We start from the raw sequence: 142,284 nt of genomic DNA on the forward strand, positions 1-142,284 counted from the left end.
CACTATGGACCAGAACTCTAGATTCGCTACAGAGGGCAAAATGAGGTAAAACACATTAACACAAAAATCAGACAGACCAGGAAAATTACTTTTACCAAAATGGTTTCCTTTTACTTTGCAGGAAATTTGAAAATGAATGTAAAATGAAATGAAATAACAATAACCAATAAAATTTTATAAAACAATGGAATTGTCTCATTCTCTTTAAGAAATCTAGGGTTTGAGCTCCTTACTTGACCTAATTATATCTATTCGTATTATATTTATTTACTTTGGTATTTAAATTGTGGTTTTGTATATAAATTTGTTTTTAATAGACTTAAATTCAATTTTAGTTTTATGTCATTTCTCGTGTTCTAATTTATTATAGTATTTGGAGCTTTTTTTCTTATTAATTTAGTTGAATTAGAACCGTTAACCCAGAAAAGAAAATACAATTCAAATAACAATTACTTCAAGAAAATAAAAATCTAACTGAAAATAATACAAACTTAACTTAAACAGTAATAGACCAATTTCGAGCCGACGTCACAATTATGTCACGGCGTTAGCTGGTGGCAAAACAAAGGGAAAACTGGAGGCGGCCAATACAAACCAGCACAGATTCAGCTACATAATAAGGAGCTTAAATTATTATTATTGTTATTAATTGTCATCTTGTTGTGTTGTTGGGTGCAAGAATCGACGGAGTACAGGCTCCAATTTGAAATTGTATCGCATAAAGTTTTTTCAATTATTGTGATTATTTGTGAATCATCTATGATTGTATACATTGTTTTGATTGATTGTGACTAGACTTTTTGAAGAACCTGGTAAGAAAGTACAAATACATAGTTAAAAAATGAATATGCTGTATCTGGAATTTTTATTACTAGAAAATATTCACATCATTAAAATTAAAATTGTAATGTCACTCTTTACATTGTCGTCTTCTGTCTGGCCTTGGCGCTGGCTAAGCAGAACTGCGGATCGTAGGCTACCACACAAGTCTTGTGACCATTTACTACATTTATAGATCGTCCATCCATTGAATGAGCGTGTATGCCGGGTCAGCCAATCTGGGATGTCCGTTAAAATTTACTTTTGCAAATAACAATCGCGGTCCTGGACAGTGAGTGACCTTGAACATTAAGATCAAATCGGATTTTCTCCAGTCATTGTTAAAAAACAAGCTAACAAAACTTGCAAACTAACGTTAGTGAAGCGGCCAGAGGGATCGTTCTGCCACCACCTAAGCTCCGCCCACAAAAAAACGTCACCATGTTTACCAACTGAAAAGGGGTCTATTCACTGTAGATAAACAGTTCTCAGTCCATGGAACAATCGTGTTTGTGTGCAAAACAAATGGTCCTTTGAATCCAAACAAATGTGAAAGTATCTTGGTATGGCGTAGTGCAAAAATGTCTGTAGTGCAACAATCAGTTCTGTACGATACTCAGTGTTGAGGTAATTGCTGAGAAATACCACTAAAGATGAATTCCACTTGTAACATCAGATAAGGCACTGATCACTCGACAAATCACAGGTTTTCTTGTCTCTTTAGGACCTTTCAGCTGGGAGGCTCGCCATCTCAGGATCACAGCTTATTCTCGAATCTCAAAAAAAACCTGACCAAATCCGGGGGATTTCAATACACAATTAATCAGTCACATCGGATTCTACAGGGCTCGCAATCGACTATCATCCACTCCAAAATCAATCCTTTATCATACTTTTGATCCACTTTGATTTCACTCGCGATCTGTGAAGCTTGTGCTCTCTCTGCAATTATGCGTCTCATTTCAGTGACGTCATACACGCGCCCGTCTTGTGGTGACATCCCCACACAGATTGTGTGACATTACTTTTTGCAAAGCATGAATGTCTGCAATCACACTCTTGCCAGGGATGATAATGTCATGTTCTGTTTCGTTCTTTAACACCACTGGAACCTTGCGTGATGGATGCTGAGGTAAGTTTAGTAAGCAACTAGCAACTAGCAGTCCTCCAGGAAAGGGTGAACATGAAGGAGGCTCCATCACAGCCCATTTTTCTATTACTTGTCCTCTTACACTCACCACTCCTTCCAGAATGACATTTTGACCCGCAGGAACAACAGTAGGAATAACATCAGGGAGCCTAACGATTCCTATGCTACTGTTTACTTTCTGCTGGCGTCTGTGCTCGATGGTCTGAATCACAGCTCTGTAGCCAAATGGAACAGCTTGACAAACTGAATAATTCGTTTCAAGGTACTTGTCATATGCAAGATCCGAAGTATTTGTGCCTATTAACACCTTTGGCTGAGCAGTGCCACCAGTTTCTGGGATCACCAAAGCAAGAGTTGAAACTTCAATGTCAGACCCAAGGAAGTCTCTGGGAATGCGATTTTCACCTCAACATAACCCAGGTAAGGTACTGTTTGACCATTTGCTGCTTCTATTTCCAGCAGGTTATCCAAAGAAGTTATGCTTAATCCAGGCAGATTTTGCTCATAAAATGACTGAGAAATGGTTGTCACTTGAGACCCTGTGTCGAGTTGACAAGGACAAGGGTTTCCCTCGATGTTCACTTGAGCAGTGCACTTCGTGCCGATTAATCCTTTGGGTAGACCAACTGGACGCCATTTTCCATGGGACTTTAAATTGCTCATATTCGCTGACTTCTTGAGACTTTGACAAGTGACAGCCCTTGTACGTATCGCTACAAGGACTGGACGGTGTTTAAAGCTCCTGAGGCACTCTGACCATATTGACTATCCCATAGGGCTTGGCATTCTTTCAATTGCTTCCTCTTCTCTGTCACTAGGGATAGGTTTGGATCATTTTCGCGGATTGAAACAACATGCCCATCTTCACCACATTGAAAGCAATAGCCTGGTCTGGGCCGGTGATGCGGCTTGTGATCAGCTGTAGGAGGGTTCTCTCTTGGAAACTGTATGCTTGTCTGCTTCATTTTACCTGGATTGTTCTTTGGCTCTGGGTTCTTTTGGACTCTGAGCTTTGTCATCTGACTCATGCGGCTTTCTTTGGAAAAGTGTTTGCTCTCCTCACTGCGCAACTGTAAGAGCTGCTCAGGGAATGGGGGTGGTCTGTTCCTTTTATGCTCAAGCTGAAGGTTTGCTATTAGTGTGTCGTCCCAACAACCCCGACAGAATTGTTTCAGAAGTTGTCGGTCAACTTCATCAGCAGGAATACCACCTCTTTTCATCACCTTAAGAAGGTTAGTGTGCAACCGTTACAAGTACAAGGTAGGCTTTTCACCTGCGTTTTGCAGCGTATTCAGAAACTTTGCGAAAAGGTCATCACCATCCTCTACGGTATCGAAAGCGGAGTCCAAGATATCGAGGTAAGCAACAGGTAAGGCTTTTGGACCTAACTTCTTGACAATTTCAGATGCTGGCGGCAGTAGGCTGTCTAAGATACTCCTAGATCGATACAAGTCAGACAGTGAAGGGTCTTGAAGAATTAACTCTACACTGTTCCGCCAGGTGTCATAATCAACTTCGCCAGTAGGACGAGGAACTTTGCCTGAGAACACTCTTAGTCTGAACGATGCACTAGGGGATGAACCTCCATCACTTTTCACAATGTGCTCAACGACCATTCTTTGGACTTCAGGTGGGTTCACATCCTTTGCCTCAAGTGTGGGTGAAAGGCTTCCTGTAGACACTCTGTGGACTGTATCAGAATTTCGTCTTCCTTCTGAATTTTCAGTTCGCTTGGGTGGAAAAGGAATGTCAGATGAAGAATCAGTCGTTTGGGACGACTCAAGATCATTTGCATACGTCAGATTGTCAGCAACGGAGGCAGCACTTGAGTGAAGCTGCTCTTTCAAGATATCATCGAAAGATCTGCCACTGAGCTTTGCTATTCTCTTCAGTTCGGCAAAGTAATGGTTTGTTGCATTCTCAGTTACTGCTGACGTATAGACACTTGACAGAAGCCTTATGAGGTAAGCAACGTTGTGTGGGCTCTTGAAAGTGTAAGGCAACAAGGGTTTAATAGCCACTAATGCAGAACAACTGCTGTGCTCTACTATGACTTCCCTATGGTAAGGCGATTTGGGATCGTCTATGGAAAGGTGTCTATGGACATGACCATACTTGTTTGGAAAATCAGTCAGATCTTCATCAAGTTCTGAGTTTGTGAGTCCACTAATTATCACTGAGTTTTCAATTATGATATTTTCAAGCTCAACTACCTCCATATTGACACTATTTGCACTACTTCGAAATGTAAAGTTATTATCCTGGTCTCGTGTCTTTAAAGGTTTTTGAAGAAAAAAAAAATACTACAATGCCCTCCTGGCTGGCTCGCCACTTACTGTAACAGGTAGCGCTATATAGTGCACCGTAGCTACTCCCTTTCTATGTGTATAACCTGTATGGCAGGATACACGCTATGGACCAGAACTCTAGATTCGCTACAGAGGGCAAAATGAGGTAAAACACATTAACACAAAAACCAGACAGACCAGGAAAATGACTTTTACCAAAATGGTTTCCTTTTACTTTGCAGGAAATTTGAAACCGAATGTAAAATGAAATGAAATAACAATAACCAATAAAATTGTATAAAACAATGGAAGTGTCTCTTTCTCTTTAAGAAATCTAGGGTTTGAGCTCCTTTGTGGTTACTTGATTGAATTATATCTATACGTATTATATTTATTTACTTTGGTATTTAAATTGTGGTTTTGTATATAAATTTGTTTTTAATAGACTTAAATTCAATTTTAGTTTTATGTCATTTATTGTGTTCTAATTTATTATAGTATTTGGAGCTTTGTTTCTTATTAATTTAGTTGAATTAGAACCGTTAACCCAGAAAAGAAATTACAATTCAATTAACAATTACTTCAAGAAAATAAAAATCTAACTGAAAATAATACAAACTTAACAGTAATTCACTGTAGATAAACAGTTCTCAGTCCATGGAACAATCGTGTTTGTGTGCAAAACAAATGGTCCTTTGAATACAAACAAATGTGAAAGTATCTTGGTATGGCGTAGTGCAAAAATGTCTGTAGTGCAACAATCAGTTCTGTATGATACTCAGTGTTGAGGTAATTGCTGAGAAATACCACTAAAGATGAATTCCACTTGTAACATCAGATAAGGCACTGATCACTCGACGAATCACAGGTTTTCTTGTCTCTTTAGGACCTTTCAGCTGGGAGGCTCGCCATCTCAGGATCACAGCTCGAATCTCAAAAAAAAAACCTGACCAAATCCGGGGGATTTCAATACACAATTAATCAGTCACATCGGATTCTACAGGGCTCGCAATCGACTATCATCCACTCCAAAATCAATAATTTATCACACTTTTGATCCACTGAAGCTTGTGCTCTCTCTGCAATTATGCGTCTCATTTCAGTGACGCCATTTCAGCCCGCCTTATGACAAACATCACGCTTTAATTATTATAGTTAATTAAATTATTTTAATGTTAATGGCACAGCAGAACGACTTTGGCAACACATTATGCTACTTATTTCAGCATTTTGAGTGAGAATATAATTATTACAAATTATGTTTATTTTTTCTGATCAGCTCAATTTTGACTTGGGTTACAAAACACTCTTTGAAAATCTCAAAAGATACAGTTAAACGATCATGCTTCCATCTCCTCTACGCTTTGCGAAACGCCTGTCTGAGACAGCGAGTGTTATTATCCAGCCAATAGTAAGATTTTTGCTTTGGTTGTTTTATCTTAAAAGTAGAATCTAAAATATCAGAACAGGATGCATAATAAAGACTAATTAAATCGTCAGTCCCAATGGAGGACTCAGCATTCAAGATCAATCCTTCAACGGCATTAGCTAAATATTTCTCACTAAACTGAGAGGCAATGAGTGAGTTTATGAAGCGAGAATAAGACATTATCTACAAGGGTCCCATATGACATAATAAGATCAAGAGTATGACCTAGGACATGTGTTGGTTGATTCATATGTTGAGTAAAACCAAATGAGTCCAGGGGCCTCATTTATAAAACTTTGCGTAGGATTTGCGTCAGAAGTGGCGTATGGATGAAACATAGGACGTGCGTACGCACAGAAATATTCGGATTTATAAAACCGTGCGCACGCACATCCTACGCAGTTTTCCCTTAATAAATCACAATCAATTCTAAATGTAGCGCAGCTTTTGCGGTTTCATGTCACGCCCATAGTTGCCCATAAATAGTCCGTGAAACGCCCACAAGTTAATATTCATCGATTGCGAAATCATGGCAAACACAGAGAGGAAAACCAAGAAACGTAACTTCACTCAATGTGAAGTAGTAATTATCGTTGGCGAGGTGGAAAAGAGGAGTAAAATGTTGTTTGGAGGGCACAGTGTGGGCATTACTAATGCCAAAAAGGCACTTGAGTGGCAAAAGGTTGCAGACGCCGTTAATGTGCAGCCTCACAACCTCGGATCGTGGCCGAAATAAAAAAGAAATGGTCGGACATCAAAGTCTTCTTGCTGTCACTTCGAATCCTTCCATTTGCCACATCTTCTAAGAGCGCAAGATCAGCCATTGTGCGTCATTACGCATTGTGATGGTATCATGGCATTTTATTACCATCCATTTGATTGCATCTGACAATCTACAGATGTGTTATGAGGATGAATTGCATAGCATGCATTATTGCAGAACATATTTCACTTTTCTTTTTGCAAATATGTGTTAATTTGCATTTCTGTTGTAATCTTCGTTTGATTTTACACTGCAGATCGATCAAACGGGTGTTCGTGTAGGATGTTAATTGTAAGACTTGCTTTGTGAAGTCTTCATGTTATTTAGAAAGGCAGTATTGCCATTTCCTTTACACAACGGTCTACAGTTTCACACACTTTCACACACTTTCACGTGTTTCTTCCATCTGCCGACGGTGTCGCCATTTCTCATTTCACCCGTTTTTGTGCGTACGCCTGGGTCAGAGTTTGCGTGAAGGACCACACATTTTCCTGTCAAGTTTTATAAATACCAATTTTTGCGTAGTGAGCGGCGTACGCCTTTTTTTGTGCGTACGCAACGTTTATAAATGAGGCCCCAGGACATTACAAAACTCAGCAACCACAGGACGCCCAGGGCAGCAGACATGCACATTAAAATCACCCAATAATAACATATGGTCATACAACGGAACAACAGAAGTTAAAAAATCTGAAAAATCATTTACAAAAGCCCCAGCAAAGTTAGGTGGCCTGTAAATAAGAGCACAGAATAGCGCAAAGGAGGTTACACACTGTGCCTCAAACGACGAGTAGCTCCGGACAGAAACAGTGTTTATTTTAAGTGATTGTTTAAAAACCATAGCAACACCACCACCCCTACCAGATCTTGGGGTACTAATAAAGCAACAATTTGAAGGACAAGTAGGATATAACTAAGACGTTTGGATCTAAATTACAGTTGAACTTTGCAAGATTGCAAAGTTTTCGAATATCCAGTTTCTGAAAATGAGAGTTAATATAATCATTGGTTTGTCAACTGTTGCTGCTATTATTGTGAACATGACTTTTAAATAGGCTACATTCTTGTGTGTGTGTGTGTGTGTGTGTGAGAGAGAGAGAGAGAGAGAGAGAGAGAGAGTCCATGTGAGTCTGAGTCTGTGAGTGTGTGTTATTAATTTGCTTTTGTTGAGAATAATTTATATTCAGTTGACAACATCGAGTGGTTGTGCAAAACCTAATTTCACCCATTTACAGACAGCCTCTTTTAATCCTTTATATCAGGATTTTGCAAACATTTTGTAGCCTACTGTGTGAGCTAAATATGAAGTGCAAATTTCTAGAGTCTTTGTTTCTTCTTTCTTCTTTATTTATTTATTGCTGTTACTTATCTATCTATCTATCTATCTATCTATCTATCTATCTATCTATCTATCTATCTGTGCCAAAGGGAGGGGGGTCCAGTGGGTGTTGGGCGCACAAAACTGGCAGTCAGAAGTCTCTTTCTCCACATTGGACACACACACACACACACACACACACAGGGCCCTTCCTCACATGTCTCCAGATCAGTCTGTCAAAACACGCAGCATGTGAAGCCCCTGCGATCCACCAGCTTGGAAAACTTTCTCCCTGGATAACGTTACTTCATTAAGCGGCTTTAAATGTGCATCTCTTCCGGATAATATTTTGACGGTTTTTTCCCCCCTCTTTCTCACACATTGGCTCAGAGGGCTTTCTGTGGACTGAGATGGTGCAATGCTCCGCAGGACAGCACCGCGTGTATGTTGGTTGTGGATCCTGCTCTCCAGTGTGTTAGTATGGAGAGTTCACTGCGCCAGTGGGCAGAGCTGTCATGAGGTTAAAACCGCTTTCCAGCTGCGCCAAGTCGGTTCATTAAGATGGGTTCCGGAGACCGCAGCAACAGGTTCGTTTATATATACTGTTACTGTGGGAAGCGCGCGGTATCTAATATAACATAACACATAAACATAAAACATTAATATTCTCCACATTATTCCCAACTGTATTTAATATTTTGTTTACTCACCAAGAAAAAAAATACAGCCAACTGAACATACGTTGACCATGTTGTCGTAATGTTACCACCCATTATTTTTTTAGGTAAATTTTAACCGTAACACAGTTACGAAACGCAAAAACAACAAGCTGAAAAGATTAACAACAATAACAAAACATTATTTTCTCAAAAAAAGTAAGCCTAATTAATAAAATATAAAATATACATTTCTAACGTTTAAAACACGTAACAGTTTGCCCCAAACTGACAATTTTTTTAATAAAATGCACGTGACTTAAAGGGATATTAACCCAAAAATAAAAATTCTGTCATCATTTACTCACCCTCAAGTTGTTCCAAACCTGTATGAGTTTCTTTGTTCTGCTGAACACAAAAGATATTTTGAAGAATGTTGGCAATCAAACAGTTGATTGCCAAGTTAAGCCGTCATGTATTTGGTTACAACATCTTTCAAAATGTTTTCTTTTGTATTCAGCAGAAGAAATAAATTCAACAACTTAAAAATAGAACTACTTGAGGGTGAGTAAATGATGACAGACCTTTCATTTTTGGGCGAAGTATACCTTTAAACTTTCAGTTAAAATATTCTATATCGTATTTAGAATTTTCTTATAGATTTTGTGAGAGATCGTTTTTCCCATTTTGACCATTTAATCGCCTTTTCCACTTCATATAAATAGTCCTGTCAAGTTATTAAAAGCGTATTCATAGTTTTATTATAAGAGGTCATCATAATAGCCTAATTATTAGAAAAATATTGTTTAAATGAGTTATAGCCTGTCAGACAGTTATGTGTGAAGTAATTAATTATATATAAAAAAAATGTTTACATATTAATTTCTATATTATATTAGTTTACCTACTGGCTACATTGTGTCAACTGTAATGTAAAGTGTGACCAAAAAAAATTGTCTAACAAATAAGTCATATGATTATGGAGCATAAATCAGAAATGTCAGTGGTGTTGACAAAATTAACAGGAGTGTAGGATAGACTGTCAAATGTTTTTCATGTTCCACATTTCGTGTTAAATCAAAAACGCATTCCTGAATAGGAGTCATCTAAAAAATGTTTGGGAGTTCCTATGAAATTGCAAGCTGGGCATTTAGTTTGTCTCAAGTTCTTGTTTATGGAAAGGATACATTAGAAAAGTATGACCATTACAAAACAAAGTTTTATTCTTAGTACATACGTTTTGAGGCATTGCTCCATGCGTATTAAGCGCAGAGGAGGTGAGAGAGGTCAGCAGAATGCCGGTGATCACAGTCAGCTGTTCTAATGCGTGGCTTATGGGGTCCCATTGGTGTAAAATTGGTCACATAGGATAGGGCAGGGTGACTGACGGAGCAGATATCATCTGTCTTGATCACATGTGCTCTCTTTACATGCACCCTTTGCTGTACAACCATACTGTATATGTGTTATTTCTGTCCCATATGATTATTTTAATGAAAAAATGCTTAGAAACATTATTGTATTTTTAAATAATTGAATCTGTAACTTTTTGTTGTGTCTCTTTATTGTACAGAAAAAAGTTGCTGCCTTATATTTTTAAGTACTTGATTGTACTTAAAAATATAAGGCAGCAACTTTTTTTTGGATGTTTAATTTATTTCAATTTAAATTACATTAAACTGACTTAAAAATTATCTTGTAAACCTTCAACTTCAAAAATTGCTTAACTTATTTTGATGAGTTAAAGCAATGTAAAAACATATGTTGTCATAACTTATTGATCATATAATTTATTAGTGTTTAATTATATTTTCTTCATTTTTAAGTGCTGAAAGGTCACTTTTTCCAGAACTTATCAACGTAGGTTCAATCAGATTTTTACTTTCTGTAGTAAAATTATAAAAACTGTTAAAATGAGGGATGTTGTACTCTGTTCTTTTTTTTCTACTAACTTAATTTGAAAATTATAGGCCTATTTGTTTTTGGTATTTACAGTATGTGTACAATTTATATAAAATATATCACACAAAATATTAAAAATCCACACCAAATCCACTTGACGGCTAATGATCAAAATTTGTAGTTGTAGTCGTAATGATACCTCCCATTAAACAGCAAAAAAGTTAAATATGAACTGTAAATTAATTTACGATATGCAAAACAATACCTGAAACGTCAAAAATAGGTGGGGTAAAAAACATATCAAACATTTTTACACATAGCCTAAATACTATGATCAGAACTTTATTCCAAGACGTGATTTAGTTTGGAGAGGTAAAATGCCCCTAACTGAATCACATTCTTTGATTAATCCTCTACAGATGCAGATCTTCTCATCTGCAAACACCAGGGTCCCACATGTTGCACCCGCAAGATGGAGGAGAGCTACTACGCCGCGGCCCAGAGAGACACACACCACAGCATTCTCTCCTATAGCTTCGAACTCAAATATCTCATCCTGGGCCATGCCTCTACCTTCCAGGGTATGTATCGATATTTAGTGACGCCTTTTGTCAAATAGATACTTGGTCATGTGCTTTTTGCATTTGCAGCAGGAGCAAGAGGTCATGGGATCAAGTCCCGGCCACAGCAGGTGGTTCACACGTTCACTACATGCTGTAGCTTTGTACGCATGTGTGGATACACTGCAGGGTGGTGTTTAACATCTCATGAGTCGTATACTTTGACTTTCGGAGGTTACTTGAAGATTTGCTTTTTGTCCTCTGTTTTTCACGCTCACAGAATGATCCTTTATCTGCCTGAGGTCTCCTGTGAAGCAGTACATGTGTTTCTTAGAGGTTGACTGGTACTGTAGGATTAGGCCTTTCAGAATCAGTGTTTGAATAAAACGTACAAAAAGAACCAATCAGAAAGTTGTTTCACACATACACACACACACTTAGCTCTATGCATATCATTATCTACTCCAGTGAGTTTCCATGTATAACATATGACGTTATAAACCATCAAATTTACAACTCTAAAACCTCCTCCAACCAAATATTTAAGTTCATCCAATTTGTCCACCCAAACTTGCACAAAAACCCTTTCAGGTTCATAGGAAAAGGGCACAGTCGCTGTCCTCTCTGTCTTTGCTGCCAGCCGAGTGAATATTTAACGAGTTTAAAGCAAACGAAGAGAGAAATGTTGAAATTCTTGGCGTATCCGTGGAGATCCGTCTCACTGCACTTCAATGTATTGCTCTATAATGAGAGCTTTTGAAAAGATCAGTTGTCCTTTTCTGCTACTTTTCGCATGGTTGTAGCTGGTGTCCTGTTTAAAAGAAAGAAGGTCTGTATAGTGTTTTTCATTCCCACATGAAAGAGGATTTTTAATGTAGATCGCTTTTTGTCTATATGCCTGCGTGTTTAAGGGGGAAAGTAATAATTCAAGTACAAACCTTATGGACTCTTTTGGGAATGTGTCTTTTCAAGTGTTAGTTCACCCAAAACTTCTGTTCTTATCAGTATGGTTTTCTTTCTTCCATGGAAGAAAAGAGAGCTATTTTTCATAATGGGGACAAGGACTATCAAGGTCCAAAAATGACACCAATGTTAAGATATGTGAGAACCAAAGATGTTTGATATTATTGACGTCGAAGGGTTAGGAGGATGAACTGTTATTATACTATTTGAACTATAACTATTTGAAAAGGCCCTTTGTACTGGAGTAATTCCATTGTAAAGCAAATCCAACATATGCTGTTCACATACTAGCTATCCAAAAGGCACTAAAAATACTGTGTGCTGCCTTCTCTTGATCTAAATTCAGACCTGGACTACTGGGTACAGTGAGTGGAGTTATTCTGACTCTGATCTTTTTAAAAGAAGGACCCATATCAAATCCAACAGGCACTGAGTTAATAGAGCTATCAGGGGTTCAGTCATCCAAGTTGACCCTTCTATCCATCTTCTCTGAACATTCTGCTGTCCCAAAGGTTAGAGGTCAGTTGTGGTGATTCCCGGCGCCCTCGGTGACCCCTGCGATCTGCATGACTTCCCCCCACATGCCTCCATCGCCCAGAACCATATGAGAAGAACCCCATTACACGATCCAGGCATAATCCCCTGCCATGTCACCTGATACTGAGGTGTTTGGATGTAGTTGCCAAGATACACCCTAGTCTGAATTTTTAGGCATCTTTTCTTGCAAAACCTCAAAGGCTTGTTATAGAAAGATTATTATGGGTGTCTTAGTATCGTTGGGCAAACAGGTGTTCTATTGTTCCTCCATCAATAAAGAGCAATCATAACTTTTGGCTTGTTGTTAGCATGCTAGTCATTCTCATAGAAATAAAACAGAGCTGGAATGCTTTGGTTGTTATGAATGAGATGACACTAAAGCAAACTGCACTTTGAAGGCTTCTACCAGCTGTCTACTTAAGTACCCGTCTGTCACATGTCATACAAAAGTTAATATGCCATTGTAAAAAATGTGCATGGTACAAGTGACTATGATCCTCGACTTCCATTTGCACCCCGTAGGCAAAGTGAGGTATAAGATGTCGCCCTGACTGCTAAAATTGGTAATAAGCTAGTCGCATGTGTCACATATCTTCAAACTAACCTTCAGCCCAATAGCGGCAGTCCAAAAGATCCATGGATTAAATGTTGTCAGCTTCCATTAGTCCAATGGAAAGAGAGATTAGATGCATAAGAAAGAGTTGTAAGCAATGTGAGACAAGGCAGAGGTGTACCGTGACAGACTATGTTTGACCCTCTCGTAAATGTCATACAAAATTACCGCAATTGTTAGTCCACTCATGTTACGAATGTTTGTGTCTACTGTAGGTTGACTATGAAATAGCTGTTCATGTGCGTAATTTTCAGCGCTTGTTCAATCCAGAATTTCTCTTTTATTTCCTCTTCCCACAGATACCTTCCATTCCATACTCTCCTTCACTCTAAACAATACCTACTCGCTCTTTGACAGCACCTACAAGACAATCTCTCAAGACGCAAGACCTTTAGTGTCTACCCTCTTCTCTGACCTTGATCTCTACCTCCGTGGCAATGCCAATATCTCTGTGGAACACTCCGTCCACAGTTTCTATGACAAACTCTTCCCGTTGGTATACCAACACCTGGTCAATCCTGGCCTCGGCTCTCCTGTTTCTACCTGGTCCTCCGAAGGAAGCGAGTGCCTACGTGCCACACGGCATGACGTCAACCCCTTTGGTCCTCACCCACAGGCACTTGCTCAGGGACTGTCTAGGGCGCTAGTGGCTGGTCGTGCCCTCAATCGGGCACTGGCAATGGGTGCCGAGGTTCTGAATGTCACAGAGTCGGTGGGGATGACAAAGCAGTGTGGACGTGCACTGGTGGGGATGTTGTTCTGTCCGCACTGCCGCGGACTGACCCTGATCCGGCCATGCGGAGGCCTGTGTCTCAATGTGATGCGAGGTTGCCTGGCAGGCCTGTCTGAGCTGGATGGGCCCTGGCGACGCTATGTAGCATTGCTGGAAGAGCTGAGCGGGGCACTAGCAGGGGGATATGAATTGGAACTGGCACTTCTACGCATCCGGGAAAGAATTAATGATGCCATCCTTAATGCGCAACTGCATGGGCCACATCTCAGCGCCGTGGTGAGTCATGCTACTCTCTGATTCATAGAACACATTTATTTTTATTCCACAAATGAGCTACACCATATGCTGGACTAATCAGGCCAAGCACGCATGAACTTGCAGCAGCATGTTCGCTGATTGGTGCATATCAAATGTCTCGGCCAATCATAGGCTGTGCAGTTGCAAGTTTTGCACATGCTAATCTGCAATATTTGCATGTGCTTAAATCTTAAATGTAGAAGTTTTATAAATGAGCTTTTAGCCTAAAAATGAGTATTTTCACAATGGAGCCCAGTGATTTATTATATCTGCAAGGGATTTATTATTAGCTCAATGATTAAGAGCATGATTATGTGGTAATATGACACGTTCTGTAAAAAATGTGTTGGTCATGACAGTGTGACTATGGCTGTCTGTAAGTGAATACCCAGCCCTGAGGCTATTCATACCATCAACGCCAGAGTCTGTGTGCACGCCATAGGACGGCCGTCTGCCGGTCTCTCTCACTTGAATATTTCAGTGGAACTGTGACTGAGGGGACGTAGGGGTCAAGGGTTTCGTGACAGCTCGGCTTTGCACCTATCATGTCCTGGTGCTGACAGCTCTCTATGGGTAGGTCAAGTTTGAGACCGCATTCCCACAAATCTGTCTCAAAGAGCATAGACTTGCCAGTCAGAATGAGAGATATTATTACTTAAGCCCTCAACCGCAGCCCCCATAAACTCCAACACCAAGCTTACCACTTTACAATGGAGGCTGCTTGTGGGAGTTTGACTCCCCCCACCCACCCCCCTTTCACACTCCATCGTTGGATCAAGTGTTGCTCACTCACTGATGCCACGAGGCTGGAATGACTTTAGTTTCACGTTACCTGGTTTGGAGTCTTATGGGTTGGTCAAGAGCTCTAGAAAAGTTGTTAGATGCAACCAAAAGACAGGTCGGTGAAGTTATAATTTGGCCAAAAACATACTGTACACTGGTGATTCTGCTTTGGGCCCCAGAGATTACGTTGGACATGAAGTGACATGTTTTTTCATTTCTTTCTTATGCTCTTGTGCTCAGCCACTAATTGACTGCACAAACCATATTTGTAAGTGCATCCTTACTTGAAGTGGAACTTTTGCTATTTTTTACCTAACTTGCATAGTTTTTGTTCATGGTTTTCGAAGAAGAGGGAATGTCACGCTACTTGTCCATGTTGGTGTCTAGCTAAATTGGCTAGCTTCTGCTAATTGTAAAAAAAAAAAAAAAAAAAAGAGATTCTAAAGAATAACTTGTGATAACTTAATTGTTTATAAGATGTCTATATGTGGCGCCCAGTGTTGACATGGAGGACTATGGTGCCTCTCCAGTCCCTCACGCTGCTTGTGGTCTGGCGCTATCTTGGTGCTGCTTGAGTTGTTTGGGTGTTGTCTGGTCCCAATTAGCCTGATGTCCTGCATGCAAATTCACCTCTGGACAAAGACGGCTCCCGTGAACCGGCCGGCCCCTTCCCAAAATGCAATGCAGCTAGCGAGGGGCCAGAGTAGGGGAATGAGAAAGTTCGGCTAATCCTTAGATAAATAAAGCGCTGCAGAAGATATACAAATACAAACACGTTTACACACGCTCACATAGACCACTTTTTCAGCCCTCATTCTGTTTTGTGATTTTTGGTACCGGAAATGGTAAAATACGGCAAAACAAAACTATTTTTTTATTTATCTTATCTTTATGGGGTTTTTTGTGTGTTTTTTTTGCGATGGTGAGATACTGAATAAAATAAAATACACATTTTATGTATACAGAAAAGTTAATGTATTATAATTCAGTATCCAGTACAGTTAAATACAGTTAAACCTTGAGATTATTGTGCAAGACAGCTCCAATTAAAAATCAATAATATTGTAGAGTGTTATTGTACCATTTATCAGTGGCCACTAGATGGAGTAATGTCTTTGAATTGGTTTGAGTCAGTTCAAACTGGCTTAAATTGTGCCATTCACCATGTTTTTTCAAACACATAATAATTCAGTGGATCTTTATTCCTCATCTCTCTCTTTCAGGTAGGTAAAGTTTGTGGTTCCTTGACTGAATCGGTTTCCTCCACTCCAGTCAGTCCCACCTCAAGAAGTTTGACTCCTTCAGTAAACCCCACCATTGAACTTCAAACCTCAGTCACGTCCTCCAGCCCGACAACACTACCTGAAACAGGCAACCATCACGAGCACATAACGCTAAAAAAAAGGTGAGAAAATGACATGCATCAATTGTTGAACAAATTTTGACCCTTTTAAATCCTTACAAATCAGGTTATATAAAGTGTATAGTAACTTCCCTGCTGTTTGTCTTCTTTCCTCTAACATCTGCACTTGTTGGTGACCCCAGGTCTCTGCCTCTGAAACCTTCCAAAAACGACAAACCCAGAAGCCTGAAAAAGATTTCAAAGTAAGTGTGGACTAACTAGCATTTATAGAAATAGCAATTCAGCAATTTCACCAATTTCCAATAGTACCCTTAAGATACCCTTTTTAAATGATCTCTAATTATTTTGTCATAAAAATGACTTTGGCTGTCAGCCTAAGAATGTTCTAATGATTTAATCTCACATCAAATGAACGTGTGTGAGCAAGGAAGAACACTGTCAGCATTAATTACAGTCACAAACAAGTATGGGAGACCAATCTGCCGCTTGTATCTATCAGTGTTTGGGCATGTTTGATTAGAGAAGCGTGATGACTGGGGCAGAACTGGATGTACTGTATAATTATGCCTGGTTTGATGCTTTTTGATAACTTCCTGAATGCCTGAACTTCCTGCAGGGAGTTTATGGGCTACATTCAGCGATACAAATCGTTCTTCTCCACCCTGCCAGAGATGCTGTGCGAGGGGGAGGTAGTGATGGATGAAAACACCTGCTGGAGTGGAGAAGATGTGGTGGAGAGGTAAGCTCTAGTCAGATGAACTCAAATGTGCATGTTGATGCATAGATGAATATTGGTCAATAACAGGGTGCTCTTTTTTTATTTGTCTTTATTCCTTTTAAACTGGATTTTTATACGATTTTCTTTTTTGTCAATGACCCATATTCCTGTTTTAGAGCCAAGAATATCATATTGGTAAGATTTGCACATTGCCCTATTATTCTACATCATCATCAGTCAATTTCTTTGAGTGGCTGTGTATTGAAAGAAAATGGAGCATATTGAACAAAAAGAAGATTTCCGGTCTGGCTGAAGACTTATTAAAGAATGAACAAACATGAGAATGTTTTTGTTTTTGTCCAGACAAAGTCCCAAACTGATTGTAATTGTAGGCAATCAAATCCGATCTCTATCCATAAAGGTCTCTATCCACTCTGTGAGGTCGTGAAGTTCATAAGATGGCCAAGAGGAGTGATGGTTGCCATGGATTATCGTGGCTTTTCTCCAATCCTCTTCCGGACAGAAGCTTCATTCAGAAAGTTCTGGAGCTCTATTGTGACACAAATGAGATTCCCTGAAAAACACACACTCAAAATAAACATTTGCATATAGGAGGTTTCGCTATCAACATATGTTCATTTAAACACATTCTTATTTGGCTTCCGCAACACAAAATTACCACGACCACTTTGCTTGGATGGAAGTTTTATAATTCCCGATATATCCCCAATCGGGCCTCTTTTGCTCCTCAGCGTTGGCTCAGAGGTTAGAGATCCCACTCCCCACCCACCCCCTGGACAAATTGCCCCATCGCCATCCACACTATGGCTGTAACGCAGGGCTGGCACCATCCATACTGGGGGCCCCCAGTGGGACAAACACAGGGTAGTCCTGGAGACAGGCATTGTTACCAAGGAGAAAAAAATGACTAGCTTGCTAATCTTTTTTTGGTTTGTGGAATTGGTATTAAGACAAGACAACTTTTTATTATGTCAAACTGAATTGTTTTGTCTGAAAGAGAAGGATTTGGTGGTTCACTACATGCCATCGATTGGCTGGAAACAGGTCCAATATAAAATGTAAACTCTAAATTTAGCTAATCCCACATGTTGGCATTTTTGCCACATGGCATTTAAGTAACCACTAAATCTTTATCTTTCAGACAAAGGTAAACCAGTGGGAATTTACAAAAGCATGCTTTGTATTTTCTAATACAGAGATTCCAAAAACTGTTAGCAAAGAAAGAATGGACTAGCTTGCTAATCTGTCACATAAACGAATAGTAATTTTCTCTGTTTGCTGGTACAAAGACTGTAGGCTATGTTTGGAATAGAATACTAGCATACTGTTTACTACACACTGAATTACAAATGTACAAATGTGAACAGAACATGCTAACAGCATTGCAATGCTAACAAAATGAAAGTATGCAATGTATACTAGCTTTCTATGTACTTAATAATACTAGTAGTATAGTAACTAACTCATACAACAATGTTTTTTTAACAGTAGTATACTATGCTTGTGTCTATCACTTCCCTTTGAATTACAGTTTGTTAGTTTTTTTAACCATTTTGTGTAAAATGTCAACATTTGACTGATTAAATAGTTAAGTAATGATTAAACAATGAGTCGAGAAAGAGACAAATTCCGGCTGATATTACTGTGATAGTTCACTCATCACATTGGAAATGGAAAGTCAAGTTGAGCGCAGTGCTTTGTGGGATATTCCTAGCTGTGCGCTCTAAATTTAGTAGGTCATCTGGATAATCCAAGCTTTCAGATAATTTGCATTCTGTGCACAATATACATGATATACACCGTAAAAAAAATAGTGAAATTAGCATGTTAGCATGCTGTCTACAACCTCATTAATAGAGCCAACACTGCCCCCCTCTGGCCAATGTAGTTTTCCCCATTTAACGGCTTGAACCTTTTGTTCAGTCCATCACAAGGAAGAAAAGAACAATGATTGCATGTTTTTTGCATGACCATAATGTATTAGCATTCTAAAAATATTCTGCCACTTGGTTATAATAAACAGTGGGTCAAAGAAACACATTGAGGGAAAACATGTGTTCACAATATGGCCAAGCTTTCACAGTGACTCCAGTCCAAAACATGCATTTTTAGCTTGGGCTTTTCAGGTCCATTTGTAGAGCTATGTACAATTTCAAATTGAGCGAACAAGGTCATTTAGAAAATGCTTAGCTGGAGTTGTGGTTCACCTCCCACTGCACAGTGAAGTGTATGAATGCCTGTTTCTTAGGATGGTGGAGTTAACCAAGGAAATGTTAGCATGTCTTATAACTTGGTGTCAGCCAGAATCCAAGTGACTGGATATGTGAGGTTACTGTGGAAACAGTGTGTTTTTGTTTTCATTTTAGGCAACTACCATCCCTGGTCAAAGTCCTTTTGGGTCGTTCATAGTTTCTCTCTCACGTTTTGTCCATTACTGCCGCCACTGCCAAAATTTCACCCACATCAGAGGTGAAAGGATTGGAAAAGTATGGCCTCTGCTGACTGTCAATCATCGTTAAACGCTACAGCCTCATTCTCAATGTTGTGTTCATGACTGATTTGACGTGTGTGTGTGTGTGTGTGTGTGTGTGTGTGTGTGTGTGTGTGTGTGTGTGTGTGTGTGTGTGTGTGTGTTTTCCTTTCCTCTGTGCTCTTACACTGGTCGTATCCTCCATTACAGCTCTATTAGATGATGTGTTTTCACTGAGGACCCGCCCTTGTGCTCACCATAACACTTCTTTTGGTTTTTAAGAGCTTAAGACTGAACATGCTACTTCCCTGATGAAAGCTGGTTTAATGGGGTTTAGATAGTGTTTAGCTGTACAATTGGCCTAAAGCTAGTAGCTCTGTTTTTAGCATGGACTAATACCAAGTATTTCATTAACTGGTCCAAGCTTCTCATTAGATAGTCCACGATAATCATATTAGCTGGTCAACCAGCCATTATGTTTTAAATAAACCACCCTGACAGCCTTAACTTGGTATGAACAATAGCTAGCTGGTTTGTTGATAGTCTAAATGGTTTATGTAAACACAACTACTAGATTAAAATGGAATTTCCATTTTGGTGTAGTGCCTGAAAACTGTCTAAAAACATTAATTTAGACCAGTGGTGACCAGCTTTTACAGGTGATTGCTGCTTTTTTTGTCTTGAGCCACATAACTTTCCTAAGACCTAAAAGGCTACATTTGACAAATTAGTAATTGAATTCCATAGTTTATTTTTCAATTTTTAACTTACATTTGTTCTTTTCCATATAAAATTAACATTCTGTATAGCATGTTCAGTTTAGCCACACTATAGGTATACTTACCTCCGCATGATAATAATGCTAATGCTAACAGACACAGTGTTTGGTACAATAAGCCTAAAGGCCGGAGGTGTGTTTTTTGTGATAAGAATCATAATTACTTAATTTCAGTACAGCACTGCAATTTTAGCCTATTTAGCACCTGTTTCAACAGGACTGTGGGTTGTGGGACTTTTGTGCAACTATTTGGTGAATTATCCACTGAGGCCATCTGGAAACCTAGTAAACTATCTTCTTAGACAGCCTTTTTGAACATCTTCACTATGTTTCATAGCCTACAAATGCTACATGATACACAGTATTTATAGTGGCTGATTGACCTGAAAACCTGTAACGGATACTGTAACTGCATATAGGATATCCAAAGCTTGTATTACAACTTTTTATTGAATTACTCAATTCCAAACAGCTGCTTTAATACAGAACGGCACTGTTAGCTTTGTGCAGTTCAAAGCTGACTAGATATATTACAGCTGTCCTACATTAGCATGGGCCCTTCCCAACTTCATAGACCACAGACAATAAATAGGATGGAAAACTAGCAACCAGAAGGTCTTACACCCAGTTATTACACACATGAGAAGGCGCACAGCTGAATTCATGCTGACGTAAGACAGGATAGCATAGCTTACTCAGATGCTAAACACTAAAGTTGTGTATTGTAAAGAAACGGACTTGTTGAAATATTAGCGTATGGCATCCGTTTTGGCTGCGTTTTGATGCCAAAGGCAATAACTTGTTGAAAAGCTTTTCTGAAAGAACGGAGAAACTTCTAATGCACAGCTCATGAAGAACGGATATTGCTAGCTCATTAGGTGCTGAGTTTCATAACCTTCTGAGCAAACAAATGAGCTAATCCAGTATAGCAGATGAATTTAATTGGAGCTTTACTCCTCACAGTGTTATATGTGTGTGGTTTCTTTGGGAAAATAAACAGCGTTTAGTCAAAGGGGAACTCCAAAGTCTTTGGTCTTGAGCTGGGTAAATATTTTCTCTGATTTTTTTTTTGGTTTGGATTCATTTAGCTGCTAATTATTGTGAGAAATGTGGGTGACTGCAGTGAGAAGCCCACCGCACTGAACTGTAAGACCCATGTACTCGCTAGCACATCTGTTTACAGAACCTGATGTTCTTTGTTGCTTATTTGAAACAGTTTGTCTGTGTCATAATCAAAATATTTTATGAGGTGGCTTGTTTGTTGTGGTCTTTGTTTTGTGGAAAGGAAACTTTTCAAGGGAGAGCAGGACTTTTTAATCGGTATTTGATTGGATTGTGTAGGGGTGAAACGTGGCAGGCTATGCTAATATTAGTGGCGCTCGCTGAGGCAATTTGCATTTACCATAGCTAAAACGCAAAGTATACTTCAGTTTTGAAGTGAACGTTTAAAGCGCGTTCATACCAAGGATATCTATAACAATAACAATAAAGATATAGTTTTAAAAATTGTTCTAAAAGTGAAAGAATAGCAGAGTTAGCATAATAGCATACTTCGTGTGAGTGTCTGCTGAAAAATTTAGAAGGCGAGTGGTCATTTCAACAGTCATAATATTGTACATTTCCATAACGATTTCTATTTGTGATTATCAGAATCTTAAGGTTGGCTGTATGTTTATTGAAACACATCGAACAGATTGTTTCCTCTTTAATTATGCGCATACGGATAGGTAATTTGGCGCACCGAAGAAAGAATGAGCCTTAAAGAGTTTCACAGAGAAATAATATCATTGGAATCACTTTCACACTGATTTTTTTCCAGCTGATGAACGATAAAAACATTGGCAGCCAGTCATAATCCTGCTTTAAAGAGATTTAGCATTTAAAGCGGCAGATGACAGAGCTGCAGTGTATGCTTATAATAAACAGAACAATATCGTTAGTTGGAATCGACGCTAATATATTTATCTTTATAGTTATCGTTCTAGGTGTGAACAGGCCTTTAGTGTATGTGTACATCCAAATGCATAGACTAAAAAGTTTTGTCCTTCTCCAGTGTCTGCTCTATTTCTCTCCAGAAGGTATGATTGATATAAATGTGTTTGTACTAATTTAAACTAGAGTTGCATGTATCCCCTCACATAAGCACTCATCAACATAGGCATCGATTGTTGTTGCTATCACCAGTAGTTTGTTGTTGTTTAGTTTTTGACTGTAAAACAATGGTCCCAGCCAATGTTGCCACCTTGTGGACAAACTAATTATTTCCAAAAAATGAAAGTCGAATGGGCGAGCTGAGCGTACAGAGTATGCTTGTGTAACAGAGGTAAGCTAGTGAGAGCTGTGTGTATAAAACCTCACTCTCCTTGCCTTTGAGAGGCGTGCTAGCGACTGATGCTAGAGATGCTAAAGACTGCGGTCTTTGGCGTTCTTGTTAGCGCGCCTGCCTCCCATGCTAGAGACACTGGTTCAAATCCCGCTTAGAGTAGGTTGAGTTAGTCTGGTAACATTTGGTGCCGTGACCCGGATGCGAGTGAGGTTTATGGGGGTAAGTGTAACGGAGGCAAGCTAGTAACAGTTTTGCGTGTAAACCTCACTCCCCTGGCCTCAAGAGCTAGAGGCTGAGGTCTTTAGTGTCGTTTTTGCATGCCCGCCTCCCATGCCGCAGACGCCGGTTTGAATCCAGCTGCGAGCGGGTCGAGTAGGACCGGTTACACATGGTTAAAAATCGGCAGTGTGTGTAGTATGCTGAAGAAAATGTTTTATATATATATATATACACTCACCTAAAGGATTATTAGGAACACCATACTAATCTGTGTTTGACCCCCTTTCGCCTTCAGAACTGCCTTAATTCTACGTGGCATTGATTCAACAAGGTGCTGAAATCATTCTTTAGAAATGTTGGCCCATATTGATAGGATAGCATATTGCAGTTGATGGAGATTTGTGGGATGCACATCCAGGGCACGAAGCTCCCGTTCCACCACATCCCAAAGATGCTCTATTGGGTTGAGATCTGGAGACTGTGGGGGCCATTTTAGTACAGTGAACTCATTGTCATGTTCAAGAAACCAATTTGAAATGATTCGAGCTTTGTGACATGGACCATTATCCTGCTGGAAGTAGCCATCAGAGGATGGGAACATGGTGGTCATAAAGGGATGGACATGGTCAGAAACAATGCTCAGGTAGGCCGTGGCATTTAAACGATGCCCAGTTGGCACTAAGGGGCCTAAAGTGTGCCAAGAAAACATCCCCCACACCATTACACCACCACCACCAGCCTGCACAGTGGTAACAAGGCATGATGGATCCATGTTCTCATTCTGTTTACGCCAAATTCTGACTCTACCATCTGAATGTCTCAACAGAAATCGAGACTCATCAGACCAGGCAACATTTTTCCAGTCTTCAACTGTCCAATTTTGGTGAGCTCGTGCAAATTGTAGCCTCTTTTTCCTATTTGTAGTGGAGATGAGTGGTGGGGTCTTCTGCTGTTGTAGCCCATCCGCCTCAAGGTTGTGCGTGTTGTGGCTTCACAAATGCTTTGCTGCATACCTCGGTTGTAACGAGTGGTTATTTCAGTCAAAGTTGCTCTTCTATCAGCTTGAATCAGTCGGCCCATTCTCCTCTGACCTCTAGCATCAACAAGGCATTTTCGCCCACAGGACTGCCGCATACTGGATGTTTTTCCCTTTTCACACCATTCTTTGTAAACCCTAGAAATGGTTGTGCGTGAAAATCCCAGTAACTGAGCAGATTGTGAAATACCCAGACCGGCCCGTCTGGCACCAACAACCATGCCACACTCAAAATTGCTTAAATCACCTTTCTTTCCCATTCTGACATTCAGTTTGGAGTTCAGGAGATTGTCTTGACCAGGACCACACCCCTAAATGCATTGAAGCAACTGCCATGTGATTGGTTGATTAGATAATTGCATTAATGAGAAATTGAACAGGTGTTCCTAATAATCCTTTAGGTGAGTGTATATATATATATATATATATATATATATATATATATTCTTTGGCCTTAAGGAGTTTCTCAAGTCTGGATATTTTTGCCTGGCAAACTAACAAATCATATACAATAATAGTCCAGAATATTGTAGAGACTTCAAAGTGTGTGTGTGTTTTTTCTTTTTGGACTTGGTTCAGTACACATCCACCTAAAAATGCCTCAGCAACCACCCTTAAAACCCTAGCAACCAGCTAAGAATGTCCTAGCAAAACTGAATGTAATTTGCTTAGTTAATTTAGATAGTTTAGTTAATCCAATACTGCACAAAGACCAAGGACATTTGTTAAGGCAGAAAATAGGGCTGATTTTAATGTGTAGTAATACACTATTCAAAACCACTGATAGATTTATACTGTGGTTCATCAAAAATGCAACACACTCAACGTGAAGTATGCCATGGAAATGTTATAGTCATACTTCGTATGAGTGTCTGCTGAAAAATATAGAAGGTGAGTGGCCATTTCAACAGTCATAATATTGTCAATTTCCATAACAATTTCTATTTGTGATTATCAGAATCTAAAGGTTGGCTGTATGTTTATTGAAACAAATCGAGCAGATTGTGTCCTCTTTAATTATGCGCATACGGATAGGTAATTTGGCGCACCGAAGAAAGAATGAGCCTTAAAAATGACAGTATCCACAGACAGCTCATTCTTCTTTTAAATAAGCCACATAATCCGCTCCTCTCACATAGTGAATACTCACATATCTCATCTCCACTGTACCTGCCGCCAAAATGCATTTACGTATGACAGCTAAAAAGCACAAACCAACAAACAAGTCCGTCTCGCATCAGTTCCTGACAAAGTGCTCCCACCTTGCAAAGTGAGCCGTGTATTCGGATGCTGTTCGGATGCAGCATGAGGTGTCTGGGGTCATTATTTATTCACTTAGATTAGCTGTGGTGAAAACAGCGGGGCGATTCTCCCACAAGCATTCATTTATTGATGTGCAGGCACACTGCTGCATTATTCTGCCCCCCTGCCGTGGTTGATATGCCCCCCACTGTTAACCCTTTGATCCGTCCGTCTGACTGTCTGTCTCAAGGACATTGTTGCAGGAAATAGCTTCTGTATGATAATCTAGCAATTGGATAGACAAACAATTTTGCATACATTGAGGTATGTTTACTGTTCATGATCTGGAAAATTGCAACAGTTAAAAAAGGTGTTGCTTTGCTTTAGTTTTTGTCTCTTGATGAAAAGTTCCCTTACATTCATTAAATATTTTGATGTTAAATATTTTAATTAATTTGTAAGAGTAATGTAATATGTATGATGTACATTCTAAATATGATGTATATCATAACATTTTGGACATTCTAATCTCCTAGACTCCTTTGACAAGGACCAGAAAATAACCACCTAGCAACACCCTAGCAACCACAGAGCAACATTCTGGATATTATTTAAATTATGTTAAGTTTTTTATTTGCATTTTAGGAATTTTTAATTGTGGCCTTTAAAATTGTGCTCCTTTGACTTGGACCAGAAAATAAGCACCTAGCAACGCCCTAGCAACCATATAGCAAACATTCTGGATATACATTTACTTATATTATCAAGATTAAAGTTTTTTTTTTTGGCTTATTTTAGTCAATAAAATCCCTGCAGCTTTACATGCCTGTAATTTATCCATACCAACAATCATCTCTGTATTTAAAGTTCACGCTCTGTGCTTAATCAAAGTTTTAACCTATCTGCCCTGCCCAAGCTTGACCCATTGATCTTATAGGCTGCTGAGCATGGCACTCTGACAGTCACCATGACAACCAGTGTTGAGACGTCCCCCCAAAGAGTAAAGATTGAGAAGACCTATCGAGACCTTTTAATCAAGTTTGTTTCCTCATCAACATCCCTTCATTAAAAATAGAATTCTCAGGGATCCATGAAATGGTTTTATTGTCCATCTACCCAGATGAGTTTATCGCTCACTTGAATACTGTTTAGCAGGTAATCATGTTGTGTGGACTGTCTTGGTTGCATCGACTTGGCCTTTGTTTAAGGCCGCACTCCATGATCTCTAATATAAGGGCGCAGAGTCAATACCTACATTTGCAGCACAGTTGTGTCTTCAGGCTTCACTGCGGGTTTCATAATGAATCATTTATGTGGGTGAAAAGGCTCAATAAGTGTCCGATTAATCCTTGGGCTTGTTTCTAATAGACAATCCTTGAGCATTCCCTGCATTTTTAGGACTCCAGAACTCAGAATTAGGAGATCATTATCAGTCCAAAGTGAGCTTGATTTCTGTGAAGGTAACTTATCTCTTGCTCTGTTTCTGCCACAGTTATACAGGCCATGTGGTGGGGAATGGACTGCAAGCCCAAAGACAAAACCCAGAGATAAAGGTCAGAAGTGTGGATCCAAACTTGGTCAACGTGAAGGAAAAGCTAGAGCACTTTAACCAGGTAGGTCCAAAAACATCTGAGGTCAGAGCATCCATCCTGCCACATTTGACCCAAACGATATGTTCTTAACCCTTACCCTGACCCTCTAACCGTAAGCTCAACAAAATCTTTGTAGGACAAAAGTCTGTGCACTTGGTACAATTTTCACCACGAGTCTGCCAAGATATCTCGAACAACTTTGAGGAATTGTAAGAAATGTTTTTGGTCATTGGGCAAATTGGCTTTTTTCATGTAGAGTGGACGTGCACTGAGCAAGTTCTGAAAATCAGGAGGTTGAGCCCTTGCACACGTTACGAATCAGTTGAATCGACATGAAGAGTTTAAACCAACATTGTCCAAAATGTTTAGATCAACTTAAAACTGATCAGGTGCTTGTAATACACAATCCATGCCACGACCAATTCCCAACCTTTTTCCTTTGATACGAAAAATCTATTGGGAGCTTGATTGACAAGCTGAAATCATAAATGTACGCCTAAATTTAGAGTGACATGCTTTCAGACCGAAGATTTGTCTGAAATTTTTGGCAGTTCTGCAGTATAACTACAAAGTTCCTACAATGACCATCGATCGAGGAACCAATGAGAGCACAGCAAGAGCTTATTTGGGTTTTTGCTGTAATTTTGCATGTCAATGCGGATGTCAGAATGCAATTGATAAGTCAATGCTGTCAATCGTGACGTAAGTTTGCTAAGATGCATATCGTATTATCATTGACCATCGATCAAGGTCTTACCATGGTCAAATCATACAATCTGACTAGTGCAAGCCAAAGAGAGGACATTAACAACCGCCAGAAGCGCTAGTTTCAAGCTTGCCCACCAAACAAAAATAGTCTTGGCCAACTCAACGCCAGCGCACATGTCAAGAGTGGTGAGACGGTGTCATTAGGCCAGGGTTTGCTCTGTGATCAGACTAGAGCAAGATCAGACCAAGAATCTCCAGCAGGAGTGTTGAAGACCTCTTTGGCATGACGACAAAGTCTGTCACTGCTGCAGCTGCTTTTGGGAGGGGACGGAGGGCAGCTCAGTCGGCCCCCATTTTGTAACATCTTTCATTGCTCCATTAAAAACAGACGTTCTGGTTCCACATTATGTCCAAACCTGACCCAGCCCTGGCCACATTGCTTTGCTGTGAGGACTTGCGTCACTGACAGGCAAGAAATCTGGGAAAGTACAGTAGATTTGTGTCAGGGGTTGAAGAGAAGGTCACTTTGAACTGCTTCTGAAATTATTCCCATTATTCCCATAGGTCATCAAGCCCCTGTGAGGTCTTGCAGAGTCTCACATGTTTTTTGCTCTCATAGTGACCTGTGGTAGTTTTTCGTGGCTGGCTGGTATTTAATGAACCTATCCATGTAAAAACTGACAGGTAAAATATGCCATTGATGTACAACTAATGCTAATACATAACCTTAAGTTGATACTCTTGTAAATAAAATCAGGTATTAATTGAATTGTAAAAAGTGGGAATGAGATACCAGAATGGAGACTTAAACGTAAGTTGAGGAATGGGTTGAAAAATACACTAAAAGTGTACTATCATACTACTCTTCCTATATGGCAGTAATAGTAAAAGTTTTATGCTAGAATGCATTTCTGAATTCAACCAAACTCTACGCAAGTATGTGAATGCAGATTCTTCTAAGGACGCAAGCTTAATTGTGTGCCTTGTTCATTCAAAATGCAATGCTAGTACATTTTGAGTGTCTTCTTCTGTTTCGCCTTTCAGGTTAACTATTGTCATGCTGGAAAATCTTGCTAAGCCAGTTAACTAAAATAATAGGCTGCGTCCAAAAACTGAAAAATGCTGCCTCCTCAGGTAGTACAGAGAGTTAGGCTGTGTCCGAAATTGCCCCTTATAGCCTTAAATATGGCACTATTTGAAGGTACAGCCATTTGTAGTGGTGTCCAAAACCGCAGTGGACATTATCTAGTGCACTCCTTCAATCCCATAATGCACTGCAATAACGAGTGTACAACCGATGTGCGCTAAATGGCTAGAGAATACCCATAATGCACCTTGCTTGATAAGGGCAGTGATGTAACAAGTCAGCTCAGCTGCCTTAACTTTCGGACAAAGCCATAGAAACTTACCTGAATTCGATTTAATGACATTTTAAGGTAACTCTATCGCCCCCTTGAGTACACAACTCATTTAGTCTCATAAAAAGAGTTTTTAATCAGCATTTTGTCTTGTTTGCAAGTAAAAAATATTTCAGTCTTCTAAAACAAAATGCATTTACTGAAAAAGACATTAAAACTTGTTTTCATAGATTGTCTTGAATTATAACTGTATTTTGTCTTTCTTCAAATAAGTGAAAATCTTTCATTGCAGAAAGACAAAAACACATTTTATGAACACAAATCTGAATATTTTAAGCAATATGCCTATTAAGTAAATTATTCTTGTTTTGAGGTTATTTGGATATTTCAACTGGAAGATTACATGAAGAAAAAGGAAAAGGATTATTATTTTTTTTCATTGTACTGCGGGTTGTACCAATTACAGATCCTTTTCAGAAGTCTTTGTTTCATATGTATTATTGGCCCCATATAAAGTGTCCTGAAAAGAACAAGTGACACCGAATACTACAAAAAGTGTCACAGGGTATCATAACAACCTGCCGTCTTAAGTGTCACTTTATGCATATGAGATCTTCATGTAAAAACCAGAACCTTAGTCCCAGTCCATCTCTGATCAACGCTTATTGAGAAATTAATATTGCAACGGCATGTCCCAAGAGTGAGCCATCTTGCGCTACAGGGAAGATTTATGTGCCTCATGGTTGAGTTTACATCAAAGGTCGTCATTATTTTTTTCTCTGAATCTTCTCCGCGTCCTTTAGCTTTGAGCGGACAGTATGATATAACTCTCTTTTGCATAAAGCTAAGTAATTTATGAGCCCTCCCCGCAAAAATGGCGAATGAAGAAAACCCCAGGCATGACTTACGCAGCTGTATGAGCCGAGATGTGTCACAGAGGGATGCTAATGAGTATGAATGCTTTCATAACCCGCTATCTAATGTAAACATACATCAACACGCAAACACTTACATGTACAGTATAAGGCATGCAAGTGGATGTGTGCATCATATTTCAGTGTGATTCGAAGACATCCAAGTCCTTTTTGTTCGGTATAGGTATGGATAGTTGACCGTTAGTCTTTTCAAACTCGTATTATGTAATTTTTTCAAAGAAGAATTTTGAAGGATCTTTTTTATATATAGCAAACCAATGTCAAGTGTTAGTATAGACCAAAAACCAGCATGAAGCACCATAAGGCCATGTGTCCACAAACGCATTTCTTCCCAAGGCTAGCGTATTTTTCCATTTTTTTTTAAACACCAACACCGTGACGAGGCGCTGAACGTCTATTTCACGCTGAGTGTTCTGCATTTTTTTCTGGTCTCCGAGTTGAATAATATTCAATTTTGGGTAAAATGCAGCGCTCAACACTGTCACTTTTTATCCAGCCGTCCAATCACAGTGGAGGAGGGGCGGGACAAATACAACACCGACCAACCATCATATTCTGCTTGTACTACAATAACAAACGATAACAACAATCACATCTCTTTATCCAAAACTAGTGCCAGAGCAAGTGCGTTACATTGTGTCGATAGTTTTATATTCAGAAACATTCTATTTGTGAAATCAGATTCTAGCAACTAGCGTATTCAACCTAGCATGTTGCCTTTGCCTACGACAAATATAGAATGGCATTTTAGTGTCAATGATTTCAAACTTTGAACAATGCATCTGTAAATAACAACTTCAATTTCGGAAAAGAATTGCATTAAATCTTCAGAATTTCTCCTTTTGTGTTATTATACGTAAAAAATAAACATGGTTGGTTGGTTGGTCCGTTCGTAATTTTTGTTTAAACTGTCCTAATTTTTTTATTTAATTTAATTTCAAACTTTATACCAATAACAGTTATATTTTCCAAGTAAATCTGAAGGTGTTTAGTTGGTTATTTAGGCAACATTTCTAATTTTCTTTTAAGTTGAATTCCTAAAATTAATAAAACTAAAAATGACATTTAAAAATGAAAGCTAAATAGAAATATTTGAAACAAAACCACATGTAATAGAGTAATATATAAAATAATAACAAAAGCGCATTAAATAACTTAAACTTAAACTAAAATTAAAACTGAAAAAATTAAAATAAAAGCGAAGTAAATAATATAATGAAGTAGCCTAGATAAATAATGCTAAAATAACATAGAACAACAGCAGATTTTTCTTTTTTTTTACTTCGTGTTTGGATGTGTCTTATATGTTGATGAGTTATTGGTCTGTTTATCTGACCCCTGCCAAACACGCCTCGGTATCGCTTTCCTTTGACCATTAGAGGTGTATCTCCCGTCCAATTGATGAGGCCTGTTGTCAAGGAGACGCGGGTTTGACAAAAAAGACCCCCAAAGCATCCTATCGATCCGTTTACATGACTGGGGGCTTGAAACTGCAACGGATATAGGAAGGGAATTTGTTTCCTGGATGACTCTGAATTATGCAGAAAATTCCTGCTGTAGAAACACAATCTTTTTAGAGACTTAATGAATACTGACCATGGAGAGCTCCGAATATTAAAGGGATAGTTCACCCAAAATTCTGTCATCATTTACTCACCCTCAAGTTGTTCCAAACCTGTATGAATTTCTTTATTCTGTTGAACACAAAAGAAGATATTTTGAAAAGTTTTTGGACCCCATTGACTTCCATAGTATTTTTATTCTATATGGAAGTCAATGGGGTCCATAATGACTGTTTGGTTACCAAAATTCTTTAAAATATCTTCTTTTGTGTTCAACAGAAAAAAATAACTTCATGCAAGTTTGGAACTTGAGGGTAAGTAAATGATGACAGAATTTAAATTTAGGGGTGAACAATCCCTTTAACGTTGTATCAGACATTATGTTTAAGATTTTAATGTCCTATTTTGCACTGCAGTGGATTGCGTAAGTACGTTCTCTGTAACATAGAGATGTTGGGTGATATCTATTCATGATATCTATTGGGTCACTTTTTCTCAGAGATAGATGTCCTCACTCATAGGATCCAAAAAAAATTTATTTTTTTTTTAATTTTTTTTAGCCAATCAGAAACACTTTGTTTGCTGACAGGTCTTTGGAGGGCGGAGTTTAGTAGAGAAGGGGGTGAAAACATGTGGAATACCCACTTTTCACAATCCAATCAGAAAAATGTCACAAAACAGAAGCAAAAAAGGTTGAAAATGCCGCTTCATGTCATTTTTAACCTTTATTTCTTTATCTATCTACAGTAGGAGAAGATGGAATGAAGTCAGAAACTTTAATCACTGAAGTATTTCAATGCAACCATGTCAATTTAATACCAAAATGCTCATGACTCCGCTTGGAGGGCGAGAGGTCTTTCTTTAATTGTTTCTTCTCTTATCACAAACAAAACAATTAAAATTTAATGTGCAGCTAAATTGAATAATGAACCAGGCAAGGCAAAAAAAGAAAGCACTAATAAGTATGTCGCTGTTTTATCTCAATAGAAGGGGGTGGATGCGCTGGAAAAGGACGGTCTGTTCGCCCTGTTGTTGCCATGGTGTTCGCCTGACGCGTGGCATAATTCATTATACAGCAGTTAATTAACAGTCCCCTGGGGAACGGTTTCCACAAAGTCACTATGCAATTTGATTGTGTTGCGTTCCTCCATCAGGGAGAAACATAATGGAAAGTGAATTAAAAATGTGCTTGAATGTTGTACAATATAATGAAATCTGACATATTCATTGTTCAACTTTATACTAATAAGTTATATTTTCCAAATAAAACTAAGGATTTTTTTATCCTAACCAATCATAACAACAAACTTTATTTGTTTGTTTGTATACCATATGGATTTTGGGCCTAGTTTTTTAAATGGTTAAATATTATATATTTTTATTTTTATTTTATAAAATATAAAATAATATTTAAATAACATTTATTATTAACAATATTTAATAATATTTTAAATGAATTACATTATTAGTTCATATTTATATATAGCCTATATTATATATATATATATATATATATATATATATATATGAACTAATAATGTAATTCATTTAAAATGTATGATTATTTAAATATTATTTTGTATTTTATTAAATAATAAAAAAATATATATAATATATATATATAATTTATATGATATATATATATATATATATATTTGTATATATATGTATATATTTTGTTTTCTTGTTGTATATACAGTATATTAGTGCTGTCAAATCGATTATCACAATTAATCGCATCTAACATAAAAACATGTATTATATACATATATATAATATATATAATACAAACTTTTATACAAAATTTTATGTTAGGCGCGATTAATCGCAAGTAATCTATTTGACAGTGCTAATATAATGAAATTAAATTAAATTATAAATATAATTTTTTTTACATAATTTGTTGCAGAGCCTAAACTTGTAGCATTTAAACTGATTAATTTTGACTGTTAGTGTTTTATTTTTTTATTTACTAGAAAAAATAGTAGAGCATTTTAATGTTTGCCATTTCAGCTATAATATAAAAATCATTATCGGTTTCAGCAAGAAGATTTTTTTTGGGGGGGGGGGGGGTCGCTTATTTTCTGCTTTTGTCAAATCACTTGGTAGCCACACCCACAGTAAAATTTCATTGGTCCAAAATCTTTCTCTACTGAATATTAAACATCTGTTATGTTCTGATTGGCTGTGATTCTGTCCTGGGTTCTATGAAGTTGTTTTGCACTTCTCTGTTAAAAACAAATTAGAAAGTGTGACAGAATATGAAAGCAGAAACAATGGGGAGCCAGAAAATAACTGAGTTAAGATGTTGTGAATTATGCACAACTCCGATTCCCAGAGCTGTTTTTCTAAACAGTTCTGAAACGCCTCGCAACCGCACGTGTTTAATATTCTCTCGCTGTGAAAATGGAATTTGCACTTGAGTGAATCCACGTTTGGTGCAATGGAATGCTGCTGTTATGAGCCTTGACTTCTTGCCTGGAAACCTTTGTTGGAACACATGTGGCTATTTGGTCGTGATGGGTGATCTCGACTCACTTACTCGCTTCAGAGGGAGTCATTTCAGGAAAATTCCACTATTACAGCTTGTGAATTTGAGAACAGAGCTGCTGTAGTTGTTAGGGTTACCAACTGGAGCTTGGATCAGGTTGGACATTCCCTAGAAAGAACTAAAATATATAAAAATATATATATATTCATTGTTCATAAATATTTTTATTCTTTATTTTATTTTATGATTTTGTAAGCATATTGCATAGCCATGCTTGTTTTATTTGTGATAACGCAATGAAACTTGCCAAATTGTGCAGACATACATGCTGTCAATTATAATTTATGAACACAGTGAAAAACCATAGACTGTAAAAAAATATGGACGTAGTGTCCGTGACGTCACCCGTAGGTTTCTGAAGAGCATTTTTGAAGCCTAAAGTGGGCGGAGCCGGCCGTCGCCATCTTGGCCTTGCGTCACTGCCGGATGCGAACTTTCTTTTCCCAGGATGGTAGGGGAAGACTCATGAAAATTCATTAGGGAAGTCATCCCTGATTGGTCTGATGACCTACCCCTAACCCCGCCCCTAAACCTACCCGCCACTGGGGGTCTGATGACCTACCCTAACCCCGCCCCTTAACCTACCCGTCACTGGGGTTAAGACCAATCAGGGATGACTTCCCTAATGAATATTAATGAGTCTTCCCCTACCATCCTGGGAAAAAAAAGTTCGCCTCCCGGATATCAGAAAATGGGCAAAGAGGCTTGACTTAATATTACTCTGAAGAGAGTGTGTGTGACAGTGATTTATGTGCATAACGTTACATGTCAGTCACTCTTTTTTTATAGTATATGGTCCGTCAGCGCGGCATCGCTCGTCAAGTTCGTAGAGAGCTTATTCAGTCCATTTTAAATTCTGATTTTGACCGCCTCTCAAATGGGTTAAACCATAGATATATTGCCTATGATGTTCAAGTAAATGCGCTAGAAAATCCGCGCTCATTCAAGTATGTGCATTTATTGCATGGACGGAGAAAGCGCCGACACCTGCAGGGTTTCACCTGACGGTACATAAGCATATTATAATCTATCTGTTCCGTGAGAGCAGAACGAACGAGCCTTTATTGACGTTTTTAAATCTGAAAACTCCAAAAAGCAACGAAGTTGTCAGACATCCATTAGTGCATGTTCACAGAGGAAAACAACTGAAATACAGCGCTGGTTGTTCTCTCGAACGATACTCGACGACAACGACGGAATCCTAAGCCGTGGGCGAAGTAATGGGTGTATTAAATTGTATGAAATAATCCCGAAAAAAAAACACAAAACACTGCAGAGATGGCAAGTTCAGCAGCTAAAATCTGCTGAGGTGAAGTGACGCGGCTAACAGCAGACAAACGGCTAGCATTGATATCAGCGACAATCCACCTGTCACTCAAGTGGCCACACCCTTAATTATGCAGAACTTTAAATATTAATCAACTAAACGGATGAGTTCCCCTCACAGTTGTTATGAAGGGCAAAATTAGCTGTATAGACCAAAGCCACATAGAGATCCAGGGCCCTATTTTAACGATCTGAAACGCAAGTGTCAAAGCGCAAAGCGCAAGTAACTTTGGGGGCGGGTGTTGGCGCTGTTGCTATTTTCCCGGCGGGATAAATGACTTTTGCGCCAGGCGCAAATCTAAAATGGGTTGGTCTGAAGTAGCTTCTTTATTCATAGGTGTGGTTTGGGCGTAACGTGAAATAAACCAATCAGAGCGTCAGCTCACATTCCCTTTAAGAGCAGGCGCGCTTGTTCTAAAGCGGATTCCTATAATAACGGCGGATTTGCCAGGCGCGCGCCAGGAGCGGTTCACAGCCAAGGAGAGCAACACTCTCGTCAGGGACGTTGGGGATGGAGAAACCCACCCAAATTAACTTCGGTTAAAAAGGCGTATGATAATTTGGGTAAATGTGTAAGCTAGATGTATGCTTTTATAATAAATTGTCTATCTATCTATCTATCTATCTATCTATCTATCTATCTATCTATCTATCTATCGTAATAATGTATGATTTGCAAAAATGAAAACTGCTGCTTCTGTGTAGATGAGAGAGTGAATGCGCGTTGTGCACACGCTACATTGATTATGGCCAAGCATGCGCCCTTAAAATAGCATATGAATAACATGCGCAACGCGCCACTGACTTTAAACTGTTTTTTCCTGGTTAGTGGCGCAATTGTTTTCTAAACCTGCAAAATAGCATGAAGGAACGTTTGCGCCGAAACACGCCTCCTTTTTTGCGCTGAACCGCCCAGGGAGCGCAAGTTCTTTCCCTAGTTTAGCGACGTGCTTCTGTGGAGGGAAAAGCGCGCTTTGCGCGGGTGCAAAATAGGAATGATACATGCGTCAGTGTACAAAGTCAATTGCGCTGGGTGCAAGATAGGGCCCCCAGGCTGTAAACGTTTTTTTTCTGCTGTAAAGTTGGTCATTTTAACATGGGGGAGATACAGATTTGACTCACTTGTGCAGCCAGCCTCAAGCGGCCAGTCAATGAATTGCAGTTTAACTCACTTCCGTGTTGGTTTCAAGAGAGAGACGGGGAGGTTGCCGCTTGTGAAAATCCAAAAAGACCCAACAAAATATTAAAGGGGTGGTTGATCATGATTTCACTTTTCTAGCTTTAGTTAGTGTGTAATGTTGCTGTTTGAGGATAAACAACATCTGCAAAACGCTCAAAGTTCAAAGCAAAGGGAGATATTTGCTTTTAAAGAAATCACTTTTTAAGGACTACAACAAATGGCTGGTAGGGATTACACGAGCTTCCTCCCGGGTTAGTGACATCACCAACTCTAAAATGTACACAAACCCCGCCCCCGGGAACACAATTTATAGATTATCATGACAGAATATGCTAATCAATGACTAGAAGATAATTACACATCAGCTACATAAATTCGTCAACTAACCATTCAGAAATGTTGTCTACATGTTGTCACTTCTTCTTGAGTCTCTCCACCTTTGTCTGAATCCGGTTTGAACATAAAAGGCTAAAAGTTTTTGAAATTTTCAGTGTGTATCTGTGTGAGGAGGTAATCGAAGCTCCGCCCTCTGTGCCTGGAGCAGCAGCTCATTTGCATTTAAAGGGACAGACACAAAAACGGTGCCCTCAAAAAGTGACAACTTTAACATGCTATATAAAAATATCTGTGGGGTATTTTTAGCTAAAACTTCACATACACACTCTGGGGACATCAGAGACTTATTTTACATCTTGTGAAAAGGGCATTATACCACCCCTTTAATGCCTGATTATGTTGCAGTCGATGTATGCTTTTTCCTGTGAGCTTTTATTCTTGCATAGTAAAGGAAGACCTGTAGCTGTTTTTTGTCAGAAAAATACCTTAACAAAGTTTAGTGTTTTGTTCTTCCCTCAAATTTAAAATATTAAAAAATCTAAAATTCTCTCCTCGTATTATCTCTCTCTCTCTCTCTCTATATATATATATATATATACATTACCGGTCAAAAGTTGGAAAATATTTATATTTTTTATGTTTTGAAAGAAGTCTCTTGTGCTCATAAAGCATGGATTTATTTGATAAAAAATACAGAAAGAAAACTGTAATATTGTTATTAAACTGTTATTAAATAATGGTTTTCTATTTGAATATCATTTAAAATATCATTTATTTCTGTGATGCAAAGTTGAATTTTCATCAGCCATTATACTCCAGTCTTCAGTCACATGATCCTTCAGACAGAAATCGTTCCAATATGCTGATTTATTATCAATATTGCAAACAGTTGCGCTGCTTAATATTTTTTTATAACCTGTGATACTTTTTTTTCTGTGATACTTTTAGATTTTTTGATAAATAAAAAGTTAAATAATAAATAAAAAGTTGTTAAGATTGAATCTCATAAGAATATGTGTCTGATGGTCCGCTGTCCTGTGATTTACGTTTTGTCACAGGAGTTGTGGAGTGAGACGGGTTTAGGAACAGATGGTCGTGAGGATGTCGAGACCAGCGGCGGCGACATGGCAGAAGGCAGCGGCGAGTGCGATGATGAAGACGGCTGTCAAGGATCGGGCCGGGGCGACAAGACAGGTGAGTTTGCTCGTCCTCTGCATCTGCGGCTCAAAGCCAACTGTCTCTCTGCATTTACTTGATCTACTGGTCCCAGGAGAGGACGTCCTTCCCATGTTGCTAAGAAACCCAGAGCCATTTACTGTCTTGTGTTTGTTTTAGGAGGTCAGTCTCTTCTCATTATTTACAGTGCCGATCACAACAGGGCATAAATCTAAACAAAATTGGATGAGGTTTATGTTAAAAATAATTGTCAAAAATCTCAGTAATAAGAAAAATACACTTTTTTTTTTTTTTTTTTGCATCAGTCAAAACTTAAATTGAATTAGGTTTATGTTAAAAACTAACAAACAAAAACAATTTCCCTGGTGGTGAGAAAAATAAACTTGTTTTTTTATTTTTTAAGCATAAATCAAAGCAAAACTGAATTAAATTAGTTAAAAACAAACAAACATTTTCCCGGTGTGGTGAGAAAAATAAACTTTTTTAAGTTTAAGTATAAGTTTAAAACAATAACTGAAAAAAACAAACATGTTTGCCAATTAGGTCAATTTAAGAAATATTCTTTGAAAACAAGTCTTTTCTTCCGAAAGTTTGCTTCTCAAGTAAATTTATTTTGTGCGTGCATTGAGGGAAATTTGAGTTTATCTATTGGTTTCATTTTATATCATATTTTATCATTGAAAACAAATGCTTTATAACAAATTATTACGCTTAAGATGTACTTTAATGGAACAGTATTGTTCTTAGGTCTGTGCTCTACTTGGTACGCTGGATGCACTCAGGGGTTGGACTAAATAATGGATTTCACCTTATAATAGATTAATAGAATTGTGTGTAGGGAGTTATTGCACCATTTTTCAAGGAATGCCCGCTGTTCTTTTACTCTGTTGCTCAGAGTCCAGCCTCGGTGCTGCTTCTATGAGGTCATGCATCTTTGTCCATTGCTCTCGGAAACATTTCCGAATAGCATCTATGCTTTAAAAATAATCTGGCTTCGTATTTGTTGAGTCGGGTAACAAAGCACGGATTGATTTGGCTGAGACTGTGTTTTTTTGGGATATTATCCCGTGAAATCATCCTTAGTCTTTAATTAAATGTATCTCTTCAATACATGGGCCCTTTTGACTTTTAAAATATATTCCTCTGTTATGTATGAATGTTGTATTGTTCTATGTATTTATATGTTATTTATTTATTTATAAATTACTTATTTATAACTAAATAATTATTGATTGGTTGATAAATAAATAAATAATTTATTTATTTATAAACAAAATGTATTTATTTATTTATACAAATATGTATTTATAAATATATAAATAAATACAAATATTTATTAGTACTTTTGCCTTTTTTTTTATACTAATATTCCCCTGTTATGTATGAATGTTATGTATGTTATGTATTTATTATGTTATGTAAAAATATTTATTTATAAATTAAAATTACAATTTAATTAAAAAATAAAATAAAATAATAAATACAATTATTTATTTATTGATTGTATGTATGTATTTATTTATAAACACAATTATTTCTACATTTATATATATTATATATATACTAAAATAGTGTCATTTCCACCACATCTCAAATTATGTATTGTGTTTAAATCAATAAAAATAAAAAAATAAACAAAAATGAAAAGCATTTTATGTATCCTAAATACACACAAATAAATAAAATGTTCACATTTTATTGGCATAGTTTGACAAAATTACAGCTTGATTGGAAATGACACATTTATTTTTTTCTTTGTTTTAGGATTTTATTAAGCCTTTTATGTTGATTGTTTTTCTTTTGAGATTTGAGATTTATTTAAATTGTACAGTTTTATGATATCATTTTTACTCCTAAATTTGGGAAACCCTGGTTTGGATTATCATATTTTTATGATGGATTTTCATGTTTAAAATTGTAAGTCTGGGTAAATCCAAGTAAATCCATAAAGTCTATAAGTAGTAAAACTATTATTATTATTTTTTTTTTTTACCTGGATATAAAAGTTGGTTTAGTTGAAGAAAGAACAATTACTATATTGGCACCAAAACCCTTCATCTTTCGATTTCATGCCAAAATGAAGAAGTGATCCAACAAATGTCTTTCTCCTGTTACCCATGCGGACAGTTTTTCAACAAGAGCTGTCGAGAACGAATTACAATTGGTGACAAATTGACAAAAGTTACCGTTACACTTTTACCAAGGTATCCTCACTTTTAGTGAATTTTCATCTATTTTTATTTTCCCCAAACCCAATGGAATGAATTCCTTGCTTGGCCGTTTTAAATCCCTCAAATCCCTTGAGTTGATGAAAGAACGGATTGCTGAATGACAGCCCGTCTCATCCGGGGTCATGGAGGTATAGTTTCCCCTACAGCGACCACAGAGCTGGTCATAATCAATCAATTATTCATTTTGCAGGAAACGGTTCATTAACGGAGACCAGAGCGTTATGATACCCACCGCTCTGTCTCTCTCGTCTTTCTCTTCATGCTTGGTGTCTCTGCCCAATGATGCTGAGATAAGCACACAGACAAGGCTTGCAATTTGCATTGTTTGTTCTCTTCGCGCGTACCTCGTCGTAATTGACCGTGACTATGACACACACAAATAAGCATTGCTGCAGTTCGGCTCGGCCTCGGATGGATGGAGACCAAACTCGAGGTCGGTTTTCTGGTGTGCTTCCGAACATGTAAAAGGAATGGTGTTCTTTTTTTTTTTTGCATGCACCTCCTCTGAGGTCCATAAAATTACTCATTGATCGTTTCCTGCTGAACCTCAAAGATTCAGATCTGAGACGTTTGCAGTCACTGTCTGCATCAATAATGCTAATAAGGCCTGTTTTCTTGAGCCGTTTGCCTGGATACACACACAATTATTGTTTTTGGAGTCGAGGTGGACTTTCTCTTTGAATCTGTGGCGCTTTAGATGGTCATTTTCTTATAAAAGTTTAGGCAAAAATCAGTATGATAATGTTTAAAATGGTTTTAGATGGAGCATAGCATGTAACACTATAGGACACACCACAATGCCATGGCTTCAAATGCCCTTTTGCTACAAGTTTATCTGTTTTCTTGTTTATTTATTCCACTTTTGTCCCAGCTTTGTCCTTTTTTGTCCGTCATTAGACCCCTGACTCTGCAGCGCGCGTGGGGAATGTGGTATTTAAAATGTAATTCTATCCAGCTGTTTATGGAACCAGAGTCTGATAAGCACTTGCTGAGGCTGTAACCTCCAGCCAAATGAATGAAATGAAATCTCGCAACACCACCAGTGTGTGTGTATGTGTGTGTGTGTGTGTGTGTGTGTGTGTGTGTGTGTGTGTGTGTGTGTTTACTGTTTGTGTCCCCACATCTGCAGTGTGTGAGTTCACCGTTTGGACTACCTGATAGCCAGAATGTAAAAAACAGGGCCACTAAAACTCTCAGTTCTGAGGAAGCTACTTTGAAACTCAAGCTACAAAGTATTTATTTGTTTGTTTGTTCTTGCGCCTTAAACAGTGGTGCTCGGAGTGCCCACATATATTATGTGACATGCCATACTAAATTTACTAATATATATATATATATATATATATATATATTTATAGACCACATTATTACTTTGGCAATGCAGGATCACTTGTGTAGGGTTAAAATTTTAGGACAATACCCGAAAGGTTGTAGGCTTGCGTCTTGCCAGGGTGATCCATGAAATTTCATCATCGCGCCCTTGAGCAACACACAACCCTAGGTTTCTCCAGTGGGACTGTCCTTGTAATAAGTCTACTGTATGTTGCTTAACAGGCCGAGTCGTGTGGCAATAAAAGAGTCAAAGCCAAAATGAAGGACTCTGATTGTTCTGGCCACTAGACCGTCCTCCATTCTCCCCAGCTTTCCTTTGATTAATTAAGTGACATCTACACCGTCGCTATTGAATCACTGTTGTTGAGAGTGAGCGAAGGCTCATTATTCAATCTGCCAACTCAAGAGCTCCGTGAAGAAGATCACTCCAGCTTAATATATCCATTAATGCTGTTAATGTGCAAGGATAAATTACAAAAGAGAGTGTGTGTTTGCTTTCTGCGGCCGTCTGGGTTAGAGTTGCATTTAAGCGGGTGTGTGTTGGGTCTGCTGCCACAATCATCTCTTGGGAATCGTGGCTTGGATAATGAAGGACTCATTACTGATTCAAGAAGGACTGCGCGAGATACCTTTACACCCCCAACCTCAAGCCTCTAGTGAAGGTCAAACAATACCAGAGGGTGTGTGTATGTGTGTGTGTGTGACCCGAATTTGTCTTTTATGCAAATGATCTTCACTTTTAGCACAACACCGTGTAATTCTTATTTTAATTACATAATATGAGTGAAAAAGAGGTTTGAGTTGAAAAAAATGAGGATGGGATTTAATTTGATCTATTAGGAATTGATTGGGTCATGAAAAGTCAATGTTAAATGCCACAATTGGCATTACAAGTACGATATTCATGATATCAGGTGAATCACTTAATCATTTCAGAATGTAATTTTAGGCGAAGGATAGTTTTTATTTAATTATTTATCAAACAGTGCCCTCAGGTAGTAGTATTTTTAGATAAATATTATCTATTGTATATTTTATCATTTCCCTATTATATATATATGTGTGTGTGTTGTAATTGAAAGCAACCCTTGTTGTCTCAAGCTCACCTGATGCAACTAATCAAGGGCTTCATTAGTTGCACCAGGTGTGCTTGAGCTATAACACATGAAATATCTGAACTGGCTAGGTTTGTTGTGTCATGTTTGACTGCATGTTAGAGATATGGCTAAGTAAAAAAAAATGGTCCAAAAAGTTAAGGGAATGTATCATCGCCCTTCACAAACAAGGAACAGAATACAAAAAGATAGCGAAGGCACTATGTTCCTAGAGACACCGTTGGAAGCATAGTTCGCAAGCTCAAAGTTCAAGGAACAGTGGTTACACTACCTGGACGGGGCTGAAAAAGGAAACTATCAATGGCTATAACCAGATTTCTAAGAAGGCAGGTTGAGAAAAAAGGTTTGCAAAGTGATTGCAAAAGACCTGCAGCAAGACTTGGTGGCAACAGGCACTAAGGTTTCAGCTTGCACAGTAAGGCGTGTACTAAACGCATGTGGTTTCCATGCCAAAACTCCAAGACGTACACCACTACTGACCCAAAAGCACAAGAAAAGTGCTCAAAATCATATAAATAAGCCACAGAAGTTTTGGGATTTTGTTCTGTGGAACGATAAAACAAAACTGGAACTTTTCGGCCCTATGGATCAGCAGTATGTCTGGAGGAAGAAGAATGAAGCGTATGCTGAAAAGAACACTCTGTCTACACTTAATCATAGTGGGGCTCGGTGATGCTCTGGGGCTGCTTTGCATCCTGTGGCACTGGAAACCTGCAGCGTGTAGAAGCCAAGATGGATTCATTGAAGAATCAGGAAATCCTAGGAGAAAACGTCATGCCGTCAGTGAGGAAGCTGAAGCTTGTCCTCCATGTCCTGATTATATTGTCTGCTATATTTGCTTCTCATTTATTAAATCTATGCAATTGGTTGATGAAACATCGATTAAAATTAAGATACAATTTATCCAAAACTAAATTCACTTTAAAGAAAGGTTTTATACAAAACAAAACTTAAGGAAGTGGTCAAAATCATGTCTGACCCACTCCATATGTCTTCTGATATATTGCGCATCTAATGATCCTATCTTACTCTTGCCCAGGGCTGTACCCACCATTGAGGGTTCCGAGGTCATGACCTCGGTAATTTTTCGAAGTGCATATAATGAAAACCCTGACTGGGCGAGAGGAGGAGCTGGGGATGGAGGAGGGTAATTAGCTCCTGAGAAACGCGATAGCTGCTGATAACACTGAAGGAGCTTATATATGTATACGGTGATAGGCATCGTATTCCTATAGGTAGATGTGGATCAGCTGATGCGAGCTTGACTAACGTGACCTGCCAGAACTAACGCTACGCTTGATTGTTAACTCTACTTTGGTGCTGCAATGATATTGCATATCGCCACGATAACCGATTTCATCTGAGCTGCTTTAGGGGCCAGGTTCACATGTTTGTGCTCTCACGTTGGTTATTTTAAATGTATATGCTCGAAAAGTGCGGCCAAATAGAGAGCGACGCCGTCACAACGCTCGCTTGTTTTCCCAGGCAAGGTGAAAAAAATCTGATCAAAGTAGGCTTTAGGGCTTTATGTTCACAGAAGGTGTGAGCCCAGCGCGAATTCCAGCGCAATGCTTCATGACACGCTTTCAGTTAACGGTTATATAGTGCGAGTCTGGCCTTCGAGATGCAAGTAGCTAAACCAAACAACTGTTTACGATAAAAGTATTAAATGAGTAACAGAAACAATCAGTTTGCAAAGACTGTATCAATCAAAGCTCAGCTTTGGGAAGATAAGATATACAGGTGGCTAAAGATTAGTAGACTGCGAGAAGAAGAAAGAGAGAATGTGATGGAGATGAGAGAGTAAGAGCAGTTAGGCTATTGCATTCTGTGCCCATGAGATTAACATTATTACAATGTATTCCTATTTAACACATATAAATGTTCTTTGCTACTTTCAGTGGAAAATATAAGCTCAATTTAACAACACAAGCACCTATTAATTATAATGCCATAATAGTAGTATTGTAAAAATATTAATATTTGTATATGGTCCTCGAATATGTTATATTTCACCAGTATCAGCATTGGGAGTGTCTGCGCAACTTGCATCATTAAGCCAGTAGGTGGCGACAAGTGACTGTCTTCATGAGTGAACAATTTAACCATTAAATGAACAGATTAGTCCAAAAACAAGTTGCTGAAACCAATCTTTGATGCTCATATAAATTACTCAGTTGCCTCTAGACACAGAAGTATTGCATTGGCATTTGATTGAAAAGTAACAATAAGCATAAACATTCTGCATTTCCATTTTGTAGTGTGAATCAGTCATTGCAGCATTTAAACGGATTCTCATATTTAAGAATCTGTTATCTCCTTGACAAATAATTTATGCCACTGTTTTTTTTATTATTTTTTTTACCTTCAAACACCTTGAAATGCACATTTGTAGATGAGGAAAATAAAACAATTCTCGAACCCCCATGAACCCCCATAGCATGATCACTATAGCAAGGACCTCGGTATCTATAAAATCCTGCGTAAGTCCCTGCTCATGCTATGAGCATTTTAATGCTCATAAAATTCAAAAATAACATTATATTATTTCTTTATAATGGCTAGGTTAAAAACAGATATTATATTATGTATAGTTTGTGATATTAGCTCACTTTTCGGCAAAAACTCCGTTAACTTTTATTAAAGGTATTGTGGAGGATTTTCCCGAATTTTAGAAAAGATCCGCCCTCTCCACTTTTTGAAAAAATGCACATGCGCAACACTCTACCTGCTCCCGAGAGGGAACGCCTATTAAACGTGTGCACGAGAGAGCATGCACAAGCCTAGTTCTCCTCGTGCACGCTCTGTTTACAAGTTGCTGCGTGACTTGTGCCAGGGCTAGCATCGCTAATCATAGCTTACATTAACTTTTACTAGCAGTGATTTTAAATGGATTTCTCCAAATAGCATGCCAAACTTTACCTGTCGAGTAGAAACTTCACGACTGAGGCATCAGTGGGAAGCCCAACCTGTGCTTTTAGCGCACTCCAGCTTGTGAAATATTCTCCCAAAAACACTGGTCTTGTTTCTTTCTTCAGAGGCCTTTCTCTTCTTGTCATACAATTCGTAGACACTTTTTCTCTTGCGACCCTCAGACATTTTGAAAAAACCCGGTGAGAACGGCGAGCTTCAATGAATGGCTGAAACCGTAGCTCACCACACATATACACCTGAAAGTGCGCATGCGCAGAAAGCGAAAACTACCTAGGGACGAGCACGTACGACGCCCTTACGTAAACATATCACCAGAATGATTGACAACTAGGAGGACCAATAGTCTTGATGATCCACCCGGAAAAAGAAAATCCTCCGCTATACCTTTAATAAAAACTTGTGTTAAAGTTATGCGAATGGTTAATTATTTGTATGACTACATCACAAAGAGTCAAGTCCTGTAAAAGCATTAGATTGAAAACATTGAAATTTCATAAAGTGTATAAATAATAGAAACAGTTCAAAATGGCCTTTCTTTAAATGCAAATGTTCTTTGAGTATTTCATTTGTGAAGGTAAAGCATGTACTCACTATACTCCTAATTACAAGAAAAAGAAAAAAGTGCTCTTAAACTGGGTGTGTGATAGGCTGTGGAATGGGGTTTGGCCGAGGAGAAATGTTCAGTCAAGAGATTTATTTATTTTTTGCTTTAACCCCTGACAACACCTGCCTACAATACATACACGGTCCTGGATGAATTGCTTAGAAAAAAAAAAAACATTTTAAAAATCACGACTGTTGTTTGTTTGGCACATACTGGCGGTTGCACTCATGTTACTGCATTGGCTCTCATGCGTGTCTGTGTTCGTAATTATCAGATTATTTTCCCAGCATCAGACATTGGAGCGGACATGCTCTGACAGCTTTGGTAAACTTTGATTAAGGTGACCTCATCTCTTGCAAATGTGCCGTTGTCTGTTTTTCAGCACCTGCTTCTTTCTCCTTTTCTCAGTAAATATGTTTTTATATGTTACAATAACAAACCGGATTTTTTGCAAGTAGATGTCAGTGTAGCTAATGCTAACATAATTTCAGATCCTCTGGCTTTCCTCCCCCTTCCCCCAGCAACACAGACGGCGAAGAGGGGAGGAAGATTAGATTGACTCCCAAAGGTAAAACCAGATTCATCCTCCAGCTGTAGAAGATATTGCAGATATTGTGTCTAATAGAGTAAGTTTGCTTACCTTTAGCCATGCTCTTAATACAAATGTCTTTCCTTTGACCTGGTTGGTCATATTAATGATCAAAGAGTGTTAGATCAGGCTTGTGTTTTTATTTGTTAGCGGTGCTAAGCTTAGTTTCCCGCCTAATAGTTTAAGGCGGAAAACTACATTAGCGCATTAGCTGCATGGATCTGCCTGAAAAAATGTATAATACCTTTGCCATAAGATTTTATTCTGGATTTGAAATATATTATTTGAACGTAATCTTGACCAACAGTTTTGTAGATTGTTGTATTTCCCCATTCAGGTACTTGCATGATTGTAAATAACAACTCTGAGGCGTTTTCAAGATGGTCGCCAAGCTAACTTGCCTTAAAAGGCAAGTGCCTTAAAACTACTCAAATGTATTCACGTATTAACCATATTATCATTTTTTTACTGAAGCTCTGAACTCTCTTCGGTATGTGAACATAATTTTATATTCTCTGAAAGCAGAATTTCTAACGTCTCCCTACAGAAGCTAAGTGTGCATTTGGCATTGCTGGTAAGGGATCACATTTCTGCACCTGCTTTTCACACCTTTAGTTTAAGAAAAACTAAACTAAATGAATGAAAGAGATGCTTTGTCTTTGTTCTCATACACATCACTAGTATTAGAGACTGCCAAGTACAGCACATAATTACACTCAGTTTGTGGGTGGACAAGTTAACAATAGTGCCCTGTCTGCTTTTAGACGTTATGTCTATCATGGAAAATTCATTATTAAACCGCTGAATGCACATATTTAATGAAAGTCTAATTCAATGTTTAGTCAGTATTTAATGTAAAAATTGACTTTCAAAATACTCGTTTTTGGTTATTAGTAGAGATGCACTGCTACTGAATTTCTCCGCCGAAACAGATAGCGATTATTCAGAATGATATCGGCCGATACCGATAGTTTGATTTTATTTCTCTTAAGGAAAAAATCATCTCTGCCAAATAATGCTGCAAACTATACAGGGAACCCTCTTATTTTGTACACTGTAATGGAGGTTAAAATTAACACAGCTGTTATATTCAACTGCTATTTATTTCCAGATATAATATTTACACTCAGATAAAAGATGAAATGTTTGTATTCAACTCTGCTGCACATAAGGAATTTTTCTTAAACACTTCAATTAAAAAATGTATTCAAACACATAGAATTAACAGTAAATAAGCTCTTCTCTAGTGTTTTTTATAGTTAACCAACGAACGTATAATTACAATGTTACTAATTTATTATTACACTGTAACAAACACTTAAACAATTACACTGTAACAAATGTATCATTCCACTGTAAGAAACATATTACATTGTAAAAATGTATAATTAGACTGCAACAAATGTATAATTACAATGTAACAAATACTTAATTACTTTGTAACAAACGTATTATTACACTAATATATGTATATAATTAAACAGTAACAATCATGTAATTAGACTGTAACAAAAATATAATTACATGTAACAAACATATAATTACAATGTAACAAATGTATTATTACATGGTAAAAAAAACGTATAATTACAATATAACAAATGTATTACACAGTTACTACTGTATAATTACACTGTAATGATCATTTAATTACATTATAACAAACCTACTATTACACGCTAACAAATGTATTACACTAACAAACGTTTAATTACAACATAACAAATGTATAATTACACTGTAACAAACGTATTACACTATAACAAATGCATTTTTACTAGGGGTGTAACGATTCATCAACTACATCGATGTATCGATTTATATTCCTACGATCCAACTGGATCGATCTGTGCTCGGCAAGTTGGCCTTCCGGACGACATATATCGATCTAATATCGTTTTAAAAGGTAATGAATCGATTGTATCGATACTAGGAAATAGCGCATTGGATTTAAGCACGTTAGACTTTATATGGATGTTTTTTCTTTGCACTTTTAATGATAAAGGCGTTAAACGTTACTCGATTCAGTCTGCCTATCTGTGTCGTCGTCGCCATGCGTGACGCGCCAACAGCAGCGCAAAGACAACAAGCAGCGCAAAGTCTCTCGCCTCAGAAAAACGGACTGTCCTGTCCTCTCAGCCGCTTTACTGCAGTAGCGCGCACTCTTCTATTGCACGCGCAAATGCGCCGGAGCGCGCTGTATCACTTCACTAAAGCGCAAAAGAAATACGAGCATGCAACGTCGTAAATTAGTAAGTTAAGAAATAAAAGTAAAATACCAATAAATTACGTTATTGGTACGTCATGTGTGTTGCTATTTATCAGGAGCAGTTTCCATGTTTCTTTACCAGTTCTTCTAAGTATTGTGTATCACCATGGTAGCCTAATTGTTGTTTGTTTCCATAACAAAATGCCACTTACTGGTTTTGTATATTTTTATATGACTGTGGTGGCTCATACCAAGATTGTATTAACAAAAACTAGTTTGGGACTGCTATTTATTAGCTTAACCTCGCAGTGCCTACTGTCTATCAGTATTTGTCATATTCTTAAAAAAAAATTGTTAAGTAAAGGGGGACAGAACTTGTGTGTCAACAATTTTTGTGTAAACAAATGTATTATAATAGGCTTATAATTCCTAAAAAGGTGGGTCGCGGCTTGATGACCATGCTGAAATGTGGGTCCCATGGCCAAACTATTCAAAACATCATTCTATGTTGTGATAATCGTAATTAATAATCACAATTACAATTTCAAGGGAATAATCAACAATTAGCCTATCATTTTTGTCATAATCGTTCAGTCCTACTTATTAAAATAAAATGTGAATGCATTTTATATTAATTGTTGTTTACTTGTTTGTTTATATCTATAATTAATTGATACCTGATTCCCTTACAAGAATTTTTGGCTAAAAAGTTACTGAATCGATTTCAAGTCACTGAATCGTTTCGGATCGGATCGTTCTAAATGAACCAATATCGTCCTTGAATCGTATCGACAACCATGAATCGCGAATCGAATCGAATCGTTGTTAAAACGAATCGTTACACCCCTAATTTTTACACTATAGTAACAAACATAATTACACTGTAACAAACGCATATTTACACTGTAACAAACATAATTACACTGTAGTAACAAATGTATATATACACTAACAAACGTATGATTACACTTAATAAACTGTAACAGGTGTATAATTGTTAGGGGTAGTTTACTTCAGTATCTTCACACAAGGATTGAAGAAGAGGCACAATTAAGTTTTCAGAAACAATAAATGGGCTATATTATAGATAGATAAATACACTTCAAAATGTTGGGATCAGTCAGTTTTAGCAAACATATTAAACAGCACAACTGATAATAATAAATGTTTCTTATCAGCATATTAGAAAGATTTCTGAAGGATCATGTGACATTGAAGACACGAAGTAATGATGCTAACAATTCAGCTTTGCATCACAGGAATAAATGCAATATATAGTAAAATAGTAAACTATTATTTTACATAACATTAGTTTACAAATTTTTCCACAATAATGTTGTTGTCACAGAGCCAGATTTATTTTTATTTATTTTTCATTTTCAAGATGTCTTAACATCAAACATAATGACAAAAAAAATGTGATTAAAATTTCTGATATTGCTTTTTGATCATTCATCACACTAAAAATGGAAGGTAAAGTCCAACCCATACAGAAATATGCAGGAGTTTATATACTGTAGGAATAGAATGAGTAGTATGTCAGAATATATTATAAACATTCTCAGTTAAGGCGAGACACGGCAGGCATAAACATCGTTGTTGTTTTTTACTGGTCAATTTTGAGATTTTTGGATATTGGTCTTCAATAACATGTCTTCTTTCAGACTTGTGGTGAAAAAAAGTCAGAAATACACATTTAGGTCTTTATTTTACTACACTTTGTCTGTTTGCGTCTGTAGATTTCTCATAAATTCAACAAAAGTTGGCGTTCTTAAAGGAGAACTCCGGTCAATTTTAACATTGAGCTCATTTTTTTGTACATTTGGAGTGATGTCAGTACAGAGAACAACGACAAAAATCGGTGTTGCCTACACCGTGTTATCCTCGTTTTAAAATTTGCACCCTGTTGACTTCAATGGGGCAAGTTTTAAACCTGCTTTTAGCCTCTTAACATCCTTGATGTGTCATTACAAGTGCACAGGTCATGTGAGTGATTCCTTCCGAGTGAACGCGGGTGAATCTGACTGCAGTAGATGTGAAAGAAATATATAAAAAATGATGTTTATTCAGCCAGCGCACATACCTGTATTTACATCCTGTTTTCAGTCGAAGTCCACAGTAGTCGATTGTCGAGTTCACGCGCATAGGTTTAGTACCTATGATCACACGTGTGAACTCGACAATCGACTACTGTGGACTTTCGACCGAAAACAGGATGTAAATACAGGTATGTGCCCGTTTTCTCAAAATGACTTTTCTCTCATACTCCAAGTCCGAAATCTCCACTTCAGTTCACCTATATACACCAGTCTTCTATATATATAGTTATATTATAAAGACATTTACAGAGGGATTTGTAAATATATTATTCCTAGCCTGATTTATATAACATTTTATTCTAAAAAAACATGGCGAAAATCTTTTTTTAAGGCTATTGACAGTATTTTCTGATTTACAGGATAACAAAAGTAGATATCCATAAATCCCTCTGTAATTTTTTTCCCACCTAATATGTGAACACAATGAAAAAATCATTTTTAACCTGGCTTTATCCAATACTTAAATATATGCAAATGAGTGCATATTTAATTAGATATTGCCATATTCAACCATTAAATTACAGAAAACTTGTAATACATTTTTTTTCTCATCTTAATGTAGGTAATCAACTGGGAAAGTTTCATGGTGATATCTGCTAGTTAAAAAATTTACCCTATTCACCTGTAATGTCTCGCCTTAAAAAGGAGCATTCTCAGAAAGTTCTAGCAAGGTTCTCTAAAAGATATGAACAAACGTTCTTCCAGTAAATACAAAGTTCTGTCATGAAACTCTAGATATTGCAGACTGATAGGTCCTTATCTCAATCTGCTGCATTCACATCATTCTCTATAGGGCACCGCTGATTGGTTTCTGCTGTATCAATAGCCATGCTCTTTAAGAAACCCTCCACCTTCCCCAGCTCCACCTGTACTATGGGTAATTCATGTATGCTATATTGTACAGAAGCAGCATGCCTTGCTCACAGCAGCGTGTCATGTATGTATTGCAGGTTATATTATTTAGCAGTGATTTAGCAGTAATTAGGTGTTGAGATAAACTTCAGCTGTAAAAGTTGTAGAGTCTTTTGAAATGCAAAATAAGTTAAGGGCAAGTAAAAGTCTTGTCGACTTTCCGTTTTTTTTTTTCCTCGTTCGTCATTTTTTCTCAGCTGGAAGTTGGCAAAACTAGGCCAAAGCAAGCCGTTGCACACTTCACTGTCATGATAATGTATTCAGTCTGTTGGCTGTGTTCTGTGAGGCGTTCAGTACGGTGATCTCCACCGCTCTCCGCCGTCTAGTTTCAGATCTCTGCCGTCTCGGGAGTTGCCATGTGACCTGCGGAGGCTTGTTCCTGCAACAGCTAGAGGTTCATGGGAAAGAGTTGAAATGCAATCATTCTTCCTGTCATGTGTGGTCATGCTTCACCTGCGTGTTTGATAGACAGAAGGCAAACAAGGTTTTACGGAGGTGGAATTATGTCGTTTGTCTTATGAATGAGTGGCCGCATGTCAAAGCTATCATGAGTCTAGATACGTTGTGGTGTTAGTGCATGTTGGCATTCAGCAACTCTGTATACACTCTCAGAAAAAAGGTACAAAAGCTGTCACTGGGACAGTACCCTTCAAAAGGGTTCTAATATGTATAATTTAGGTACTAATATGTACACTTTTGGAACTAATATGTACACTTTTGGTACCAATATGTACCTTTGAGGGACTAATATGCACTCTTTAGGTACAAAGGTATACTTTTTGAAAAGGTACCGCCACAGTGACAGCTTTTGTACCTTTTTTTCTGAGAGTGTACATATTTCATATCCATCTTATCAAAATTTTAAAGGTGAGATATAGCTATAAAGATGTCTGTCAGATTTTTGACTTTCAGCATAACTTCTGGTCCACACTGCAGCTTATTCAGGCCAAGAACCACCAATAAAGGAACAGACCATCTAAGTAACATGTAGACTAATGACCAACCACATACAGGTAGACTTGTGAAATACAGTAAATACAGTAAAATTGTGAAAAAAATACAGTTTTTTTCTATTTGAATATATTTTCAAATGTATTCTTTTCCTTTGATGAAAAGCTGAATTTTCAGCATCATTACTCCAGTCTTCAGAGTCACACGATCCTTCAGAAATCATTCTAATATGATGATTTGCAAGTCACAAAACATTTATTACCATTATCAATTTTGAAAGCTTGTACTGCTTCATTGTTTTTTTGGAAACCGTGCTAAAAAAAAATAGGATTCTTTGAATAGAAAGTTCAAATTAAATTATATTATTTGAAATAATTTTTTTAAGCATTTCTTAAGTAATATTTCTTTAACTTTTGAATGGTTGTGTCCTTTTATTTTCTCCCCTTATATGTAAAACTAACTTCTCACAATTACATCACGGGTAACTTTTATGTTCAGAGGTTACGTATGTCTCAGCTTATGTACACAGTTGTAGCTAATACTGTAGCTAATAATGTCTAAATTGATCTCACTAATCTAAAAGTGAATATTTTTATATTACCAGTGGATTCCTGTTGAGAATATAGTATCATTGTATGACTGTATAATACTATTATCTTGTATTATTTACTTAAATGAATTAGTTAATCATTTATTTATTTTTTAATTAATATTCATTCATATATTTATAAAAATATTCAATTCATATTTTTGTAATATTGTGTGTTATGTTTTATTTATTTATAAATTAAACTTTTGATATACTGTATGCATATTTTTATGTATTTAGAAATACTTATTTCATTTATATATTTTTATGTTGTACAATTGTTTTCATTTATATATTTTTTATTTATATATTTTTAATATATTATATTTAGCTGAGAGAATGTTCTCAGGGATTATTTTTTTTTTAATAATTATTAATTAATTAATTATTAATTATTTAAAATAATTATTAATAATAATATTATTATTTTTTACTGCTTCAACGTAAAAAAAATTTAAAAAATTAAAAAAATTATCAATTTGGACAGTAGAGGTAGAGGTAATAAGCATTGCATCATACAAATACATTCGTTTTCTTTTTAAAACTATAAACACCATAACGGCTTGCCAATGCCGTGTCCAGCGGAAACGGAAATACAATATGCTAAATAAGTAGATCCTCCAACATTCTCACATTCAGCGTCAGCAGGAATCCTCAGTTTCACACGACTTCTGCATATTTAGCATGATATTCATACAGCATATGTGATCATTCCTACACATCTCTCCTGTCAATGCCAAGCAGCCCGCGGGCGTTCGCTCTCTCTGGTCTGATACGAATTGGATCCATTTACTGCTTTAATTGGTATCAAGAGATCTCCTCATGGTGATTGTGAATAAATGAACCCTTTGTGTATTGTGCGACTGGCACAATGGCTATTGTGTGAGAATCTCAGGTTGGATTTCATTGGGAAAAGGTGTGACTGTTTTCGTCTCGCCCTGCCTTGTTGCGTCTGGGTCAAATTTGTTGTTGCAAAATTAGGTAAACGGATGCCTCTGAAACATCAGACCGTGAATGTGTGTTTGTTTGTGCCGAGACATCCGCACGTGAAGTCATTCGTTTCTGTCCGTATGGACACTATGCATCATTTCATTGTGACACGTTAATGTGTTGCCGTCTGTTGGTTTGTGTCTGCGAGTGGTGCGGCTCTCGGCTCATAGCCTGGTGCTGATATATGGCCCTGCTCATCTGCTGCGCAATGCACATATGTTCAACCCAGAACATTACTGTGTGTGCGTAGTTGCGCAAAGCGCATTTGTCACTGTAACCAAATCAGATTTGCTTTTTCTTTTGTCGGAGGATTGGCTTCTTATTGTACACTCTAAAAAAAATTAAGTTTCAAAAGGGGGATTTCGCAGCAATGCCATTGAAGAACCATTTTTGGAAGAACCTTTCAGTGAAAATTTCTTAAAAGAACCATTTTTTTAACCAAATGTTCTAAGAACATTTTAATAATGTTCCCATTAAGTTATGAAAACACTATGCTAACTAAACGTTCAAAACATCCAGATTTTTAAATGTTTTTCTTGATCAATAGTGAAAACATTAAGGGTTCCATTTTATCATTTTGCAAACATTATGGGGAATTACCTTTAAATGTTCTCTGAACCATCTCAAACTAGTACGTTTATTTTTGTTTCATCTTACAAAATAAGATGATCGTCCAATTAAAATGTTTCCGAAAAACAGTCCATGAACGATGTTCAAAAGTTTTTGTGCTTTTTGTGTTTTGAGAAAGTAACTTTCAACGCACTTTCTATTAAAGTTACTAGAATTCATAACTTTGCCAAAGTTTTGAGGACATTCCGTGTTAGCTGGGAAAGAACCTGTTTATGAACTGAAAAGTTTCAATGGAAAGGAAATGTTCTTGATGCCAATAAAGAAGCTTTATTTCTAAGAGTTTATACAACAACGATGTACTAAAAATGGAAACGTTTTTCCTTAGCTTTTTTTGCACACAGATGACTATAGGTTGTCAAAAGGATTCCTGTTCACACGGATCCTTGAAAACGATTAAACGCTTAATTATTCATGCCAGGCCAGTAGTTGGCGATATCACTTTGAAAAGAAACATTACATGCCTATAGACTGAACACGTAATGTGCATGACGTCACCGTTTTCACAAATTCGTATTTTTGTAGTTTACACAGACACGATAACGGCATCATTTTCAAAACCGTGCGCTTTAAACCCGTTATCAAAAGTTTGCGTTTTCAGGCCCCCAAAACGCTGTTGTCATGTAAATAAACGGACAAAACGCATAAAAAGTTTTCCTTTTTAGTTGAAAATGGTGTTGTGTAAACATCCCCTTGGAGTATCTTGTTTGTGATATTCCAACCTGATCTCACGGCAATTCGTAACAATTCAACAAGGTGGCTAATTCGTACGAATTCATACGACCTCACTCGTACGAATTAGTACGATTTTTGCTAAATCGTACATATTTTACGTATTCATACGAATGACCTACCCCTGACCCCGCCCCTAAACCTACCCATCACGTGGGTTTAGACAAATCGTACAAATTCGTACGAGTGAGGTCGTACGATTTAGCCACCTTTTTATCACTCGTACGAATTCGTACGAATTGGTCGTGAGATAGTGTTGGATATTCGTACCTAATTCTTACATGTTTTTGTTCATTTTTCTTCCAACAGTGCCCACATTTATCCCAATCCAACGCCCCAACTACAGACCCAAACCGGACCTGCAAGCCAAAGGAGTCACCCACATCCCAACCATCTCAGCCGTCCTATATCTTGTTCTTTTACCCATAATCCAGCTCCTCCTGTGGACCGATGGTGTCTGACGCACAGTAGAAAAGACTGAACGATTCACGCATGCATTTGCACTAGGCCCTTAGAAGTCTGCACATTCGTCTTCTGATCTCCTCAGATGATCAGTACGTTCTTCAAACACTGGGTATTCGTTTGCTCTGGCCTGTTTTAAAGGGTTTTATGTAGCTACTAAGTAGTGTAAGGAGACGCAAGTGTGATGAGGTCCGCCATCATTTCTTTGGTGGTTTAATGTCATATTTTTTAGTGCCGTTGTTTGAATCTTTTTGAATGAGGATTTACCATTACATTCATCTGGTTTGGTACATTTTAGAGTAACATATCACATCCTGAGTTCATTCACACCCTCCTGCCGTAGTTACTGGGAAGGCTGCCCATATATATATATATATATATATATATATATATATATATATATATATATATATATATATAGCCTATATATAATGTATGAACAATGTTTTATTGTATGTGTGGATTATATCAAAGATAAAGCTGTTTTAATTCTCCCTTTATATCCGGGTGAAACTCATAAAGTTCTAAAGGGGGGAGGGCGGGGATTATTTTAAGAAAATGAAGCCACATTAGGATTTTTTTGCATTGTGACATTTTTAAACATATTTATGTTGGGGGGGGTTAATAATAGTTTATTTATAAATATTTTCTTCCCGAATGAAAACTGTATTTCTTTGCATTACAGTATTGACAATGAGAGGAAAATCTGAAAATAATGTAAGGAATACAAATAATGCAAAACAAATCTTAATGGACTTCAAAACAGGCCAATTTTCATTTTCACAAGTATTTTTTATTTATTTTTTAGAGGGAAATGACAGTTTTTGTAAGATTGACCCACCTGCTTGAGCAATTGTAGGGCTTTTTTGTTGTTGTAAAAAGTCGAATTGTACATTTAACATATTTATACTTAAGTCTATGTATACAAAAGTGTTTATATGATAGTAGGGTTGTGCATATAACCATTTAAAACAATGAAAACAGCTTTTGATTAACTCATAGGATAATGAAATACTTTATTTCTAGTAGAAACTTCCTAACATCGGCGTTTAACACTTTCTAGACGCAAAATTTTCCTATATATTGTTTGTTTTGACAGTTCTCCGTGACGTCACAGTCTTAAACTTATATTTTGGAGTTTTGAGTTAATAATGTCATTTTCCATGTAGCTCCGACTGCGCCGTATGTCATTTGTCACTGTAAGTGCTCGCACAGAAATCGATCAATAAAATACCATGTTTTCAAAGTCTACACGTGTCTTTTTGCTCTCTCTCTCTCCCTTTCGCGTTCTCACTCATGCGCTTTGAAATTGAAATAATGTCTATTTTCGCACCTCACCGTCAACATCTGAGCACGTTCTTCATCTCGTCTGCGGGTTATATTTATTTTCCTGTTGCAAAGCTGTGTTTTGTATCAATTACATATTTTCTGACAACATAGCCTCCTCTGTTATCTTGCTGAGCGATGTTTGCAATAAACCAGTCACGCCCAGAATGCACAATTGAGTCTTCATGTCTTTCAGCAGACATGTTGTAATTCATGCTGCTTTTTTAATTAGCTGTGTCTTATTATTTAGATGCCAATTAAGCTGTCAAGAACATTTCCTGGTCTCCAGCCACAGTTAAACCCTTCATTTTGCCGCTGACGTTTTTGTGCCAACAAAGTACATGGCAACCGTCATAGAAATGCTGGGAACTTGGCGTTGAAACTGCTTTTGAGTAGCTAAAGGTGAGAGGTTTATTATTCTCTTAGTGTGGTCAATGACTCACTTTAATTTTTCACCCACGCGTCTATATGATCAAACATAGGCGTCGCGGTGCAATGTGCGCTTTTTGTGAAAAATAATTATTCTTCTTTATGCAGCTGTGCAACCACCATAGCCTGATTGAAATGAACCCGCTCAGCAAACCCTGAGAATCTGAGTGCTCTTAATTAGACTTGTTTTGACTGGAAAATAACAGGCTTTTCGCATCTCGTTTTCAGCCTATTACCGATTCAATCAGTTTTATGATCACGTCCATTTAATATCCCACCTGAAAATCAATTGCCATGCAGGATATATTGTGTTCCAGTTGTCGGGGAAGGCGGCAGGGGGCGTCTGTTACCTCCTGCAGGTGTCTCTGGACCCCCAGCCCTCATCTTTTATTCCAACACAGGGCTGGACTTGTTCAGGGATGTTGGGAAATCCGAAATTCGAACGGATTGTTTCAATGAATCGACTCAAATGATTCATCATCTCAAAATGTTCTTCGAATTATTTATTTATTTATTTATTTATTTAGCTATGAAACAAATGTTTTTACCTAAGTCACAGTGTTTATTACTAAGTTTTTGTTAAGATTTTGTCTATCATCTATATATCTATCTATCCATCTATCGTTATGTGTCTATCTGTCTGTCTATCATCTATCTATCTATCTATCTATCTATCTATCTATCTATCTATCTATCTATCGTTCTTTCTGTCTGTCTGTCTGTCTGTCTATCTATCTATCTATCTATCTATCTATCTATCTATCTATCTATCCATCTATCGTTATGTGTCTATCTGTCTGTCTATCATCTATCTATCTATCTATCTATCATCTATATATCTATCTATCCATCTATCGTTATGTGTCTATCTGTCTGTCTATCATCTATCTATCTATCTATCTATCGTTCTTTCTGTCTGTCTGTCTGTCTGTCTGTCTGTCTATCTATCTATCTATCTATCTATCTATCTATCCATCTTTCTATCTATCTATCCATCTATTGTTCTGTCTCTGTCTATCATCTATCCATCTATGTGTCTATCATCTATCTATATATCTATCTATCATTCTATCTTTCTATCTATCGTTCTGTCTATCTATCGTTCTTTCTCTATCTGTCTGTCTATCATCTATCCATCTATCGCTCTGTCTGTCTGTCTGTATGTCTATCTGTCTGTTTATCATCTATCTATTGTTCTGTCTCTATTTATCTATCGTTCTGTCTCTATCTGTCTGTCATTTATATCTATCTATCTATCTATCTATCTATCTATCTATCTATCTATCTATCTATATCCATCTATCGTTCTGTCTCTATATCTATCTATATCCATATATCCTTCTGTCTCTATCTGTCTGTCTATCTATCTATCTATCTATCTAGCTAGCTATCTATCTATCTATCTGTCTATCTATTGTTCTGTCTCTATCTATCTTTATGTCTGTGTATAGGGTATATCTATCGTTCTGTCTGTATCTGTCTGTCTATCATCTATTGTTCTGCCTCTATCTATCTATCTATCTATCTATCTATCTATCTATCTATCTATCTATCTATCTATCTATCTATCTATCTATCTATCTATCTATCTATCTATCTATCTATAACCAGCCTAAGTTCACTGATCTTAACTAGTTATCCCAGTCTGTGCACCAGTCAGACAATATTGGAAGACCAGCAAACCATCTCGTTTAAGCTGTTTTAGTGTTTTTCAACGCGAAATACATTGTTTCCATGAATAAGCGAATCGATTCGTCCGAATCATTCAAAGGAACCGATTCAAAAGAACGACTCGTTCGCGAATCGGACATCACTATTGTTCGGTGAGAACGGGACAGTAAAGAGACAGACAGCACAGGAGCGCGCAGCAGCAGCACTGGGCGCTTTAACCAGATATTCCTACAGCAGTATTTACTGTTTATACTACAGTAGCTACTTGTAGGGATATTATAAGTTATGCATTATTAATAGGCTAGTGCGTAAAGACATGAGCACCAGAAACAGATCCCCACCGGACTGATCAATAACACGCACCCTCTTTCATCAGGACCACCGGCTTTAAACCTGGACGTGCATTTACATCCCTAAACAAGTGGATTTTTACTATAGTATCCTGCTGTTGTAGGAAGAATCGGATGCTTTGATTCGCTGTGTGAAGTGTTGAGCATCAGCGTCAGTGGACTTCATCCTCTTCCTCAGTCTCTGGATCCGGACACAATGGATCTGACAGCGGTCGCGCTTCTCGTGTCGCTCGTCTCCGTGTCTCTGTCTGCGGATAACGCGGGCGGCAAAGCGCGGAGCTGCACGGACGTGCGCCAGTTCTACAGCGGCAAAGGCTTCACGTTAAACGGCGTCCCGCAGTCCGAGATATCAGGTATGAATTATCAGTGATTGTTACAGGTACAGTACTGTCTGATTCATATTCAACACTGACATTTCTCTGTGTGTTGACTATGTTTATGTAGACTTCACTCACGAGAATATCTATCTATCTATCTATCTATCTATCTATCTATCTATCTATCTATCTATCTATCTATCTATCTATCTATCTATCTATCTATCTTCCGTCTGTCTGTCTGTCTGTCTGTCCTGTTGTCTTCTGTCTGTCTGTCTCTCCACCTGACATGCTCCTTAATTTTAGGCGAGGTGCATGTTCTTATTGTCAAGTTCACATGAACAGATGGAGGGTCCCAGACAAAAGCTCTACTCGCCCCGCCGAACAGAACAATAGACGAAACTGTAACTGCTGAAACAGGGCTACACCTGGCATAGTGTTGATCACGAGCGACTTCCCCATTAAAAATGACCTTTCGTTTCATTCATCAGTTTTATATAGACACCCACCTGATGTCTGGATCCCCATGTGGTTTGAAAGAGCGTGTGCTGGAGCTCATCTCCAACAGTATGTGGTCCCTGTAGGTCATGTTACGATGAACACGGTGACGACCAGATTCGTAGGTTTTCCCCAGGGTTGCAGTCTAGGAGTAAAAAAACCTCCCTGTAATTGCAATTTGTGGTATTAGTCAGTGTTGTTGGTGTTATTAGATACACAAAGGGCAGTGAAGTCAGTAAATGGTGGCATTTGATGAGCAAGTCTCATGATTTTCTTTGTCATTTGCAAGTAAAAGGCAGCAGCTGAAATCCGTGCAGTCAGCAAGTGGCTCGTAGCTGGAGCCAGGGATTTTTAATGTTCCCATTAGGGGCCAAAAAAAATGTTGGCAGGTTGTGAATCTGTCCCATGCATGCTGGGTAGTATGAAATCTGCCATCAATATTTATGACACAGCCATCTTTTTGATGACAGGTCGCACATTATAACCGGTAATATGTCACAAATCAGTTCGCGTAAACATGCAATTATATCAGTGCATGATGTGCTCCCAGTTTTTTTTCTTCCCAGAATTCCTCTGGGATGCATATGTCTAATTGTGCTGTGTGCCCAAGAAGCTAAAGGAGATAAATGATCGCACATGTGCCACACTCACACACATAAACACTTGTAAATAAAGCTCAAACCAGGAAGGAAACATTGCCAATATTCACAATGTACTTTGTCTGTAAGATAATGAAAATATATCCGTACAATATATATCCTGCCTCCTCATTGTATTCCACACACACACACACACACAAACACCTACTGTACACACAAACATCAACGCAACACCGCCTTGGCAGCCGCCTTCGCTAATAAGTGTATTTGAGGCATTATACATTGGCATCCTCAGCAGATTCGAGAGGCTGGGAGAAACAAAGAGTTCCTATTGGCCGAGAGGAAATTCTCAAGGTCATCGCCTGCGGTCTCAATGACAGAAGGGGGAGACGAGGAAAATGTAGCAAGTGCCGGCCGCCCACCACCGTCTCGCTTGAGACCGTCTCGTCATCTTTTATCCATTGTTCACACCGTCTGAATAAGTTGTTGTTCGTTTAAAAGCTTTAAAGTGGTTGACGGCCAGATTGTGTTTGTCTGCTTGAAGCGTTCATGTTTATTTAAATGAGATGCATTAGAAGTTAGTGGCTAAATATGAATGACTTAAGTTGTGTTGTTTTTAATTTAGACTTTATTTCCATCACAAAACACAAAAGGAGATATTTATTGCATATGTTCAAGCTGCTCTTTTCCATACAATGAAAGTGAATGGGGACTACGGCTCTCAAGCAGGATTTTCTGTGAAGAACCTCTTAAATGTCAGTCTGTTCCTCATTCACAGCTTTAGAAGACTTGGAATAAGTCATTTGGATTACTTTTATGATATTTTATGATTTTTCGGAGCTTAAAGGGTTAGTTCACCCAAAAATGAAGATTATGTCATTAATGACTCACCCTCATGTCGTTCCAAGCCCGTAAGACCTCCGTTCATCTTCGGAACACAGTTTAAGATATTTTAGATTTAGTCCGAGAGCTTTCTGTCCCTCCGTTGAAAATGTATGTACAGTATACTGTCCATGTCCAAAAAGGCAATAAAGACATCATCAAAGTAGTCCAAGTGACTACAGTGGCTCAATCTTAAGTTTATCAAGCGACGAGAATACTTTTTGTGCGCAAAAAGTAAACAAAAATAACGACTTTATTCCACTATTAATTTCTTTCTCTCTGGGCCTCGAGTGAGTTCACGTAGTGTAATAGCGCAGCGCTTCTGTGTTGTACGTCACACGTAGGCTCACTATTGGCCGACGCTGGTCATGTGTGTGATGCGTGTGACGTGCAACACAGAAGCGCTGCGCTATTACACTACGTGAACTAAAAGTATTACATACAAAAAGTATTCTCGTCGCTTTACCTTTTTGGACATGGCCAGTATACCGTACATACATTTTCAACGGAGGGACAGAAAGCTCTCAGACTAAATCTAAAATATCTTAAACTGTGTTCCGAAGATGAACGGAGGTCTTACGGGCTTGGAACGACATGAGGGTGAGTCATTAATGACATAATCTTCATTTTTGGGTGAACTAACCCTTTAACAGCCCCAGTCCCCATCCACTCTCATTGTATAGAAGAGTGCAGCGTGAACATTTTTCAAAACATCTTCTTTTGTGTTCCACAGAAAGTCATACTGGTTTTGAATGTGATTAGGATGAGTAAATGATGATAGAATTTTCCTTATATTAAATATGTCAGGTTACAGACTTAAAATAAGTTGCAAACAACATTTCATGTTGAGTTTTAATAGTAAGTCAAATTGATAAATCACGATTAATCGCATCTAACATAAAACTTTGTTTACATAATATATGTGTGTATATATCTATTATTACATTTATATATATCATATATATGTCTGTGTGTGTGTGTGTGTGTGTGTGTGTGTGTGTGTGTGTGTGTGTGTGTGTGTGTGTGTGTGTGTGTGTGCGCATGTCTCTGTATAAGTACATATACACACACACACACACATATATATGTATAAATGTGTGTAAATGTGTGTGTGTGTGTATATTATATATATATATTTATATACAGTATATACACAGACATATATATATAATATATATAAATTTAATAATATATACACTATTTAATAATGTATACACATACATATTATGTAAACACAAACTTTTATGTTAGATGCGATTAATCGCGATTAATCGATTTGACAGAACTAGTTCATTTGCATCCAATTGCTTGTTAATTTTTGCAATATTTTGACAACAGACTATGATTTTCACAGAACATTATACACAATGTTGTTTGAATGTTGAACTGACATTCTGGTTAGTTACACACTGTGTCCGAAATCGCATACTAGGCACTACATTCAGTTTGAAACTTACTTTACGACCATTAAAAAGGTCATGTCTCGAAAATGTGTCTCGTTTCAATGAAATTCAGACGCACTACATCCGCCATGTCGTGACCTACGGCATCAGTTGCGTTGCTTCACCACCAATCATAAATCTGTTGGCGTACTGTTTTTCACTTACTATATAGTAGACAAGTATCGGACGCAGCGACAGAGTCGTCATTTCTGTAAAATGTTATTTTGATGCCTCTTTAACTGGTGTGACAGTGATACCCACACTGTGCATTCTGAGTTGGAGGGTTTGAGGTTTCCGCCGCATTTTGCTTTAGCATGTTTTAGAAAGAGCTGATCATAAAGCATCACCTAAAGGTCAGAGAGGAACCAGAGCTGAATGCCGCTGTCTAGAATTACCGACGCAACTAGTGTGTCTCCCATTTTTACAAACACAGAGGCAGCGTATTGTTCAACGGAGGGGACTATGTGACACTTTGAGCCCTGCGGTCACTCGAAACAATGACAATCTCACATTTCCCTCAAGTAGGCCATGAAGATGTGAGTCGAGTGGGGATGTGTGCGACCTCGCGTTTGTTTGTGATTGTAACTTTGTTATTTATTTCCAGGTTTTGAAAGCGAGATCCGAGTATCCAAGTGTTGACGAATTAGTGATGTTTGGACCCTTGTAACCTGTAGCCTCAGCGCTGGCTCATGTTTGCTGTTCTTCTATAGAACGAGGCACACACCCATGAGCCCTGTGTGAAATGAAAGAGGCACACACCCATGTTCTCAGCCACACTGACACACACACATCCAACCCCCATAGATCAGACAGGGCAGGGGCCTGATTCGGTTAAGCTTTTTGCATATATCAAACACGTTCGCACATGCAAATTCAATAACACGGTCGTTCAGTGGAGAGTGACAATCAAATTCGCTCATTTGACGTTGTTAATTAGTTTTACGCATCTGATTTCTGTTTGCACGACTAATCCAGTGGTATTTCCTCACAAATTATGGAATTATTAGGCATGAATTACCAGATCATTATTTTTATAATAATTATATACAATTATACACATAAATACATATAATAAATCATTTGAATATCACTCATAAATAATAATAAATAAATATATACATGTCCATGTAAACTAAAAATTTTAAATATGCTGCAAAAATAATATTTACTCTAATATCAACTCGTGAAAATGTGGCTTTGTTCGTTTAGATTATATTATTGAGTATGAACTGATTTCATTATTATTCAAAATTGAATACTGTTAATAATTATTACTATTATATTTATTCTTTTTATATATTAAGGTTGAATACATTTCCAAAATATTAAAGAAAATGCTTCATATGATTCTAAATGAACTAAAATAATATGTACTGTAATATCAACTTGTGATCAATTTGGCTATATTAGTTTAGATTAAATTATTAAGTATGAACTGATTTCATTATTATTAAATGTAATAGTATATTATACATTATAATATTATTTATTTTATTTAAGAAAAATAATATATTTTTATATATTAAGGTTTAATATTTTTATAGAATGTTCTGCCATGTAAACTAAAAATGAAAAATATGCTTCACGTGATTCTGAATATATTAATAAAAAAAAATATTCACTGACATTATGAAGTATGAACTAATTGAATTATTATTTAAATTATACATTGTGTTGTTAATAATATTATTTATTCTAAAGTTGTTATATTATTAACAATTATTATTAATATATTTCATATTTTTATACAGTAAGATTGGTTCTGTAATGAAAACAAAAATTGTGCCTACTTTGATAACATTTAAATTAGTCATAACATTTACTGTAATATGACCACATCCACCTGGTTACATTAGTTTACATCAACAAAAGTATTTTCATCATGTAGAAATAGTTCCTGAACATTTCATTTTTTACAGTCTAGTTTTAGTAGTTTCAGCTTGTGCTAATACATACAGTACCAAGAGATTTGTGGCGAAAGCTCATGTTTTGGCAGATGAATTGTGGACTCGTGATTATCTGAGCATAATTACACCTTCTCCCACACAGCTTCTCTCCCTCTGGCCCGCTGATTGTTCTTTTGATGCGCGGGGGTGTTTCTCAGCGGGGATCTGCAGTGCACCGTGAGGCTTGTTAGAGTCGAGATCATGCAGACCTGATCAGATCTTACACCCTCTTGCCCTGCCACTGATCGCGAATAAAAGCACACCTGCTCTCGGAGGTGCACGCAGCACCTGGAACCACTGACAAGCCTTCTTCTGTTCAAGTGCATTTGGAACGCTTGTAAAAACTGGAGTAGACTCTTCAAGATCTCTGAAAAGCATCGCTTGTGTCCTAAAAAAGTGTGGAAGATACGTAGACATTTCTTCACATTAAAAATACAGAATAAATAAATTTTTCAATAAGGTTCTATTTGTTAACTACATTAGTTAACATTGAAAAATACTTATAAGCTTTTTTTAATATTAATTTCAACATTTAATAATGCATTATTAAAATCAGATGTTGTATCTGTTATTAATATTTAATGGACCCGAGCTAGCATGAACTAACAATGAACAGCTTTATTTTTGAGGATGACGGCATTTCCCTTGCGTAATATATTATTAATATATATATATTGGGGGTCAAAAGTTTAGAATAATTATCATTTTTAATGTTTTTCAAAGAATTATTTTCTGCTCGAGGCTGAATTTAATAGTGTGAAATATAAAATTAAAAAAAGAACAGTTTTAAGAGAATATATTTTAAAATGTATATAATATGATAAAACATTAACAAATCTTAATTATTCCAAACTTTTGACCGCCAGTTTACTGTATTTTAAGATTGGAGGGTCTAAACGAAATATATCTTTAAAACTAGGTTCACATGACCTGCTTTGCTAGCTTCTACCCAGTGACATTTACATTTATGTAAAATCCAAAGCAACATCCATTTCATTCAATTTGATTAGTTCTTACATTCCCTGAGAAACTAGCCCTTAGTATAGCATTGTTAGCGCTATGCGCTACAGTAGCTATGCATCAAAACAAAGAAGTGACATCTGAATTTAAACCCAAAATTGTCAACAAAATCTACCCCCTTTTAACAGTTGATTAACCAACTCAATATATGTAGCAATCATATACTGAACATGTCATAGCAGTTAGCATTGAATTAGTTAAAAACCCAGCCATGTTGATGTTGTATGTCGATAACACTCTTGCCTTACATAAATTCTTACTCTCCACAACTACAAAAGAAAACCCTGACACATTTGCTTGTTGAAAACAAATTCAGCTAGGGTTCATTGTTTAAGCTATGCTGTTAGCACCTCTCTAGCTGATTAAATGCATGAAATGGCTCCATTTGTGATTAGTCTTCACCAGCCGTCGACAAGTGTTCGTCACCTCATGCTCCTCGTGTTATTCACATTGTTGTGAATAATTCACAGTAGCGCCCAGTGTTCCTTCAGCCACTTTGCTCTGCCAATATTAATTGCACGTTTTTTTTTTTGCGTTAGCCAATTTGCTGTCAGGTTATCTCGCTGCCAACACGCTGGTGAAAGGGAAGAGAGGAGTGAGTGATGAAGACGGAGATGTGATTATTATCGCTGTCAGCTTCTTTGTTCGAGGAACATTATCCTGCTCGAGTGGCAGAGACTGAGAGTGCTGTGAAATGTGTGTTGTCTCGGGGATTGAACAAGATTTCCTTAAGTGAGATTGAAAATATAACATGTATGTGCATGTTCTGTGTGGTTTTAAAGAAATGTGGGTCTCATTCACTAATTATGGCGTGAATAATTCGTATTTACAAGCACAGGAGAACATCTCATAAAATAGTTTTTTATCTAATTCACAACATGTTATGGTTTTAAGGTAATTTGCATAAACACGCCCACCTCCATATGGGCTTTCCACACTATTTTTTACTTTTTACTTTTTTCCGCCAAAAACCGGTTCAGCAACCTCACAGCTTGAGCTTAATGCAACTTTTCTTACTCTATTACTGTGTATGAACTATATTTAAGATGAAATAATCATAATTCATAAAAGTCCACCCAGACTTTTGCATACTTGTTTTACCCCCGTAAATTTAGAATAAGTTGAGTATGAAAGTTATTGATGAATGATGATTTGGTCTTTAAAATGTTCGTACGCAGATTTCACATGCAAATTTGTGGATATGCATGGTTAGACCTTTTACCTTTTATCTTTTATCCGGTACGTGTCCTAACAAACAGGGACATCAACATCAACATATCACATTAGGGTTCAGGGAAGGTTGACATCATCCTCCGTTGACTGTATTAGTCAGGTAATCTCTTTAGGGTCTTGACATTGAGTGAATTATCAGTTCTTTACCATTTACTCATTAAGTGTCTCCTTGTAGTTGTATCTAGTGAAGAAGAATGCCTGTCAGACTCTATTAAAGGTGAAAGTGTGACGTTCGGGACATGCTACGCATGTAAGTATTTCAAGAGTTGTGCTGAGGTTTAGTTTGATCACCCTAAACAGGCAGCTACTACTACTCAAAGCCTCCCATTAGCTACAGGAAATGTTAGCAAAACATGTTTTCCCTTCACTATTACCGTGTTTCACAACTCAAAAATGAAGGTCTGTTTTGGTACAAAACAATGCTAACAATGCTAAATGCAAATAATACAATGCAACCTAGCAGGTCATGGGTTGTTAGAGTAGCAAAATAAGTGTGCTAATCATAAGGGAGGAGACAACATGTCCCAAATCTTTTGTTGTTGATGTCAAAGACAGTGTGTCTAACTCTGTGACACTTTAGTGCAAATTCATGTCACTTAGGAGAAGCTAGTCAAATAAAAACCGACAGGTAGCATAGCATCCGCGTTTCCTCTAAAATCACGAAAAAACGACCCAGACAGGTCAAAGATCTCTCAGAAGTGGTGTCTGATATCTGAAATTACAGAAAAAAAGACCAAATTTGAGGTTGTAAAATGTTGCACCTGAGTTTTTTTTTTTTTATAATGGAACCGCTAATGCTAAATGCTAAAAGCCCAAATAAATGTGTAGCCATTTCAAAAACAAAACATATATGCTCTCTGTTAAAGACACACTTGTGACTCCATGCGTGACAGCTCGAGGATTAGGATTTCTTTAAGACTCAAATACTCTGTTCGTAATCCAGGGGCTCGTAATCCAGATTTTAGCGGCGGCAAGCATGGCAATTTGAGAATGTCTCAATGACCTTGTTAGAAAGCAAGGATTTCAAGTTAAAGAAAAGCACTCAAATGACCCCTTTACCTAGCATTAGCTTACGATTTCAGTGGTCGGATAACGTTCAGATAGCACTTGAGCTGTCACTTTGAATGGTCAGGTTGTAAATGTTTCATAAATACATTTAAAAATGTTCCCTTTGTTTTTATTGGTCGTTAAAGTACCCTTTTGAAAAAAAATTATATATATATTTTGCTCTCGGAATTTGAGTGTGTTTAAGTTCAAATATATATATATAATATAAATTAAAGATAAATATAATACTAATTTATATAATTATATAAATTTACTTTTTATAAAATAAAAATGCAGTTAAAAATAACTGAATCCAGCAGCCAAACACACTCTAATCCATTATATCTGTTCCTGGTGGGGTTTTTTTCCATTTGTCTTGACCCTGTCAGCCAATGCGACAGACCATTAGGCTGATGAGATTTATTTATTGTGACATTTTTTATTGTTTGAGTGGAAGCAATTATGAAGAACTTATTATTTTGCATAATGGCTTGCCGTTTCAGTCACGGCACGTTTTCCTTGCTCACTGGAAAAACCTCACGCACCGAATGACAGCCACTGCGGTCGATAAAACTCACTGAGGGATTATAAAATTAATGCATCATACTGAGAATGATGGGACATTATTATTTGCTGTTTTTATAGTCTACTTAGTAAGCACATTCTCACTTTCTCCCAGCCTGGTGATTTGCGGAAAGCCCTGTGATTTATTGTTTTTTTCCTGCATGGTTTCTCTTCCTGTAGCTAATTGTACAGCAGTGTACTAGTGTGTATGTACCAACATACATGGTGATTACTTTAAGTCTATAGAGTGCAACAGCCAGTTCCGGTAACTTATAACTTATAAACTTATTACAAACTTATTATAACTTATTAACCTTTAAAGACAACCTTACTGTGAACTACAAAGTTGTTAATGGTATTTGATGGTATTTGCTTCTTTTGAAGCCATCATCCCCCATTATTTATAATTGTTTAACAGCGGAATTCGTTGTGAAAACTACATTACCCATGATGCTGCACAGAAAATTCCACCAATCAAGAGTCAAAACAAGCAAAACACACCAAAAGATCTCCGTAGCTCCGCCCACTCCCTTGAAGCACTGCAAATGATGTAATCGAGTCCCTATGCTCTCAAAATATTTAAATATGTATATGCATATTTAAAATATCTTGTTTTTATGTATAATCAACTTTTTTTAAATGAGTAGTTTTATATTTCCCTAATGTTTTCCCATGCGGACGACATGGATGACAGCAGATTGCCAAAATGCTCAGGCAAACGCAAGCAAGGCAGACCATGCAAAAGGTTCAAAGACTGTGTAAAGTCCAAAAAGTTGGTAACCAATGCCTTTTAGAAAAAAAACGCTTTTGTTAGCCTACTGATAGGACTGGAGTCAAAATATTATTAATTTTTACATGCGTAAAACTTTTTAATTGAGGAAAAATTACTAAATGCACATAACTTCAATATTATACACCAGCCGCCATGGTACGTATAGCCTACCAGAGCTGAATATTTCAGCACCAAAATCCAGGCTAAAAATACTTCTTAAGAAGAACTGAAGCAACCAGACAGAAGTTTTTGTGGTCTTTCTCTTAAGTTTCTCCCTCTCTCTCTTCATCTTAACCCCTTAGCCTGTTTTCCTCATCCACACTCTCACACGTGTCCTTGTCTCATACTCGATTAGAGATCAGGACGTCTGTTTTAACAAGGTTTGGCAAACACTGTAATGTGCACGATTACAAGCGCTGTTTGCACACACACACACACATGCACGTGTTCACTCGCACACGTGTGTGTCTAGGCAGCCGGGCAGAGTCTGTGCTGCGGTGTATTTTTAGATTTATGGAAACCTAGAAATGTCCAATTCAAAGAGCTGGGTTGTATGCTTAGCCATCTTTCACCATTAGCGAAGCAAGGCACACGTTTTAGAGCACATCCATAATGCATGCTATGTGTCGTGATCTCAACAAATGCTCAAGAAGATGAAGTCGCTCGTATAAGAAACGTATCTTTCCTGCCTCAATGTACTGCCTGAAGCAAAAAAGGTTTATTAGATGTTGCTAATAAGATATGATATGCAGTCCAAATATACAAATTTAGTATACATTTTTCATTGTAGATATACTGCATTTCCAAAAGGGAACATTAGAACAAGAAAAATATATGAGAGGATGGGATTTTATTCATAAGTTTTTAAGGTGGCATATTTTTCACCCTAGGCGACATTAGCCGTTTCAGAGCAAGTTATGTTTAGAACCCAGTTAAGAAGACAACTTTTTTTCTTTTCTTTGGAATAACATGCAAATGCAATTATAAATTGCTCGCAATAATATTTTATAATCTTTCAGGAACGTGTAGTAAAAAAGTAAATGAGCAGATTATGTAAATTAGCGCATTAGCGGCAACAAACAGGTTTCCATAACACTCTCCTCTCTATCATTGGTCCGTCAATACAGATAGCCCCGCCCCAAACTCACACCATTGGTTGAGCCACTGTTGCTATGTTGAGCTTGTCGGAATGTTCAAATAAAAAGAGTTTTGATTGCACCACAGTGTTCACAGTTTTTGTGGAAAACAACCAATGAATGTTTATTTATAGTTGTCTTTTACTTTAAAGGAGAACTCCGGTCAATTTTAACATTGAGCTCAGATTGTCGAGTTCACGCGCGTGATCATAGGTACTAAACCTATGCGCGTGAACTCGACAATCGATTACTATGGCCTTCCACCGAAAACAGGATGTAAACAAAGGTATGAGCGCTGGCTGAATTAACTTCATTTTTATTAATATCTCTAACATCTACTGCAGTCAGATCCACCCGTGTTCACTCGGAAGGAATCACTCACATTTTCTGTGCACTTGTAATGACACTTAAAGGATGTTAAGAGGCTAAAAAGCAGGCTTACTACTTGCCCCATTGAAGTCAATAGGGTGCAAATTTTAAAAATAGAATAACTCGGTGTAGGCAACACCGATTTTTGTCGTTGTTCTCTGTATTGACAGCACTCCAAATGTACAAAAAAATGAACTCAATGTTAAAATTGACCGGAGTTCTCCTTTAAGATGGGATGAGATTAAGTATTTTAACATCGGGAAAGTTCAATAAACTTATTGTTTTTTTACTTTTTGTACATGGTTTACCCCACACGCCTGTAATAGTGTTTTAAATGTTGGTGTTGCTCTTATCATTAAACTCGAATATCTAAGCTTATGCTATCTATGTAACACTAAGCTGTACTTTTTGTTTTAATAGTTTCCTAAAAGGCGCCTGTATATCATGTTCTATGTATAAAGTCAACAGGGTTGTATTTTCCGTTTGAACCCTCTCATATATTGTGTGTTATAGGATCATAGCAGCTCATTAGACCAACCTGTTATGGCCTTTATATTTCACACTCACTTCTGCTTCCTTGGTTCCCCTGGGTCATAAAACTGTAAACACGCATATGAGAGCAGACCATGTGCAAACTAAATCACAGTCAGGCCTGGGCAATTTTCACCGCCGATTATGGCCAGACCCCAGACATACCTCAGCTTGACGATCCTTCCCATTTACCAAAGAAAGGAAGGGCTGGCATCTCAGAACTACCTAGGAAATCAATTAAAAGGTGCTTTCCAGAGTTTTATAAGGCATACCGGGGCTTGCTCTGAAGTCGTCTCTTTTAGCACATAAAGCGAGCGGCCGTCAATCGCCTTTATTGCGGCTTTGTGCAAGGCCTGGTTCAGGGGTCACAAGCCCTTAACGTAAGACGGCACGGCGCCCGGGACTCTTTGAGCAGCCCCGCGACTCAGCAGGGTTGCGGATAAGAGAGACCAGAGGCAGATGGTTAAGAGAGTGCGAGAAACCCAGCAGGAGGGGGGTAATGAGTGCTAATAGGCACAGGAAGAGGTTGAAGAAAGGTCACCTGGAAATGTGGCGGAAGACCAGATGAGAAACGGACAGGAGATTAAAAGAGTCGGCCAGAGGTGACAAAGGCCTAGATTATTTTTTATACTGTATGAGAATTTAATCCCTCATCAGTTTTTATTCCCCAACAGGAACAGATTATGATGTCGGGATGTCCTGGGCACGGATGCCATACACCGGAAAGGGAACAGCACATTAAGACGTTATCAAACTAGATCTTTCCGTTTACACAGAATTCAAGTGTAGACAGTTAAGCTTATCTAGTTTTGTTGCCAAGTATAAAGTGGTGTCAGACCCATCATAGAGTTCTTCGATTAATAAAATGACCAAACTGTGACACAATTCTTGTCACAACTTTATTTTCTGTACTTTTACTAAATCCATTTGTGTTGGGGCAACATCAGTTGCCATTTGTTGGCATTAACTGAAAATGGGCAGGGAATTTGTAGTTCCCCGGCATTGCAGGAGACTTAATGGGGAGAGTAAATGTGTTTTTACAAAAGGGGAAGATGTAATGTTTAATGTCCAGAGCTTCTGAAATTTTAGGTTACCATTTTTGCGAAGAATTACGTTGTTTCTTTGGTTAAGGGGCGGGTACGTGAAGAGCATGTTAATTGTTGGTTTAATCAATGTGCAATTGCGTTTTAGCATGTAGCATGCTGATGTGTGTCATTGCTAGTTAGGAATTAGCTAGTCTAGTTCCTCAGTCAAACATGCGATGCGTCCGAAATCAAATACTTCCCTATATAGTTTGCGAAAAACAGTACACCAGAAGAGTAGTATGTAGGTGAAAAGTCCCCGGATGACCTACTACTTCTGGCGAGATTCTGAAGTGTGCACACGATGGCCACTGTCCCATGAGGCCATGAGAGATGATTTATGAATATAAGTGAAACGGCGTAACTGTAGGTCACGTGACAGTAACATGGCGGATGTAGTATATCCGAGTTACATTCATACTACCCATATTCATACTATATAAAGCATACTTTTCTTAACGGCAGTGAAGTAAATTCAAATTCAAATGTAGTATCTACTCAGAGAGTACGTGATTTCGGATGCATCGCTAGTGTTTGGCTTTAGAAGACTTTTATGTCTGAATATAGGGCACAAGTTGTATGGACTGCTCTTATGGTGGTTTTGCATTCCTTTTGCAAAAGCATGTTTCTTTTGAATAACAAAGTTGTTTTAATCTTGCTATTTACAGGAACTGTAAAAAACACCTGTACTGTTCTTAAAAATATGCACCATTTCTGCAGCTCATCAGGGCCCCCTACTGGTCTGGAGCCCTGGGGAAATGGTTGGCAGGACCGTGCGTTAATCCATCCATGCTTAAATTCAAATCCGCGATGCTGACACAAATGCGGAGGTGTTTGGCACACTTCTTTGACAGACAAATTTGCTCTAGGTTACACGCTTCCTCCCCCTTCTCTCTCTTTGTCTTCCTAACCTCATTTTTACTCTGCGTATTTTCCCAGTGTCCTCTGAGGACATTGGTCTGCTGGGGATTACAGAGATATTGCATTGTGTTCATTAAAGGCAGCTTATCCTCTTAATTGAGACCAATGTTTGGGCAAAGCGCCATGTCACCCGTGACCTCATATTTAAAAAGAAGGTCAGATTCAAAGATTAGTTTGCGAATTGCGGCCAGCTTAGAGTTTTCTGTGCCAGAGTTGCTATCATGTTCTGATATGTGAGTAAATCAGACAATATGGCCGCATATACACTGTCAACAAATTCAGTTGTTTGGCACATGCATGTACCTAAACAACAAAAAACAAATACAAGATTAGATGTAATGTATACATAGTCATCATGCTACATCGCTTCTTCGTTAGATTTAGATTTTTGCATTTTCTGAAGAAAATTTGACAATTAACAATGCTAGGGTGGTTACCAGGGTGTTGCTATGTAGATTTAAAAGCCCACTGAAGCACTTCGAAACGCACACCATTATTGACGTTATTGAAGTAATTTCCACTAAAACGGGAAAACGGCTTTTTTTAAATAGCCTATAGCATTTAGTTTATATCACAGCTCACCCAAAGCTGTTGAGCTCTGTAAAGCCGCCATTTCCTCCTAATCTCTAACTGTTTTTCCTCCTAATATCCTCCATATCCCTTTAAAATATAGCATTCTGTGCAGAATTCAGATGGGTCCGATACGTTTTGTGGTCTGCGCCGACTCGCTCATATGATCCGCTCCGTGCTATCATGTGTCTGGACTGGAGCAGACTGTGTGCGCACTGCGGTTGTTCGCGTTACATTAACGTGAAACCAGACTTCATTCACACCCAAAGGAAAGCATATTTACACTATCTGAATCTTTTCCTATCCACTATATAGTGCACTATGTACCATTCACTACGTAGAACATAGTGATTGTGTGAACAAGTGACCGATTTTAGCAGCAACTTCATCGTCTATTTATAATGTAGGGGGCACTTCAGGCTCTAGAGAGCATTTAATTGGACAGAAAATCGAATGAGAAGCTGTAGTGCAGAGTGATGTCATCAAAATCATGGTGGAATTGAGAGACTGTAAATTTTGAATCTTCTAAATTATTTTGGAGCACATTAGCTTACAGATAATAGTAAGTCTAACATATTCATACAAAAAAAAAAAACCTTCCATTTTGATTTCATGGGGACTTTAAGGTGTTCTTAGTGGTTGTTACTGGCTGAACTCAAAAAAGCTCATTCTTATTTCTGTGGTATTCTCGGTCACTCCTTCAAAGTAATTCTGTGGTATTTTTCTTTTTTTTTTTGCTCATTCATATAATTTCACAAACTTCTTCTTAGAAAATAAGAGTCATTTGTAGATAAGTCAGTATGTTAGTGCTTGAGTTCCACTTTTGTACTTTGAGCTCCACTTTTGTACTTTGAATAAACCTCTGAATGGGTTTCCATAAATTATTTTACTGCTTGCTGAGCTTGTTCCTGAGAGTTGTGCTATGTGGTACTTGTGTGGTAACGTGGGTGTGGCGTTTATAAGTCTTCCAGAAGGGCTTGGTTGGAAAGCAAGCTTACCAAACACTTTCTCACTCCTCAGAGACACCCTGTTAATCAGGCATGGAGGACATGAGCATGTTTTTTTGGCCAGCGCAGGGATTTAAAACCTCAGCCAGCCTCACCTGTAGATCCCCGCGCACCTGCTTCTGGTAAACCGGTGCCTGAGGCAGCCTTTGCTCTCATCTCAAAGGAGTCCACGCAAATCCTCTCCCAGGAAAAGAAGGAAAGGACGGAGATGGGAAAATAAAAGAACTATTCACATTGGTATGCCAGAGGCTTTGAAGATGAACTTGAAGAACATCCCTCTAAAGAACTTCCTCTTACTGCTTGGTTGTTCACTTTTAAAACGAGGCCCGTCTTTTTCTTCTGAAGTCAGTCCAAGTCAAATTTCAGAAGCCGATCCAGAAGGCACTGAGGCTATTTTAGTCTGATGTGTCAACATCAGTGCTTCTTTATGAATTAGCGCAGATTTTCTTGTTGGAATGCGGTCAACAGAACAGGCTCGTAAAAATCGTTGAACATATTGCTCTGCAGTTTCTAGGGTGTTCTCAATGTAGGTTTAGGTCTATGATCATTTTTGGACCATTTTTTTGTCCAATTCCAGAAACTTTTTCTAAGTATGTGAATGCAGATGGTACTACCTACGTTACTTTTACAGGCCATCTACTGTGAGAAATGTCACTGAGAAATGGTTTTTCCCAGTTCTTTGTTCAAAAGCCCTTCATTCTTTTTAATGATCTTTTCAAAAGCTGATACCCCGATGTATTTTGCAGCATGTAAGCAAATATCTAAGAGGCATGCAAGGGAAAAGAATGGAAAAAGAGCAGTCAGCACTACACCGCATGGAGCATTCATTTGATTAAATAGTCACCGGCCCTGAAGGGATTGCGCCAGTTGGGTTGAAAGCTACCTGCTAACAGTTTAACTTGAAGGGATTTGCTTCATCTGACACTACACAAGGCCTGTTTGTCATCCTGCTCGACTATTTGTCTCGCTGTCCATCTCTAACAATTAGGCTGTCTGAAGAAACCTTTGATTTTTCTGGGCAGACTGAGGCGGCTGACAGGTGATTCTCTGTCAGGCTTTGATTAAGGGTCTTGTTCATTTGGCAGCCTGTCGATTTTCATCCAACGGCATGACACGGCTCAAGGAGGCTCGAACAATGTTTATTCGGAACAGAAAAGAGATAATTCCTCTGGATTTATTTTTAGCTTATTGCCTCGGCGAACGTCCTGCATTCATAAAGAATGCATCATCTCTTGATCTGCCTGGAATTATGGTAGATTCAGTTTGCTCTTGCACACACAAGATCCGCCTCTGTTAGTCTTTCTTCCTGGCTACGTTCAGAATGCAATACTAAGAATGCTTACTAAGCAGTATACACTGTTTACCAGGGTGTATTCAATTAATTCCAAGAGGTACGGTCTCTAGCTTTCCTTCCCAGTGGAGGTCCGGACAATACTTTTTTGGAAGAGCTATACATTTCCATCAGGGCAGCCGTAGTACTTTGTAAAAGAAAAAATCCTAAACACTTAAAATAGTCCTCAAAGATGAGAATCCTGGGCCCCTAGAGCCAAAGTAGATGTCTAAGAATTTTTACCAATATTTATTTATTTTTTAAGTAAATATTTCTCCCAAATGGATATGATTATAAAAAGTTTAGATCAGATGTTTTATCATTCAGATTTATTATTATAAAAATAATTGTATTTGCTGCATTCTCGTTTTCTGCAAAAGTATCTATTAAAGGTATAGCGGAGGATTTTTTACTTCCGGGTGGATCACCTATACTATTGGTCCTCCTAATTGTCAATCATTCTGGTGAATCAATCAAACTTATTCAAAAAGTGGAGAGGGCGGGTCTTATCTAAAATTCGGAAAGATCCTCCACTATACCTTTAAGTATCTATTTTGCTGCTCATGGTGTTTCTGCTACTGTCGTTAAAATAACCGCTGATGTGCTGCTCACTTTAAACTGTAGAAACGAAAATTGAAAAATTGCTCAATTTATCCAGCGGTTCAGATGGAATCAATCAGGGATTTGAATACCACCTGTACTTTTATGAAAATAGTGTGTGAAACTGTAAGCGTTATGCTACGATAAACCTTTCAAACAGCAGTATACTACATTTAGTTATATTACTCATTGCATTGCATGTTTAAATTAGTAGGTAACGTCCAGTTATCATTCATTTAGTGATACAGTTTTGTATAAAAATATCATAAGGCCCTAAACATACGAGAAGAGTATGTAATGCTAGCTACAATGTGATTCCAAATCCAAAATGTGTCATTCTCAGCGTTGCCACTAGGAGTGCTATAACTTTCATTAGCTTTAACTTGCTTTTGCTGAGCAAGTTAGTAACAATTAAGCTGCATTTTTTACGCTCTTTCCCCTGCTAACTTCCCTCCGTCTTGTTCACTCGCATGTACGTCATTGCTTATGATGCACGAGTGCCCACTACTGGTGGAACCCTTGCTATGTGTTTCAATGGAATGCCTTAAACCCTTGTTCCCTTTCCACAATGGAGTGATTTATTATTTACAGTCTAATGAATTTGTTTTACGCACAACTCTATAGGCCTGTGTGTATGCTTGGGCTGTTAGAGAAAATATAAAAAAGGTAGCTACAAGTATTATGTTGTTAAATGTCAAAATAACTCCAGTATCATACCCTAGAGTTGTGTAGGGCGGGGGTAAATTAAGCGTGATCTGCTGTGACGTCATAATCGTGTTGCATTGTGGTCTGTGGATCTGCCTGAAGTGTACATATTGAGTAGACTCGCTCTACTCGGTCTGTCAAAATAAACTTCCCTTGTCCACTTGACGAAGTTAAACGCACTTCAAAATGGCGGATTCTCCCGAGGGGGCGTACTCATGTCTAAAAGTGGAGTTTAACCGCAGCCATAGTTAACTATTGATATGTTTATAGTTCTGACTAATATCATCCAGTTTAATGGGACTGACATTTAAAGAAAACTCTATCGCCCCCTTGAGTACTGGAGTTTGCTAATGCCACAGAAATGCAAGAACGTAAATGTACAAGACCTCACTGTTTAATTTGCGTACGCGTAGTTGTGTAGAATTTGTTCTCAATGATCATAGATGTGAAAATTTTTAGGATTGTGCTAAAACTATGCAGTTGCATTGTGAGATTCAGTAATCTATCCAGCATACAAAGGTCGTTTTTTTCTTTCTCACTATATTAGTTTCTTTTCATATGTGTTTAGTTAATGTGCAAAGCAAGATCCCAGCTGTAATGTAAGTGCGCATACATCTATGGTTGTGCGGTCACATTGTCGGCACAGACTCTTCCTTTGTGTGCCAGAGCGGGAAGAAAAGCTTCATCTGTCTTGTGTCTCGCGGTCCCTCGTCAGTACACATTAATATACAGGCCACACTCCCGTGCTGCTCACGGACTGCAATGAAGGGCCCAGGATTTGATGCATAATGACAGTGAAAGCTCTTTAACACCACAAAATGCAGAGCGACACGCTGAATATGTTCTTGGGATATCGCCACTTGTTGATGTACAACCGTACAAATTTCAAAACAGGCTCATTACATGCGTGCATGTGATATAATGCATCTGAGCGCGTTTGAAACCAGGCCTCATTGAAAAAAGGTCGTATTAGCAATTAAAGAAAAAACACGCAAGCGAAACATGGCCAGGTCAAAGTGTCTGAATAAATTTTGGTCCCAAATTTTTAAACATTTTACTGGTAGTCCACTGTTTGAAGGATTTTGGGGTATAATATGTCACAGTTTATTTTGCTATCCTCAAAAAATATAAAAAATTGCATCTGGTGTCTGATTAATTTTTGGTTTGACTGTATATATAATTTTATTTTAGTGTTATTTCAATTAACGAGAATAATTTTTATGTTTTGGCTTTAGTTAACAATAACAACATTGACAGACACATTATAAAACCATTAATTAATTGTCAGTGATTAAAAGTAACAATGCTTGGGCAAAGGCTTGTGTAAAATAATCTGAGTGGTCCTGTACGTCTTCTTACCATACTTTTTATTTCTATAAATAAAATATGACCTAAAAGACTTGCACTCTCGGCTAAACTGCATTTGCACAAATAACATTTCTTGCTACTAAACTGCAGATACACCAAGAAATCTGATTGGATAACTCTTTTAGGTTGACCATAATATTGCAAAGCAAATATTTTAGCCCCTCTGCTGTAGTCTTACCACGGTGAATGCATAAAATTGTGCTTCTCTGTGATTTTTCACTCTCGCTGCAGTCAGACGGCATAAAAAATGCATGGTAGCGATAGCATCTCTCGCTCTAGTTCCCTAAGTCATGACCCAAGACAAGCCTTAAATGGGAAAGTTGTTTGCTAACTGTCAGCCGGGTCCAAGAAGCTCCTGCTCTCTAGAGGATCTCATTGACCCATTGCTCTGTGTTCAGTGATGAAGCTATTTTGAAAAGTTAGCAAGCTAAGCTAAAGCTACTAATAGTTAAACTACAGTCAAGCTACCCTTTAGTTAGTAGACAGCTAAACTACAAGATACTAATACAATCAGCTAATATATAACATTAAATATCAGTTTTATTTGTTTTGTGGAAGTTTGACATCAAGTTTAACATTTATTTCAAATCTTATGGAGCTTGATATAGGCTTTTATGTTATTGGAGTAACTGGCATCTCTGGTGCTATAACTAGGTTAAAACCTCTGCTTAAATCGTATTATCTTTCTATTCCATCTGCAGGCGAGCATCTCCGCATCTGCCCGCAAGGTTACACCTGCTGCACCAGTGCCATGGAGGAGACGCTGTCGAATCTAAGCCGCCGAGAGTTCGAAGGCCTGGTGAGGGAAGCAGGACGCTCCATTCAAGCCTCGCTAAACGCCCAATACAGGATCTTTGACAGTGAGTCCACTAATCAAATGTACTCAGTCTTACAGTTGGTCGTTGTGTTTGCAGCTGCTAACACGTCTGCTCAGTTTTTCCACTGTACGGGCGGCTATGTTAGCAAAATGATTTTCAAACAATCCAAATGTTTAAGGTGTCATTTCCCCACCCACTGTGTAAAGTTGAGGAAGAACAGAGTAGCGACTGCAGCAACTCGCAAAGGAAATGAGATTTAGAGGTTTTACAGTGTACTTGTACTGTCACGGACAGCTTTCTTGTCCAGAGCAGTAGTTTATGAAACTTCATCTGCTTTTAGTTAACATTTTTCATTTATCCATCTGCGGGGGCTAACGAATGTGAAGGGTTAAACAGTTGCAGTACTTTGAAGCCCAAATTCTCTCCTGGTTTGTGTCATTGTAAGCCTAGATAAAAGGAAAACTCTGAAGTTCATATGCTTTCACACCGAGTGGTCCTCGGAGGGCAATTACATTGGGTTTTTATAGCCTTTTACAGCAGTGCACCATTTAAGCTTGATAAACTGTAGTGACGCCAATAATGATAAAGAGATTTAGATGTAGCTGTTCAGTTTCATGACCCAAATCAGATACTTCCTGCATCCCATAGAATGAGAATGCAGCAATCATACGTGCATAATATACATATACATATATAAAACAATTATATGAATTATTAATGCAAGAATTGTAATCAATAAGTTACCTGAATGTTGAACTTATAGTACATGTTATTGATATTAATGATTTTTTGTGTATTTCATCTTATAAATCCCACTAACAGGCAAAACATGCGCTTGATCAAGAACTTTTTTTTTTTTTATAAAAACTTAAATATTTGACATTTCTATTTTCATGGAATTAACACTACAATCAAACCAAATAAAAAATAAATATCTTTTATATTTACCTTTTATACCATACATGGTGAAAATATGAAATACATCAAATAAATAATATTATTAAATCTGCAATGTAAAACACAATATTCCACAGATATGCTTAAAGCTGCAGTCCGTAACTTTTGGCGCTCTAGCGGTTAATAAACAGAACTGCATCCGTCTTGCAGAAGAACATTGTAGCCAGAGCTACTTCTACTACTCCGCAGCGGTACGTCCCGACAGGTCTAAAATAGTCTGAATATAAACACTTATTATTGGTGTACCATAGTGATTAAGGAAAAGACAAAAACACGGTTTGGAAAATGGATTCATGATGTACTCGCTTATTATACACATTTGTAAATTTTGAACACAAAAAAAGTTACGGACTGCAGCTTTGAATGAATATTGTTTGTAAGTTATATTAAAAGCTATGTAAAATATTCAGTAGTCAGTGTGCTTTAATGTTGTTGTACTGAAATCTGCAACAATATTGGCAAACAGTAGTCAGTGGACTCAATTGCATGTGATTTCTTTATTAGTTTCACTCTATGATAAGTGACTTCCTTTATGTCAATGCAGCATACTTTCTGGAACTTCTAAATGGCTCTGAACGGTGGTTGGAGGAGGCGTTTGTGGCCGCTCTGGGGGAGTTGTACCGACCTAATGCAGGAGTGTTCCGTGACCTCTACGCCGACCTGCGTCGATATTACAGTGGTGCCGCCCTGAACCTTGAGGAGATCTTGGACGAGTTCTGGATGAAGCTCCTGGAGCGCCTTTTGAAGGCGTCTGACCCTGAGACGGCCTCGCTGCTCTCTGACGACTTCCTGGAGTGTGCCTCCAAGCAGACAGAGACCCTTCGTCCTTTTGGAGATGCCCCACGTGAACTGAAGGCCAAGCTGGTGCGGGCATTCATCGCTGCTCGGGCATTTGTCCAGGGCCTTAATGTGGCTGGAGAGATTGTACGGAAGGTGTCTCAGGTATAGTGGATTATTTTTCTTTTGTAGGATGGTGTGATGTAGGCTCAGGGCTGTTAACCAGAAGGTTGCTCGTTTGATTACCTCAAGACCATACTGCCCTTGAGCAAAGTAATTAATCCCAGGGTTCTCCAGGGTGACAGGCGGCATTCATGCATGAAAGTTAAAAACAAACGTTCTACTAAATAAGTTAAAAATAAAAAAAACAGAGTTTACACTTGGTAAGACCACCTTTAGCAGTATTTCCAGTCCCTACCAACATTTAACATCTTTGAAGCTGGAAGATTCGCTTTTTGGTAAAACCATAAATTCAACAGTGCTCAACTGAATTGAGGTCTAATTTTCTTGATTTGTAAGACCCACCAAATGTCTTTTACATCTTTGTTCTGTAGAAAGATGAGTCGTCTACCAATCATTCTCAATGCTCTTGCAAACCATATCATATTTTTCTCCAGAAACCATACTGTCATTGATATTTCCAAATGAGTATTCCAGTGTGACTTCTTGGGGTAGGTTTGCACCATGTTAGGGGTTAACAGTTTAGGACCCAAGGACCAGATGTTTGAAAGAAGACCCGGAGTCAGAATTATAAAAAATAGAAGAAAAGTTTTACTGAAGATAGTTTGCAGTTTCATCAGCAGAAGTCAGCTTCAAGACTCACACAGGAGTTCGTAGGCCGCCCCGCTTACAGTTACAAAGATCACAGCAGTTATACCATTTCCAAGGTCTAAGCTACGTCATTGCTTACAGGCTGAATGATTCTTACTGGCCAAGAAATTGATAAACATAGTAATTTTCCACACATATACAGATAGACAGAAGCATATCTCCATAGATTATGCCGCTGACACTCGGACCCTGAAGTTAGGCACGTCGTGACCTTCCAGGTCGCAAATTTGGGTTGCTGGGTGCCAGCATGTCTCGAACAACAACTCAGTCAATCTCCAACAATGCCAGTGGTTCCTTAACCTGTAAGCAAGAAGACTAACACACACACCCGGCACACATCTTTTCCAAGGTTGGATTTGGCCAGGCTCTAAATATAAACAGGAGAGTCCTCTCAAAACATCAAGATAACAAGTTCTTTCTCTCAGGATAGGACACTTTATCCTAAATGGAAACTATCGGCTTTAACTGACAAATGGTACCTTAAACTATAGACTTAAATGACCCCTATGTGTTTTAACATGTTGAAGACCTTTCTCAAAAACAAAACCAGTCCGTATTTAATTTCTGGAAGCTGGGATAAATAGGCAAGCAATGTTACTGCATTCAAATATCAAATACTGACATTAATGAATACATGGAAAGAACATTTCAGTAATCACACTGGTAACTTCTATAACAAAGTAAAATCTCCAGAGAAGTCATTCAACTCATTTGATATTTAGAAGGAAAAGTACCTTGATTATAATCACTCATTACATATACATTGAAGCAGCAGTGGATTCCAATCCACTCCCTTCAACCAAATATAGCGCTTTACATCAAAGTCTTATAGTTCAGTTAAGGTCTCATCAGACCAGGGATTCTCCTCCAAGTCATTGAGTCTTTGACATGCCTTTTGGGCAAATACCAACAAAGAAGTGATAACAAAGCCTTCCATCTTCCACATTCCTTACGAGCCAGATTTGTGTTTCTGTTCTTGAAGTGCTATTGTTGCCTCATGATAGTTTCTCCCATCTATTTATTCTATAAATGTAACTCTTTAGCGTTGCCAAACTCTTCTTGTCCAGACACCCAGTTCTGGAGGAAGTTCAATTCTTTGCAGATGCCCAGTTGTTTCATAGTTTCTCACATTCATAATGATAAAGATCACAGTGCTTCAAGGTATATTTAAAGTGTCATGACTGGTATTTTTTAAGACCTTTGCCTCAGATTTGATTATAATTATCCTTCAGTTCTGCGGTTAGGGTGTTGCCTTGGAAAAGAAGTGTGTATTCTCCTAGAGACAGGTGTATTTGACATTAGAGTTCTACGGCAAGGGGAAAAAATCTTCAGTGAATCATTGTTCCATGGTGTAACACTGTAGAATTAAGATAGTCCAAGGAAACTGAAGACTCTTTTATATGTGGCTTAAACTCAAATATGTCTTTCTTTGATTTAATGTGCTGCAAAACAAAAAAAATCGTGCATACCATTGAATGCCACACCCTCAGTAGGTGGTCTGGTTTCATTTAAAGAGGGCAGAACCTAGTTGCCTTGAATGTCAATCAATAGATACTCCCAAATTAATCAATATTGGATCCATGACATCAGGACAAATGGCTACACTGCAGCATTCCTGAAGATGTTTGCCTCAAACCAACACAAGGAAATTTAGTCCAAGTCCTTAGTGGCTGCCCTACCCTTCCCTAGAACTCCCTGCTGCTCTGACAAATGAATGTAGGGCGCAATGGTACCACTCTGTTCTTTAAGGGATTTCTTACAGAATTGGATTTAGTCTCCTGGTGCCAAACTCTCGGGAGATTCCTGCTAAGCAGACCTAAATTCTTGCTGATGTTGGAAATATATCAGTCTGCAATATTGAATGTCTTCTGGTTTCAGTTATTTTATGTTGTCATATGTAAAAGCTGGATCCATTGCATGGCACATTTAGATGGATTGTTTAAATGGCTTAAATGTCTATGTTTAGTCATAGCTGTTTTCGTATTTGCATCAGTTGCATGCGAGGCAGGTTCACACATGGTTGTCATAAAATGATTCAACTGAAGTTGCCTTCGGCTAATATACAGCATGATTACTCTGCCTTCCACACTTGACTTTCCCAAAAGACTTAAAAAATTACTTATAAGTTTTTCTTGCAAAATACAGTAGATGACTTGAATCCACATGTAGGTAATAAGCAGGTACTGTAACATTCAGGAAATCAAGCGTCCTCACAGCAAGTGATTATATATGCCAGTGTTCATGTGCAATTTACTTATAACAAACTTGTTTAGCCGATACTAAAAGGACTTGCATGCTTTTATTATGGGCACAGTTCCCCCGAAGCAATACTGGGTTAATTGCCTTGCTCACAGTGTTGTTAGTTCATTGATTAACAACCAAGGCTTCAACCGAATGTTGTTCTTAAAAAAAAAAAAAAAAAGTCTATGGCAACTAATGCCAACTTTTCCAATAGGTTCCTCTGAGCACAGAGTGCAATAGTGCCATTATGAAGCTGGTGTACTGTCCTCATTGCCGAGGTCTGGGATCGGTCAAACCTTGCGTCAACTACTGCAAGAACGTCATGAAGGGCTGCCTGGCTAATCAGGCCGATCTAGACACTGAGTGGCAGAGCCTTATAGGTAAAGCAGAGATTACACCACATTAACTCTTACTCTTTTGTTGATTGCTTAGCTCGAAACAGAAGACTCTCTTGACACTGTTAATTTGTCCACACATTCTGTTGTTTTCAATCAATCAGAAACCATGCTACAGGTGGCCTCCAGTTTTGGTGCCGAGCCCAGTATGGACACGGTGATCTATTCAATTCCCGTGCGAATCTCAGAGGCAGTTCTCGCCATGCAGGAGAACATGGAGATCTATACCAGCAAGGTTAGGACATTGGATTTAAGCATCTATTTTAAATTTGTCTGAGTGGGTTAGATTGAATGTACTTATATGAGTTTAAAGATTTATTGATCACGTAAGGGCCATTTGTACAAATATACACGTTAGTTTGTGTTGCGTTTCAGGTTTTCAAGACTTGTGGGGACCGTGGTGAGGAAGGCACACCAAGCTCAATATCTGAGGAGCCAAAGAAGAAAGGAAGTATAGTTACTGCCCTGGAATACAAACCCAGTCCCAAATCTGCAGCCAGACTGGAGGTGCAGGTGTGTGTATGTGTGGCAACAGATCAATTTCTGGCCAACGTTTATGAGATTTATACAATGTTATTTAAGTGTGTGTGTAATTCCCAGGTCACAGACGTGTCCAGCAAACTCAAGGAAATGCAATTTTACTGGATCCAACTCCCTTCGGCTCTGTGCAGCGGTAAAACGGCATCCACAACCGGCGCTGATAAATGCTGGAACGGCATCACCAAAGCCAGGTATTATATCTAAAATCTTCTCATTCTACAAAGAGAGGTGTTCATTCAGCTGGTCAGTACGTGTAATTTGCAGTTTTATACTGTATATTCAATCAATTTGCATGCTTCTCAAGCCTAAATAGATGTGCAGGATTTTGATGGATGACTATTAGGATGAACGCACATTATGAATTTATAGATCGTCACTCATGGTCAGTGCTGGCTTGACTGCATCCCTCCCTCTTTTTGCGGCCAAAGTCGTTAAATTGATTGTTTAGCTATCACTGCCACTGAACTGAACTCCCATTGCCCAAAGTCATCAGAAGTGATTAATCACTGGATGCGGTTTAGATGTGCGTTCATTTGAGAAGATTTAAGGAAGTACAGCCAAACAAGCTTTATTTTTAGTCATTACTAATACCTATTAGCTTCGTATAACCAAATTTGCAATCTCCTGAGGGTAATTAATGCATACTGATATGTGATTAGTGGTGTTTGCTAACGCAAGCATCCCTATTACTATTAGATTACTATTAGTCATAATTATGGTTCATGCACAGAAAAAGGAGGGACTTGAGACAAATCTAAAGACTAGAATATCATAGAGACTTGGGGACATAGAGCTAAAACACTGTAGCAACCACATAGCAGATCACTCAGAAAACCATAGCAACATAATAAAAACAGCTCAAAACATCACATAGCAACGTCTCTGAACACTCTGGGAACATAGCAATGAATTAAAAAAATACTCAAACTCTTTAGCGACATGCTAAAATAAGTGCACCAAAAACCACTTAGTATTGTAGCAGCAGGTTTTGCTCACTCAAGAGCCACATTAGCATGACACGTTGTAATCTAGTTTGTATTACTGATGTGCAAAACTGTTTTTTATTTCAGTTTAAGACCATAAATAGTCAGAACTGTAATACAAAATCCATTAACATAATGTGCGTGACTGAAACGGTTCTGGAAAATTGATTTTTCTGCAGTTACCTCCCAGATGTCATGGGTGATGGGCTGGCCAATCAGATTAATAACCCAGAGGTGGAGATCGACATCACCAAGCCTGACAGGACTATACGTCAACAGATCATGCTGCTGAAGATCATGTCAAACCGCCTGAAAAATGCCCTCAACGGCAATGACGTGGATTTCCAAGACACAAGTATGTAGCTAAACATGCTAAAGTGCTAAAATAAGAGCTGTGTAAAACATCACTCACCTGGCCTCATGAGGTGCACTAGCGACTGACGCTAGAGGCTGCGATCTTAAGCGTCCTTGTTAGCACGCCCGCCTCCCATGCCGGAAACGGCGGTTTGAATCCCACTGGGAGCAGGGTGAGTAGAACTGGAGTGGTTAAATTTGGTGCCGTGACCCGGATGGGAGTGAGGGTTAAGGGGTGAGGGTATTGGAGGCAAGCTAGTCAGAGATATGAAAACCTCATTCCCCTGGCCTCACTAGCGACTGACACTGGAGACTGAGGTCTTTAGCATCCTTGTAAGTGCGCCCGACTCCCATGACGCCGCTTGGCGCGAGTCAAGTAGGACCGGTTACCCTAACTACACTGCATTGTGAATGATAATCATACAGTAGGCCTCATGCAACCTGGGATGAGAACAAATTTATGTAAATCATTCAGCATCAATTGAATTTATTCAATTCACTAGTTCAGTTTGTTCTATTATTGGTACATGAATGAGGCCCAACGATGCAAAATTTGGCACGATTTTGTCTTTCCGTAGTATTCTGCAATTTCATGCTAATTAGATTAGACCATTGCTTCTGTGACCTGTTTTGCACCAGAGTAATTATCACGTTTTTCCCATAATGTGCTTCTAGGTGATGATTTCAGTGGCTCAGGAAGCGGCATGTGTGCGGACCACCTGTGCATCCGTGGTAGACCTCCGGTATTTGGGCCGAAAACGGACAGGCCCAAACTCTATGCCTATAATCCTGAAAACAAAAGAGTCAAAGGATCCGGAAACCAGATTCAACCCTCCGTCATCTTACTGGTTCTGTTACTCGCGAGTCTACTGCTCAGGCGATAATGGAGACGCTAAATCGAACTTTGGGATCTGGGTCAGGAAATTTGGGATAGGACAAGGAATGTAAAAAAGAAAAAAAAAAAGAATAGCGAAAATGAGAAAAGGTGAGCTTAATAAAATTGCCAAAAGAAAAAAAGAAAACTTTTGAGTGAATGGACATTTTAATTCCTCTGGAATACAACATGAGACCATGAGAACAGGTGGAAAAGGAATTTTGTTTTTGTGTTTTTTATGTTTTGTAATATGTCAGATTTTACATCAATTGACATCTTGTTTTTTTTACCTTTGAATGTAAAAAGAAGAACTGGACAGGGACAGTACCGGTTTAGATTTACAATACGAGGTTCTCAGCCACCTACACGACTTACCCACAGTTCTTTGTTCTTAAAGTCACACAGTCACCAAGTCACCTTGTGTTTTATTTCGCCATGCTTGAGTTATGCAAGTTCGTCATTGCACAACTGTCCATTTTGTCTTAAATATTTCACAGACGGACATAATTACAAAGCACTACATTAGTCAAACCCCTTTTAGATAAAAAAATGAATGAACTTTGGCATGGACATAATACGGAAATACAGAATTGCTGAATATCTAAGGAATTATGTAATGGTGTTTTTATTTTTTAAACTGTTCATTTGGTTTAGTCCACAATTATTTTGTATATTAACAAGCTGCAATAATGAGTCAATACTCATACAAATTTACAAAAAATGTCAATTTATTTCACACCAACATCAAAAGAAATTGTTGCATAAAAGAAAATATAGCCTATTTTTTTATAGGACCATTAAGATTTATTGCATTTAATGTATGATTACTTTCATAATTTTATTTTCACAATCATTTTTCTTTAAACTTGTCTTAATATTTTTGTCCTGTTTTCCATTAAAGCATCTAACCATTCTTAAAACATGCCGAATTTCTAATTTGTTAGATTTGTGAAATAAAATTCACCCAAACATTTTAATTAAACATATATTCTCAGAAAATTAAATTTATGCAATTTGAACTTAATTTATTAATTTTGTTTTATGGATTAATTATCGGAATTCATTTTGATTTTAAGGTAAATCAGTTTTATTTGCAGAACTTTCATTTTCATAATTTAGCCCATTCTGCCTCGGAAAAAAAATCATGCAATACATCATGTTAGTGTATTTTATATATAAATATTATGACTGAACTGGATGATTTTTAATAATTACTTACTTTACATTAATGACATTTTAGTGAGAACTTGTACTTAATTTACATTAAATTAATGCCACAGTGCAAAAAAAAAAAAGTCTTAACCTCAAAAAATAGGCTTTATTTTGAATGCAATTTATTTTATTTCTTTTTTGGTGTGAAATATGACCCAGATCTGAGATGCTCTTGTCTGAAATTGTAAATGTAAAACTTCCGAAAGACAAGAATGTGCAAAATGTTTGTTTCACTCACCTCAATGCAAACCCTTAACTTGCATTTAGAAACTTATGGCTGTATTATTGCTCAGTGCAGCACAAATTTATATTCGTAATGAGTACTTTCAGCACCGATGTCAAGTTAAATAGAAGCATGTGTCAGCCTTGAATTAATTGATTTGCCTTGAATGGAATTGCATTATTGCCAAAGCCAATGGGAAGCAGTCATTTACAGAATGTACAGTTTTAAAATACCAACTGTCACTTTTAATAAAAGCTCATAATAAATTTGACGACTTCGATTCCAGAGCAATATGATTCATTTAGACTTGTGGCAGTGATGTTTTAAAACAACTCCAAGGATTTGATTCAGAAGCGAGAGATTTGCGATGGTTTAGACAAACATGTAAAATAAAATCCCTACAAAATGTCTCAGACAATATCAGCATCTAGTCCCTAAATTTTGCATTTGAAGGTGTCACAGATCTTTGTGTTTCTGATATTCGTTTCTAATGACTTCCTTTTTTGATGCACAACTAGAGCCGAATCCACAAGGACCTGGTTCAAGTTCAAGATGCGAAATGTAAAAAGTTGTGGAATGTAAACGCAGTTGAGAATGTACATGATGTAGTGTACCATCTCTGTCACAAGAAGGTTCGTTTTTGTACTCGGTTGTCCGGTATAAATGAAAAGCACATTGTATACTCTTAGTCTATCGCATGACTCAATGAATGGACATTGAGAAGGGCTCAAACACAAGCGTGATGTGTTTCATGTGACAGATTGAGCAAACGCTCATTCGAGAGAGACAGAGATGTGTGTAATGGAACATTTGAAATATTTCAGGACTAGCGTTTTATTTGAGGTTTGAATTTGTAAATTTGGTCTGTTTTACGTAATAAACATGCACAGTTGTTCAAACAAAATGGATGCTGTCTGTCATTTCGAAGAATTTCTATTAATAGACCTTGAATTATGATTTTTTTTATGTCATATTCTTGCTCAAGTTTTAAATCCTCCCCGGATAGCAACATAGTGTCTGCCCAGATGTGGATTCCACGTGTGCCAGATGTGGGCCGGATCTGGGCCGACACTATGTTCCTGTCTGCCAGTCTCTCTCTTTTCAAAAAATGTAAATGTGAAGCCGAAAACTTTTACATAACTGTTTAATTGGCCTTTGAAATGCATTCTAAATAAAACTGTAATTTTCATTCTGGTCATATTCTTGTATTTCTGGGGTCACTTTTAGGTGGAAGGTCTTGCCTTTAGCTTCTTTGGTCAACAGATGTGAGCGTGGAGCTTGAACTCTGCTGCTTTTTCCACTGACCACTGTGAAAACACATTAAAAAAAATTGTGCAACACAACATTTTTTGTGATTATACTTCCCATTGTATCAGACGCACAATACATCGACAATTGATAATGTAATATTTGTCAAGAGTTTACAAAAGAAATTTTCAGCAAAAGGCTTTTTTTTTTGTTGAAATTAATACTTTTATTCAGTAAGGACGTATTAAACTGATCAAAAGTGACATTTATAAAAAAAAATAAGATTTCTATTTCAAATAAATTTTGTTCTTTTGAACTTTTGTATCATGGTTTCCACAAAATATTAAGCAGCACAACTGTTTTAAACATGGATAATAATAATAAATGTTTGTTAAGCAGCAAATCAGCATATTAGAATGATTTCTGAAGGATCATGTGGAGTAATGAGGCTGAAAATTCAGCTTTACATTACAGGAATAAATTACATTTTAAATTATATTGAAATTCAGACTTTTTATTCAAAAGTATTCCACAATATTAAGGTTTTTAAAACCCAAACTTTTGAAACTTTTTATTTTAGCAATTTTGTGTATGTGTAATTAGCACCTATCAGTGTTATTTTAGTATTTTTGAGATACTATTATATATTTTTTATTGTTTAAATATGTGTGTGTTTAGTCATTTTTATTCGTTTTTTTAAATGACTATATAGTTATTAATTATTAATTGTATAGTTATTCATTTTTATTTCAGTTTTAGTGTTATTTTAGTACATAAAATGAAACTGAAAAGCGAAAACAAATGATAATGAAAAATGTTTCCCTGGCAAATAGCTAAAATATAAATAAATATTTTATTAATATTATATTTTATTTTATTTTTATTTATTTATAGTCTTTTTTTATAGGTTTTTTTTTTGGTTTTAGTTTTAGTTGACTATAATAACCCTGGGGCCTCATTTATAAAATGTTACGTAGAAACGCGTGATTCAGAGAAACAAACGGATGAAAACGCCTCTCTTCCGGATGTGAAATCTATAAATCGCAAATGATCTTAAAATTGTGTGCAGCTGAATGGTTTCAGACCTCTGCCTTGTACATGCCTCCTAATTAACATAATCAGCATATAAATGAGCACCAGTCAATGTCCAAATCCTTTACTTGAGAATCACGAGCGGCAAGAATTGCTTAGATTTCCAAATACCTGCAGTACTCCAAGGCTGTGTCCGAAATCGCCCCCTATACCCTTAAATATGGCACTATTTGAGGGAACAGCCATTTGTAGTGGTGTCCGAAACCATAGTGGATGTTATAGAGTGCACTCGTTCAATCCCATAATGCACCACAACAACGAGTGTACAACCGATGTACGCTCAACGGCTAGAGAATACTCATAATGCACTGTGAGAGTCACGCGCTGAATTCGTTTTCATTCACTTCTTCAAGTGAACTATTAGAGGACTAATGTAGGGAATCCTGAATAAAAGGATAGGGGGCGATTTCGGACACAGCCTAAGATCAAATTTGTGCTTAAGCACGTTTTATAAATGAGGTCCCTGGCACCTATAAAAAAAATACAGCATTGTTTGTTTCTGGACCTACATCTCATGTAGAAACACTAGACAGACAAATCCTTAGAGAAAAGCACACTGTCAACACCCTAAATATACAGCAATCAGGTTGTGCCAGGTTCCTCAATGTCCTGGTGAACCCTCTGTGTGATTCTCCGGCCTCATTTGTTCTAGAAGTGTGGCCTTTATCTCACGAACACTTTTTATATAACACTGTTGTTACTGGAGACTGCATCTTGACTCAGTATATTCTCTCAGGAACAGAGCGCTGCAGGAGAGGGTCATTTCTCATTTCATACTTTAAATCCCATAAGATCTTCGGTCTGTTTTAAAAACAAATCCTCTGCTCACACACTACACGTCTGGTTTTCAGAGTTCACTTCATATAGAGTATGCAAGCCTTCTGTGTGGTTTAAAGATAATAAAATGCAGCGGCAGAGAAGTAATTTGTTTTTAAATTAATTCATGCAAATTTCATGGCTGATAATGAAGTTTTATGGCTGGTAAATTTCGGTTTTTGTTTTGTCCAATTCACTTGGCACTGGAAAAAAATTACTCGCTACAGAAAAAAACAAATCTTAGTATTTTCTTCATTTGTACTTTATTTCTCCGGTTAAAACCCCCAACATATTTTCATTCTTAAATTCCTAAAATTCGGTTAGATTTATGCTTAAAATGGGAACATAAAAAATAGAATTTTTATAAAATACATATTTTATATATAAAATTATATATAAAATCTTGTTCATCAATTTTAACTGATCTTGTTATGATTCGTTTTTATGAATTTAATTTTATCTTCCATAATTTAGCACGTTCTGCCACCAAAATTTTTATTTATTTATTTTTATACTGATTTTATTTCATTGTGTCCAAACAGGATGATTTTCATGTATTACATTAATAAGAATGAGAATTTGTCCCATTGCAGTAATGAAAATTTTGTGAGAAAATGCACTTAATTCTTATGGAAATAGAATTATACCAAACATTTATCCTAAAAAAAGACTTATTTTTAAAGTAAAATTGTATTCCTGTATGCTTAAAATCATATATGTATATATATCTTGTCTGAAGGATGTTTAGATTTAGATTTTCTTGTACTGGAAAAAGGCAAAATCTACAACTTTGTGGCAATGTCAAGTAAAGGGTCTTGGTAGGTGTTTTACAAATTGATCGAGACCTGGTACCAACCTGGCAAACGGACACACTCGTCTCTGTGGCGTTCATCCCACGCTTTCGTTTTGCAGGTGTTGCTACAGTAGAAGACCTCATGACAGCGGCTACAGGCCATAAGCTGCACACCCACCGAACGACCGCACTGGTAGCAATATTTGAAGAGAGGCTTTCTGAAATAAAACCCACAAATAGACACGGATTTGAGGTGTCACTCGCAGAAAAAAAAAAAACACTTTGGTTTGCAATAATGAAGTACCTCCGCTCTCTCTGACCGATGCATGAAGTCCTGCTGTTCTCTTCAGGAGAGCTCAGGACACTCGGTGTCGCTCCTGCTCCGGTATACACAAACTTCTCTGAGGGACTGACACCTTAAACAACAGAAAAAAACACACAAATTAGCAACCTGTGATTTTCAATCACACTTTGATCGGATGCACAAACCCTGAAACCAGAAAGGTGAAATCCATAAAGTTGTGTATTTCTAGTAACTCTCACTGAGTACGCCTTGGCTCCTTTCCTTCTCCATGCGGCGCGTTTCCATTCCGATCGCCTCCTGTCTCAGCAGATCTCCCATGAGGCCTAGCAAATGCTGTCGGGCATTATAGGCTTGTCTCTCGTGCTTGTTGAGGGCATGATATGGGGTGTGGGACATGCGCTGGTTCTGGTGGGAAAGCAGAACCGGTCCGGTGAGCGGATTGATAAATGAGATTTCAGATGATCTGGAACACGGGATTAACTGGCGATGAAAAGCTGCACCTGTTGGAATGCGATGTGCGCATAATCCACGACTGTTCCCACAGCGCACCTGCGTCCCTCGCCCACCACGACAGGCATGAGGATGTCAGCGCCGGCTTTGATCAACTTTTCCAGCTTAATGAAGCGAAACAGAAACAAAGAGAGCAGAGTGATTAAGAGTAACTATTTATTTTTCCCTATTTACTTGATTGACAAGTCTCTGAAGTACTAAATTGTTATGATAATTCAACAAAAACATGACTGGGCATATATTTGCTGCCAAATGTGTCAGAAATGAACTTTTTTATTAAGAGGCGATATTTGCCCCCTAGAGTTTTATCTTTAAAGGGGATAAAATTTTATCAAATAAAATAATCATTTCAGATTTTTTTTTCTAACCATATAAAAATTCTTGCCGCTCATGATTCTCAAGTAAAGGATTTGGACGTTGACTGGTGCTCTTTTATATGCTAATAATATTAATTAGGGGGGCGTTTACAAGGCGGATATCATTCAGCTGCACACAATATCAAGATCATTTGCGATTTATAGATTTCACATCTGGAAGAGAGGCGTACGCACGCTTTTCTTTTTTGTGCATACACAATGTTTCATTGTTTCATTCATTCAATGTTTGTGCATACACATGTTGAATCCCACGCACACACATTGGGGAAATGATCATAAGATCAAAGGTACGATGGTTTCTACATAACATTTTATAAATGAGGCCCCAGGGTTATTATTATGTTATTAACTAAAACTAAAACCAAAAAGTATATCAGATGCCAAAAAGTAATTTTTAGGTAGTAGTTTACAGGGCACTTTTAGTCTTTCATCTTTAGTGACATTTTTTATTTCTGACATTTTGATTTAATTTCTGACACTGTTTCATGTTTCATTGTTATACATCCACTGAGTGACACTTAAAGTGTTTTATTTGGTAAAATACAGATGATGCTTTAATAAGCTTAAAAAGCCAGACATATCTCCAAATAATGTTCTATTAAATCTATTTATTTAATTTTTTATTACATTTATTTTTTACAATAAAATATATATTATTATTATATTATAATATTGTATTGTATAATGATATTTTTGTATATTGTATATGATTATTTATTATATATATATATATATATATAATATTTATATAATTATTCTAAATTACTGAATCATTTTAAGTCAATGAACAGAAGTTCACACACTATATATATATATACAGTGCAATGCATAAGTGAATACACCCATGCTAAAGTTGACTAAAAAGAGGAATAAAAAATCATATTTTGGAAATTGAACTTAATGCCTTAATTTAAAAAATTAGGAAAAATCCAACCTTTAAGGACACCAATTTTCTTTGTGAATGAATAATGTATCGTAAATAAATGTTCTTCCTTAAAATACATGGTGCATAAGTGAGTACACCCCTATGTTAAATTCCCATAGAGGCAGGCAGATTTTTATTTGTAAGTATTTTTTATTTATTTTTTTTAGGATACTATGCATCCTGATAAAGTTCCCTTGGCCTTTGGAATTAAAATAGCCCCACATCATCACATAGCCTTCACCATACCTAGAGATTGGCATGGGGTACTTTCCATAAGATCATCTCTCAATGCAAATCAAACTAGCTTTTAGGCTAACTGAAATAAAACCATGCCAATCTCTAGGTATGGTGAATGCTATGTGATGATGTGGGGCTATTTTAATTCCAAAGGCCAAGGGAACTTTATCAGGATGCATAGTATCCTAATTTTTTTTTTTTTTTTAATACTTAAAAATAAAAATCTGCCTGCCTCTATGGGAATTTAACATAGGGGTGTACACACTTATGCACCATGTATTTTAAGGAAGAACATTTATTTATTTACGATACATTATTCATTCACAAAGAAAATTGGTGTCCTTAAAGGTTGGATTTTTCCTAATTTTTTAGATTAAGGCATTAAGTTCAATTTCCAAAATATGATTTTTTATTCCTCTTTTTAGTCAACTTTAGCATGGGTGTATTCACTTATGCATTGCACTGTATATATATATAAAGTAAATATTTTTATTTAGAATATATAGAATAATTAAATAAGTTCATTAATATATTCAGAATAATTAATTGTACTTCAAAATAATTTAGAACATTTTATTTAAATTATTATATAGATAGAATAAACATATTTATTTTAATTTTATAAATTGTACCTTTAAAATCCATTTATTCTATCTAAATATTAATTTAGATTGATTTTATATTATTACTTTTACTTGTATTATTATATTTATTAACCATATATATTATTCTAAATATATTATTATTTAATTTGATTCTAAATTTAAATTCAATTTTACATACAGTAAATTTACATGTTATTTTGTAATGCGTTGTGCAACTACAGAGCCGCAGAAACATATTTCACGTATGCACAGTCACGCATTTATTTTCCCATAAGACCAGGCAGGATAATTAGTTGAAGGCGATCACCAGCTTGACTTGGTTGCGTGGACGTGGCCCACGGTCGTAGTTGATGTTGGCAAGGGCACAGAGAGCGCTGCCCACATGACGGGTGAGAGGAAGATTAGGATCAGCCCCTCCGGCTAGCAGTTCATCCACAGCCTGGGAAAACAACATTAATACACACAGCACGTCAAAGCAATGCCATATACTCACCCTCATCTTTCAGCTATGATTTATTATTCCACAATCATTCTGTGTCTTGGAACAGACAGTATTTAATTATACCCTAAAAGATGATTCGTTGCAAATAGCTGCACTACAAATGATTTAGTCGGAAGAAGTGATGTCAGCAGTGATTACATACAAGGTCGTTGCCGCTTGCGATGGCTAGAGACAGGGGTGAATGGCCACTCCACACATCATTGGGGCTTGCATTGCGAGAAAGAAGAAGCGCAACCACATCTCTAGCATTCTGAAAGAAAAAAAGCCTTTTTATAATTGAATATTCCATTTTTACTTCTTATATATATGTATATGACTTTTCAGCATCATTACTCCAGTCTTCAGTGTCACATGATCCTTCAGAAATCATTCTAGTATGCTTTTTTTATTTATTTTTTGTAAGAGTATCATGTTGTTTCAGTGTACATATTGTGTTCTTACTGCATAATCGCTGTCTCTTTGGCAGGCCACATGTAGTGGTGTCCTCCCACCTTCCTGAGGAAACTCGACCGGGGCTTCGCTGAACTTAGCTAGGGGACTAGAGGCCATGAAATGCTGATTCTCAAAGGCCTGGTGCTCAAGCGTCTCCTGAGGATTTATATTTCTATGATTAGAGACATTAAAAAATGGTTGTGGTGCAATAAATGTATACAAAACCTGAGGTTTGCTCAGACCATATCAAACTCGTAGACTTCATCGGCATCCTGAGCTTTGACGTCAGGGTCCGCTAGAGCGTGCAAGAGGAGCTCTGTGATTTCAGGACCCTCGGCTCCAGGCAACCCCGCTGCTATGTGAAGGGGGTACAGACCCTTTTGCTGTCACAGACCAAAAAAAGAGGAATCAAACTATATTGACCAGATAGATATCTTGCTGTTGATAATCTAATGAAATATAAAAATTTGTTAGTAAGCAGAAAATTACCTGAAAATATTGTAAGTAAGAAAGTATATAGCATATTTTAGTATATAGTTAGTATATTTTAACAAATTGTTAACATGTTTTAGCAAGTTGCTAACATGTTATAGCATGATTTAAGTGCAGGCATGTTTCTAGTATGAATTAGTAAATTGCCTCATGATTTAACATGTTCCTACATTTGACATGTTACTATCATGTTTAACAAGTTGCTAGCATGGTTTAGCATTTTGCTAGCATGTTTTAACATGTTGTTAGCTTGATTTAACATGTTGCTAGCATGGTTTAGCATTTTGCTAGCATGTTTTAACATGTTGTTAGCTTGATTTAACATGTTGCTAGCATGTTTCTAGCATTAAAATTAACACATTGCTAGCATGATTTAGTATGCTGCTAACATGCTTCTAGCATGATTTAACACACATTGCTAGCATGTTTTAACATGTTGCTAACATGATTTAGCATGTTGTTAACATCATTTAACATGTTACTAGTGTGTTTCTAGCGTGATACATTGCTAGCATGTTTCTAGCATGATTAACACATTGTTGGCATGATTTAGTATGCTGCTAACATGCTTCTAGCATGATTTAACACACATTCCTAGCATGTTTTAACATGTTGTTAGCATGATTTAATATTTTGTTAGCATGATTTAACATGTTTTTACATGTTTCTAGCAAGATTTAACAAATTGCTAACATGATTTAGTACAAAATAAAATAATAAAAGGAAAGAAAATAAAGAAAAGAAAATAAAAGGAGAAAGAAAATTCTTGAGGTACCTCTGGAAGTAGAGGTATGTCTGGACGAGCCCCGCACTCCAGTAGACGACGGACGCCCTTGACATGGGCAGCTTTGATAGCCAGGAAGATGACGGGCATGGGGACAGTAGAGGCGTTTGGGTCTGCTCCTCTCTCCAACAGAAGATTGATTGTAATCCATCGTTTCCGATGTCTATCAGACCAGACAATCACCGGTCACAAAACAACAATTTTTCATTAAAATCATTCTCATTACTGTAATGAGAAAAAAAAACATATAAATATATAAAAGCATTATAATTATAGCATTTCTGTTGCTCAAAAAGTAGAACATGGCACTAGCAACACCAAGGTCATGGGTTTGATTCCCAGGGAATGCATGAACTGATCAAATGCAAACCTTGAATGCAATGTGAGTCGCTTTGGATAAACGCATCTCAAAAATGTACCAATGTTAATGTCAATAATATTATATAATTTATTATAATATTTTATATTATAAAACTATTATTATTATTGATTAAATTATTATATTAGTAATTAAATCACTTTTATTTCATTTAATAATAATAGATAAAAAATTAAGTACATTAATTAAATGATTTTGTATGTAATAATTTACTTATTAATATTACAAATATTTATCCACCACACTAATACGAATTTTGGGGTCAAATATGCTTATGAAAATGCATTATCAAAAAAATAAAAAAAATACATACATAAAATAAATAAAATAAAATTACTTTTAACCCAGGCATATTTTTTTGGTGAGATTCATCTAAATAAAAATAATTTCTATAGAAATTTACTCTGTCTTAAGAAGTGCAATTTTCCGGACCGTCTCTTGAGTGTCTGTCGGAGTCACTGTTCCTGTCTGGCACAGGATCTCTGCACTCTTCTGTAGGATCTCCTCTGTGACGTCAATGTGAAAACTAGCCAAAGAACATGTAGAATCAAAGGAAAGATCATCTGATCTGATGCTCCGCTCTAGTTTTCCTTCAAACTCCAGATGTGTCAGCTCTTCTTCAGAGTCGACGACGCTCTTTGTTTTCCTCTCTCGCCAAAACACAGAACCCACTGCAATTGTACCATCGAATACCTGAATAGATCTTGAAATCATATCATGTGGTTCTACTGATGGTACGTCCTGTTCATGTTCAGGCTGAAGAACTATCTTCTTGTTGGGGTCCGTATTTTCATTGATTTGATGAACTTGAGGTTCCTCAGAGTTGTTGAGGCCTTCTGGTTGGTCAGGTTGATCTTTGTTTATGTCCTCGTTGATTTGCCCTTGAGCTCCTAGTTTCTCCAAGTTATTGAGGTTCTCTGGTTCAAGACTTTGGTCAACCTGGTTGGTCTGTCTTGATGTCTCAGATATCTCTTGGTCCCTTTCATCTTCGGGTGTTCCTGTCATTGGATCTGGAGAGGATATATGGGAGTCGTCTTCCAAAGGCTTGATCTTTAGCGTAACAGACCGAAAAAAAGGAGGAACAAGAAATGAAGGGGGAAAATGATCTGACTAACTATAAGCATACCAAAATAAAGTGCAAATCTCAGTAATCTTACCTGTGGCTCTGAGCTGATATTCTGGGTCACTTTCTCAGCCAGCGTCTCATGTAAAGGCTGAGGTGGATAGTAGAGGACAGCACAGACAGCCAGAGCAGACATGCCTTCATCATTTAACTTATTAACATCGGCCCCGCTGTCCAACAGCATGTGGATGACATCGTCATGACAATGTACCTATGTAGACACACAACAAACCTAATTTACATATTGATCATCAGCAAACATGCAATCTGTACTGTGAGTTGTTATTCAAGATCTGAAACCTGTAGTTTTCCAATTATCCAATGCTTATTCACAACTGTGAAAAAGAAAAAGAAAACAATGCTGCCATCTTCTGGCAAATATTGCTTACCATTTATACAACAGGAAGGTTTTGCTACAAAATGGACATTATGCAACGAAAAGGAAGCATATACACAATAACAAAAGTATTCTACCAATAATATATCAAAATAAACATATAGCAAGTTACTAGTGACTGGATCATTGGATCTTGTTAAAACAGAAGCTTACCGTGGCTGCTATGAGAGCCGTATGTCCCCGTGCGTCACTCACGTCGGGATGGACTTTTCCATCTCTGAAGATTCTATAATCATTCCTGCATTCACCATGTGAAGCTTCCTCGATCAGTTTCTCTGAGTTCAGCTCCAGGGGACCTTTGGGTCCAAACTGAGTCCTGTTCATATTCAACACTGCGGTGACATCCCAGTCTAATGTTTCTGTCTCAAATCTGCAGGGAAAAAGTAAATGATATGGGGCAAATAAAGGTAAAACAAAAGAACCAATCAGCTGCTCGGAAGAGCATATATATATATATGAAAAAAGGAGCATATATATGCCACTTTCTTCCACTGCATTAAATATGAATGCATATAAAATAAAATAAAAATTCGGGTAAATATTGCTTACTATTTATATGACAGAAAGACTCAAAGAAAGAGTGTTCTGCCACAAAATGTAAGTAATGCAATGTTAGAATTAAATATATTCTAAATATATTAATATATTTTATTAAATATATTTAAAAAAAATATTAAAGTTGTATATATATATATATATTTCTTCAGCTCATTATATTCAAAACAAACCAAATGTTTTGCCCAGGTTAATGCTAAGCAACAGTCTTCTCACCTGTGTCTCTGAATGTGTGCATTCATGCGCTGCTGTAGCGTCAAGGCTGTCGATGTTGATTGCCGCTCTGTGCTGATGTCACCCCTACCAAAAAAGTGAAGGTCCAGTTCCCGGCGTAGACACCTGGGGACGGGCAGATGGTCTGAGTCTGTGGAGTAGCTCTCAGTGTCTGGAGGCAGGATGAAACGTTCCTCGTCCTCTGATAACTCCTGATCGGACTCAAGGGGACCGCCATCTGTACTCCACTCCACATCGAGAGGAAGTTGAGGTTGTTTCAGGTGTTTCTTAGGCAGTCTGGTCATGTGATCTGGGAAGTCCTCAAGGCTAAAGCCACCCTCCAGTGTGGTGCATATTCGCAGTAACGTCTCTCTGTGCCAAAGGCCCACATCCTGCCGCCCATCAAGGTATGTCATGACCCCAGGGCCAAAGCGTTCATCAGCATGATACAGACCCTGTAGATTGGATTTTGTTTTATTATCTATTATATAATACAAGAAAACTTATTGTTAATGAACTATGGGAATCATGAAACCTCAAAAGTTGATCCGTCTGGGAAAACCTGCACTCCGTATCCCTCTTTTCGGTTCAGATAAAAGTTTCCTGTGTATTTGGATCCATCTGGCCAGGAATACATACCTTTCCCATGTCGATAATCCTTAAAAAATGAACCTTTATAGAACTGAATAAAACATGAAAATAATTTGGTGTCAAAGTGGCAAGTACAGTGGAGAGGAGAGCAATACAAATTATTCAAAATAATAAAAAGAAAAAAAATCAAAGGGTGCATTTCTGGTACTTTCCATGAATAGGGTACAAAAAGGGCCTGTAAATACATAAACAAATAAATTATTTTTTTCTTTTTCTTGGTTTGTAAGAAATACACATTAATGTTCATTGGTAGAAAACTGCAAATAAATGGATAAAAAAATTAAACATATGGTACGAAAAAAGCCTGAAAATAAGATACAGTAGACAGACAGACAGACAGATAGATAGATAGATAGATAGATAGATAGATAGATAGATAGATAGATAGATAGATAGATAGATAGATAGATAGATAGATAGATAGATAGATAGATAGATAATTTTCAACTAAATATTATGAGCTGGTTTATTTTATTTTCATTCCCATTTTTTTTTTTTTTTTGCAATAAACATTATTATTTAATTTGTATTGCCAAGTAATTGAAAATAATTGAATGGAAAAAAATGAAGATAATTAAATAGACAAATAATTATCAAACGTAGTATTTGAAATTAGTAAATAATTAAAAGTATTTTATTACAATAAACTGAATTACCAGCAGACTGTCAAAATGATGTAGAATACTGACATTTGATGCCTTTTCATGATAGGTTAATGTTACGTTTTATAATGCCATGCCAGTGTTTATTAATGACTTACATTTCGCAAATTAAACTTTATCTTAGAAACAACAGACCTTTATATGGTATCTGTTACCTATGAAGTGAAATATACCTCTCCATTTGTCCATGTGAAGACACCAGTGCCATGCTTCAGGTTATTTACGAATCCCCCCTCATATTTACATCCATCCGACCATTCCTGGATTCCATGTCCATTTCTTTTCCAAGAACTATCCTTTCCCCACATTTCTGAACTAACGTGTTTTTCTTATTCAGTTCATATCATGACTTTATAAACGCTTGTTTACACAGCGCGCGACCTCTGAGTGCTCCAGACACCTTTTTCACTGTTTAACTTCGGATGGTTACCATGACGACGCGAGTCATGGCAATGCAATTTCTAAAACTGCATGTCGTAAATTTCTGCATCTGTCAAAGTCAAAAGCTACAAATCACGCGGAAATAGAGTCCTCGTTAAATTAACTGCTATTATGCTAGTTCCTCTGTGAGATAGCTGGTACTCCAGATGGTCTATTCACAACATAATATACATGACAAAGGCCGACGACCCTCTTCAAATAAACACGTGTTCCTCGTTGGTTTGCTTTAGTGTTTCAACTTTCAAGTGACCTGCTAGTAGTTAAACACCGCGCAACTAAGCAACCGCAACGACCTAGGGGCAGAGCGCGCGCATCGCAAGCACGCGCTTGCTTTTTTTCGCTCCCTCTCACACACAAACCCACACACAACCATATCTGTTATAATAATGTTTAAATACATCACTAACTAATTCATATCTGTTTTCTTTACTTATTTAACGGCTGTCAGTCAGTGTCAGCACCAAAACATCGCGAGCACAAAGCTTCCTCAGGCGCGCGACGACACATGATACTTGCAGCATGGTGATACATTACAAGTGCACTTCCATCAAGATGAACGTTTAATTAAGAGTCAATGTTCTTCCGAGACCGGCTCGGATAATTAGCCTACAATCAAAACTAAGACATGTAAGATTTCTTTCCGCTGAAGAAAAATACTTAAGGTAGTTGGACTTAGGTGTAGTTAGATGGTTTAGATGGGTTTTGGGCACTTGTTACAAGTTAAACCATCTTAAGGTCAAGCTGGAAGACCCGGTAAACCATCATAAACAAGCTTAAACCAGCAAAATGATGATCATAATCCTGCACAACATGGTATTTCAACATTGTAAAAAATGTTTTTTTAAGTACAATCAACTTGGATGTTTAAGTAATTTCAACTTAAATAACATTAAACTGACTATATAAAAAAAAGTGATGAAAGTTGAAAATTGCTTAACTTATTTTTATGAGTTAAAGCAATGTAAAAACATATGTTGTCATAATTTATTAATCATACACTTAGAAAATATTCTTGGGTTTTTTTGGATTGTCTGTATATTTATTGATTAACTGCAGTAAAAAGCAAATATTTACAATATTTTTATTTTTAAATCTCCCAATATGTAAAGTGCTAGATTTTAGGAAGTACAATCTGGAAGGCTATATTGAAATTCATGACCATGGGCACAACACATTCTGTCATTGTTATATTCAAATATTTTACAGTGTCAGACAAGTTTTTCCAGATGACAAACCTCTGTTGGGAACATGTTGTTTCAGACATTGAAATGCATAGTGAAAAAGAACATCACAACAAAGAGACATATGTTGTCACGCTATTCAATGGCAATACAACTCTAAGTAAATACACCCATCTTTATGTTTTTATCTAGTACCCAGGTGCAAAAGGAGGTGGATTTAGGTACTCATATGGTAATTCTACAATGCCGTCAAGTGACCGACATTCAGATAACTCCTGATATTCATTTTCCGCCTGTTGTTTAGGGTTCATGGTACTGCTGTCCAAAGCAGGAAGAGTCGGATCCTCCTGACACGCATCTTTGGGGATCTCCTCATACATGTGATCTTTAGAGTGCTTCTTTTTAAGCTTTTTTTTTATTTGCGCCAGACTCAAGACCACAGGTTTCAAATGTTGTTGGTTTTTCTGTTGGGTACGGCCTTCAACGGGTGAGCTGGCTGCGATTTGATGTCTGTCAGGGCTTTCCGACGTCAACCCTTGCGATCTGTCGGCCTCCGCGGTTGCTTGCGGGCTACTTGGCAAGCACATTCTGGGCGGTAACTGTGGTGGCGTGTCAAGAGTTTTGGAAGTAAATACTGTTCTAGGCTTTGGAACAGGCTTTGTTGGCTGATCCTGAAATTAAAAAAAAAGTATTATTAGCCATTAGCCTGTTAACTGAACATAGATGTGAAAATGCACTATCCAAACATAAACGGTTGTAATTTATGACTGATGGAATACAGACACTCAGCAGATTTTTGCTGAATAATATAATAACTGCTGATGAAAATGAAAATGTAAAAATTAAATACAGAATGAATTCTCTAAGTAATAGAATTAAAGTTGACCTACTCTAAAGGAAATACTGTACCAAACAATTTTATTTCATACAAAATATGTATTTTACAAAATAATTTGGACTAAAATTCAAAGCCATATGTCTAACCTATTGTTACAAATTTGAAGTTAGTATCACATAAATTGAGGTTCCTATAAGATTTTGTTTAGGTGCTATACCAAAAATAGCCACCGGGTGACACATACATTCCACTGAATTTCGATTTAAAGGCACACTATGCAAGATTTGTACCTTAATATAACAGCTTCAAAATCATTTTGATGGCCAACCCAGCAATGCAGGTTTGAGAGGTGGCACCCCACCAAATCTCGCGAGAATCACGACTTGCTTTACGGCACGACGTCACTTACATCAACAACATATGAAGCAGCCTCTATGGAAGACACTAGCACGCATTTCAGACGTGAATCATGGCAGAGTCGACGAAGAAAGCGTGGTCGGAAGAGTGCAGAGATGTCTCTGCGTGAGTGGTATTTACGACAGTAACGTTAAATACAAGTACTCCACAGCGACTCTAGGGGTCGCTGTTTGAGAAAAACAAAAACTGCATAGTGTGCCTTTAAATTTGTATGCGTTCTCCTGTCACAAATGAATACATTTCTGTCACAATATCACTTCTATCACAAAACAGTCAACAAATATGGAACCTTGAGTCTCAGAACTTTCCTACGATGTGTATTGTCAAGATTAGAAAAACATTTGAATCTTAAAAAAGTGCAGTCAATTTTATAATGTGAAATACGACAGGGCCCACTACGGGGAGGAGCCCGCTAAAAGGTTTTAAAGTACCTTTTCCATGTTAACAATGTCCAATTGAAAACATATTTTACAGGTTGAATTTTGAGGGTTTCCATCCATCATAAAAGTAATAATACGGTTCCATTAATACGGAAGCAATGTGTTTTAGTAAGAATAGCTACTTTATAATAATAACGGTCAGAGGTCACTCTTCCGCTGGAACTAGACTCACATACGGCCATTACCAGAAGCCAGTGATTATAGTTTATAGTTATAAATATGGATATTGTTCTTATAAAAAAATGCATCGCTTCACTTAAAGGGATACTCCACTTTTTTTGGAAATGGGCTCATTTTACAACTCCCCCAGAGTTAAACAGGTGAGTTTTACCGTTTTCGAATCCATTCAGCCGATCTCCGGGTCTGGGGGTCCCACTTTTAGCATAGCTTAGCATAATGAATTGAACCGGACAAGACCATTAGCATCTCTCTCAAAAAAATGATCAAAGAGTTTCGATTTTTTTCCTATTTAAAACTTGACTCTTCTGTAGTTACATCGTGTACTAAGACCGACGGAAATGAAAAGTTGCGATTTTCTAGGCTGATATGGCTAGGAACTATACTCTCATTCCTGCGTAATAATCAAGAAACTTTGCTGCAGTACCATGGGTGAAGCAGGTGTAATGATATGACGCAGCGCATGCCGCCTGATAATAGGCTACTGAGCTGGGGACTATTTTCCGTCGGTCTTAGTACACGATGTAACTACAGAAGAGTCAAGTTTTAAATAGGAAAAATATCGAAACTCTTTGGTCATTTTTTTGAGAGAGATGCTAATGGTCTTGTCCGGTTCAATTCATTATGCTAAGCTATGCTAAAAGTGGTACCGCCAGACCCGGAGATCGGCTGAATGGATTCGAAAACGGTAAAACTCAAATGTTTAACTCTGGGGGAGTTGTAAAATGAGCCTATTTCCAAAAAAAGTGGAGTATCCCTTTAAGAAGGCCTTTATTAACCCCCTGGAGTCGTATGGGTTACTTTTATGATGGATGGATGTATGTTTTTTTTGCTTCAAAATCTAAGATACCATTCACTTCCATTATAAAGCTTGGAAGAGCCAGAACATTTATTAATATAACTCTGATTGTGTTTGACTGAAAGAAGAAAGTCATATACACCTAGGATGGCTTGAGGGTGAGTAAATTATGGGATAATTTTCATTTTTGGGTGAACTAAGCCTTAAATTCATAATTATTATAAATAAAATATATTGTCATTTTAACCTCAAGGACATTATATAATGTACCCTATCCTAGTGTTGTATTACCGTGCTCTGTAGATTCAAAGTGGTCAATTCCGTCTCCAAGCTTGGATACAGTCTCGCAGAAGGACTTGTAGGTAGCGCAGGCCCATTGGTTTGGAGCGCCGAAGTCGCGTTGTGTTCTGAGATATCCGAATGAGGCGTATGTGCTTTTGTTGGAGAATTTATCCATTCAACCTGTCTGGCGTTTACCTCTTTCTTTAGAGGAAAAAACAACTCAGCGTAGTTATTGCCACCCTGCACACAAATGAATCATGTTGAAACAAAGATTACAGTTATTGTTGATGATGGAAATAAACATTGTCTCCTTGCTCTGTCATGTTGTTGATTGGGTAAACAGCAATTTTTTACTATTTAACGCTGAAAAGGTGTGCAAAACCTACACACGCATATTTTAATATGTAACACTGATAGCATTTTTTTCTATTAAAAGATGAAAAGTGGTCAATGCTCTAACTAGATTGGTTGATCTTGATGGATGACCATAACTTGTTTGTGGTGTAACACACAACATTGCATGTGTAACTCTATACCTGTTCACAAGCCATAGTCAGCAGTTCGTTGTAGGGTAAAATGGGGCTTCTGCGGTGGAAGGCCACCAAGTCATGGAGGGAACGATAGTGTGTAGTTTCTCCCACTATAATAAACTCGTTATCTGGCAAGACGTCAATCATGAAGTGTCTGCAGCGATCTTCACCTCTAGGAGATAATTATAGATGACCTTTAGTGAATACATGTTTGATTGGTGGACTCATTTGTGTACAGTAATACGAGTCAAACTTCCTTATTGTAAGGATTCATAACTGACAACAATGGCCACATTGACACAGACTTACCGATAAGATAACGTATAACCCACTCTGCTCTCGCTAACACGAATGAGGAAGTAACCAGGAGGCTTGCACTTCAACTCATCCTCCGCAACCCTACAATACAGAACTGTTTTATCTGACTGGTTTTACCCAACCTGATTTTCTGCTCTTATGATCATGATAACACATAGTCTGAGCATTCAAGCACATATTACACAGTCTGTCTGCTTATTTTTGTAACATAATATAGTGCTCGGTCCATTACTTCCTGGATATTACGCCGTGGAACCATTCTGGAACAATTCCATTCTTCAAAATGCTGCTGCGTTGGAATTCTGTGAACCAGGCGAACGCTGCATCACTGCTGTCGCATGGTAAAGGCGCAGCCATGACATCCAGTGTCCTAAAGGAACAAATCATTTGATGGAAAAATTGACAATTTAGGTCAATGACACTAACTTTTCTGATGTGTTAAAAATGCTTAAAAATAAATTCAAGTAAAACTCATTCAGACAGTGACTTGAACGACCACTTCTATGATGAACATGTTTTCAGTATCTGAATAAAAATCATTTACAATATTTTTTTTAAGACAGTTGAACTGCCCAGAGAGTTTTAGAATTAAGAAAAAAGTGTGAACAAAAGGCTGAAAATGTAAATTATAATAATAATACTCCTGAATGATTAACTGTTCAAGTAAATTAAATTAAATATGAACACATCACGAACAGTAGGCTAAGTTATAAATATTTAGAATAGGCTAGTCCACACAATATCGATATTTTTCGTCGTAATGACTAACAAACTCGTGATTACTGACAATTCAATTACCAAACATGTTTAAAGTGGATTTTACACCAAAAAAAGTATGTTCAATTTCTCTTAGCGCACTTATTTTCATATATTTCAATAGGCTATTACAGTAGTAACATATAGGCTATTTGACATGAAAGGTGTCAAATAGGCTATACGTTATTTACAATGCCTGTCTTTCACTATTAAAAACAATAATATGTCAAATGTAATGTTTTCATAACACACTCACCTGCCGAGGCACACGTACAGTGACGACAGTGGACGTGACCTCACCTGTTTAAAAACTGTTGTGTGGGGTGTGGTTTAAAAACAAAGTACAGCCGACACAATTTCAGACCATTAACTATATGAAATATCTACAGCTCTGTACTTTAAGTCATCAATCGGTCTCAGGTTAAATAATATAATGAGTTTACAAACGAGTAGCCTACTTTTGATTTGTGTGCACTGTGACGTATGACTTTATATAATACATATTAATTACGCGCCGTTTAACTTCCTGGACCGACATGCTAATTAATATTCATGAGGCAAGCCGCTCTTACCATTCAGCAAATCAGGTAGGCCTGATCCATAAACGTCACATGACGTCATTAATATTCATTAGACAAGACAACCTTTGAGCGAATCAGGTAGGTCTGCTCGACAAACGTCACATAACGTAATTAATATGCATGAGCGAAGCTGTGGTGGGATTCGAACACTGTAAAACATTATTGTTGGTTTAACCTGGTTGCCTTAAAATGTTAAGTTCATTGATATAAAAAAAAGGAGATTGGTTTAATCAACAGAAACTCAAAATATTATGTTATCTGAACCACAAAAATGATCTAAGTTGTTTTGACAAAAGAAAAAATGTTGTGATAAAGCATGCAAATATTTTTTTACAGTGTAGATTCACGTTATGAACAACGTGTGTGTGGACGATACAAATGTCATTGTTGTTCTTAGTTTTGTGTATGGTGATATAGGCTACTGATAGGCATTCACTGAAAGTTTCACTTTTGATTATTCAAAAATAAAAAAATACAAGGCATCATTTATAACTTCTGTAAAATCCATAAAATGAGGATCAATTATTCATCTAATTGGACTATTCTGGAAAATAATCAAACGTCTAGCCCACAAACAGACTTTTTATAAAAATTTATTACACAGAAAATGGAAAAGAAGCGTTTGAGGCATTTTGAAATGGTCATTTGACAGAAAAAAAGCGACAACGCATTCACAGAAATGTCTAGGGAAGAGTTAATATTTCTTTGGTCTTTGTTTGGTCCCATTTCGTGGTGGTTCCACAAAAATACCCAGGCACTTTGACATACCATGGTAAAACACCATCGCATTTTCAATGGAGTAATGTACTGCAGTGCATCCTGTGGCCAGTAGGTGGAGCTCATGATGTACTTATGAGAAACACTGCATTAAAAACGCCCTCATCAACGTCTTCATTTACATTACATTAATATCAAAACTCCAAGTGAATTTCTGCTGGGCACATTAGCATATTCACTGTTCATGTGGTATGTCATAAGGTAATAACGTTGTTTCAGTGGGGAAATTAGCACCTCAGGTTGTTTGGCTAACTTTTGAAAGCAGCGATGTCGAGCCATCTTGGATAATAGCGAAAAAAGAAATACCTGCCTCAGATCAAAATTTAAATTATTTATTCTGTGAGAAAATAGGGCTCAAGCTAGCGAGTTGAAATTAAGGAGAGTATTTGTGGAATGTTGTAAAAATGGACGTCGTTCTCTCTCATCGTCTCTCTTATAAGCTGTTCAGCTCCTGGAGTGTCTGATCCAGCACTTGATGCATTCCGAGGTTTTCTTCTTTTGCAGAAGATAATTTTTCTGTAAGCAAAAATATAAAAAAATTAGTCAGATGCTGTGACTGTTTAATAAGCATACTATGTGAAAATACAGTTTTTAGTGCACTAGTTTTGTGGTTTTCACTGTAAAAAAAGTTTCATTTTTTAAGTACAATCAACTTGGATGATTAAGTCGTTTCAACTTAAATTACATTAAACAGATAAGAAAATTGCTTAACTTATTTTGATGCTAAAGCAATGTAAAACATGTTTTCATATCTTATTGATCGTATAATTTTGTTTACAGTGTAGGGTTCATCTACAACCACACAGTGTTATAAGAAGAAATATCACCATTTAATTTGCTTGCACTTGGTCAGTGTGTCAGTAATAATATTAATTACGATTGCATTTATGTGTATGATTAAAGAATAACCTTTCAACTGTGAAGATTAGTATTGTATTAAATATTTTTAAAATATGATATAAATACAGGTACAAGCATAAAATCAGACAAAACTGAAATGTAACCTCACCTTTGTGGACATCAGAATATAAAAGAGAAGAGTATAGAAAACTGACAAATATTTAATATATTCTAATATATATCATTTAACACATTTGATCATATTCAATATATTTAATAAAATGTATAATATTTAATGTATGTTGCACAGAAGATATTATATTATATGTTACATATATTTATTATTATTCTAAATTGCATTATAAGATCTGAGCTGAGAATTATTGAGCATATTTTGTGTAAAATTACCAAATTTCCCAAAAGTTCTGACACTTTTTGACTAAATGAATTTCAATGATCCAGTCATTCATGATTAATGGATAATCATTTTTTAAAAATCATACATTTACAATCAAGTAAAATATTTAATCTAAGTCTAAAAAACTAATATCAAACTTCCCTGATATTACCAGGAATTTCATGAACTTAGAAACTCTTACCAATCTTCATAATTAAACATTATCAATGACAACAGAAGATTGAGAGTCTGAAATGAAACAAGGGTGTTTTATTGAGACTAGCGAAGACACACTGAAGAAAATGAAGCACGCATGAAGAAAGTGGCAAGAAATTTGAGAAAGCAGGAGATGCATCAGAGCGGGACAGAGATGGATCTACAGGGAGGTCATGTCATTGAGAGCATGGTCCAGCTCCTCAGAGATGGCTTTATACTTCAGCTTCTGAGCATAGAGTTCATCTGAAGATCGGCAGGAAAAGCAGGAAAGCGAAGGATGAGAAGCAGCAATGGACAGAAACCAAATGAAAAAGAGAAAGACAAGAAGTTAATGGAAGACTAAACATGAAACTCTCAGAGGTCATGTTCTACCAGTAACAATCTATAAGCGAATCGTGTTCAAAACAAAAATTTCCATCCGGCCCAAAGAAGATATGCTCCCTTGTTACTTTTCCTATTCATATATACTACTTTTATTAAGCAAATGCAGAGTTCAGTCTCGTAAAGAGCTGACCGGCGCTGTAGGGAACAGACATACTTCATTTCTCTTGGGACAGAAGGAAAACCAGGCTTGTTTAAACCAATTCTATATACTGAGTCAGTCGAATATATCATCTTCCAGTGAAGGGGTTCAAGCGTTTGAAACATGAGCCTGCTGGAACTGACAAAACGGCTCTAAAACAATATGGTGTTATGTGTTCCAAAAGATTTTATGGCCGTTACATAGACAGGGAGGATGGCCCGCCTGTGACCTGTAAAACCCCATCCACTCAGGACTTTTTAATGCGTCCTGCTTCACCACTGTCATTTCTGAAGGTAAAAAATGCATTGAGCCACTTCCTTACCTTCACTGATGTGTTCATAAGAACAGTTTAGTCTATTGATGCTTGCCAAGTCAAACTATAGTCAAAAATTACCTTTTTGAAAAGCTACATTATAGGTGACTAAGAAAAAGTATATTAAATCTATTTAAGAAGAAAATTATCTTTTAAATGATTTTCAGTATTAACGTATTTTCTTGCTATTAGGATGACAGCATAAAAGTCGAAGACAAAAAAATTTGTGCTCTCTGAATTGAATGATGATTCATGAATCAGCAAATTAGTTTTGAACCAGTTCATTTCATCAGAACAAAGCAATTTGCTAAAATAAACCAAACAAACTAATCAAATCTAGTTTTTGAACCAATTCGTTCCATCAGAACAAAGCAATTCTCTAAAATGAACCACCTAAGCCAATCAAATCTAGTTTTGGAGCTAGTTTGTGTCACGTGAACGAAGTGATTCACTAAAATGAACTCTCCAAACTAGTCAAATCTAGTTTTTGAACCAGTTCATTCCATCAGAACGAAGCAATTCTCTAAAATCAACCACCTAAGCCAATCAAATCTGGTTTTGGAGCTAGTTTGTGTCATCTGAATGAAGCAATTCACTAAAATAAACCACGCAAACTAATCAAATCTAGTTTTTGAACCAGTTAATTCCATCAGAACGAAGCAATTCCCTAAAATCAACCACTCAAGCCAATCAAATCTAGTTTTGGAGCTAGTTTGTGTCATCTGAATGAAGTGATTCACTACAATGAACTCTCCAAACAAATCAAATCTAGTTTGAACCAGGTATTTTTTCTGAACGAAGCAATTCACTTAAACTGACCACTCAAATCTAGGTGATTCTGACTGAATGAAACGATTTGCTCGAACGAGCCATCTGAATCAACCGATTCACTAAAATGAATCAACTTTCCCAGCTTTTTGTCATGCTATACACACTAATTATTGGAGAAACGATTAATTATTGAACAAATGACTAGTCTAACCGGTTAACTAAATCATCTTTACCAATGTTTTTTCCCCGCGCTAACCTCCGCACTTACCTTGGAGAAAATATCGAATTCCTGGAAAAGCAACAGTGTTTTGAAAACAGCTACTGTGAATATTTTAGAAACAAGTTCACTGAAATGAACCAATTGAATGAAGTGATTCACTACAACAAATCATTCAAACAAACCGATTCACTCAAATGAATCAACTTTGTCATTCTACATGGCTACCACAGTAGTTAGGTCATCGCTCAATTCTGGTAGAGCTACAGTGTTTTGAAAACAGCTACACGCTTTTCTGGAAAATGTACCTCTATGAAACAGAACCTCTATGTTCAACTCCCCCAATATTGCAAAAGAGTTGAACTTTTGGCTCCACAGAAATCTCAGTTAACAGACAGATTAAACCCACAGAACTAATGAATGTGTTCATACCTTCCAGGTCATCGATAGATTTCTCCAGTTTGGTCACTGACCTCTCGGCAAACTCAGCACGGGTCTCGGCCTGATAAACACAAAAAGGAAGTTGAAGGAATGAGAAAGGGCAGCTTATCTTGGACCTTGTCTCATTTGTTGACTTCTTTACCTCCTTCAGCTTGTCACTAAGAACTTTGATTTCCTCTTCATACTTGTCTTCTTTTTCTGAGTACTGAAACATGCAAACAAAGACAGATACAGCAAATCCATTTCACTTTCTGTCAACATTGAATAAAATTCGCATTGCTCTCAGAGCTATTGTGTTGTCAGAACTTTAAGTCCATAAATTACCATGTTTCAGTTTCAAAGCGACTATCGGGCTTTGAAGTTGAGTGATGATTATTATAGAGGTCTGAAATTGTGATATTAACAGATAAAAGAGAGATGTTGACTTACTTTCTCTGCCTGAGCCTCTAGGGATTTAAGGTTGTTGGTAACGTTTTTCAATTCCTCCTCCAAATCACCAGCTTTGCTGGAGGTATTTGAGCAGAAAACAATGTTTTAACTGGTCAAGCAACAAACATTCACATTCTAGTCTATTTAAAGCGTGAGAATAGGTAGACGATACCATTCAGCGACTTCGGCTCTCTCCTCGGCTCGCTCCAGCTCGCCCTCGAGAATCACCAGTTTACGGGCCACCTGTAGCAAAGATGGCGTTCAAACGAAGAGCTTCAAATGTCAAACATCTGGAAGTGGTGTTCCTCTAGGCGCTTGTACCTCACCTCTTCGTATTTGCGGTCGGCCTCCTCTGCGATGTGTTTAGCCTCTTTCAGCTGCATCTCCTGGATCTCCATCTTCTCTTCGTCCTTCATGGCGCGGTTCTCAATTACCTTCATGCCTCTGGAGGTGAAACAAGCGGTGAGCGAGACATCATTGATAATGCAGATCAACAAATTTGCTAACGCAAGATCTTTATTTCATAATCAAAATGGTCCTGAAATCTGGAAATGAGAATTGACCAATGAATTTCCACCACCTTTTCAGTCATGTGCGATTAATGAATAAGGTTTTGATTTAGCCAGATTTGCTAATGAATATTCAAAACTATTTGTCAACTGGTTTGACCAATTCATGGAATCTTCAACATAAAGGCCTGTTCACACCGGGACGAATTTCGCGTGCGATATTCGCAGACGTTTAACGCCTCGTGACTAAACAAAGGGCGCCAATGTGAGTGTGCACACCTACGCGAAAAACGGCACGCGTAAAAGCGGCATTTTTTTTTTAAACGCCTCGGGTTCGTTTTTTTGGTTTGGCGCGCCGCGTCAAAAACTATCCGACCAATGAGATTGGCGCTTTTGCTCACGTGTCTGGAGCTTCTGAAGTTACAGTAAAACACAACTTTGGGGGCGCTCAAACACAAAACGGTCTTGCCGAGCACACATACGTAACGGCGAAGAAGATATACGCCAAGTAGCGTCTAACACTGCCGGGAAGAAATAAGACGAGGAAGATGCAAGGCAAGATGAATGTAGAGCTGCTGGTCTCGTTGGTGTCGGAACATAAAGAACTATATGACAAACGCGACAGCGGAGTATTTCTGTTTTACATTAAGCGCCATCTAATGTCAGGGAATGAATTTGCATGTTCACTCGGCTCATCGTCAGCGAAAATCGCTTGGGTGTGAACACAAAAAACGCGTTGAAAAACGCTGGCGAATAACGCGCGCCGATACGGCCCTTAAGGGTGATTTCCAAGCATTGAATTTATGAAAATTCATGGAAAATCATGTTAATTTCCTGTTTTCTCAAGCTTAATATGAATATCATTGGTTCTTAATACAGTGTAAAAAAAAAGTTGCTGCCTTAAATTTTTAAGTACAATAAACTTGGATGTTTAAGTCATTTCAACTTAAATTACATTGAACTGACTTTAAAAAAAATTAGTTGAATCTTGTATAACATAAAAAAGTTGAAAATTGCTTAACTTATTTTGATGAGTTAAAGCAATGTAAAAACATATTGTCATAACTTATTGATCATATGTTTTACAGTGTATGTATTTATATATTAAAGTATTTATATATTAAATAATAAAAGGTGGGTCAGTCTGCTTCCATGGGTAAAACCCTCTCCAACCACAATTTCTCTTGAAAATGAATTCCGTAAAATTTTGTGGATTGGTTTTGTTTGGTCCACAGAAGCCATGTAGTTTTCACCCAAAGCACAGCAATTCATTCCTTCCATCATTATTCATAAATTAATGGTTTCCATTGACCTCTCGCTCTCGTCTGCTGCTTTCTCCGCCTCTTCCAGTTTCTGCAGTGCAGTTCCCAGCCTCTCCTGAGCCCGATCCAGTTCCTCCTCCACCAGCTGAATTCTGCGGTTCAGGCCCGCCACATCACCCTCAGCCTGTCAAAGAAAAGGTCAAAGGTTACTTACATACAATTATATACTGACTTTAAATGAAGCAGTAATGTACATTTATGATATAAAATAACGCTCTGGTGTTTTTTCAGGTCTTTGGGGATTCTCCCAATGATGCCATGTCATTTTCATCAGTTTTTGCTCAAAGCACAATCAACTGCAAAAGAAAAAACATTTGTGTGCCCTTTACGACCACCACCTCCCGTTGTGATTCAAACAAAGATTGGCCTCATAATGAGCACAATGGTGCCTCTGTGACATTTTTCAGTTTTAAAGAGACCTCACAGCCAAACCAACCCATTTACTGCACTGATAATTGCAACTATAATTATGACAAATATCACAGTGGCTCTCGCACTGCAGACGCTTCAACCGAGCAAGCGCACAGTTCTCTCAGAACGCTAGGAAAATCTCGCTGCCAGGAAACTGTATCTGGGTTGAAACTTTAAGAGGCATCAGGGAAACGTCAAAGAGAGCATATCGTCCATTTTCTAATCACATCTTTGTTTTGAGTCAGAGCGGCTGGTATTTACAGATTTCTACTGCTTCCTATGGCATGAATAGTAGTAAACAGATCATAACTGATGTACCTCACTACATACAAGCTTTTATATACTTTAAGCTTTTTTTTGTAGCTGGTTTGCTACTGGATGGAATAAAAATATCTTTATCAAACACAAAAATGAATGTAATAGATCATAGTAAAGGCCTCAACTTTTTTCTCATAATGGTGACTTTATAACTTGTCCAAATCAACTGTTATATCTTTATATCTCACAATGTGACTTAAAGGGATAGTTCACACAAAAAGCCATCATTTACTCACCCTCAAGTTGTTTCTTTCTTCTGCTGAACATTAAAGAAGATATTTTGAAGAATGTTGGTAACTAAACAGTTGATGGGCCCCCTTGACTTCCTTTTCATACTATGGAAGTCAGTGGGGCCCATCAATTGTCTGGTTACCAACATTCTTCAAAATATCTTCTTTTGTGTTCAACAGAAGAAAGAAATTCATACAGATTTGGAAGGTGAGGGTGAGTAAATGACAGAATTTCCATTTTTGGGTTGAACTATCCCTTTAATAACTTGTTCAAACCAACTCAGACAGCAACATAGTGTCGGCCTGGATCCGGCCCACTACCAGATGTGGGCCGGATCTGGGCCGACACTACAGTTTCTGTCTTGGAACTGTCAGTGACTTTATATCTTAAAATCTAACTTTATATCTCACAATTACAAGAAACTAAGTCATAATTATGAAATATAATGTTTGATTTCAAGCTATAATATTTCTTGCAATTGTGACTGCGACTTTATATCTCAAAATACGACTTTATATTTTGCAATGTGTGAGTTTGTATCTTGCAATATGACTATATCTCACAAAACGCCAATGAATACGCTATTTAAGATTGACATCATTAAAGAAGGGGTCAAATGAGCATTTATTCACACATATTTCACCAACACATCACGGGAGTAGGAAGTTAACCCCCTTTCGAATAAAAGAGAGCCAGAGAGGGGAGGAGAAAAATGCACAGGAAATGGACACACTCCACATCCTCTCCCCTCCCAACATGCTCATTCAGTTCAGGGTCAGGATACTCCCTCATGAGCCGTGCCCTTTCCTTAGTCACTGCGCTCCCTGGTTGCTTTAGCCATATATGGTAAAACAAGCTCTGGAGAATGCTAGTGGTGAAGTGCCAAAAAGTTTTAAAGGCTGAAGAATAGCACAAAAAATAAAAATAAAGCCATATGTTATCGAGAAGCGTCTGGACGCAGCCTTGAACGTATTATCGCGTACAAGACAAAACCCAAACACGCATACGTGTGATATGAGACGGCGACATTCCCAGATCTATGGATTCCCAGGCCTATTTACACCACAACACACTCAGATCTTGTTAGAGACGCAGTGACGTCCGTGTCCAATTATACGTTTAGGATTGAAGTGAGGGGGAATCACCTGGGACTTCTGCTGTCGACTTCCAGAGGCACAGTACTATCGTACGTGACATTGAGCAAACACTTGAGACGAACACTATCAATGTAATGACCTTTTTATGGGCTGATATTATGAAAATAAGGCCTATCAGATGAAAACGAACAGTGGAAATGAAGTACAGGCTCCTTTTCAGTCAATACAAGTTGAGATTATAAAGTGGCTTACTGGTAAAACAGTCAAAGAGAGAGTTGGAAATGCAAAATTATTAGCTATTTCTAAACTAATGCAAAGAAAAGCAGAAGACTGTAGAAGTATTGTGAAGTAAGCAACCACTTGTGTAACTAAACTTTGAAAAGATATGCAAAAAAGGTCTTGATATCATTTTCAACACCATGGGAAGCAGTCGATGCAAATTTGAGGAGCATTTCTTTATCTTCCTTTACTTATTTACCAATTTCCTAATGGTCTTTGTACAGGCTTCACATATGTTCGTAGTCATGTTCTTGACTTTTAACCCCACTGTGAATTATGCCTTACATAAAGTATGACCATCATGGAGAGGTCATTGGTCACATCATGACTCATGACCAAGTCCAGCAGCATTCTGTCACACTGAGAGTGGGAAAACTCCCACTTATGAAAGTAAAGTCAGCAAAATTTGTATTAGAAGTGTCTGACTCAAAGCAAAACCCTAAGAGAGAAAGAAAGGAGTTGATTTAGAAGAATGATGGGACCATGGACCTCCCTAACATTTCTCCATTAAATGTAAAAGGCAACAGATCCTAGACAAAGACACACTATTGATCTACAAACACTAGAAGAACAGGACTTTTCTTAAGCAGTGCCAGCTTCCTGCATATCTGCATGGTCATTTGAGTATGAAGAAGGACCACAGGAAACTCCAATGTGGAGCAAGAGACAACATCCTGACTCAGTTCCTTTGGGAGCTCAGGATGGGACATCCTTTGGGTCGTTCTTGAATGCAACAAAATCACATTTGTAACTTCTAAGAAAGATCCACAAACAATTATTCATCGGTTGCGCAAAAACAGGAGTTCAAATGAGGAGAAACAGACTGTAGGTTTCTGGCCGAATTCCTTCAGCTTGACAATTAAGAGCTTCACAAGGGATGACTCAGAAAATTGTATAAAATGGAGCATCTAAATCCTCCAAGGACTGTGGGGGAGGGGGGCTTCCTTAAGCATCTTGGTATCAAGGAAAAATCTCCTCACATGCAACATTTTGCCATGTTCTTCATCTAAATTAACTAAAAAATACTATTTGACCCCATTACACCATATTAGGTAGAAATCACTCCTACTACTGCAATAACTATTTTTAGTTTGTTTTACTGTCCTGTTGGATTGAAGTTTGTATGGCTGAATACATTCGATTATACCAAAGATAGGTAGATAGATAGATAGATAGATAGATAGATAGATAGATAGATAGATAGATAGATAGATAGATAGATAGATAGATAGATACTGTAAAACATAGGCTACTGTTGGTTTTACAAAGGCTGTTGGTTGCCATAAAATTTTGAGTTCATTGAAATAAAAAATGTAATATAGCCTAAATTACATATTAAAAACAAGTTGATGTGACAAAAGATGTGACCAAAAAATATAGATATTTTCAGTGTAGATAATCTTTAAGTAAATCTTTAAATTTTTAAGAATTATAAAAGCCCTACCTAGGGAAATTAGAAAATGGCTTACTAAGTAGGTAAATAACGCAATTCTTTGTAAAAAAATATACTCAAATTGATAGTTAAAACAAATAAATAGTTAATTATGTAAATTAAAATGATTTTAAGACTAAAATAACGGGGTGGAAGTGTAATAAACCTGTATGAGAAAACAGTGAGGCCTAACAACTGCCCAAAGGCAGATTTTGGGGTCGGACTGTCCCTTTGGACCAACGCCTTTCATTCCACAACCTCACGTCTGCATCCAGGTCTCACTGTTCACCTAAACATACAATTATAGTCTTCAGCGGAGCCCGGGAGCTTTTTTTGGAACAGTTCACAGAGGTAACGCGTTCAAGAATCCGGAGAGTGTAAAGACGGTAAGTAAGAACAAAGAAATATGAAGATTTGTCTCACTTTCTCCCGGAGCTCGCGCTCATTGTCCAGCTCGCGCTGTAGAACCAAAGCTCGATCTTCTGCGTCATCCGCCTGCTGCTGCAAAGTCTGGATCTTTCTCTTCACTGCGTCCAAAGAAGTCACACCTGTCATTTTAGATACTTTATTATATTATATTTACAACTAGAAAACAAAAACGAGCCGCGACTTTGGTCAGGAAAAATGAAACGATGTGCAAATACAACAACAAAAAAACTCAAAAAGCTATAAAAAAAATAAATACTTCAAAATTGAAAAGCCTAAAAATATATATAATTAAAAAATAACGGAATGGCGCTGTAGTTGGATGGCCAGTGTAAAGAAGAAGAAAAAAAAGGAGTGAAAACGACACGAAATGTGCAATCCAAATTCTTCCCAGTCCGGATCAATACAAAACGGTTCAATGAACAACAAAAAAAATGTCTTCGCTGGAGGTTACTTCTGTCTCATGGAGTCATTGGAATGTGAGAGAATGTAAGGAGGCAGAACTTCTGCAGAAAAGTTTCAATGTAACTTTGGAAAAGTGAAGTCCCCGTGACGTCATTGTGGGCGGGGCAACCACTGAGTCACAATTCATGCTCATTTTATGTTAATTACTTCTTTCTCTTGTCAAAATGTATTCAAAAACGTACTCTTAGAGCTTGTCGGTAATATTCTTATTTTTATTTGTAACGTTTTTTAATCTTGACTGGTTTTTGTTAATAGTTTTTATTTTTAATATTTTAATGACTATGCTACACTGTAAAAACATTTTAAACAGAAATTTTACATGCAAATATATTTTAAATGAACCACAATTTCTTAATTTCAGACGTTTCAAGACTGTTTTTACAGTAGCTGATGGGTCAAATAAAAAATAAAAAATAAAAAATAAAATTGCAGTTTTCATGTTGTACACCTTTATTTGAGCTGTTTAGCTATCATTTTAATTAAGTTATATTATTGTAATATCTTATAACTTTATATCATTTCTTGGGAGTTTTCTGAGACAGCCTTATTCAAGAAACACTCACCTTTAAGGTTTAGATTAGGTAGATAACACTTCCGCTATTGTAACTTAATGTATTTAGGTTGATTTAATCATATTAAATAATATTTTTGAATAAAACCATTCCGTTTTTGATTTTTACGTTACCTGACAAAATTCTTTTTAACAGTATGTCCATTTCTCTTCTTTTAAGGAAAAAATATTTTGGAATATATACTGTAAACATAACAATCATATCAATGTTTTTGTTTCCATCTATTGAACTTGATTTTTTTTTATTCAACACATTAAAATTTAAAATTCAAATTAGTTGAAAAGCGTAAAGCACTCTCACTGCATGTTGTTGATTTCACTTACAAATTGAACGCTGCAATTACACACAAGTTTTCGATTACAACCCCCGCAATTAAAACCTCAAATCTTGACGTTACACACCACTTCTTCTGTCACACACTTTCCGCAAAAGTGTGCTTTTGTTCTAAAGACGAGCCAGCGATCTGGGAGCATTGATTTCATTAGTCACAGGAGTGTGGCCCTCTGTGTTTGCTTTCGCTGCATTCTTGGGATTCCTGAGCTTTTACACTGCAACCGAAGTCCCAGTCTCCCCTGCTGTTCCCCCGACTTATCAGTTACAGGCCTCAAAAAAGTTGGTGAACTTATCTTACCTACTTTGGCGTTGTGAATGCAGATGTATAATTAGTTTACAGTTTCCTCTAATGCATGACATGTGGCTTCTCTGGAACACATTTTCAGGGCAACGCTCCAAAGAACTTGAAAATGTGCTTGTATCCCCAGTTCCAGCCTCTCAGAACATTCTACAGGAAATGAAACTTACTCATTTGTACTGCACTTATTGAATAAAGTTTGATGTCACGGTGTGTCCTGTAAAAGTATTTTGAGGTCAATGACAACATGAAGAACATCTCTCTTTCGCAAATGGATTTACCCCCATGCTGGAATCATTAAGGATTCACAAACAACCGATTTGCCCCTCCTCGGCTTCCTTCTCAAACTATGCAGTCATTTCCTTCGAGGTCACATTGTGAGGAGTAACCTGAGAGATCTCTTATCTGAGAGACGGACAGGATGGACCCACTTCAGAACAATGCAGGTGTGATTACGACAATTTTCTCACTCGTCCCAAGGCCAAACACGTTCTAACAGGTGGAACGCACTGCGCTTTGATTCATTTAAACTTAAAAGTAGCCAATTTGTGCGTTTAAACCTTAAAATTATCTCTTTAATGAGCAATGTGTTCGCTTCAAGGCATTACAGAAGTACACCTGAGGAAAGAGATATTTGAAAAGATTCTTGTTTTGACATGTTTTTTATTGAGGTAAAGCTTTTTATTGCCCTATGAATCCCCATTTGAAGCACTGTGAAATGGTGCCATGACCCTGAAATGGACCGGCTGGGTTGACAGGAAATGAAAGCATCATAACAAAGCCTGAATGACTCGAGTTGTTTATCGTAGAGGACTCATGTCTGAGTCTGTTTTACTGAACCCCGTGCATCACTTACGTCAGCAGCTTTTTTCTCAGACAGTTCGAGTTTCTCCTGGGCGTCCTTCAGGGCCTCTGAGTACTTGTCCAGTTCATCTTCGGTTTGTTTGAGCTTTTTCTGCAAGCCGACCAGCTCATCCTCCAGCTTTATGAGGGAGAGTGAGTAAACATAGCACAATTTAGCATAATTTAAGGGAATATCCCAAATGTCCATAAAAAAATATTTCTGTTGTTACACATAACAAGTAACTTAAGTTACTTAATCCGATTACTTTTTTAAAGTAACGAGTAAAGTAATGCATTACTTTTACATTTACAACAATATATCTGAGTTACCTTTTCAAATAAGTAAAGACAAAAAACTTTCTGGTATGATCAGTGTTGAGGGTAACACATAACAAGTAACTTAAGTTATGTAATCCGATTACTTTTTTTAAAGTAACGCATTACTTTTACATTTACAACAAAATATCTGAGTTACTTTTTCAAATAAGTAAAGATAAAAATCTTTCTGGTATGGTCAGTGTTGGGGTAATGTGTTACAAGTAACTTAAGTTACGTAATCCGATTACTTTTTAAAAGTAATGAGAAAAGTAACGCAACACTTTAACATTTACAACAAAATATCTGCGTTACTTTTTCAAATAAGTAAAGATAAAAATCTTTCTGGTATGGTCAGTGTTGGGGTAATGTGTTACAAGTAACTTAAGTTACGTAATCCGATTACTTTTTAAAAGTAATGAGAAAAGTAACGCAACACTTTAACATTTACAACAAAATATCTGAGTTACTTTTTCAAATAAGTAAAGAAAGTTAAATTGTTTACTCATTTATTGACCTCTACTGTACAGACATGAATCTTTATTCATTTCACTTTTGGTGTCAAAGGGTCTTTAGAATAGAACTTAAACAAACAAGCAAGCCCAGTCTAGGTGAGAAAAAGTAACGTAACACATTACTTTCCATAAAAAGGAACTATGCAGTTAGTTACTTTTTTAAGGGAGTAACGCAATATTGTAACGAGTTACTTTTAAAAGTAACTTTCTCCAATACTGGATATGGTAATTTTAGGAATACTATCAACCTCTATAATATTATCCCTCATAATATTTTCAACTATTTTATCACAAAATAATATGTACATTATTAAGAAATGAATAGATATCAAAAAAGGATCTGGTCACCCACATTATATCATAGGCCTACTCTCTTTAGTGGACAGCAGATAACTAATTTTAGTCTGAGGTAATCTGTCATATGGCAGTAAGTGAGATAAACACTCACAAACACTTTGCTATCTATGGCTATCAGTTTGGCTGGGTTCTTGTGTTAAAGAGAGGATCTGTTAATCTACTGGGATTCCAGACAGCCTGACCTCTCTTGTCCATTTATAACCTTAGGTGTTCTGGATGGTGGAAGACATGGATTGATTTTTAGCTAATATTAATTTACTAAGATATCTGTCTGTTTACAAAGAGCAATATGTTTTCCAAGTGTGTACGCTTAAAACAAACAAACCAATTGGTCAATAAAATAAATATATTTTATATGATATCTAATATAATTCACAATCTTTTAGCCTACAGTTTATTATTTATGATTAATGTTAAATTATAAATAATGTACATTGTTACTTCAACTCGTGTTAACATGCAAACATTTAATGTTAATAATGTATTAATAAGGTTAATAAATGCTGTAAACGTATTGTTTATTGTTAGGTCAGATTGTTACAGATTTTTTTATAGGATTCCTGCATTGTGCAAAATAAGTAGCCAGTGCTGCGAAAGAACCCAGAATTGCAGCTCAAATGCATACTTGGTTTTCAAGTATGAGGTCTTGGCAAACTTCTCCTTGATTACAATCGTCAAGTTTCAGCCTTGACAGATGCCTATGCCAACACTTTTGTTGGGACCTTTTTATTTTAACATTTTAACCAATCTGGATTCCTACCTGCATTTGTTGATTCTTACCTGCTTGCATTTCTCCTCTGCAGCTTTCTGTTCGGTCTCGGCCTGCTCTGCCCGGTCGATGGCGTTCTCCTTGTCCAGTTTGAGCATCTGCATCTTCTTCTTGATGGCCTCCATGATTGCAGGTTGATCTAGTGTCTAGGTCGAATATGAAATTCAAGGGAGCCACGAGCTACGAAGTGCAGTTCTCGGTCCTTCAGGCGAAAGTGTGGTCAGACTAATGGATGCGAGGAGATTTAGGAGAGGAGAAGAATGCAGCTGATGCTGCCTGCAACCAAGAGCTGCCAGCAATGCTGGATCGCTCTACATAACCCAACCAAAGTCTAAAACACCCCCCTCACTCCCCCACCCATCTGCCTATCTAACCACTTGTGAGAAGGAATGGTCTGGACCAAACAGTCAAAAGCACTTCTCCTTATTTGGAGTGGTGCATATTGTTTTTGTTTTTTTAAAGGACGAAGGGATGGAGAGGTGAGCAGATACTGTAGGCCCTGCATCCAGATTTAACCCCATTAGTGCTAAACCGAGCTAACAAAATATGTTCTAAGAGCGTTTTGCGAACATTCCCATTAAGTTCTGAAAACATTATTTCTGAATGTTCTCTGAACATTCAAAACATCAAATTTTTTAATGTTTTAACACATTTTGCAAACATCATGAGAACATCATGAAACAAGAAATAACATTTAAGTGAGTTTCAGAAAAAAACGTTCCATGAATGATTATACATAACGTGTGCTTTTTATATGCTAACGTTTTGAGAACATTAATAAAAAACAGATAGCTTTGAACGAACGTTCTATTAACGTTACTGTAGGAACGTTTGTAAATAACTTTTGACTGAACCTTGCCAGAAAGTTCTTAGAACGTTAGTCCTTGTTAGGTGACATTCATCTAAATTGCCTTTACCAAGGCAAGTATCAATATAATAATTGATAATATTTATGGTAATGCACTTTTCAAAACCCTTACCTCTAAGCAGATGCCAAATGTACCTCAAATTGTGCAGTTTGTTGAGGAGAGGAGCTATTATTTTTCTTATTACGTGGCTCTCTGGAATCCTCGATTCTTATCGGTCAATCACAGCATTTGGAGGTCAGACATTCTTAATATTCACAGTCGTCCATGACAACGCTTATTAAAACCTCTCAACCATAACAAAAACTGGAGATACTATCATTTAAAAAAAAAAAACACAAGTTATCAGTTGTAGTCGGAAAAAAATCTGTTACAATCTGACCTATGAGCAATACTTTTACGCCATTTATGAATCTTGCTCATACATTTTTAATACTGTAACATTATTGCAATGTTTATCTTGTTGCTAGGCTGATCATTTTGTACATTCTATACATTTTGCTTAGCGAAAGCTTTAAAATCATATACATTTAAAAAAAATTATACTGACCACTGATTATACATGATCCCGTATCATTTGTACTTTTCTGCCGGACAATAAAATGGCCAAAAAATCTCATAGGCTTATATTAGAGGGACTATTCAATGACACAAATATTATAGAAACTTGAAGGTGGACTGTTTTGACTTTGCAAAACCCCACTCAGAACACATTTGCTACCCCATAGTAACACTCTAGAAACCACGGAAAATATAAAACAAACAAATGGATAAATATATCCTCAAAATAAAAGATACAAGTGCTAATCATACCTTCATTAGAAAGCAAACAAAGTCGCTTTCTATTCCTTTCACTGCCTTGTTCAATCAAGTCTGACGTAAAGCAATTGCACACACTTGATTTAGAGTCGTTGAGTCCCAAAGTGCTAAATGGCGAAACCGTTGGATCTAACTGTTTTGGCACTGAAAACTAGAGCTGAAGTGCAGAATGTAACACTCTTTTCCAACTGGCTTTCTTAACTGCTACTGGACACTTGCCCTTGCATTAGGCATTTTATGAATTACAATAAAAAGTGTAGTTTAGTTTCTTCTAAATAGGGTCTATTTTCTGTCATAAGCTCTCATTTTACAAATTTTTAAGTAAACGAATGCTTGAATTCCCGCCACGCCAAAAACCACAACTTTAGCATCAAGGTGGTAAAACTGCGAGACATGTTTGGCATGTACCTCAGACATACTCAACTGTCAAACGGATGATTCACTATCCATAACACCTGGATGAACATTCTGAGAAGAGTGTCCAAAAACACCTGTGCTCCAGACAAACAGCTCTCTGACGTCTGCTGCGTGTCATCATATGACGTCATAGCCATGCACAGATGTTTGGCATCTGCATACCCACTCCAGTGTGCCCTGTCTTTGTTGGCCTGCCTTAGGCACTGTTGTAAGGAAAAGACGTAATGTGCTTTGGCGTTCATTCAACATTACTTACTCACGCCTGCCCTGCTGAGATTTAAGGAGGAAGGGAAGTATGAATGTGTGTCATGTAATTGGGCAATGCCCCATCGTGGAAGTAGTTTAACGGACAAGTACGACACAAAGTGCACTTTGTAAATTCGGCCAATGGACAAAAACATGCTAGGAATGAATTTAATGCAGGTTTTGTTTGAGCTGTAAAGCTGTAAAAAAAAAAAAAAAAAAATTTGAAGTCTTGTGGCTATTCTTTATCTTAACTTGTGTTAACCATTTACTGCCATTACTAGGTTGTTTTGGTTATTAACATGCCACAAATGCTATCGATAGATTTTAAAGGGGTGGTTGATCATGATTTCACTTTTCTAACTTTAGTTAGTGTGTAATGTTGCTGTTTGAGCATAAACAACATCTGCAAAGTTATAAGGAACTACACGAGCTTCCTCCCAGGTTAGTGACATCACTAACCCTAAAATTTACATAAACCTTGCCCCCTGAACATGATTTATAGATTATCAAGACAGAATATGCTAATCAATGACTAGAAGATAACTACACGCTACATAAATTCATCAACTAACCATTCAGAAATGTTGTCTACATGTTGTCACTTCTTCTTGAGTCTCTCCATCTTTGTCTGAATCCGGTTTGAAAATAAAATGCTAAAAGTTTTTGAAATTTTCAGGACACAAGCTGTTGCAGCTCCGACCCCTGTGCTGGGAGCAGCAGCTCATTTGCATTTAAAGGGCCAGACACAAAAACCGGTGAGTTTTTCTCACCCTCAAAACGTGAAAATTTTAACATGCTATATAAAAATATCTGTGGGGTATTTTGAGCTAAAACTTCACATACACACTCTGGGGACATCAGAGATTTATTTTACATATTTTGAAAAGGGCATTATACCACCCCTTTAACATTCCTTAAAACTAAGAGTTCTTTTACACAACAATGATGTACTAAAAACTGAAAAACGTTTTTTTCTTTGTAGAGATTACAACGTTATCAAAACGATCCCGGTTCACACAGATCCACAAAAACAACTAAAAACGCTGTATTATGCATGCCAGACAAGTAGTTGGCGATGTCACGTTGTAAAGAAAGACCACGCGCCTTTCCAGAGCACTCGCGCCAAACGCGCATTTCTATAAACTGAACACATATACACGTGCATGACGTCAGCGTTTCCACAAATTCACATTTTTGTAGTTTACAAAGAGACGATAATGGTATGGTTTTCAAAAACTCACACTTTGAACCCCATTTTCAAAAGTTTGCGTTTTCAAAAAGCTGTTGTGTAAATTAACAGCCAAAGCAAATAAAAATAGATTTTCAACAATTATCGTAGAATATAGCATGACATTGTATTATGCACAAAGTCTAATTTTTGGTTACAAGTACTGTACTATTTGGCCGCGATGGGCATAGTATGATCATGAACATCGCTAACACTAAGATGGTGTTCCACAACATCATTTTGACAGGCCTGTTCACACCAAGAATTATAACGCTAACTATTTTACTGTCCACACAAACACACAATAACATTTTGTGAATGTTTTGTTATCTGCTTAAATGCTTGAACTTTTTAAAGCAGGAAAGATTCTGATTATGTCAATGTTTTTATCACAAAAACATCGTATAGTTGTGGCGTGGACTCTGCTATTCTTTTAAATTTAGAATGATTTTTAAAACTAAATCTTCATAATTTGTTTTTGTTATAGGTATTGTCCTTGTTGTGAACAGGCCTTTGATCAGTTTTATGTCAATTCAAGTTGGCACTCTGAAGGGGAAATTGGGAAAACCCTCTTTGCTTTGTGCCGCTTTAGTAGCCTAGCCTAGCTTTAGTTCTAATTTTGTTAGCCAAGGATTTCCTTAAAAGAGTAGCTCAAAAATAGTTTAACTTCTTCACTTTACAAACAGCTTATCAAGCTGCAGCTGTAAAGTAGCTTCTCCAACACGCACATATGCTGAACTCACTCAACCCCAAACACGCACACGAGAGACATTTATTTTACCTCCCCTCTGAACTGTCGGTGTAGGCTATTTGTTGAGTGCATACTTTTAAGCGCAGAATGCTCTGTACTGTGGGAAGTGCAGGCATTAGGCGGGAGATAAGACCAGAGGAGAATGACTGAGGGAGTAATTGTGAGTGAGAGAGAAACAGGCAGAATTTGACAGGCCACTCCCACAGGAAACCGTAGCTAAGCTCAGCATGACCTTTTATGGTAAAAATTCCCCAAACCGCTGGCTGCCTGTCTTGGGAATAGTGGTTATAAAATATAACTCGGTTTAAAGAAACAAGAGCACAGAAAGCACAGCCACAAGCCTGATTTCAACAGTAGCAAAGAGACAGATAAACAAAAACATTCACCTATAGGCTAGTAAATAGTTCTGACTTCCTGGAATGAAAAAGTGTTTAAACGTGACAAGATAAGCAGCAGGAAACAAGCTAAGCTAACCCTAACCCTACAACATCACAGCTACACTGCTACCTGTGGTTTAATCCCATTACTTGGTCTCCTGCTTTACAAATCTACCTAGGTTAAGTATTGCTAATTATAATGAACTATCTTAACATTAAGGTTTAGCCTCAAACTTGCTAGTTCACGTCAATAAAACACGTTAGCTTATTTGAAACGCTGTTTGAGCAGAAGTCTGCATTGAAAAGTTGTTATTAACAGTTAGGGCCTATGCAAACATTGACGACTGATTACAACTGTAGCGCTAGCAAAACTAGTGTGCCCCCTTGTGGTATATTAGCGGCCATTGCAGACACGGATGAGTTGACTCGAAAGAGATGCAAATCCGCGGCTAGTTTTACCTTAGATGCTTAAAGGGATAGTTCGCTAAAAAAAAAAAAAAAAATTCTGTCATCATTTACTCACCCTCAAGTTGTTTCAAACCTGTATGGATTTCTTTGTTCTGCTGAACACAAAAGAAGATATTGAAGAAGGCACTGAATTCCATAGTATGGAAAAAATAGACTAGCCTACTATCGAAGTAAATGGGTCCAATGGTCCATCAACTGTTTGTTACCCACATTCTTCAAAATATCTTGTGTTCAGCAGAAATTCATACAGGTTTGAAACAACTTGAGGGTGAGTAAATGACAGAATATTATTTTTTGGGCGAACTGTCCCTTTAACGACTCAGATTCACTTTTTCCAAGCCCAATCTCTCAATCTTGTGAATGTGAACACAAAAGTGGCTATTTGATGTAATGTATTTAAAAAGATATAAATTAGACATTAGGACACTATACCAAAAATATCAAAAGTAGGCTAGGCTACTGTAACATAACAAATAACTGAATTAAACACAATTAGAAAATAGCTACTACAGCAACAACAAGCAGCGAACAAGAAAACAACAGATATAGTTTTAGATAATAAATAAATATTAATGTTTACATTGTGTTAATAAAAATATGCAATAAAACTTTCATAAAACTTAAAACCAACCAAAAGCATATGGTAAACATTATCGGACATTCATGAGGCCTTGTCCTCTTACGTTAATTTTCATAATGACCAGCAGAGGGAGCAATAACTCCAATATGCGTAAAATCAAGCTGTTATAGCCCTTTGTGCAACAGGTGATCTCTCAGATTTTACACATTGCTTCATTGACATTAGGGGGGAAAATGTTTTATGGCGGTATTAATTATGTATATTAAAAATAGTAATTGCCTAATAATAATTTGTGTTGGTTAATTCCACTAAAGAGAGTTTGAGGGTCCGGCTACCTGTTTGTCCAACCAATGGCAGACAGGTAGAGCCATCATTACTGCATTTGGTGCAGCTGTTTCACACACTTTATAAAGAAGCACATGAATAACCAAAACAACCTATTAATCGAATGACTAAATAAGGGAACTATTAATGTGGACTTGCCAACATAGATCTCTTCCAAATCCATCAAGCTAATTTTAAAAGTTAATCCATCCTATTCCCAACTGAGCTCTCCGCTTGCATGAAAAACTTTGTTCCAGTTGCTCTGAAAACAATCCACCTGCATCCTGCACTCATTCCAACAGAAAAAAACAAACATCAACTGATGTTCTCGCTGCTGGGCTTAAACCTTCATACAGCTTGATTCACACAGCTTGAAGTATTTTGCAGTGGCATGTATCCAAATTGTGCAGCATCAGAGAGTATCCTAGGACGCAGCTATCCCATGCTGTGAAAACATCCTTATTGTGTTTCTGTGGAATTCTAGGAAGAGCACATAGAGGCGAATAATGCAGAACAAGTATCCGCTTACAACAGACAGAAAAAAAATTGTGATTTTAAAATGGGCAGCACACCAGAAACAACACAAATCATCTGGAATTGAACTTGGCTCGCTCTAATCAGGGGGTATTGTGAAAGACGAGGAGGGAGAGGTTGAGCCGCTGTCTTCAGTGTGATGCTCCCGGGAGACTTGACTTGTGAAACGTTGTCTTTGGTGAGGCCCGGGTCCCCACTGAGCGAAAAGGCCTCCCGGTTGTGCCAAGTGCATTTAAGTTCTGTGGCACGCATGGCCCATGAAAGCTACCGCGTCAAACACCTCAAATGTTGCACGATTACTCACAAGATGCGCCCAAACATGCATCCAAATAGACATGAAAGGACAGGTAGGCTAATATTCACAGGGGACGGTATCTTCAGAAGCTCTCTATGGCTGCTCTGAAACTGTAACTTTGCTTACACTACAAGCTAACAAAATAAATTGTTATTAGCTTGAACACACAAGTATGCACAGAGCATTGGCATCAAAAGCAAGGCTCCCCATTACTTTTGGGTCTATACACTCTTAAAAATAAAGGTTCTTAAAAGGTTCTTTGTTGGGGAGTTCCATGAAGAACCTTTAGCATCCAAGGAACCTTTCCATTGCACAAAAGGTTCTTTAGATTATAAAAGGGTTCTTCGCCATCAATCTCACGTGACCTCACATTGTTGGAGTAAATTTGTGTTTCCCATACATGAATTTATTTGTGGCGGCCTGCCACAATATCTATACTGACCGCCACAAATAGATTTGTGCATCCTATGTTAACTAGACTGTGTAGGCCCGGAAATATTACAATAGTAACATAAAAGGAACCTTTGAGCAGGGTTTTTTGCAGTACCGAAAAAGGTTCTTTATGGCACTAAGGAAAAAAAATAGGTTCTTCAAGGAACCTTTCTGTGAAAGGTTCTTTGGGGAACCAAAAAAGGTTCTTCTATGGCATCGCTGTGAAACCCCCTTTTTGGTTCTTCCCTGGCACCTTTATTTTTAAGATCTGCATGTTAGGTTACAAGCTAATGATACTCAAGTTGTTCAGTTACATTAGCTCCTGCAGAAAAAAAAAGTAGGCTACAAGTAAAAGTACAAGCTAACAAAATGAATCAGTGAGTCGTTTGTATTTGGCTCATTTATGCAACGTCCAAACAAGCAGTTTGCTGAAATGAATAAGACTTTTAGAGACCAACGACTCATTAGCCTTTTCCTTAAACAAAGCTATCAAACGACTTCGAAAATAGCGTTCCAGCTAGTCTTTTGATTTTTTTTTTTTTTTTTTTTTTTGGAAACAAAACATTGACAGTGAGAGGGATACTATCTTAATATCCTGTAATCCTTGATCTCTTTTTGTGTGCAAAAACATACGGTTCATTCAAAAGTGACTCATTAGCATTGGTATTGGTATTGGTATTGGTAGGCTATTCATAGAAATGGATGATTCGCGCGGAAACTGTTTTTCAAACTGGGCCGACAGAAACGTCCCAAACAGCATTTTACAGAGTTCCAAAAGGATATACAAAAGTTGCATTGATGATGCAATTACATCAAGTTTTTTTCTCAAATAACAGAGGAATGTTTGACATATAGCACCGAGAGTTATAGCAAAACATGAAGATTTTCTTTGCGTGCTTTACATACGTAGCCTACAACATGAACATGTGGCATAACAGATGTGGCATATGGAACGAGGTCCCTATGCTCTGGTGGGAATGTACGGTAAGAGTAGGCTATCACTGACAAAAAAACATAACTCAGAGACCCCTACTGACAGCCGTGTTATTCCATGAAACAGCGCTATGTTCAACGCCGGATGACCTGATGTGTCGCATGTGCTGTCGTTCAAATGAATCACTTTTAAAAGTCACAGAACTGACTCATATCACAACCCGGATTAAAGTCAACATCTGATTCTTCTGCAACATCGCTTTCAATATCCTGAAAATAATGGTGTGCAAAGGGAATCACATGGGAGTTCTTCATCAGGGGCCAGCTGTCTAATAAGAAAGATTAAACACTTGGATTTCTCCCACAGTTCTCTGAGAGCAGCGAGTTGGCCAGCTGTTGCTCACTCTGTAACCCCTACATTTCAGACGTGTTCCCCCTTTTATGGACCCAAAAGGTCCACAACTGAATGTGATGCTAATCCACTGCATTCGCTGAGCTTCGCCTTTCCCGGTTTTGCAGTCCCGTAATCAAAACAATGAGGCTTATCTCACACTGAGTGAAAGCCCTAAACACCACGTGACTGGATTTGGCCGGAAGGCTTGTAGCCAATTTGCTCGGTAAAAAAAATCCTAAACCCATCCTGAATAAGTCTAAATAATACATACGTACATAAGGACATTATATTAAAAACTTCATTTAAAATGTTAAGGTATAGCAAACATGCACATTTCGCTAAAAGCTATGCATGTTGTAGGCCTACTTAATACACAAAAGTTTAAAAGTCTTAAAAGTGGTCTCCGGTTATCATCAACCTATCATCAAGTAAATACTCTCCTTTTTATTATTTTATCTTATAACCTTATAAGGTCAATCTTTAATGTCAACTCTGTTACCATGATTTCTGTATGGCACCGAACAATTGTTTTCGGAAAGATGGCCTGTAGAAATATCAGCACTAAAATCCCTTTATAAGAAGCACCTTGTAGTTTTACAACTTCAAGCACAGTGAATTCAGTTGTCAAAAAACACATTATCTGAGAGAATGTCAATCATAATGCCTGTTTCTAGTAGGCTATAACTCGTATTACACTTTCATTTGTTCCTATTACATGCATGACGATTCATATTTATTCCACACACTTGCTATTTGTCATAATTTGACATTTAATTAGGAATTTCGTTGGCCAAAATTGCAACATGTCTTCCGACGAGTGACGTGAGTGCTGACAAAATTAAACATTCTATTTTTAAAAAAGGATGAATATAATAAGAAACTTCTTACAAAACGCACTGATTTTGAGAAGTGAGACTTCTGATTATTTTTATAGACTCCTCACATCCTCTTATACAGTGGGCGAATAAAAATGACTAAATACATTGTTCGCTTTCCTTAAAAAAAAAAAAAAACGGAATGCTTTAAGCAATCAAAAATATTTATATTTAATAAAATATTTATTAATTTATTTAGGTTATTTAAATGCATTTCATAAATATAATATTCAAATATATATATATATATATATATATATATATATTTTACAAATGTATTATATTAAATTATGTAAAATTGATTAAGATTTTTTTAAAACATATTTTGATAGTTTGATAGTCCTAATATATATATATATTAGGACTATCAAATAAATTATAATAATAAATAAATAAAATAAATAATATATATATATATATATATATATATATATATATATATATATATATATATATATATATATATATATATTACTTTTTTAATACTTATTATAGGTTTAACAAATAAATAAAATCTAAATCTTTCCAACTCCCCCTTTTGAGATTTTAGGCAGACAGAGTTACAACATTCACAGCTGAAAGGGGCATTAGCTTCATGCCCACCGGGATCTGACTCTGCAATCCTAATGTTTCAACATGGAGCACAGTAGATGCATGCAGCTATCAGGAGACTTATGCACTGGCCTCATTTCTGTAATCAAAAACCTTTGCTAAACTCGAGATGGGAATGAAGGATAAGACTAAAGACATGAAAGCCTTGGAAGTTTGAGTCACAGCCTTGAGCAGATGGGTTTTATTTAGTGCTCTTGCAAACATTTGGAATCACTGTTAACATATTTCCCCAAACTGTGTATAGACAAATGTGTTTGAGGCAAATCTGTGAGCCTGCCTATTTGCATTGCGCTTCATGCTACAAAAATGCATCTAATTAAATGGCAATTGTTGTTAAACGTTACCAAGTGCATGCAGATACTCTCAATGCTTCGTAAATTAAATATGCATTAAATATAAACACATTTGTGGAGGCTGGCATTGGAAATGTGATCTAGAAATCCTACTGTACTAAGTTTTAAGAAGAAACTACATGTCATCCCCAAAGCACAGCAAACTACCAAATTTTAGTCTTGATTACTATGTGACCAAGCCGTAACCATAAGTGGTTGTTAGGCGTTGTCTGCTTTGGAATTTCTGGGTTGGGTTTTTTAGGATCACCTAAGCGTTCTTCATTCAAGGCAAAATACTATTTTTAACAGAACGATGTGTGAATCTGTCATTGCAATCGTTTCCCAGAAACTAAACACCTTAATATTTTAGCAAGCCGCATTTTTAAATGAACAGTGTAAGTTTAATTTCTTTGTATTAGGAATTAAATAAGTGTCTCACGCTCCTGAAAAAGTTATTGACATGATGTCTGCTGAATAATTAAGATTTCGAAACCGATGCCAAACAGGATTTTTGTCATCGATGATTCCTTGAAGAACCTTTATCATCAAAGGAACCTTTCCAATTCTCTAAATGTTCTTTATCGGCACTGATATTTCAGAACCTTTATCATCATGGAACCACAAAAGGTTCTTTATAGTGGAGAAAGGTTATTCACCTCTTTTAAGAACTGTTCGGTTCTTTGGGGAACCAGAAACGGTTCTTCTAAGGCATCACTTTGAAAACATCTTTTTTTTGTGTGTATTAAGAATCATTTTGGGTTCCCCAAGGAACCTTTTAGAAGAGGTGAAGAACCTTTCTCCACTATAAAGAACCTTTTGTGGTTGCATGATGATAAAGGTTCTTCACAATTGCACACTGTAAAAAGTGAACAGTTGGATCAACTTAAAAAAATGACTTCAATTGGTAACACCTAAAGAAATTAAGTTTTCTCAACTTAAATTATCACGTTTTGATGCCGATACAGAACCTTATATTCACATCACTGCGGATGTGTGTGGAACTGTTAAACATTGAATGAAATGACTTTTCGCATAGCAATGTTGCATTTTTTTCAGCTATAAGTTCAATGAACTTGGATGTTTAAGTCATTTCAACTTAAATTACATTAAACTGACTTTTAAAAAAAATTGTTTATTCTTGTATAACATAAAAAAGGTTGAAAATTGCTTAACTTATTTTGATGAGTTAAAGCAATGTAATAACATAATTATGTTGTGATGACTTATAGATCATATAATTTTTTAGGATCACTTCAGCTTTGACTTTAAACACGTGGTTTGCGTAAACTGTTGTGCCAGACCAATCACATTCAGTTTCGTATCTCTTGAGAATATTTTCTCGTGAAAATTAGTGTATAAACTGAGTGTAAATATTATACATGTAATCAAAGACTATAAATGTTTAGATATGCGCACTTAGGAGTGTGTTTATGAAAGGGCACGTGCATGTGTTTTTCTAGCATTTATTTTTAGCATTAATCTCAAATACTGAGCTGCATGTACACTCAAAAAAATAACTCATTGGACAAACTCAATTTAATTGAGGGCAGGATTTCCATCCAATAAATATGTGTAGCCCCAACTTATAAAAAACTCATTCATGCAATGAAATGTAATTAAGTTGGTCCAACTAAATTTTGACCAACTTAAATGAGTTGGTCCAACTCAATTATGAGCAACTTAAATGAGTTGGTCCAACTCAATTTTGACCAACTTAAATGAGTTGGTCCAACTCAATTTTGATCAAATAGTTTAGATGAAATGGATACATTTATACAATTAGTTTTATGCTTCTTAAACTTAAATTAGAACATTTCATTGAAAAATCAATTAGGAAATCCTTATTTTGTACCCCATAGAGACAAGAGACAAACTCAAACTCAATAGTGCAATAGTTATTTAATGTGAAAAGTACTTAGAAAAATGCAAGTACACATTAAAGCCTTTATCCAAACATGTACAAATGTCTTTGTTCTGTTGAACACAAAGGAAGATATGTTAAAGAATATGGGAAACTGAACAGTTCTGGGCCACCATTGACTTCCATAGTAGGAAGAAAAAACAACAGCTATGAAAGTCAATGGTGGCCCAGAACTGTTAAGTTTCCCATATTCTTTAACACATCTTCCTTTGTGTTCAACAGAACAAATACATTTATACAGGTTTGGAACAACCCTAGGATCAGTAAATGACAGAATTTTCATTTTTGGGTGAACTATCCCTAAAGACAAGAACGACTAAGTAGAAATACACACAAAAAGCATGTAAGAAAAAGCATGTAAGAGTGTTTAAAAAAAAAAAAAAATTTTGTGGTGTGTGTGCGTGCATAAGTATGTTAATGACTCAATATACAACATTTTCTCAAATAATTCTCATTGTGTTCTCAAAAAAAGTGCACATCTTATGCAAACAGCTTGATTTTAAGTTGCTGGATTTTTGCATTCAGCCTATGTCCATCCAAGTTCATTAGGATTTTCTGGATAAACTTGAAGGTGTACTTGAGGTTGTCAGGAAAATTAAGATCAAGAGCATAAATGAGATCGAACAGCATGATGAATGCCAGGATCACGCAGTCTAGGTCGCTCAAAACCTTAATGCCCTCGATCACAACTCCGATGTCTTCTGTACAATCTCCTTGACTGTGTTTGGGATTTCATTTTCTGCATCCTCAGTGGCCTGGACAAAACACAAAACACTTTGGTTAAGCCCAGGTGAATTTGACCCTTTATATTTTAAAAGTAATCGGCAAATTGCATTGCTACTTTTCACTTTTACTATTACATTGTTGGCTGCTATTTACTTCCATTTTATGGACATAGACATACACATCTGAAAACTTCTAAAAATTCTATTGTGTTCAGATGAACAATGAAAGGCATACACATGAAATGAAAAAAGTTATTACCCCTGCAAAATTATTACTATTAAAAATATTATTTTATTAAAATGAATAAAACAAAATATTATTATTCCACTAATACATATTTTATTGTGAAATGAAAATTGAGCATTTAATAATAATCAATCATATCTTCTTTTATAAAACATGAAAGTATTAACAGAATTGTTGTTATATATATAAAAAAAAAAATCACTTACCACATACTCCTTGAAGAAAGAGTCTGGATCTTCAGTCGGGTAGATCATCAGGCCTTTCAGGGTGCACTCTCTCCTGATGTTTATGTTGTCACACTACAGCAGGGGGGAAATCAAGACTGAAATTAGCCAAATGCAGAAAGCTGTACAATAACTAGACAAAACAGAAGACATTGCATGCATTTATACTAACAGAGTCTGTGATCGCCAGGGCGTTTTTGATCTTTTGCCCCTTCACTCCTCCTTTGCTCTTGAAGATCTGCATCAGTTTATCTGAAAAGTGGTCCAGCTGTAGGAACATATTGATTGCAGTGGCTTCGTAGTGATCTGCATGAACTCTGTGTTCACCTTCAAAATGAAAAAAAAATAACAACACAAAAACAATTTCTTACTACGAAAAGAACCTAATAACGACTAAAATAAAACACTACATAACATGTTTACTTACTTCACTCTGCTGAAAAAGAGCTGGCCATTGATTCTTGAACACCTCTATCATGGGCATTGGCTGACGACAATGGGTTTGAAGTCTATTAATGAATGTGGAATGTGGATTGTGTTTCCGGTATCTGTGGGTGTTAAATGTCCTGTAAATGTTACTTTCAAATGCACATCCTACAAACATACACTGAACTGTTTCATTATGCCTGAGATGTCCATTTATGTGTTGAAAATAATCTTTCTGTTGCTAGCTCCTTGCATGAACACACATGACACTGGAATGTTGTTAATTCTTCTGGCTTTGGAGTTTTCTGTTTAGCATGTATTTTGTACGTGTGATTAAGAAGCTTACTCCATATACTAAACGTGCATGGGCAATCTGTGTATGGACATGGATAGCGAAAAGTGCCCCTAAAGCACAGATGAGTCTGCATAAAATGCTGCAGCAACAAATACCTGCTAGCTAGTTTCGATGGACACATTCTTTGCACTGCCACATTCACAATCCTAAAAAGAAGAATAAAAAAGTATTATAAGATACCATATTTAACAAATGACACTAGCCTAAATCAGAATATTTGAATATGACTTACTATAACTAGGAGGTTGCTGTTCACCTGGTCATGTTCATAAATCTGTGAAAGAGAAGATGTTGATTAGGAGTGGGAACCAGTACTCATATGAAAATATGCTTTTTGAGGTAAACTAATCCCTTAATATGACACTTTACAATTCTCTCAAGTAATTAAATTGATTTTAAAATAATTTAAAATGTTTACTTGGTACAATTGTCTACCAGCAATATTTAACCCAGTCGCATGAAAATGCATATCTATAGCATGCTTTGTGTTTCATCGCGCAGTTGATATGCAAAAATTACTTTTTACATGCATAGCCTATTTACGCACTGTAAACCCTTGGGTAGGTTTAGTAGTGTGGGGTACGTGCATATTATACCCCATCAAAGTGCGTATATAGATAGATAATGTTAGATGCCTATTATTATTTTTTTTGAGAAATGAATGGGAGTTCACAGAATACATAGATTGATAATTTCAACAAATATGCGTTTTATAGCGTTAATCAAATAGTGTGTTTAATGCAAAAACAGACGACTATATCGTCCATTCTGTCACATTTTTCAGGTGTTCTGATGTAACGTTAACTTAGGTTAACCCCTGTATGTTGTCACTTGCTCTGATTTACCATGGGCAGCTCAGCTACGATGTTGTAAATAGGTAGTTTACATGATAAAAGTAATCTTAATATTGAGATATACCTTCTACCTTATAACAGTTAGTTAATTATTTAAACAGGCCTTTGAACAAAAACGATGTTTTCGTGTATTTCCCCCCCCCACAGCGCTTAATGTCATTATGGTGATTGTGAAACACGGAACACCTCACTTCATGATTTTATGCTGAAATGTCTTATTTTTCATGTTAGGCAGGTCAAATTTGATCAAGAAAAACACACTGTGGCCAATTCAGCGTGAGTGAGTGACGCAGCTAAAAATAGATTCGGCGCCGAAACAATCGCGGCGATCGCAAGCCTCTAATTCATTTTATGACGGATATATCAATCCAGCTAGCAAACCAATAAGTTAAGAACCAATTTTGCACAGTTACAGTCAAATTCGGGATCGTTAGACTGGTCTAACACAGAATTTGCACGTTGTGTGAGTAAGTTAAGCTATCGAAGGGACACTTAAAACAATTCACCTCGCATAACTTTCACTGCTGTTGCATGCATATTTCACTCAAAATTATGATATAAGTTACACATCCTCTTACAGTGAGGAAAATTCTTTGTTACAAATACTCAAACAAGATAATACTTACCAATAACGAATACGACGTTGCAGTCCTTCTTGCGGCGGCAGACGATAAAATGGCGGCCACACTCTGAGCATGTTCTTCTCTAAGCTTGTCTTGCACATGCGCAAATGGCGCGCTCCGAAGCCAAATTAATTTGAGTTAACCAAATTAAATAAAATCTCATAGATGACACTATTTATACATTTTACGTTAGACTTATTAAATATATATACGTATTATTCCTAATTAGATATATTAAAATAAAGTGAACACAATTTAAATGTGTCATATCTAAGAAGGCCTTGAATAATTTTTTTGAGTGTATTTGTTTAGCACTTTCATCCAGATGAAGAGCCGCAACAAGACGTTTCAGAATAGCTTGTGGTTAGAGATAAAGATGAGACACCTACACCTGTATTGTTCTCAAAACTAGTGATTTGCCTAATTTTTCTGTTAAAGCTTTAAAAAGACTTGGCCGTCTGCTCACTGTTGTCTGGCCAATGAGATGCAAGGTGGCCAACAACACCCATTGACCGTCTCCCTGAATGGAAATCACGCTGATATTTTTGACCTGCCAAGAGCAAGCTGTGATTGGCACAGGTTATGTTGTTGCTTTTCAAGTTGGCAAATATCACCCAGGTATTTTAGTTCAGTGGGAGGCATTCTGTGTGAACATAGTGCACAATGTTTAGATTTAAAGTAACATTTTAATTGATTGCAAAGCGCTGATCAAACAATGATTTAGACTGTGTGGGCGATTTTATCAGCAGGTTGTGATGACCTTGGGTGGACTTGGATGATCAAAAAGGAAGTATTAATGAACTTAAATCAGATCTATAATGTAGGTATAGCACAAACATAAAAAAAAAAAAAACTAATAAATAAATATATAAAAATGTATTTCATGTTATAATAGCATGTTATAATGATAAAAAAAAAAAGTAAAAACAAACTTAAGAATTAATTAAAAATAAAAGTTTATGCCACATACCCATGTAATTCAGTTTTCAATATTTTTTTTTTCATTATTTTTTTTTTTTTTTTTTTTAAGAATCTTAACTTAGACGTGACTTTTATTTAAAAATGACTTAATTACATTTAAATGTAAACTGTAATTTAAAAATAATTGATAATTCATTTATTTTTAAAACATGTTAATCATAGCTATGT

General features: G+C 37.1%; 5 protein-coding genes across 11 annotated transcripts; 2 read left to right on the forward strand and 3 right to left on the reverse strand.

Moving 5' to 3' along the window:
* Positions 1-7,938: 7,938 nt before the first annotated feature.
* gpc5b (glypican 5b) lies at positions 7,939-56,443 on the forward strand. The gene is made up of 9 exons (XM_084416615.1): positions 7,939-8,354; positions 10,745-10,906; positions 13,298-14,007; positions 16,035-16,216; positions 16,357-16,416; positions 16,791-16,913; positions 26,477-26,597; positions 37,591-37,726; positions 55,932-56,443. Exons 1-9 carry the CDS (start codon positions 8,186-8,188, stop codon positions 56,081-56,083), a joined length of 1,815 nt encoding a protein of 604 aa, XP_084272741.1. The 5' UTR covers positions 7,939-8,185; the 3' UTR covers positions 56,084-56,443.
* A 1,134-nt stretch (positions 56,444-57,577) lies between these two features.
* Positions 57,578-89,315, forward strand: gpc1a (glypican 1a). Of its 3 annotated transcripts, none has more exons than XM_084416857.1 (10): positions 57,578-57,812; positions 59,887-60,213; positions 80,501-80,659; positions 82,119-82,516; positions 85,638-85,803; positions 85,923-86,053; positions 86,194-86,331; positions 86,419-86,549; positions 87,521-87,696; positions 88,371-89,309. In XM_084416857.1, exons 2-10 carry the CDS (start codon positions 60,057-60,059, stop codon positions 88,577-88,579), a joined length of 1,665 nt encoding a protein of 554 aa, XP_084272983.1. In that variant the 5' UTR covers positions 57,578-57,812; positions 59,887-60,056; the 3' UTR covers positions 88,580-89,309. The 3 variants fall into 3 exon arrangements, with proteins under 3 accessions (XP_084272983.1, XP_084272984.1, XP_084272982.1); XM_084416858.1 differs by having other exon boundaries at positions 57,588-57,812; positions 59,965-60,213; XM_084416856.1 differs by lacking the exon at positions 57,578-57,812 and having other exon boundaries at positions 59,676-60,213; positions 88,371-89,315.
* Positions 89,316-91,171: 1,856 nt separating this feature from the next.
* ankmy1 (ankyrin repeat and MYND domain containing 1) lies at positions 91,172-103,409 on the reverse strand (the record flags this gene model as incomplete). Its single annotated transcript, XM_084417084.1, has 16 exons — positions 91,172-91,311; positions 94,017-94,171; positions 94,258-94,369; positions 94,497-94,662; positions 94,758-94,871; positions 97,219-97,350; positions 97,556-97,663; positions 97,855-98,001; positions 98,088-98,228; positions 99,113-99,284; positions 99,904-100,550; positions 100,658-100,834; positions 101,174-101,390; positions 101,792-102,243; positions 102,324-102,470; positions 103,275-103,409. 16 exons carry the CDS (start codon positions 103,407-103,409, stop codon positions 91,172-91,174), a joined length of 3,162 nt encoding a protein of 1,053 aa, XP_084273210.1.
* Positions 103,410-104,566: 1,157 nt separating this feature from the next.
* hsh2d (hematopoietic SH2 domain containing) lies at positions 104,567-109,756 on the reverse strand. 2 transcript variants are annotated; one of them, XM_084417876.1, is made up of 6 exons: positions 109,537-109,756; positions 108,757-108,894; positions 108,516-108,605; positions 108,213-108,378; positions 107,686-107,916; positions 104,567-105,394 (listed from the first exon to the last, which is right to left on the reverse strand). In XM_084417876.1, the coding sequence occupies exons 2-6, from the start codon at positions 108,879-108,881 to the stop codon at positions 104,912-104,914; spliced, it is 1,095 nt and encodes a 364-aa protein (XP_084274002.1). In that variant the 5' UTR covers positions 108,882-108,894; positions 109,537-109,756; the 3' UTR covers positions 104,567-104,911. The 2 variants fall into 2 exon arrangements, with proteins under 2 accessions (XP_084274002.1, XP_084274001.1); XM_084417875.1 differs by lacking the exon at positions 109,537-109,756 and having other exon boundaries at positions 108,757-108,949.
* A 682-nt stretch (positions 109,757-110,438) lies between these two features.
* Positions 110,439-125,673, reverse strand: tpm4a (tropomyosin 4a). Of its 4 annotated transcripts, none has more exons than XM_084417930.1 (9): positions 125,289-125,648; positions 123,335-123,460; positions 116,607-116,740; positions 115,112-115,229; positions 114,958-115,028; positions 114,786-114,861; positions 114,499-114,561; positions 114,348-114,417; positions 110,439-111,154 (listed from the first exon to the last, which is right to left on the reverse strand). In XM_084417930.1, exons 1-9 carry the CDS (start codon positions 125,400-125,402, stop codon positions 111,072-111,074), a joined length of 855 nt encoding a protein of 284 aa, XP_084274056.1. In that variant the 5' UTR covers positions 125,403-125,648; the 3' UTR covers positions 110,439-111,071. The 4 variants fall into 4 exon arrangements, with proteins under 4 accessions (XP_084274056.1, XP_084274058.1, XP_084274057.1 ...); XM_084417931.1 differs by lacking the exon at positions 110,439-111,154 and adding an exon at positions 111,953-112,334 and having other exon boundaries at positions 125,289-125,673; XM_084417932.1 differs by lacking the exons at positions 123,335-123,460; positions 125,289-125,648 and adding an exon at positions 120,808-121,367.
* Between the last annotated feature and the right edge of the window lie 16,611 nt (positions 125,674-142,284).

This window comes from Rutilus rutilus (assembly GCF_951802725.1).
Source record: "Rutilus rutilus genome assembly, chromosome: 8".
NCBI classification, from domain to species: Eukaryota; Metazoa; Chordata; class Actinopteri; order Cypriniformes; family Leuciscidae; genus Rutilus; species Rutilus rutilus.

Coding starts and splice junctions, on each gene's coding strand:
- gpc1a (XM_084416857.1), top strand. CDS start 60,057: ATGGATCTGACAGCGGTCGCGCTTCTCGTGTCGCTCGTCTCCGTGTCT. Junction 82,517..85,637: donor TTGTACGGAAGGTGTCTCAG/GTATAGTGGATT, acceptor CTTTTCCAATAG/GTTCCTCTGAGCACAGAGTG. Junction 87,697..88,370: donor CGTGGATTTCCAAGACACAA/GTATGTAGCTAA, acceptor ATGTGCTTCTAG/GTGATGATTTCAGTGGCTCA.
- tpm4a (XM_084417930.1), bottom strand. CDS start 125,402: ATGGAGGCCATCAAGAAGAAGATGCAGATGCTCAAACTGGACAAGGAG. Junction 114,418..114,498: donor TTAGTGACAAGCTGAAGGAG/GTAAAGAAGTCA, acceptor TGTGTTTATCAG/GCCGAGACCCGTGCTGAGTT. Junction 111,155..114,347: donor ATCTATCGATGACCTGGAAG/GTATGAACACAT, acceptor TTTTGCTTACAG/AAAAATTATCTTCTGCAAAA.
- gpc5b (XM_084416615.1), top strand. CDS start 8,186: ATGCTCCGCAGGACAGCACCGCGTGTATGTTGGTTGTGGATCCTGCTC. Junction 10,907..13,297: donor CCATGCCTCTACCTTCCAGG/GTATGTATCGAT, acceptor CTCTTCCCACAG/ATACCTTCCATTCCATACTC. Junction 37,727..55,931: donor GGGCCGGGGCGACAAGACAG/GTGAGTTTGCTC, acceptor TTCTTCCAACAG/TGCCCACATTTATCCCAATC.
- hsh2d (XM_084417875.1), bottom strand. CDS start 108,911: ATGATTTGTTCCTTTAGGACACTGGATGTCATGGCTGCGCCTTTACCA. Junction 108,606..108,756: donor CACGGCGTAATATCCAGGAA/GTAATGGACCGA, acceptor TCTGTATTGTAG/GGTTGCGGAGGATGAGTTGA. Junction 105,395..107,685: donor CTTTGAATCTACAGAGCACG/GTAATACAACAC, acceptor TTTTAATTTCAG/GATCAGCCAACAAAGCCTGT.